The sequence below is a fragment of the Schistocerca piceifrons genome, chromosome 7, assembly GCF_021461385.2.
Source record: "Schistocerca piceifrons isolate TAMUIC-IGC-003096 chromosome 7, iqSchPice1.1, whole genome shotgun sequence".
In the NCBI taxonomy this organism is placed as follows: Eukaryota; Metazoa; Arthropoda; class Insecta; order Orthoptera; family Acrididae; genus Schistocerca; species Schistocerca piceifrons.
Window position 1 is genome coordinate 121,211,789 of NC_060144.1, and position 144,179 is coordinate 121,355,967.

Sequence of the window (144,179 nt, forward strand, 5' to 3'; positions counted from 1 at the left end):
TGTGTCATCTGCAGTCGCACACATGCGGCAAGCCATCGCGGCTGCAGTTATACCAAGAACGGGAGCCGCGACAACAAGAAGAAGAGGAGAGCACCGCCCCACAAGGTCGCAAAAGAAGAGCTTGCGGTGCCCTGCAACACTTAGCGAGAGGTGACAGCAGCAGCCCGGACCCGACCCTTGTTGCCGCTGATCGAAGAGGGGGAGGCGGACGGCGCTGTCACAAAGACGACGACGACGACTTTAGCGTGTGGTTGCGCGGTCGCCGACGACGCAGTTGCTGTTGACAAATCCGCCCTGGGTAGGAAGAGGCACGCCTACGGGTGCAACATTTCAACATATTTGAGTGAAACACTGGACGACCAGCCTCGTCTGACGCAAGAAGACTTCGCGTCTGCCCAAAAAAGGTTGGGGGTGAACGCCAGCACGCAGACGGAGACCTCCATGGACAATGAAGACAAGCAAGAAGCCATGGAGGTGACACCAGAAGACGAAGAAGGGCACGCTCTCGTCGCTCCCCCTCCCCACCCCCGCCTCCCTAACTAGGGTCTGCAGCCATGGAAGAGGCCGCTCCGAATACAGACCGTTACCAGGAGTCAGCAGCAGCAAAGACGGCCCCGTTTTGTCATTCTACCCAAGGAGAGCTTTCCCTTCGCCACAAGCCATACACCTTCACCTTAACGTAGCTACACAAAGCCCTCCTGCTTGAGCTAATCCAGAAGGTCACCTAACAGTCCATTCTTACTCCTAACTAGTGGAAAATCATCGTGGAGACGATCAGCGTGGACAAGGGAAGCCATAACATGCCAGAGACAGTCCGCAAAGAGTCCAAACGGATGGTCACCCCAGAGTAGGTGCCCGGGGAACCATCCAAGAAAATGAAAAAAAGAAGAAGAAACGGAAGATCGGGCTGGGGCGTAAAACCACCCTGCCGAGATCACCAGCACTTTATAATAATCAAATGTGCGTGAAATCTTATAGGGCTTAACTGCTAAGGTCATCAGTCCCTACGCTTACACACTACTTAACCTAAATTATCATAAGGACAAACACACACACCCATGCCCGAGGTAGGACTCGAACTTCCGCCGGGACCAGCCGCACAGTCCGTGACTAAAGCGCCTCAGACCGCACGGCTAATCCCGCGCGGCTTATACTAATCCCCTAGACTACTAGCACCTAAGAGTTTTTGTATTTTTCAAGAAAATGTCAGGACAATTTAACAAGAGAGGCCACCAACCGTCAAACCCAGAGGAACAGGAGAATCGACACGCAAGTGTCTAAACTCCATACCAGCTGGACTAAGGATAGGTCCCCTCGCTCAGTGTCAGTGTTAGCTCCACACTGACGCTGTCTTTAACACAAAACGGATTACATAGTGTTGTCACCTAAATTTTTGGTCACTATTCAGTGATATAAATTGTCTGTCGGACAGCAAAGTTAAATTCGAAACCATACTAAAAAAGTTTTCCGTTGACAATTCCTTTCATTCGGTAGGAAATTTTCTATTTTCGTTTCGTGTAAACGCTAGTGGGAAAGAACTAAAGCATTAAGTCTGTATTAAAAAATTATGCATCTAAAATGAAACATACCACATCATCATGATAAATTATACAAATGATTCACAGGATACGAAACTAACATCATTTTGTTGCGATTTTCCCCCTTAATTTATGGTCTGCAGAGCAATACATAACTTAAGATTTCCGTATATTCACCTATTAAAGAAAGTTTCTTAACGGAGATAGAATTTAGCACAAGTTGACATTGTTTATTTTTGCTATTGTAGTATTATACTTCATTTACTTCATTATTTCATCGACATGCGAAGTAAACTGCTCTTGTGATATGTTATGGCTTACCTTAGACTTGTTTCTATGCGATAGTGTACTTACTCTACATTCCTCAAACGTTGTAGGTAATACATAAGGGTCAGTCAAATGAGAATAAGGCAGACGGAAAAAGTAATTAAACTATTTTTTACTGCAAAAGTAATCACCATAACTGTTAATATACTTGCCATACTGCGATAACAGATGGCGAATGCCTTCATGGAAAAACGATTGTGGTTGCCTCCGGAATCATGATTGTAGTCAGGCATGCACCACTCCATCCGTAGCAAACAGATGGTCACGAATGTCTTTCTTTCAAGGCTCATAAATTTTCGGAAATCACCAGGAAGGGGGGGGGGGGAAGGGAAGAAAAGGCTTCCCAGCGAAACTTTTGCAGTCTGGTCGAAATAACTTTGTTTTCAGTCTTATTAATACTGTCAGGATATTGATATCTGCGGTATTTACAGCCTGAATGTATAATGAAAGTTATTTTTAGGCTATGGGAAGGGGCCTGTGTTAAAATTTTGGTACTTAATAACTGAAGGCTTCAAGCATTAATCTCCTGGGGACAGAGCGACTTTGCGTCAATAAACACGTGCATATCTGGGGTTATGCTTTTACTTGTAGCTTTTTTTGGAGTAGGTGCTGTTTGTTAAGAAGCATTATTATATTGCCCGTATACCAACAAGGATGCCTGTAATCTCAATTAATATGCTGCATAGATGCACTGCCTCACAAAAAAGTGAAGCACGCAGAAGATTTCATCGGATGTCAGTGTAACTTCGTATACACACCCACCGTCGGTTGTTATGTAATGGTTACAGCTGCAATCATCTGCTAAAGGTATAACGCCCACCAGACTGCCTTAATATTATTCGTGTTTACGATTATTACCTAGCCTGGAAGTGCAAGTGAGGGGACTAAACAACTTCGGATGCTGAGTAAAAAAAATGAAGCATACAAAGGTGCTGTGTACTCATATGAGACAGCGTTATTGCTACCGGATAGACTTTGAATGGGACGTTATTGTGGGTCTTCATTTGGCCCGCTGGTGGAATCATACAGCGTCCAGCTATATGGGGCACGGGGATGTGACAGTGGTTTGATGGTGCAATAAACGGTAACGTGAGTGGAGGTGTACTAAAGCGCTGCAGACGCGTGGCCTATCCGCGTGGCCTGCACGCATTGTGATGTGCGAGTGAAAGAGCGGTTACACTTCGCGGGTGTTGGGTCTGCCGATGATGACCTATGCTAATGATGGACGCGCGAGTTCGTGTACACGTGACTGTCACAGCCGCGAGAATACTTGTCAGCAGCCATGCGGATTTCATGCGCCTTCTCTCCCTGACCCATAGGTTGCGAATCTGCAGTGGGCATGTTCGTGACTTGCTTCATTCAGCACCAGACTTGGGCGTAATTTATGACAATGATGAATAACGAATGCAGATATCAATCACGATGCTTCATTCATGATTAACAAATATTATTTCATACATTATTCACTTACAAGAATAAAAACACGTATTCGTCATCTGCGAATAAAAATGGTTAACACTACTGGAGAAATCTGAAGCCCAATTGCATTTATAGCTCCAGTTCCTTGTCATTTATTAGACGAATGTATTTTTCGGTTCTTTTAAATTTGTCTTCTGACAACCACAGTTTTGAAACTTCTCATCAGAAACTTCCATTTGATTTTCGGAGATTTACTGTTGTAACACTAAGAACATACGTTGTACATATGAAATGCACTCCTGAATTCGTCTTTAATCTTGACTTCGATGAATGACTTTCAGCCTATAATCATCTTCCGCAAAAATGAGAAATCATCAATTCTGCTATATTTTTTGGCAAATAATTCGTTAATTCGTTGTGATTCCACTTCACGTCTCAAATCACTTGCCAAATAAAACTTCCTTTTTATTTCATAATTTCATTCGAATCTCGCGACCCGCTATTATACGTCTGAAGTTAGTTGTAATCCTCCCTTGCTCATGGAATACTTGTCTTTCAATTGTTGATAAGACTTTGATGCACAATTCCAGATGGTATAGAAAAGCGAAAAACGTGTTCCAACCGTCTCTTGACACTTTCACAATGAGAATATTTCAAATGTGCTGCGAAATTACGAACTCTTGTATGTACTCAAAGCCGTGTCTCTTCCGAAATATATGAATCTCGATGCTCTACGTAATGGCATCGACAGATATCGGATCGAAGTACCATTCCATATTCTAACGGAAAGCTCACACAAAATTAACCTTAAAATATCCTTTGAATGACTTTGGATGTGCAGCAGCATTCCATAAATGTTTTAGGAGACTTTAGATTAAAAATTCAGTGATGCCAATTGCTAGGAACCACTGAATTCTTGTTTGGTTCACTCATTTTGTAGCATTGCAATCACAAATTGCCTAACTGTATCAAGAGGACGCGCATTTCCAATGGTGCTAGCAATCTAAGAAAGCTGTTGAAGACTGAGAATGTTTGTCGGCCTGTGCTGTGATAGTGCCACGCAAAACAACAAGGGGTGCGAGCCCCCACCATGAAAAACACGACCACACAATAACACCATCGCCTCCGAATTTTACTGTTGGCACTACACACGCTGGCAGATGACATTCACCGTGCATTCGCTATACCCACACCCTGCCATCGGATTGCCACATTGGGCACCGTGATTCGTCACTCCACACAACGTTTTTCCACTGTTCAATCATGCAATGTTTACGCTCCTCACACCAAGTGAGGCGTCGTTTATCATTTACCGGCATAATGTGTAGCTTATGAGCAGCCGCTCGACCATGAAATCCAAGTTTTCTCACCTCCCGCCTCACTGTCATAGTACTTGCAGTGGATCCTAATGCAGATTAAATTCCTGTGTGATGGACTGGACAGATGTCTGCCTATTACACATTACGACCCTCTTCAACTTCGGCGGTCTCTGTCAGTCAACAGACGAGGTCGGCCAGTATGCTTCTGTGCTGTACGTATCCCTTCAAGTTTCCACTTCACTATCACATCGGAAACAGTGGACCTAGTGATATTTAGGAGTGTGGAAATCTCTCGTACATACGTATGACACAAGTGACAGCCAATCACCTGACCACGTTCGAAGTACGTGACTTCCGCGGAGAGCTCCATTCTGCTCTCTCACCAAGTCTAATGACTACTGAGGTCCTTGACATGGAGTACCAGGCAGTAGGGGGCAGCACAATGCACATGTGAAAAACGTATGTTTTTGGGCGTGTCCGGATACTTTTGATCACATAGTGTATGACACTGATTCGTTTATTTACTCAAAACATTGTATTTATACTTACGAAATTAATGAATTTCCTTATTATTATCTAAAATGAGATAACTCAATATTTTCAAATATTTGGTTTTATTATAAAGTTCGTTTCTCGTTTCTATGTGTTTTCTTAGATATTTAATTTCTACATATTCGAATTTCCAAAAGATCATCGATTTCTTACCTATTTATAGTACGTTTTAGAGAGATCAGAAGCACCGTTCGTCTTATTTAGATAATTTATACCGACATCAGTTTCTCTAATCATCATTCTTTCACGATTAATTTAACCTCGTTTTGAATTTAAATGTCCTATGGTGTACTAAATCATCAGTATTTTGCTTAAGAAACGAAATGTTGATACACAACAATTTTATTTACTTTTCGTGTTGAAAACCGTAAATCTACTGGTTTCAGTTTTGTTTTCCTTTCTCTATTAATAAAATATTGCAGCTTCTTGATGACTGTATGTTATAATGCAGTAATTTGGTCAAAACTATCTAACCTCGTTCCTTTGCTAATTCAGTTAAGTAAAAACCTCATTTTGTCGATTTCAGTTCTTGTATTAATTTACACTGGACGAGGCAAAGGTATTTTGCTGGGTTCTTTTACTTCCTTTCTAAAACGGCATTTGAAACCATTTTTATAAAGCAGGTCATCTAAATGGATGTGTTACCTCGAAAGAAAAGATATACCAGGGAAATTTTATAGTAGTCGTTCATTTCCCACTGATAATCACTATTTATAGCGTTATTTAGCATATTACTGACGGTTTTCCGAAGTTTCGGTGTTGTTTCTTTTGCTTGTGTCCTATTAAGACACTTATTTCTTTTACTTTTCTTGTTTATTACTGTTCGAAAAGCATTTTGTATGGTTTGTAACTATAGCACGAAGCGTCTGCCGCCATTTCGCGTGTTCTTATAAATATGAGGTTTTCTTTTTTTTCTTTTCGTGTATGTCTGTGGTGTGTTGCGTGATTTAGGATTTGATTAACGTTTGAGATGTTTGATTATGTGTGTAGCTGTGTGGGTAGACACACAGAGAGAGATAGAAAGATGGAGAGAGAGAGGGATAGAGAGAGAGAGAGAGAGAGAGAGCGAGAGAGGGGGCAGGGTGAGAAGGAGGGAGGGAGGGAGGGAACTGAAAGAGTGGGAGGGAGGGAGAGGGAAAGTGAGTTACGGAGAGGCAGGTAGAGTGAGTTGTGTGGCATATGGGGTAGAAAAAATGATTTGAGAGGGTCTCCCTATCCAGTATTAGAGAAGGTATTATTCTTACAGTTCTTATACTGTAGCGAAGATTTCTTTATTGTACAGTGATGTGTATCCGTTTAGTAACTTCCTTTCTTGCGTTACTGATTTTTGGGCATGATAATTTTCTCTTATTGTTAGTTTATGGTACAAGCTGTTACTAGTTTTGAGATTTTTTAATTTAGTTTCTATGTTCGTCCGGTGGTGATTCTGTGTTATTAGGTAATCTGCAAATGTTGAATGGGATCTACTATTTTTCAGTACCCTGAGTTTTTCTGTGTATCTGGTTCTAAAATTACCACATTGTTCGCTCACGTATACAGAGTAACAGCAACGTATGTTAATTGGTATCTATCAGATTTACTGTCTTTGTTAGTGCTGCTGGTATGTGTCCCAAATCTGTTCCTTATTGTGTTGTTCGTTTGATGTGTCATGTTGATTCGTCATCTTTTTAGTATGCTGTCCACTCAGTGTGTAACTTTATTATTGTGTGCCACTGTGTCCCATTTGTTGCTTGCTGCCTGCTGATTTGTTGTATCTTGTATTGTTTCTGTCTGTGTGCTTGTTTTTTGATTATGAATTGCCTGTTCTGCTCAGATCAACTCTCTAGTGCAATTGCTTTGTTGTGTTTAGTTCTTCTATGCAAGCCAGTTTGTACATGGGTGTTCTCTTCAGTCTCTTTAATATGTTGCTAAAATCGGCCTGTTTATTTCTTATGCAGTTTTTGGATTGGTTGCGATTAATTATAGGTGTCCTATAAATTGTGAACTCATGTTTGTTGTTTCTCTAATGTATAGTGAGATCTATGAAATTGAATCTTAAATCTGTCTGTGTCTCAGTGGTGAAATGTGTTTGTGGATGGATGGTTCCCATGTCATCATGAAGTTCACTTATGTGAAAATTTGGTAACATGACATAAGCAAGTGAAACAACACGAGCAGTGTATTGCAAAGGTAGTGAGAGCAGGCACCTGCAGAATGTCGCTATTGTAATAGTTCACCAGGACCAGTACAGCGTTGCAAGGCAGGTTAGCTTGCTGAAACAGCAGACACAGCGTTACTGCACAGACTGTACTGCAAGGGGCAAGGCGATTTCCATATCGGCAGCGGCAGTTGTATTTTAGGACAAGTGGCTGGGAGCGGTGTATATGCACGAGTGCGCCACTGTAGACTAGGTGTACTGTCATTTTGTGAGGGTCACTCCAAAAGAAATGCACATTATTTTTGTAAGAATACAGTTTTCATTCTGCACGTGTGAAAGTTTTACAGTGTGTAGATACACCCTTCCCGCTTGTTTTCATACTTAGTTCAACCTGTTCCCGTGAGTGACGCCGTCACAGCATGTCTGCTACACTTGACGTCCGTCAAAAGCAACGTGCTGTCACAGAATTCCTGTGCTGTGAAAATGAGACAGTGGGAAACATCCTCAAGAGGTTGAAAAAGGTGTATGGAGATGCTGCTGTCGATCGCAGTACAATTAGTTGGTGGACAAACAGGTTACGTGATGAAAGTGGGCATGGCAATATTGTCCTCGCAGCGACAGGCCTCGTACTGCACACACTCCAGACAATGTGTAGAGAGTTAACGAATTGGTAACTGCTGACAGACGCATCACAGTCAACGAATTGTCACGCTGCGTTGAGATAAGGGAAGGAAGTTTTTGCAGAATACTGAAAGTGTTGGCGTAAAAAAGATTTGTGCCAGGTGGGTTCCCAGGATGTTGACAGTGGATCACAAAGAAACAAGAAAAACGGTATGCAGCGAACTTTTGGAACAGTACGAGAATGGTGGAGATGAATTTCTTGGAAGAATTGTGACAGGTGATGAAACATGGCCCATCATTTTTCACCAGAGACGAAGAGGCAATAAATGGAGTGGAATCATGCAAATTCACCCAAGAAAAAAAAAATTCAAACCAATACCTTCTGCTGGAAAAGTTATGGCTACAGTGATTTTCGATTCCGAAGGACTCTTGCTTGTGGACATCATGGCAAATGGAACCACCATGTGACGACACTGAAGACACTTCAAGCTCGACTGAGTCGTGTTCGACCACATCGGCTACAGCAGGATGTTTTGCTTTTGTACGACAATGCACGGCCACATGACAGTCAAAAAACCATGGAAGCGATCACAAAACTCAGATGGACAACACTGAAGCCTTACAGTCCTGACCTGGCTCCATGTGATTATCTCCTCTTTGGGAAACTGAAAGGCTCTCTTCGTGGAACAAGGTTTGAAGATGATGACTCCCTTGTGCACGCTGCCAGACTGTTGCTACAAGGGGTTGGTCCAGCACTTTACTGTGCGGGTATACAGACGCCGGTTCCAAAATGGTGTAAGGCAGTTGAGAGGGATGGAAATTATTTGGAGAAATGAAAATATTGTTCGTAAAGGATGTATCTACACACTGTAAAACTTTCAAACATGTAGAATAAAAGACGGATTATTAAAAAAATGCGTACATTTGTTTTGGAGTGGTCCTCGTATAACGAAATATTCCCGGTATCGTAGCTCCAGGAAGACGGAGGTATGCTGCTTTTGAGTGCTAGCGTTAGTCACAAATCTGAGTTCCTGGTCAGGCAAAACCTCTGTGCGCTAAACCACTCCTGGAATCAGTGCCATGTGGCAGCAGGCCGTCCAGGTCTACTTCAGCAACACGTCGAACTCATACCTGCCTGAAAGGAGGGGGAGGTGTTATGCCCCAGTTTAGTATCGTCAGTGGACTCTAAAATTTCGTCCAAGTTTTGCCTTGGCAGCTCCTAGAAGCCGAACCGCCTGTGACAATTATTAGTAGACTGTCAGCTAGTAGAGATACTTAGGAAGATGCAGCAAATCCGGAAACTATCGCAGCTTTGGCAACGACCAAGTTCCCAAGCCTGCAGGCTAAGCGTAATGACGTCATGGAAGCCGAGAGAAACCATCATACTAGTGATAAGGCGGTGTCCTAAGGAAGGCTGGGTACAACGCAGCTATAAGTGTTCATGCGCTGCTCCAGAAAGAGTCTGTGAAAGGTGAAGCTGCGGAAGTTTGAAGTCACTAGGATAGCTGGCAGCGAGGGAAAACCAGGACACATGACGTCATAGCCACCCCTACCGCCTCAGAACGCACAGGAAGCGTCAACATAAATATCCTACCCTCCTTAGCAAATATCGGACTGCTGAGTGCTGATAGCCGACCACCCAGTGCGTAGTCTCAGGTCTTGTCAGTTGCATCTAGCCAGGGAGAGGGCAGGCTATGGAAGTCGACCCTTGGTACATCTACTTGTCTCTGATCGTCAGTGGAAACAGAAGTCCAGCTGGAACGACTCTTCCGCTGGCAGCTGCGCTGCCAACTTCCGAGGGAACGCTGATAGAGTGTGGATGCTACCATCGATGGAGGCTTGACCTACGTGACCTGGATGCTATCCATCATTCCATCATTCCATTCCTCATTCCATTCCTGTGGCACACACAGATGCTGCTGACTCCTGTCTCCGAAATGGGGCCTGAGAGTCGACCACTGAAGGCCAGCGAGAACTTCTGGTAGACCTGAGGCGAGACTCCTGAGTGCAAATCTTCGATGTCAACGAGAGCACTTTGCTGATCGATGCATAGAGCTGGAGGCTGCCAGAATCCACATGGTGATGAACACTCCACAACGTAACAGCTGCTAACGGACCCTTCGCTGCCTTAGTGGTACTACCATAGGACGACCGCATGCTGGCCTTCCGCTGTTGATGCTGAGCTGCTCCACCAGCCTGACTGGCGTGGCGCTTTGGAAGACAGTTCTGCATTACAGCCTACAGAATGCTGTTATTGCCAAGGATGTTTCCTTGGCCCTCTCACGCTTAAGTATGTCCTCATCAATGCGTCCTGCCAGGTCTCTCCTGACAATTGTAAGAATCCAGACTCCTATATCTGGCATCAGGAAGTGGTTGCCCCTGGTAGAGACGTCTACGCCTGGAATCACGATCGCATATCTAGAACAGAAGCAGCAAACCACCTACGTACTTCGACGTGAGGTCAGCCGCTATGATTTGAAGTTCGTAACAGTGTCGTGAACCTCTAATATTTGTTTGCTTTCTTTTTATTTATTATCCTGTGGCAATGTTGAGCCATAGGGACCAGCACTACATGTTAAAAGTGTCGTTTGTTAGACGGCAGGAACCTACAGACTTGTCTCATTTCCTTGGGAACACTAGGGAAGTTAATTTGCAGCCATCGAGGTGTCTACACTGTAATTTAGCTGGGTAACGTGCTCAAACTGTGTCAGATATGCGTAGAAGGATTGGTTAAGAAGCACACCAGCGCATAGAATCTCATTGGGCTATGGAACGGCATACAGATTAAGTTTAGTTTCAACCTTATTTTTTATTTTTATTTTTCCTTTTTTTTGCCTATTGGGTTTGCAATTAAATTTTTTCTGGTATAACGGCAGATGGAGTTTACACAAATGCTACACCATCGAGCAGTAACACTGAATCAAACGGTGGAAGCTTTGAAGGGACAGCAGCCGAGTTTTTACAAACTACAGCACAACAAGAATAAGATAATGAAGCACTGCTTAGGAGAGTAGAGCAATTGGAAGCCGCTGAGGGGCAAGAACTCCTTCATTCAGGAGAAAATAAAACCATGGCGAGTATACCTGCCCAGTCCAGCAGCCCTGCAGCAGCTAACCTCATAGCGCCCCCTTTGGGAAAAGCAACTGACGAAATATCTATTTTTATTAGTAATGTAAAGGCTGCCCCCAAGTTGGCAGAATGGTCGGAATAAAGGCTCTTAATATGGTCACATTAAGGTTAGTGGGTGACGCAAAAGTGTACGTTTTATACAACGAGACTCTCAGTAAGGTCCAGCTGTTTGATGAAGTGGATAACGGTCTATTACAGCGCTATCAGAAGCAGAACAGTGCGAGTTTCTTCTTGGAGAAACTCGATGAACTATCGATGAAGCATGGCGAATCAGTGGACTCCTTCTCTGATAGAATTAGGAAACTGAAATCGCAAACGTATGAATTAACGCAGAATGCGGAGGCCGATGGAATGTTTATGCACGAGGCAGAGACTAGGGCTGTGGATTTTTTGCCAAGAGGAATTTCTTTTTTTTTTTTTTTTTTTTTGTTTTGGTTTTAGGGCGCAAAACTGCTATGGTCATTAGCGCCCGGTCCGTGACTTAGGAAACTGTAAAACACCGAAAATGGAAACCAGCAGCAATGGGAACGAAAGTCATAAAATTGGAGAAACTAAAAGCAGAAGGAAGGCGTAAAAATCCACTACAGAAAGGAGTTGGTTGTCCCCAAAAAAAGCTTCAAATGACTGACGTCATGTCACTGGCACTAATAAATTCGAGAACACGATCGGCTGAGCACGTGTCATCTGCTAAAATCGACGATATATCAGGCGATAGCTGTAGACGGGAGCATAACGGGTTAAAATAGGGGCACTCAATTAAAAGGTGTCTTACCGTCAACAGCTGAGAGCAGTGGGGATAGAGTGGGGGAGGATCACCGCTTAAAAGATGTCGATGGCTAAAAAGACAGTGCCCTATCCGGAGTCTAGTTAAAATTACCTCCTCCCGACGACGCGTTCGGGAGGAAGAGGTCCAAGCACAAGGAAGAGCTTTCACGTCCCGCAATTTATTATGGGGAAGTGTCGACCAATGTGCGTGCCATAAATGAACAACACGACGACATAAAACGCTCCGTAGATTGGCGAAGGGAATCGATTGGATAGCTGGCCGAAGAAGAGAGACTGCAGCCTTGGCTGCAATATCGGCTGCCTCATTTCCACAGATACCAACGTGTCCCGGGAGCCAGAGGAACGCCACCGAGACGCCCCCCAGGTGGAGTAAGCGCAGACAGTCCTGAATCCGGTGGACCAGAGGGTGCACAGGGTAAAGAGCTTGGAGACTGAGGAGGGAGCTGAGAGAATCTGAGCAGATAACGTACTGTATCCGCTGATGGCGGCGGATGTAGTGGACAGCCTGGAGAACAGCGTAAAGCTCCGCAGTATAAACCGAACACAGGTCGGGAAGCCGAAAATGATTTGGGGTGTCGCTAACAATATAGGCACTCCCTACACCTAACGATGTTTTCGAGCCGTCGGTGTAAATAAATGTGGCTTCCGTCATTTGTGCACATAGAGCAGCAAATAAACAAGTGAAGGGGTACCATCCTTGGGAAATCGACAAAGGTCGCGGAGCAGGCAGATCCGAGGACGGAGCCAAGGCTGTGCTGTACCCCAAGCTGTCAAGAAGGTTTTAGGAAAGCGGAAGGAAAGAGAATGGAGCAGTTGACGGAAGCGGACTCCCGGTGGTAGTAGGGAGGACGGGCGGCCTGCATACCCTACATCAAAGGAGGCGTCGAAAAAAATGTCATGGGCTGGATTAGCCGGCATGCAAGACAGATGGCTATTTCTGCTGATATGTCAAGAAGGGTCACAATAGAGAACCGAAGCGACTTACCTGTTGCCAATAGGATTTCTCTTCACGAAGAGAGTGATCCCGGTGTTTTTTCTTCTGAAGTGATGTGTTTTAGATGCGCGCATACGGGTTGCGTCAGGAAACATTGTCGTCACCCCTAGTGTTATGTATGAGGGTAGGTGGTCCAGAAAGCGTGTGATGTCTGTCGGATGACAGCACGGCACAAGCAACTTCCTAATAATTGGTCGATAAACGGGAATATAGGCGCCTCATCCGTCGGACGACATTTCCAATAGAACATTAGTCTCCAGAAACGTATGCTATGCAAAGTAAATGGCGCGGAACATAAATTTCTGGTGGACACATGGATTCAGATGTCACTAGTCACTCTGCATCTCTTGCAGAGAAAGAGACTTCGGTCACCACGGTACAGGCTATGCGGAGTAGCTGATACTGAAGTCATTGGGGACAACGCCGTTCAGTTTTACGGTGAGAAATAAGTGTTTTCGAGAGCACGTAGAAGTATTGCAGTGTGTTGTTGAGGGGTATTGAGCGATCATGGGAGTCGACTTTGTTGCTTAACATCATGCAACAACTGACCTTTTGCAGTGTATGACTGAACTTCGTGGGAAATTATTTCCGCTAGGGGCGACAACTACAAGTATTACACTGTTACAAGACCCATCGATCATGAAGGTGGTACCTAATAAACTGCGAACACAGGCTAGGTAAACGCAACAACTACGGTGCGCCAAAATATATTTAATTAGCGTGTTACCGTTTCTCTGTTTGCCGTGCCTTGTTATAGATTACAATTTAGGTTAATTTTTTTGTTCAGAGTATGCTTATGTTGTACCAAATTTTTGAATGCAGTTCATTATCGCAGTGGTATGGCACTGTGCTGCCTCCTTGATTGTTGTGCATTCGTGCTAACGGCATAGGTATCAACCGTGCACAGGTAGGGTGACGACTCCAGCGAGCGACCAAATGGTGTAGATTGCCCTGAAGATGACCCCATCGCGGGATGAAACCGGTTGGCGGCAAAATAAGTTATGCGATTGTGACTGTTGGCCGGCCAAGCGGTTCTAGGCGCTTCAGTCCGGAACCGCGCGGCTGCTACGCTCGCAGGTTCGAATCCTGCCTCGGGCATGGATGTGTGTGATGTCCTTAGGTTAGTTAGGTTTAAGTAGTTCTAAGTTCCAGGGGACTGATGACCTCAGATGTTAAGTCCCATATTGCTCTGAGCTATATTTTTACTGTCATTTTGAATAATTGATTACAAATAAATCAATGGCTGTTATCTCCACACAACTATGCTGTCCAAAAAAAAAAAAAAAAAAAAAATCTGACAGACATGTCCAGAGTGCAATTATCTCAATTATCTGCTAGTATTTACACATTCAACATAATACAATTAAAATTGTTAATAATGATTTTACAGGCACTTAAACCGCATAATGTTATACAAAATGTGGAGGACTGAATGTCTTTTAAACTATTCTTTACGAAGTCAGTATAGGTCATACAAAACAGCTCATCACCTAAATCAAACTGTACAAGAATACTGAAAGATTTTAACACCCATTCAGAGTACGTATTAAGAATCCTTTATTTGCACCATTACACGCTGCACATCAGCCTCCTTCCGCCACCGCAGAACGAGCGCCCAACTGCTGTGAGCTTCCCCGCTATGACACAGCCAAGGCGCCGCCGCGGGCTGCAGCAGGTACTGTATCGTCGACCGTGCACGCCGCTGCAGCGAAGTCTCGTTGCCGGCCTACGTACCGAGGCCGCTGGCAAACGGCAGAGGCGCTGCGGTAGCACAGTGGAGCATGCAAGCAGTCGGCACAGCAGGTCTCAGCGGCCCGCAGGCTACTTATTCTGTGTGCTACGATACACAGTACAGGCGCTTCGATAATCAACGTGTTAACTTTGCAGCCGCCTTCCTGTGTAACCTCCGGGGCTACCCCCTCGCCTCCACCCTCCGCCCGCATCATTCTGCCACAGAGCAGCCCCTCCTAGCCCCTGGGCCGCTGTAGTTTGATGTGAGAATTAGCGTCGTCGTCATCAGTCAGCACAGTGTCTGGACCACAACCTACAGTGTCATCAGGGTGCGGTGGGTGGTGAACCATTTGGTTCCCTCTTGTAGAGTGTAGTAGACATAGAATCATGACGTGGCTATCATCGTAAGTTTAAGGTTACCTTCTTCAGTCCGGATGAGCTGACTGACTTATCCGAGTCAAGACGTGATTGTGAAGGGCAATTTTTGGGGTCTATAATGTGTACACAATGCAAATTTCTTGGGCATAGGGCAACGTGCACTGTGTCAGTGCTTGTAACCTACATACAAATTATTATTATTATGGTCATATTCCAAGGCAGTGTACAGAGTCTAGGTGTGTGTCTATGTGTGTCACGATAAGACGTAAAACCTAGTTTGTGATGATATTTTGGAGTTGTGATCTAGTTTTGTATGCTTTAACGTTCTAAATAATAAGACAATAGAGTACCAACAATCAATGGGCAAATTAGTGTGAGCCTGGGTATTGTACACTATTGGCCATTAAACTTTCTACACCAAGAAGAAATGCAGATGATAAACGGGTATTCATTGGACACATATATTATACTAGAACTGACATGTGATTGCATTTTCACGCAATTTGGGTGCATAGATTCTGAGAAATCAGTACCCAGAACAACCACCTTTACCCGTAATAATGGCCTTGATACGCCTAGGCATTGAGTCAAACAGAGCTTGGATGGCGTGTACAGGTACAGCTGCCCATGCAGCTTCGACACGATACCACAGTTCATCAAGAGTAGTGACTGGCGTATTGTGACTAGCCAGTTGCTCGGCCACCATTGACCAGACGTTTTCAATTGGTGAGAAATCTGGAGAATGTGCTGGCCAGGGCAGCAATCGAACATATTGTGTATCCAGAAAGGCCCGTAAAGGACCTGCAACATGCGGTCGTACATTATTCTGCTGAAATGTAGGGTTTCGCAGGGATCGAATGAAGGGTAGAACCACGGATCGTAACACATCTGAATTGTAACGTCCACTGTTCAAAGTGTCATCAATGCGAACAAGAGGTGACCGAGACGTGTAACCAATGGCACCCCACACCATCACGCCGGGTAATATGCCAGTATGGCGATGACGAATACACGCTTCCAATGTGCATTCACCGCTATGTCGCCAAACACGGATGCGACCAGCATGATGCTGCAAACAGAACCTGAATTCATCTGAAAAAATGACGGTTTGCCATTCGTGCACTCAGGTTCGTCGTTGAGTACACCATCGCAGTCGCTCCTGTCTGCGATGGACAGACATGGTCTCCGAGCTGATAGTCCATGCTGCTGCAAACGTCGTCGAACTGTTCGTGCAGATGGTTGTTGTCTTGCAAACGTCCCCATCTGTTGACTTGGGGATCGAGACGTGGCTGCACGATTCGTTACAGCCATGCGGATAAGATGCCTGTCATCTGGACTGCTAGTGATATGAGGCCGTTGGGATCCAGCACGATTCCATATTCTGCTAAGAGTCATTGGATCTCGACCAACGCGAGCAGCAATGTCGCGATACGATAAAACGCAATCGCGATAGGCTACAATCCGACCTTTATCAAAGTCGGAAACGCGATGGTACGCATTTCTGCTCCTTACACGAGGCATCACAACAACGTTTCACCAGGCAACGCCGGTCAGCTGCTGTTTGTGTATGAGAAATCGGTTGGAAACTTTCCTCATGTCAGCACGTTGTAGATGTCGCCATCGGCGCCAACCTTGGGTGAATGCTCTGAAAAGCTAATCATTTGTGTATCACAGCATCTTCTTCCTGTTGGTTAAATTTCACGCCTGTAGCTCGTCATCTTCGTGGTGTAGCAATTTTAATGGCCAGTAGTGTACTACAGCAGCACTGACAGCAAGCAAGTGTACGATGTTCTCACTGTAATAATTCAACAACACCGGCGCAATTTGGCAAGGCACCTTAGCTTCCTGATACGACAACTCAGGGGTAGTGTACAAACATGTGCGGAAAGGGGACAAGGCGGATTTTCACACTAACTGTGGCAGTGATGTTTGATGATACGGGCCTTGTGTTGTCACCCACTATGCACACGAAGCGCACAGTTGGCGGATATAAGTAATGGACACGCATGCTTACATGACGTGACTGATGGCACACGGCGGTCACTCCGCGTCAGCAACGGGGAGCATGCATGCAACCAGTCCAGCATAACTCAGCGGCCAGACGGCCACAGACACCGCGGATTGTTCGAAAAAGAACGTGTCAACTTAGCAGCTGCCTTCCTCCGGATCCTCCTGGGCTCCTCTGGACTCCCTATATCCTCTCGCACCATCCTGCCTCCTGGTGCCCCTCGCTGCACTGGGCACACTGAACAATATATTGTTACTTTCACCCGGAAATTCACGAAAAATGGAAAATAGAAAGTATTTTGCTCTTTGTGCAAATGACAAACTGTAGAATGTGTACTACAATTAAAGCTATCGTGATACGTAACTAATAGTGTCATGTCAAGTATATACACTGCTGGCCACCGTAAATGCAACACCCTGAAGGAAGCATCCGAATCAAGTGAAATTTACACCATGGGTTTGGAGCGATGAGATATGCAACTGATTAGAATTTCAGCGCAGACGCACATCACGCGCGCCTGTTGCGCCACCTCACAGCGCCATTTAAGGCTTGGCGATTTCGACGAGTGTACGTTCGGCACGTGTGTTTACCTTGTGGTTGTTTCACAAGACGATCAGTTATGCCTCGTAGACAACAGAGAACATCGTTTGATCAAGTATCCGAGTTCGACAGAGGAAGGATAGTGGCTTACCGAGATTGTGGATTATCATACAGAGAAATCGCTAGTCGTGTTGGACGAAACCAAACAACTGTAATGCGGATATGTGACCGTTGGATGCAGGAGGGTACGACGGACCGACGTGGTCGATCGCATTCACCTCGGTGCACCACTGCACGTGCTGATAGGCAAATTGTGCGCATGGCAGTGACGGATCGCTCAGTGACATCCGGAACCATAGTACAGCACATTGCGTCTGTAACGCCTCATCCAGTGTCTGCGCGTACCATTCGACGCCGTTTACAGCAGAGTGGTCTGTCCGCAAGACGTCCATTGCTTCGTCTACCATTGACGCAGAACCACAGACGTCTCCGTCGCCAATGGTGTGATGACAGACGGATGTGGACGACAGAATGGAATGACGTTGTCTTTACTGACGAGGCACGCTTCTGTCTGCAGCATCACGATGGTCGGATTCGAGTGTGGAGACATTGTGGAGAGAGGATGCTGGACAGCTGCATTATGCACCGCCACATTGGTCTTGCACCGGGTATTATGGTATGGGGCGGTATTGGATATTACTCTCGCACGCCTCTAGTACGCATTGCCGGTACTTTAAATAGCCGGCGCTACATATCCGAGGTGCTGGAGCCAGTTGTCCTTCCTTACCTTCAGGGCTCGGCCACAGCCATATTTCAACAGGATAATGGGCGACCACACGTGGCACGCATTGTCCAAGGGTTCTTCGTCAATAACCAGATTGAATTGCTTCCCTGGCCGGCTCGCTCTCCGGATCTTTCGCCGATAGAAAACATGTGGTCTATGGTTGCTCAACGAGTGACACAGATTACATCCCCAGCTGTCACACCAGATGATCTTTGGCAACGTGTGGAAGCTGCTTGGGCTGCTGTACCCCAGGAACACATCCAACGTCTCTTTGACTCAATGCCGAGACGTGTGGCAGCGGTGATCTCCAAGAATGGCGGCTACTCTGGCTACTGATTCTGGGAGGAACCACATGTCACAGACGTCTGTAAACGTAATCATTTGATACTTGGTCAACATGTTATCTACAAAATAAATTTTGTTGTGCTACCTCTTGTCTTTCTTGGTGTTGCATTTACGGTGGCCAGCAGTATATATATATATATATATATATATATATAGGGTGAGTCACCTAACGTTACCGCTGGATATATTTCGTAAACTACATCAAATACAGACGAATCGATTCCACAGACCGAACGTGAGGAGAGGGGCTAGTGTAATTGGTTAATACAAACCATAAAAAAACCCACGGAATATGTTTTTTAACACAAACTTACGTTTTTTTAAATGGAACCCCGTTAGTTTTGTTAGCACATCTGAACATATAAACAAATACGTAATCAGTGCCGTTTGTTGCATTGTAAAATGTTAATTACATCCGGAGATATTGTAACCTAAAGTTGACGCTTGAGTACCACTCCTCCGCTGTTCGATCGTGTGTATCGGAGAGCGCCGAATTGCGTAGGGATCCAAAGGGAACGGTGATGGACCTTAGGTACAGAAGAGACTGGAACAGCACATTACGTCCACATGCTAACACCTTTTTATTGGTCTTTTTCACTGACGCACATGTACATTACCATGAGGGGTGAGGTACACGCACACACGTGGTTTCCGTTTTCAATTACGAAGTGGAATAGAGTGTGTCCCACTGGAAACGCGTCGACGTATATGGTATCAGCATGATGGTGCACCTGCACATTCCGCAATTAACACTAGGCTGACCCTTGACAGGATGTTCGAAGGGCCTTTCATAGGACGTGGAGGACGCATAAATTGGCCAGCCCGTTCTCCTGATCTTACACTTCTGGACTTCTTTCTGTGGGGTACGTTAAAGGAGAATGTGTACCGTGATGTGCCTACAACCCCAGTGCATATGAAACAACGTATTGTGGCAGCCTGCGGCGACATTACACCAGATGTACTGCGGCGTGTACGACATTCAATACGCCAGAGATTGCAGTTGTGTGCAGCAAATGATGGCCACCACATTGAACATCTATTGGCCTGACATGTCGGGACACACTCTATTCCACTCCGTAATTGAAAACGGAAACCACGTGTGTACGCGTACCTCACCCCTCATGGTAATGTACATGTGAGTCAGTGAAAAAGACCAATAAAAAGGTGTTAGCATGTGGACGTAATGTGCTGTTTCAGTCTCTTCTGTACCTAAGGTCCATCACGTTTCCCTTTGGATCGCTACGTAATTCGGTGCTCTCCGATACACACGATCGAACAACGAAAGAGTGGTACTTAAGCGTCAACTTTAGGTTACAGTATCTGCGGATGTAATTAACATTTTACAATGGAACAAACGGCACTGATTACGTATTTGTTTATATGTCCAGATGTGCTAACAAAACTAACGACGTTCCTTTTAAAAAAGACGTAGGTTTGTGTTAAAAAACATACTTCCGTGGGTTTTTTTATGGTTTGTATTAACCAATTACACTAGCCCCTCTCCTCACGTTCGGTCTGTGGAATCGATTCGTCAGTATTTGATGTGGTTTAGGAAATATATCCAGCGGTAACGTTAGGTGACTCACCCTATATATATATATATATATATATATATATATATATATATATATATATATATATATATATATTACTTGCAAATCCTTACATATTACACTGTCCACTCGTATTGCTGTGACCACCTGTCAAAAGCATAAATAACCACATTCAGCAGCATGGACCTCTTCGAGACGTGCTGGAAGAAATTCAGTGAGGTTCTCAAAGGTACCAACAGACACGTGGAGGCACGCCGGCTCAAGTGCTGTGGCCAACTGCGCTGTGTTTCTTGGCTGATGATTCATTGCGCGAACAGACAGACCGAGGTGGTGCCACAAACTTTCGACTGGGTGTAAATCTGAGGAGTTTGGTTCTCGCTAGCAGTCTCTGGTCATCGGGTCTCAGTTCGGAGTCGAACTAATCTCTGAAGACAATTCAAATGAAGGTCGATGCCGTAGACATGTCTGGAGATGCCGCAGACCGCAGTGGGATACCCAACTTACTGTCGCCTGCCATACTGCCCGAAAACCAGGAGTGATGGCCTGGAGTGCCTTTCTTTCCATAGCGGGATCTCTTTGGTGGTCATCAGCGGCATCCTTACAGCACAGCGGTACGTCAACGGTATTCTACGCCTAGTTTGTTGCCCTTCATGCCAAGCCCAACCAGGCTTACATATCAGTAAGATAATGCCCATCACCAAACGCCGGTAGTTTCTACTCCTTCACTTCGTGTTTGTGTATCCCTACCTTGACCAGCAAAGTCGCCGGATCTCTTCCCATGTAAGAATGTTTGGAGAGTTGTGGACGGGGTCTCCAAACATTTCGGAGTTGGACAGAATTTGGCACAGTATCGCTCAGTAGGGAATACAACAACTGTGTCCATCAATGGCAAGCCGAATCGCTGCTTGCATAAGGGCCAGAGGTGAACAAACGCGTTACTTACTTCCTCAATTAGTGAATGTCTTCCTCTTGAATAAATTACCAAATTTTTCTGAAATTGTAATCATGTGATTTTCTGTACTTGTACATAAGAGAGTTGGCCGCATTCTATATTGATTGTGACAAAACAGTAAGCAAGATTTGTTAATGGCAAGTATGTTACAAAATCTGTAGTCTACGGGTTACATAAAGGTAATGTTTCTTAATCTTCTCCGATGTTACATTGGCTGTGGTGATACTTTCTCAGTCTGAGTGAGATGAGAACTGTGGTTATTTTCCAGTTAAGAAAAGAATACAAACAAATTCATAGATGTTCATTTCCTTCGCTCTTTTTGGTATGGATAATTTTCTTAGTGAAGGAAACTTGAAGCATGTGTATTCGCTCCAAAACTTCCAAAATAAAATGATGTAGTTGTGATACCGAAAGAAAATTATACATGACAGTTTCCTTTGATTCAAGTATTAAGTAACATGTGACAAAGTACGCAAAGAAATACAGTTATTCAGAAACAATACACTGGAAAACAAGCAAGGAACTGCTACTGCGGTTCTATCGTTAAAAGTATTGGTATGTTTTCCAATTGGGTGCGCAAAGTCATATCTACCTCCACCAGTTATGTGCAGAACCTTTCAAAGTACCCATTCAAAGACATTGTGAGTGACGCGAAGTGCACGCTGATGGAATAGCATTGAGGAGATCGATAAATACGAAGCAATACACGGATACTGGTAATGTAGATTCAGAAGTTCTTTTACGTGTACAAGAGGAATATGTAATAGCAATAAGGAATGAGAACTACATACAGAAATGTTTGCTTAAAATGCTTGCTGGAGACTCGACTATGTTCTGGTTTTGATATGACCTGATGAATGTTTGACGTTTTGGTTTTAATGTGGCATTTCCTGTCTTATCTTTCTCTCTCTCTCTCTCTCTCTCTCTCTCTCTCCCCGCCGGTCGCTGTGGTCGAGCGGTTCTAGGCACTTCAGTCCGGAACCGCGCTGCTCCTACGGTCGCAGGTTCGAATCCTGCCTCGGGCATGTATGTGTGTGATGTCCTTACGTTAGGTTTAAGTAGTTCTAAGTCTAGTGGACTGATGACGCCAGATGTTAAGTCCCATAGTTCTTAGAGCCATTTGAACGATTATTTGTGTCTCTCCCTCTCTCTCTCTCTCTTTCTACTTGTTTTGTCATTGACGTTTAGCTACCTGAGATAATGTAATTCGTAGACAATTTTTGTCGTCTCTGTCGTTTCGTTAAATGGTACTTAGGTATTTTCTATTAACTTGTAGATGTATTGCTGACATTCCACTGCTAAATTCTAGTTCGTTAAGGAAGGGGATGGGAGCAGTAAAGTAGAGCTCATGATTGTCATATCACACCCCTCTGCAGACAAGCCTGTTGAGTGAGGAATCTGTTTTCTGCCTAGGTTTCAACTACTAGGAGCCTAATAATTCCATGTGTGCCCGTCATATATAGAATTCACTAAGTATCAACAAAGAGTAGAAAATAACAGTGGTCAAGTCTCCTGCTGTAAGACATTATGACAGCAGCTGATTGTGCGATATTTTGCTGAGTACAAGAACTTCTTTACACTTCCTTCGTTATTATTTTCGCTTCTACGCGGGGAAACCAGCGTAATAGTCGGTCCAGAAATTGATTAAAACGTTGTGTAAGTCGTCCTTTTACCCGTCAGCAATACATGCCAGAGAGAAGCACCATAAATGACGTCTGGTTGGCTCTGAGCACTATGGGACTCAACTTCTGAGGTCATTAGTCCCCTAGACCTTGGAACTAGTTAAACGTAACTAACCTAAGGACATCACACACATCCATGCCCGAGACAGGATTCGAACCTGCGACCATAGCGGTCTCGCGGTTCCAGACTGCAGCGCCTAGAACCTCACGGGCACTTCGGCCGGGATAAATGAGGTCTTCCCCGAAATTTCTGACAGGGTTTCTATGGTATTATCCTTCATATAGAGTGCCACCTACGTTCCCTTCCGTGAGATTATGTGGCATCGAACTCTGATACGCCGACGGCGACGTTCTGGGACGGTAGCGACAGCGACGGTGCTGGCTGTGGCGGCAGCCGCAGCAGAGGCGGAGGTAGGCGCGACGCCGCGCTGGAGACCGTGGGGTTGAGGATCACAGGCGGCGGCGTGCTGATGATGACGCTGGAGCTGCGCGACGGAGGCGGCTCCTCAGACAGGCGGCCGCCGTCCACTGCGACGGCGCCCGCGTGGCAGGCGACGTGGGAGCGCAGCTGGTGCCTCTGCGCGAAGCTGCAGCCGCAGTGCGCGCAGACGTACGGCGGCAGGCCCGCAGGCGACCTCTCGTGTACCGGCAAGTGGCTGCGCTCCGGCGAACGCTTGCCGCTCTCCTGAAAAACAAGTCGCGTTAAGGGACAGCCGTGTAGCGCGCGCAGCGTGTCACGTAATGTTTGGTATTGACCAAATGCCGGAGGCAGGATTCGAACCTGCGACCGTAGTGCTCGCGCGGTTCCATACTGTAGCGCCTAGAACCGCTCGGCCACACACCGGCCGGCTGTTTAGAGCATTCATCTCTTGGTCTCCCTCTACGATTTTTACCCTCCACGCTGCCCTCGAATACTAAATTTGTGATCCCTTGATGCCTTAGATTATCAATGCCGGAGGCAGGATTCGAACCTGCGTCCGTAGAGGTCGCGCGGTTCCATACTGTAGCGCCTAGAACCGCTCGGCCACACACCGGCCGGCTGTTTAGAGCATTCATCTCTTGGTCTCCCTCTACGATTTTTATCCTCCACGCTGCCCTCGAATACTAAATTTGTGATCCCTTGATGCCTTAGATTATTCCCTACCAACCGATCCCTTTTTCTAGTCAAGTTGTGCCGCAAATTTCTCTTCTCTCCAATTCTATTCAATACCTCCTCATTAGTTATGTGATCTACCCAACTAATCTTCAGCATTCTTCTGTAGCACCACATTTCGAAAGCTTCTATTCTCTTCTTGTCTAAACTATTTATTATCCACGTTTCGTTTCCGTACATCGCTACACTCCATACAAATACATTCACAAACCACTTCCTGACACTTAAATCTATAGTCGATGTTAACAAATTTCTCTTCTTCAGAAACGCTTTCCTTGCCATTGCCAGTCTACATTTTATATCCTCTCTACTTCGACCATCATCAGTTATTTTGCTCCTCAAATAGCAAAACTCATTTACTACTTTAAGCGTCTCATTTCCTAATCTAGTTCCCGCAGCATCACCCAATTTAATTCGAATACATTCGCTTATCCTCGTTTGGCTTTTGTTGATGTTCATCTTATATCCTCCTTTCAACACACTGTCCATTCCGTTCAGCTGCTCTTCCAGGTCCTTTGCTGTCTCTGATATAATTACAATGTCATCGACGAACCTCAAAGTTTTTATTTCTTCTCCATGGATTTTAATTCCTACTCCGAATTTTTCTTTTGTTTCCTTTACTTCTTGGTCAATATTCAACCCTCTCTCACTCCCTTCCCAACCACTGCTTCCCTTTCATGCCCCTCGACTCTTATAACTGCCGTCTGGTTTCTGTACAAATTGTAAATAGCCTTTCGCTCCCTGTATTTTATCCCTGCCACCTTCAGAATTTGAAGGAGAGTATTCCAGTCAACGTTGTCATAGGCTTTCTCTAAGTGTACAAATGCTAGAAACGTAGGTTTGCCTTTCCTTAATCTATTTCCTAAGATAAGTCATTGGGTCAATATTGCCTGACGTGTTCGAACATTCCTACGGAATCCAAACTGATCTTCCCCGAGGTCGGCGTCTACCAGTTTTTCCATTCGTCTGTAAAGAATTCGTTCTAGTATTATGCAGCCGTGGCTTATTAAACTGATAGTTCGGTGATTTTCACATCTGTCAACACCTGCTTTCTTTGGGATTGGAATTATTATATTCTTCTTGAAGACTGAGGGTATTTCGCCTGTCTCATACATCTTGCTCACTGGATGGTAGAGTTTTGTCAGGCCTGGCTCTCCCAAGGCTGTCAGTAGTTCTAATGTAATTTGTCTACTCCCGGGGCTTTGTTTCGACTTAGGTCATTATTAGCAAACGATTTTCATCTAGAGATCATCATCGGGTGTCACTGATAACCCCTTCGTCACCCATTACAATCGAGTTTCATTTCTGCACGTGGGGCTACTCTACATATTTAGATAGAGCAATATGTATCTAAAGGATGTCTACTGGTAAAGGTGAAACCCGACTGCAATAGCAGACGGGCCGGCCGGAGTGGCCGAGCGGTTCTAGGCGCTACAGTGTGGAACCGTGCGTCCGCTACGGTCGCAGGTTCGAATCCTGCCTCGGGCATGGACGAGTGTGACGTCCTTAGGTTAGTTAGGTTTAAGTAGTTCAAGGTTATAGCGGACTGACGACCTTAGGAGTTAAGTCCCATGGTGCTCAGAGCCATTTGAACCATTTAATAGCAGAGGAAGATTAATTGTGGTGCTTGATCTGAAGATGTTGTAAATAGATAATCATTCATCAGTAACTATTAGTGCTTGAAATTTGTTGTTTGTGATAACCAAAATTCTCTTAGAGAGAAACCGTTGAGGGGGAACTGCCTAAATCCAATATTAGGCCTAAATCTCCTGTACAAACTACCTAATTAAAAGTATCAGGACATTAATATGCCGTGTGTCCACCGTTTGCCTTTACGACCGTTTGCGCTCTACTTAGGACTCTTTCAATGAGGTACCTGAATGTGCCTGATGAAACACCATACGATTCTCTCCCAAGAGCCGCACCCAGGGAAGGCTGGATGTCGTGGAGGGGTGGGGGGGAGTTGGGAGTTGGAGGAAGTCTATGGTGAAGTTGACGTCCTAACCTATCTCAAGACGTATGCCTTTGGGTTCAGATCGGGAAGCTGAACAGGACACTCCATTTCAGAACTGCCCACCTATCATTGTGTGATAGATGCTGCACTGTGCCATGGTGTATTGTCATGGTGATACAATCATCGTCTTCGAATTGTTCCAGTACACAAGGCTGACAGAGCGAGGTCGCTCAGTGGTTCGCACAGTGGACTCACATTCGGGAGGATGACGGTTCAAACCCGTTTCCAGCCATCCTGATTCAGGTTTTCCCTGATTTCCCCAAATCGCTTCAGGCAAATGCCGAGATGGTCCTTTGCAAGGGCATAGCCGATTTCCTTCCCGATCCTTCCATCACCCGATGGGACCGATGACTTCACTGTTTGCTCCTCTCCACCAAATCAACCGGCCCACCAACACAATGCTTTAAAATGTGTTCAGATTCTTCAGAATAAAGCGTTTTCTTAAGCGCAATAGGGGGAGCACACAATAACCACCGATAAGTGTCCATACACTAACTGTGGACACTACATATGATGGGCAGATAACGATCTCCAGGCATTCACCAAATCCAAACCCTCCCATAAAATTACCACAGGATATAGCGTGATCTATCACTTCAAATTGTTCGTTTCTTGTCATCCACCACAAACGTCGCTTAGAAGTGTCTACAGAAACGTATGGATGATAGGAAGCTATTCGACCATCGTACCCATTCTTTTTTACCCTCTACGCTCCGCCACTGTACTAGCCGGACTGATACTATAGCTTTATAACTCACAAATGAATTCCACCGTTGATTTCATGTGATTATTTACAACCACCCTCTGCAGTACTCGACGGTCCCTGTGACCAGTACATGTGGTCTGCCTGGTTTTGCTTTAGCATTCTCTGTTCCTTCACGGTTCAACTTCACAATTACATCGCCGAAAGTCGCTTTCAGTAGACCAGAAAGGTAGAAATGTCCTTGATGGATTTGTTACTTAGGTGACATCGAATGACCAGTCCACGTTCGAAATCATTGAGCTATTCTGATGGACCCATTCTGCTGTTAATACTTATGTGCTGACACCGCAGTACTCTCAGCGTCCTTTTGCAATAGCTAGTGGCCCATTTCGTATTGCATACGGGTGACCGGATACTTTTGATCGGACAGTGTATGCTACCGTACGAAGAAGTAGTCAGGTAGAGCTGTCCTTAAACCGAGCACTGAACACGTTCCTCTTCTTACAGAATCTCTTCTAAGCAACATTTACTGAAAGAAGCTACAGCGGTTTTGGTTAGCTAAATTTATCTCTAACCTATGGCAACGAGGAAGAAATAACTATAACGAGCCGAACTCTCCTTGAGTGATAAGTTTATTATATCGTAACCTGTCTGAGGCCTAAACACAAAGATTGCAGTAAACATATCTTGTTACAACTTGTTTATTTGAAACAGATGCTGCAGACAGGGTCTGATCACAGTATTTGAATAATGATAAGAAAACTAGCGGCTGTATTTCAATCCACAGGGTTTATTCTTTTTAAAACATTTTCGACACCAAATGGTGTCATCTTCAGATCCCAAGCATAACCTCCCATTCACAATAGTTTTCGTGTGCAATAAACAGCATCGTACGCAGGGAGCCAAAATTAATTGAGTTCCGTACCTCCGGTGGCAGTAACAAGCCCAGCATGGTTAGACAACCTGAAGATGATACCATTTGGTGTCGAAACTGGTAGCATGTGTTGACAAGAAGAAGCGATGTGGATTCATATACAGCGGCTGGTTAAAAATACTTCGCGTCCGGCAGCAGTTGCCGGCAGTTGTGGCCGAGCGCTTCTAGACGCTTCAGTCTGGAACCTCTCGACCGCTACGGTAGCAGGTTCGAATCCTGCCTCGGGCAGGTTTGTTAGGTTTAAGCAAGTCTAAGTTCTAGAGGACTGATGACCTCAGATGTTAAGTCCCATAGTGCTCAGAGCCATTTGATTTGAACCACCAGTAGTCTCACTTTCCTCGTTGTAACAAATGAAAAAGCGATAAATGACAGAAAGAAATCCTAAGATGATAGTCTAGGGATGATAAATCTGCCATTCGATGGAAGGGTGGCTGGTCTCAGTGCTATGTCACTGGAGTCGCATCATCAATGAAGTAATTTATCTGTGATAGTTTCATAAATACTTATTCTCGATATTTGTAAAATTTCTACAACAACCCTATGAAGGCGTTTAAACAGCTAACTCTCGGTACCTGTTATCGAAGCTGCACTTTAAGTCAAACTTCTTACACAACAGTGGGATCTGGTGAATTGTGGCACATTATACGGAGGAAATGACAATCACTCCAACTGTAAAGAGATATACATATTTTCTAAAATTTTAATGAGATTTACATTTCTTGTTATGTATACAAACCTCGCACACGGATCACCGAAGTAGTTGACACATTTGTATTAGAGAGGAGGAGTGGGTATAATAGCGCTTTCTCATCAGTCGCTAAACTGTATTTTGCTCTGTTTTGTTATTATTCCTAATACTTTCTTGCGAATTTCGGTCATGTACAGTACGTTTCAATTTTTTAATTTATGACCATCGGTGCTAGGCCTGCTTGCATTATAAAACGAATTTTCAAAATAAAATGGGTGAACTGTAAAAAAAAAAAGGAAACATTATGGTTAATCAAATATTCCTGACTATTATACCGTGGTCGGATGCATTTCACATTAAAACTCAACGTTTCGTCCTCATCTGCGGAGGACATTTTCAAGGCGGATCCTAGCTTCTTTGAGTGTCCACACCATCGATCGATACTGACTGAGGCAAAATTCCGTTGACGCTTGCTCCTGCGCAGTGGCGTGACATCACGTGATTTGAATACCAGCACGCAATCGGTCGTTATCGGCTACTTTCATCAGCTGTTGGAATCACCCCATGGTGTAAGACCTGTACACATCATCTTCAGCACTGGGACACAGATGTCATTCAGTTTCACGACCTCCTCCTTTTCACTGAAGTGCCTGGGGTATCTGACAATCTCTAAGGCCTCTTTGTACAGCCTTACATATCCGCTTGTGTCTGCTAGTACTTGAGTCCTATCAGAATGAATGCGGTGGCTTCCTGGCAGCAGAGCATGTTCGGCAACCGCTTACCTGTCAGTCTCCCAGCTTCTACAATTGCTCTTGCGCTCTTCTAATCATTTTTTGACCGATCTTCTTTGTAGCACCCACGTGCACTTCCAAACAAATACATAAAATCCTGTTAATTTCTGCTTTGTGCAACGGTCTGCGAGCATCCTTGGCCAATTTTTGGTGATCACACAGGAAGTTATCGGATTTCGTATAGTTCTACAAAAAGAACGGTGAAAGGGCGAATAAAAGAGCGCAAGCGCAATTGTAGAAGGGAGGAGAATAACAGATCAGCTGTTGCAGAAAATATCATGCAGTCAAGAGACCATCACATTCATTTTAGTAGGAGTCAAGTACTGGCAGCTACAAGCAGATACCATAAAAGGCTATGCAGAGAGGCCATAGAGATTTTTATACACCACAGAAATATCAAGAGAAATGAGGGGGGCCCGAAACTGAATGACATCTGGATCCCAGTGCTGAAGGAGAAGTGTACTAGTCTTCCACCATATCCGTAACAGCGGATAATGTTAACCGACAACCGCCGATTGCGCTCGGGTATTCAAAGTATATGACGTCATGCTACTGCTCGGCAGAACAAGTTAATGGAATTTCGTTGCGGTCAGTAGCGAGCCACAGTGTGAATTGGACACTCAAAGAAGCTACTATCTTCCATGAGATGCACCCCGCTCATGGGGACACAATGTTGGGCTTTAATGTGAAAGTCTTCCGACCACGTCATAATGACCCGGAATATTGTATTAATTGTAGATAGGATATATTCCTTTAAAAAGATTAGGAGTTAGGAACATTACTAAATAGAAGCATAAATCCACCACCATTGAGTGCTAAGTAAGGAAACCTCAAAAGATACCTTAAACCTCCCATTCCTGTCCTTTTTCTGCTCAATGTGATTAGATCTTATATAATGTTCAATTACGTCATTAACTTTGTTTCTTAAATTGTACAGTCGTTGCCTCACTGAACGTGGTTCCCATGGAATGTTTCGAAGACGCTTCATAAGTTCAGCCTGCATCGAACATCAGATGTATGACCCAAAAGATGCCACTTTGCTGACTGCGATGTTTACTGTGATTCAAAGAGTTTACAGTGCCACTTATTAATTGAGATTAGTGACATTATGAATTCAGCGTCGTTTACTGTCGCCAGATTGTGTAGGATTCAACTTTTACTACTCTTTCTAGTATGTTTATTGTCGTCACCGGATATCCGTATTTGTTGTTCGTAATCTCAATAAATGGAACCATCTTGCATGCAAAATGTTTTTTTGCCACATGTGGATGCGGCCCTTTGTGTTACACACAACACGAATCTTGGTACGATTCTGTGAGTCCTCCTTTTTCACCTGCACCTACTGTTATTTTTTAGTTTCAGAATAATTGTGTTTCTTAACATTCAGATGTGGTCTCTTAAAGTCAATCATTGGTCCATGTGAACTCGTAAGTATCTAGTGATACAATTCCTATTTCTTTTCCTGTTTCCTCGTCGAATTATCGCCCCGTTTCGTTTCAGCTTCATACTCGTACACAACGTTTCCTTAACACCATGGTTCATTGGCTCTGTTGTGCAGTGTCCTGCGCTCTCATTTCTGCTGAGACTATGACCAATAGCTAGTGTTCATGGCTGTGGTATTATAACCTGTGCACTCTCCGCCGTATCTTCTGGAGTGATTGCCTTGATTGATCCAAAAAGATGTATCACGCATAGAAACCAGTTTGTATCCTTGGTGAATTTTCCCAATCAGTTTGTGGGTGTCTGCGCGCATCACATTACATTTGCTATATTTACCACTTTTCTGATTTCTGTTGTTTTCATTGCTAGACTTTGACTTTCTAAATGGTTAAAATGGCTCTGAGCACTATGAGACTTAACTTCTGAGGTCATGAGTCCCCTAGAACTTAGAACTACTTAAACCTAACTAAGTACAGCACACACATCCATGTCCGAGGCAGGATTCGAACCTGCGACCGTAGCGGTCGCGCGGTTCCAGACTGTAGCGCCTAGAACCGCTCGGCCTCCCCGGCCGGCTTGACTTTCTAAACCCAAACTAGCGCGTGTTAGGTCTGTGGAGTTGGCTACGAAGCTGTCGTTGCAAATGAGTCTCCTCTGTTACTAGCAAATAAATTGGTCAGTATGTTTTTGGAGCTGTAGATTCTTACCCAAATGTTTGTAAATATTGTTAAATGCAGTTTCTGGTAATTCATCTGTTATTTTGCAGGAAACAAGCACTTTTCACTCTTATAGTAGTTCACCCAATGCTTGTTTGGGGTATGAGGATTATTTGTGTCACAATATCCAGTAACTTTGGTGAATGAACACCGTCAAAGCAATTACCTATCTTTGTTATTTTTGGTTGGTCAATCAGTGGATTTCATCGCTTAGAAGTTCATTCAATAGAAATGAGCTCCTTCCCCTTCATGTAGTGGCACTGTTGATATGCTTCAACGTCGGCGACGGTTTCCATTTTTTTCCTAACGTCTTTCAATGTTTTGTGCGTTGTTGCAGCGATTGGCTCTGTTTATCTTCTGCAGTAGATAGTCATATTCAATGTTTGCTGTCTCTCACTCACAGAATTGTTTGTACACAATAAATAAGTTTACATTTCCCTAAGTGTACGCAATGGCAACAAAACTCTATTATATATCTATTCCGTCCCTTATCTTTTGATCTCGTTGGTGAAAATTCACACAAATTGCGGTTATTGCGTTTCAGATGAGGTAATGTGTGTGTTTGTATGTCTGTGTGAGAGAAGAATAGACACATACACATACACACACACACACACACACACACACACACACTCACACACACACACAGAGAGAGAGAGAGAGAGAGTCGAAGTATACCTTAAAGCATTAACAGAAGAAAGTGATGTGTGTACCAGACAGGCGGGAGGCTGCTCTTCTGTGTGGTTCTCCATGTGCTGCCTGAGCAGCGCCTTGCGGTAGAAGGTCTTGCCGCAGACGGTGCAGCGGTGCGGCCGCTCTCCGGTGTGTGTTCGCACGTGCGTGTTGTAGGCGACGCGCTGGTTGAACCGCCTCCCGCACTCGGTACAGGCGTACTCTCGCTGGTCGCGGTGGATCTTCATGTGGGAGCTCAGGTAGCCCCGGTCGCTGAACACTTTGGCACACACCGGACACGATGCCTCGAATTCTCTCGAACCGGAGTGTAGCGACAGGTGGTAGCGGTAGTTCCGACGTTGGCTGAACCGCTTCCCGCACTGTGCGCACATGTGTGGCTTTTCTCCTGTGTGCGTACGCGAGTGAAGCTGTTGGCAGGCAGAAGATTCATATTAAACAACGTCAGGTTGAAAGCAGTAAAAACAGGGTTATTAGTTAAAGGTCTTCTCATTTTTGAACCATCGAGAGTTCCAGATGAAATAAAATTCACTACCCTAGTTTCCAGTCTACATTCACGTTCCATCTTCCTATGTGCTGCGCAGTTTGCACAATAAAGGATTATTTCTCAGCAGCTCACGGTGTTTCTTAATTAACCATTTTCAGATAATTACAAACTTTGGGAAACCACGTCCTCAAAATAAATGACATTGATACTTAAAAAGGTAACATGGTTCAAATAGCCTGAATATTTTTATGGTCCATACAGTAAGCTAATTTCAACCATTAGTCATTTTCAAACAGTTCTCAATAGCCTCTAGCTTCACATCACATTTCAAAAAATAGTCACTACATATGTAAAGGCACACGTAGCTCTCAGGTGCATGTGTAGCACAAGTAAAATCCAGTTGCGCACTAGATCACATATTTTCGTAGCGAAACGGCCATGTTTTCTTTCTTAAAACATCAGTCTCCGATTATACTATCGTTTGCATCAAAGCAATTTCGCCAGACAACTGTAGGAAAATAAAGACTAGGCAGTATTTCTGTTAGCTATGTATAATGACGGATCTCCTTGAATGAACCTTTTACTTTGATTAAATTCAACACACATAGCATCGTAAAGTCAAGGATTTGGCTAGTGTCCATTTGCCAAATTATTTGTAAACCTCAGGAATCTGCCACACAATTTAAATATGTATGAATAATACGACGTAGAAATATAATATGGTATGCACTTGTAAAGTCACCAGCGTGGAAGGCGAATGGATGACTAGTTTGATGAGGACATTCTGAGAAAATCTGTTAGATCTGTGAAGTAGAAAGCATACAAGGTACTGTCGTAATTAATCCTGAAATCCTACTCCAAAGATGGCAGAAACCAACATGCAGACGTAAGAGCACATATAAAATGAACTTAGATACGCCCATTCAGGATCGTTAAGGACCGAACATGCCATATGAAAGCACAACAGAGACGTTCATTTAAGTGCTAACCTTTGGAATAAAGTCAACGTCGGTCATATGTAACCTGATTATTAGGTGTAGAGCGCTGGTGCTAAGACTGTGCAATAATTTGGCATCGTATATCACGCATACAGATGAGAAAGAATACGTCACGTAGTGAGGTATATACAGACACTTTCTACTCACTTAATACGAAAGTCAATTGTTGTAAGGAGCTACTAATAATGGTACAAAGAAGTCTCTGTCATATACTCAACAGTGGCTTACAGAGTTTCTATGTAGATACAGCTATCAGGTTGTTCATTATTATGGCATTAATTGCAAGACTATTAGCTTATCATTGTTATTCTGGTTACAACAAACAAACGTTGCACATCTTTCATCCTTATTTTACTCAAATGTATTTATGTGCCAGATTACCAAAATTATTGAATTACATGTGCAAAAATTGTTTCTTGCAAATGACGTCAATTCTCTAAATTGTTGTAACTTAGAAGCAATAGGAAAGGAAATCCCTTTTTCAAACAGACGATTTAATTTCTTTCTTGGTTAATTTCTTTATCAGTTAGTGGGAAACATCCTCATAAATCTCGCTAATGTGGATTTTATTATAATTAATGGCGTAAAATGGAGAGGGTAAAAGTATGCGATAATCGTAACATTAAAAGGGTTGCTAATAATTGTACACAAACGAGCGCATGCGAGATATTTGGAATGTGTGACTACAAGTCGTTAATGACTTCAGCACGGTATATTGTCATAGCTACTCAAAAGTATTTGAAATTCAAAAGTTTAGATTCGATTTCTACTTAATTTGGCTGAAATTCGACGTACTCACATACTGTTCATAACTCATCTCATTAGTAACGCTTCTGAATGAATGTCTGGTTAGGGGTACTTAACTAATTGTCTCATTGAGCCGTACAATATTACAAGAGAGCTGATGGGGTAGGATACGCTACTACGGTATCTTTGTCACTACGGGAACAGCACAGTCAGCACTTTCCAGCATCATAGTATAGAAGACGCAGTTTTTCATGTCATATTCAAAGTCGCTGGTGACACATATTATCGTCGGCTCAGCCAGAGAGCGATGAAGGAGGAATTGAGAGTAGAGTGTAGATCGACCTGCATGCAAAACGAAATGAAGCTTCCCCACACCCTCGTTTTGCTTTCATCCAACAAGGATCATTCAAGGTCAGTGCTCCGTATGGAGGAGACCACAGCCTCCAAAACGCAGGAAACAGGCAAATACTTATAAGAAAAACGACCTATTAATAGATAATTAAGGTGACGATACGTTTGTTTCCACACTGTATAAGTATACACACTTCGCTACCTAACATAGACAGCATATTTGGGTACCCTTCAACATTAGCTGACCATTGACATTCCAAGCTCCAACACGTCAATATGATGTGTAAATGCGACATCTATTAAGGTGAAGTAAAATGAGCAAAAACGTAATGAATAGCGTACGACAATGTGCAAATGTACTGCCTAAAATGAATAATAATGTAATGAATGGAGGGTGACGATGTGTAAATAAGCCACCTAAAACGTGTAAACGTAAAGAATGGCGTGCGTATATACGCCGCCTATTAAGATGAAGTGAAACGCATAACGAATGGTGTGCATTCAAATATCTCTAGAGTTAACATATACAGTGTGTACATTAATAAAATCGACAAACAACAGTGGCGGATTCCTGACAGGAAAAAGAGGAAAGAAGGTTCTATGAACATGTGTCCCGAAATGGACGGTGTGTGTGCAACGTCAACAAATCGTCGAGGAACACAGTACAGAGCTGTATCGCATCCATGTCACAACAAATGTTTAAAGTGGCTTCCATGGATGCAATGCACACGTTTACATGTCGCATCATAAATTGCCGCTCTTTTTGCATGTGGCGGCCTCTCTCCGAATAGCATCATAGGTGTCATGAATACGCTGTTGAAGGGCTTGCACATCAGCATACAAGGTGATTTTGAGACGCCCTCAGAGGTAAAAATTTAGGTGACATAAGTCCGGTGAAACAGCAGGCCATGCTACAGGGCTTCCGAATCCTACCCAGCGACTGGGGATGATGTTGTTTAGGTGTCAGCGAACCGTAATGTAGAAGTTGGATGGTGGTCTGTCATGCAGAATCCATATAACCTGTCGTATTGCGAGAGTCACATTCTGAAACGACCCAGGCAAAGTATTCTCCAGGAAGTTCAGGTATGTTCCTCCATCGAGGCAGTCTGGAATAATAACCGATTCAATTATGCGATTGGCAAGAATCCCTGCTGACACATTAATGCTGAGCTGATGCTTATGAGACACCTCGGTCATTACCCGAGGATTATCTGTAGCCCACAGATGACCATTATGCAGATTGATGATGTCCATTCTGGTAAAAATTGTTTCGTCGGTAAAGAGGACTGATGACAGAAATCCCATCATTACGATACTGTGGCGCAAACACTGTAGACAAAATTCTCCCTGTAGAGGGATATCCGCTACTAATAATCCTTGCACTCGTGGCAAGTGATGAGATAGTAGCGGTTATGGAGGATAAACGTAGTTTGGCTTACATCGTGTTGCCGGGTAACCTGCCTGGAGCTTACAGTAGCGTCCACATCAATATCCTGTACAACCTGGTCCTCCAGGTCCCCCTTGCTGCACGTTCGTCTACCTGAAAGGACCCATGATCACACAAACGCTCAAAAAGGGACTGAAGTGTAATGTGGTTGGTCTCTGTGAGGGTAATTGTTTTGATATTGACATGCTGTCTCACGACCGTTTCCATCGGCTTGGCCGTACACAAATACCATCTTGGCTCATTCCTGACATGAATAATTGACTATTCTGCTGCTTATAGTATTCTGGGTCGATCACACAGTCTGCGACACGCAAGGAACACATGGCACACTGCCAGAAGAACCTTCATTCGTCAGTGCCATCTGCCATGGCACTGATACATTTCCGGACTCATGATCATAGGACCCTGTTTCCTCCATTTCTAGTCAGAAATACGTCCCTGCACTTTCTCGGATTTATTATGTTCACTCTGTATTCCAAAAAGAACATGATCATTATCTGCATATCTGGCTGAAAAGTGTACTGAATAACGTTACACATATAAGACAATGCGGTTTGTTCAAGTAACATGTCGTAGGCATGATGTACTCACTTTGGGCGCCAGCTTTGTGGCATCTATGAAACTCAATGTGCGACTGTCAGCAAGCTATGAATGTGGCGTGAAGCACAGTGCGGAAGATATAAGACTGTCACGTTGCACATCTTCTGGCAGTGGCCTTGGTGGGATACCAAAAACATTTGTTGTAATACTTCTAATAAACAAATGAGTGTGTTAGTAACTTCACAGAGAAAAAGGAGAGAATATTAGTCGACAGTCCTATATTAAAATAAAACGGGTATAGATACCATATTTTTCAGCATAAGTCTTTTCTTTTAAACATTACGTATATTGCTGCCACGTATATATTAACAGCTATCGATAAATCGATTATCCAGTCATATGAGAATTTTCGAAGGTAAATCATGTCGAACTGTAATAGACTGCAGTTGCCACATGTGGAAATTATGCTGTTTAAGCTCAGTTGCAGCTTAAAGAAGAGCGCCCTTAAGCAGGTCATCATGGCAATGGTATCGGGAACGAGTTTTATCCAGTGGTGGTCTCTGAAAACCAATGAGGTAGCGACGTTCAAGTAGTATTATTCCTAGAGAAGTGGAATCGTCTATGTAGTGTCTCACTACATATTTCTACTTTATTTCATAGAAACATTCTCTCCCTGTAAGTTGTTTTCAGTGATCATGCTATCACAGAAGAAAAATTCCCGTCAATAATTAAAATATTTTGTGAGGGAGAGGGCACTGATTTACAGGAAAGCGCGTTTAAAAATTTCATGTATTTCAGTCACGCAACTCAATATGCTCTAGACTACTGACAAAGCTGACAACCATATGACTATCGAATCTACAAGAGAATGTGGAGCAAACCATTGGAGACGGCGTCCAAAACGCCTCACCGATCAGAAGAAGTCTTCAGTCAACTCTACTATTCATGTTGCACATCAGTACACGAAGATTTATGAACTAAATGTAGGCACATAACTACAGTCTTTCGTCACTACCTTCATATAGCCTACTGTATGTAAGGGTCTATAAACAAAGAATTGTAGCTACAAAAGCTCCCTGTATACTAATGTAATTGTATAGTTGTCACCATCAATCAGCGGATGAAGCACCTCCTCACATAAGCCTTGTAGAAAAGACTGGTCCTGACGTGGTACTGTTAACCAGGAGAAGCAGAAAAATAGTTCGCTACTTTGTGATAATATAAGTGCTTTTCTAGCAGGCCTACTGATTGCAGGAAGACTAAAGTTGTTCTGTCACTATTAACATATACTGAGGGGACCAACTTCAAACACACACACTATATATATAATGTTGGTTCCTATGTGAGCTTAGTAAATACGTTTTAAATTCATTCTGTCTCGTCTGAATGTAATCATAGCATCATCAAACATGAAAATACTGCTTGGATTGACTTTCTCAGGTGGTGGAATGTTACTGCTTCACTAAATGTCTGATAGGCTCCTTGTAATATCCGGTAATTGGGCTGAAATATATATATAATATATGTATTCAAAAGCATAGGTTGGGCTGAAATAGTTAGAAGCACTATTTCAGCCCAAATACCAGCTATTACAGGTAACCTATCAGGCATTTACTGAGGCAATAATGTTCACACATGTCATACTCTGTTTCCCAATGTACGAACCGCATTTGTCTATACACTGACAGAAAAATCGAGACCATCAACGCAGAATTAAAGAAAATGGGAAGTCTTATCGAGGCAATAGCTAGAAAATGTGAGATGTTAAATGACAGAGTTCAAGAAGCCAATACAGTACCAATGGATGCGTTTATTTTCTTCAAGGCCATAAATATGATGTATTTTTGCATTATATAATGTTGTGTGTTATGTCGAAAGCAGTTTAGCGGACTGCATCATATCGATGACCATTAATAAATTTTTTGATGTGCAAAATGCTATTTGATCAAATTAACGATTGCTAAAATTACAACAGTTGCAAAGAGAAGAATCTGTCTGAGAAACATTTAAAACCACAAGTGAAAGTCTGGAATGGCATAAGAAATTCTGGAATTGTATAAGAGTAGACGAAGAAGAAAAAGAAGAAGGAAACACAACTATGAGTTACTTTGACGAACGCAGTGATAGAAAGGTAGATAACACATACGAGGTCAGCAAAGATGGGCCATATAGCGATAATGTTGAACAGCAGTGTCGATTGTCAAAAACTTAATTTTTACAGGAGAGTGAAAGAATACTATCGTTAACTCGATATGAAACAAATATGAAGTTATTACCATTATAATACATTTCATTAGTAAAATATTAGGTGAAGAAAGATTGGAAAATTAATTTCAGGCCACATCTTAAATATAAATTGAGCTAAGATGTTGCTGCGTGAATAAACTGACGTATGAGATTGGAATTCAACACCATTAGAGTATTAGGTAGCCACAATACAGGGTGTCATTAATTAAAGTTCCAGTTCCAAAAGACTGTAAAAAGAGAACCACAGCTAAGAATGATATCAAATTTGCACAGCATATTACTGATGCAGTGAGAAACGCCAAGGAACAAAAAAAAAAAACTGTCGAAAATTTGACCAGCAGATCGTGATGTAAGCATCAGTCTGTGCACACCAACTAAAGTGCGTCATATGGCTGTTTTTTAATTTGTTTCCGAGACATCCAACATGACTTACTCCAAGAAGGTTCATTACTGCCTTTTACAACAATGGTGACTGCGTCCTTAACGCTCAAAGGCATGAAAAATAGGCAGTGGTCATATTTCTGCTAAGCATATGGAGAAAAATTAGAAAATTCGTAAAGACAAATTATTTTGAAGTGCAGTGTGACAGAGGGAGGAGAGCAGCTGATCCTACATCTGTTTAAGATGTGGGCAAAATAAAGCAGGAAACGGTGGTGTGCAAACATGCAATACATGGAGAATCGCCTGAACTTTGTAGATGTCTGTGACGATGGTGCATAAAATCATACGAAACATCCTGCTTGCTAGCCGTGGCATATCACCCAGCTTCAGGAGCTGCTTCCTGCTGACCTGTCGGCAAAAGGTTTTGACTCTGAAATTCCTTGCTTGCATAGATGTGGACAGTGAAAGGCCATGGATTATTCTGTGTACAGACAAAACCCATTTCCGTCATTGCGGAATGCGGACAATGGAAAATCTGCATGAACATCAACAAGTCCCCTTCCTTTCTCCACAGATTACTGTGTGGTGTGGGCTGATGGCATTATTTTTTCGAGGAGATGAGTTCTCCGGGTCCTGTTACCTGTACCGTCACTGGTAAACGCTAGTAGATTCTTTTGTGCACCAACGTCATTACAAACCTTCAACAGCAGCAGTTTTTTTTTGCAAGATGGTGCTCCTTCACACACTGCACAGCCAGTGAAGCAGCTGCTGCAGGAGCATTTCAGAAATGCTAGGATTATAAGCCGTCCTTTCCCTACAGCCTGGCCCTCCAGATCACTTGATCTTAACCCGTGTAACTTCTGACTGTTGGTTGCCTGAAAGATGTGCTCACCACTCCAATTACGAATGTAACTGAATTGAATGCATACTCTGTGCAACGTATCGCGAGCATGACCCGTGAAAAACTTCGATTTGTTGTGAAATGTGACGTTTCTTGATTTCAACTTGTGGCAGAAAACGGTGGACTGAAAACTGAACATGTCTTGCACCAGTCTCACGACAGTTAGGTAGCGAGGTGATTTTGCGTTGTATGCGGTTTTTTGTTTCAGGACAAATAAAAGACATTGTGATTTTGCTTTTTATGCTGATTTTGACCTAGGGAGAATTAAAAACTGATTTTTCCCATCTCATGTATTCTGATCTTGCCATGGTGCATGGGCTTATCTAACTAACAATACCGTAAATGTTGACTGTCGAACTGAAGCACATAAGCAGTCACACACATTGAACAGTATGGAAGGTGTAATGAGCTACTCAAACCACAGTCATTGTTTTGCTATTCATGTGTCGTTTGTAGGTGAACCCATTTATGTTACTATGCTTACAGCGCCATCAGTTAGGAAAATTTTGGTTAAGTTTTTTTCTATGACGGTTACTCTAATGTCAATAATATGCTGTTCAAATTTGACGTCGTTCTAAGGTGTTGTTCTCTTTCTACAGTGTTTTGAACCTGCAACTTCATTTATGGACATTCTGTACATTTAACCAAGAATGCAGCACCGCTTTGGACCAAAAAATGTAAGAGAACACCAACTTTGTTAGAGCTAGTATTCATCAAAGCTTCATCTCATTAAAAGTATTTACCGAAAGTGAACAAAGCATAGTTGAAATGTTATGTATGACAAGTACAAATACAAAATTTAGCGATACAAAAGGACGAAAAAAGGCTATAAATGTAAGAAATACATAAATATTATAAAACTCTTTTAAAAGACACATACAGAGTAGATAAACGCAATGATACTCACCATAGAAGATTGAACACGCTATCTCTGCAGTGTATATATTAAAATGACCCAAACGAAATTATATCATGACTACAACTACTCACATCATTGGCTACTGCATGCAATACATCACACAACGATGAAATAATATCAATAATTTCAGAGATCTGTGAAAGACTGATCATCAGGAAACTATGGAGACAGTCCTTCACGAGCTTTACAAGCCTGAGTGTGAAACGTTTCCTCATATAAATGTTATAATAAGAGGTTTAGACAATTTATGTAAGATCGGTCTCGTAAATATGAACCAATAATCATCATTAAATAATGGTTTCAAATATATTTTAATGGTCCTAAATACATATTCTAAATTCGTCTTTGCCCTCCCTGTGAAGGCGAAGTTGGTGAAGGAATTTGCAGAGGTGCTTCAACAATTGCTCTTGATGGGGACAAGTTGATGTCCTGTCAACCGTCAAAGGAGGTCAAGTTATAACAGACATTTCAAGCTGGTAATGGAACGCTATGGAATAAACTACCAGTCAGCACTCTCCCAAATGAAAGCACTAATCGTCAAACGTTTTATAGGACAATAAAAATCCACATGTATATGAAATCTAACATTCAGCTGTCATACAGGTGGTTAGGAAATCTTCCACAAGTAAGTGAGGAGAATAGTTGAATAAGGCATTGCCGATTAAAATGACACATTTTTGGACATGAAAATTGACTTCTTTTGCAGCATATTATTGTATTAAGCTGACGGATGCATGCAAGCAGACTTTGATGTAGGTGATTTGCTGTATATTTTGAAATACAGAACAGAGCTTTAGATGTCTTAGCTATGGAATTAATCAAATAAGATATTCGCAACGCACAAACCAAAGCACTTAAATCTTAAGGGGCAACTAAGGTGAAGAAAATTGCCTGAAGCATTTGCACAGAGAAATTACAGAAGAGCACTGAACTACAGATTGCTCGCTGAGCATGTTACTAAGATGTTTAGGGAGTAAAGATTTCGTGAAGCAGCTCAGTTTTCCATCGAAATTCAACAGCTGAGTGAACGTTCACGATCTGGAATGCAAACAAAACGCATAAACCTCATACCATGACACGAATGCTAGGAAGCACATGTGAAACGTTGGTGGTATTCTCAATATGCTACCACTGGCATTGTATACCCATGGGTACAACTGTTGTAGACCAGGAAAGTGTCTGCACTATGGCAATAAGGAACATTATACATTAGACATCGCCTGTGACGAGCACAATATTCCTTACATGACAAAATGTAGAGAGGTATGTTGCAGACGAAATATTATATGATGAAACTAGGCTAATACATGGAAGAGAAGACAAAGGCATAGGACAAGGTATTGTGTCATTTTTGGATGATAAAGCAATGCCTGCCAAACTTAAAATCGTTGTTCGAACAAATTTCAAGCAACGAAGCTCATTGTACACTAGAGGAGAAACCTGCAGGGTAGTTAAAAATCAATTGCATGCAATCTGCAGTGTCTATCGCTAAAAGTGCGTCGAAACGGAAAGAAGAAGAAAGTTTTGCCAATACCTAATTTGCATCGCCAGTGTGTCACAGAGCTATCTGCAGTCTGTTCTTTGACTGGAGTAGCTGCTGTGGTAGTTCGAACATTGAAAAATGCTTCAAATGCAGGGGAGTAACTACAGGAAGCTAAAATAAATAGAAGAGTAATTGTCGCATAGCTATCAGTAAAAGTCTGTGTTTAAACGTGCACAAGAAAGGGCTTATGCTGTTCATAAAAGAAGCTCATAGCTGTACTATCAAACAAACTGCTTACAGATACATATCTACTTACTTCCTCCAAGGCCACTGTGAATAAGAATTCCTCTCTTTTCCTTTTGATAGCCTCAAAATGTATAATCTTATGCTTTGAGAATTTGGACCTAGTCTTCTAGTGTGTATATATGTTGGACCATTTTCCTACAATTACTCCTAATTCAAAATCAATCGGGAGAAACAATGATCAGACACCAGGACCTTATGATTTATTACGTTTGCTGGAAAATCTGGGTCATGTACTAATGTGAGTAGAACTTTCATATTTTCTTCGCTATTTCTATCAGAATATAAAATTAATGTTTGTTGTTAGAGGCATTATCTGACAAAACTGGCAATATCTTGAAACTTCCTATAATTACTTTACCCATCCCAACCAAGCATAAATACTTCATCAGTATTAAAGCAATGGACTCCCAAACTGAGCATATACATGTTTCTTTTGTAGTAAGCAGTTGAGATTGTAAGCTTCAGAAAAGGTAAGGTCTTTTTGAGAGCAATATTTGACGTTTTTTCTTTGTCTCTATGGAGTGCTGTTCTGGGCTGCTCAGCACTCTGAATGTTAAGTTCCCTCTCTGCAAAGAACACCATTTCTTCAGTCCTATTTGCTGCAAATATTTTGATTTCTAAAACAGTACGGAATCAACAAGAATCTTCATTAGGACACTTAGAGCGCAAATTAAATTTGTTACTAAAATTGTAGTAATACATTTTTCGGTTTACTGGTTCTATTCCCACTCATTGACAGTTTTTCATATAAAGGAGATAAATTTTGCGAAGTGACAGTTCAGGATGAAAACGCTTTCTGTCTGTATTATCTGTTCTGGAATAGTAATGCTGTACACCGGAAAGATTTTGTGTTTGCAGCTGCACTTCTATGATCTGTCTTACTCCCTGGGTTATGTTTCCCATCGTTACCTGTGAATGAAAAACAATCCTCTTTCCACAGCGAATGTTAAACAATACGTCACCTCCCTTGTATAGATCAAGAAAATACTTCTGCAAGCAATAACATTTTCCTCATTTATCTGAAGATTGTAGTGGTAGACGTAACATTTTGATGTTCCAAACCATGAATACGGTGGGATCTAATATGGCTGTTTCTTTCACTAAGCCCCAAAGATATGTGCTCTGTTTTGAATAATCCCCTAGTTTACAAAATGAATAGAATGCTATTTTACTTTCTTCGTTGGCAAATTTATCGGGATAGCATCTGGGGCAACGACAGATAAAATTCGTATGAAGCGTCTTAGCACTACCATCCGTTCTATGACTGATCCTAGTGGCCACTATTTCGCAAGTCATTCCTAGTAATCTTCTTCAGATTTTGCTTGTGTCGTTTCCACTTTCTTCCACTTTTAACATTTTCAGTTAGACCAGACTGATAATTTATATTGATATATTCTTCAAATGGGAGAAATGCTCCTCCAGACATTGAAACAAACAATAGCAAACTAAGTATCGTGTAGAAATTAATACCTAACAGTAACGACATTTATATAGCAGTAAAAGGCAATTCTTCATTTATGACAAAGCGGTAGAAGCAGATTAGTGTAATCGTCCACTTACCAAGAGTAGAATCACAAGCGAAATCTCTACTTCTGACGCAGTGAACTTTACTTTTGCTGCTACCAAGTTCAGAAACAGAATCTGAGAAAAATATAAATGGTGGAAAATTATAACCAAGTCTTAGTTGTGTGATCACTTTTGAAACACTGACTAGACCTTAGCTAAAACAAAATTAATGACAATATACATTTGCAATCACTCTGTTGGTATATGAAAAACACCCTATAAATGAGAAAAGCTGTATTTTCATTCCACTAAATATTAAAACTGCTTGCTAATTCTGGTTCCCATAAGAAGGTCTCAATCTGATGATGTGTCAGATAATGAATTAGATATACAGGGTGTTACAAAAAGGTACGGCCAAACTTTCAGGAAAAATTTCTCACACACAAAGAAAGAAAATATTTTATGTGGACATGTGTCCGGAAACGCTTACTTTCCATGTTAGAGCTCATTCTATTACTTCTGTTCAAATCACATTAATCATGGAATGAAAACACCCAGCAACAGAACGTACCAGCGTGACTTCAAACACTTCGTTACAGTAAATGTTCAAAATGTCCTCCGTTAGCGAGGATACATGCATCCATCCTCCGTGGAATGGAATCCCCGATGCGCTGATGCAGCCCTGGAGAATGGCGTATTGCATCACAGTCGTCCACAATAGGAGCAAGAAGAGTCTCTACATTTGGTACCGGGGTTGCGTAGACAAGAGCTTTCAAATGCCCCCATAAATGAAAGTCAAGAGGGTTGAGGTCAGGAGAGCGTGGAGGCCATGGAATTGGCCCGCCTCTACCAATCCATCGATCGCCGAATCTGTTGTTGAGAAGCGTACGAACACTTCGACTGAAATGTGCAGGAGCTCCATCGTGCATGAACCACATATTGTGTCGTACTTGTAAAGGCACATGTTCTAGCAGCACAGGTAGAGTATCCCATATGAAATCATGGGGGTGAATCGAGAAAGTACAGTACATACTGACGAAACTAAAATGAGCTCTAACATGGAAATTAAGCGTTTCCGGCCACATGTCCAAATAACATCTTTTCTTTATTTGTGTGTGAGGAATGTTTCCTGAGAAGTTTGGCCGTACCTTTTTGTAACACCCTGTATAATCTTCATCACCATAATAACATGCTTTGGGAGGCATGCTGTTTAACACGAAACACATGCACAAAGTGAACTATGTTCACTATGGCGATGAAAATCGCTTAATAACATTCAAATTATACAGAGCGTGCGGCATGCTGTGAAAAAGATAATGAGTTACTGACTTAGTGCTTAGTAAATCAGTCTTTCTAGTATCAGACAGCATTTATTGCCAAACTTGCCACAAGGGTCTTGGTCCTCTATGGCTATGAACGATTCAGTTGAACTTCGCAAAACAAAAGGTGAATGTAGTGGATTTTTGCTGTGAGGAAATTACGATATGCCTTTATCTGAAGCAGCACCATGGGCATAATATATGAATATAATGTATTTAGTGATCAGAAAACTTCTCTACAGTAGAAAAAGAATGCAGTAAACCATGAGAATTTAGGTTTTAGATCGATAGGACTGAAACCTCACAATGACGTCACTCACTATAAAAGCTCCAGTTCAATATGATGACCAGATCATTATTCAGGAATATTTCTCTCACAAACCTTTTGCTTCGATGAGTTTTAATATTAAGCATGATATAAGAATTTTTACTCATCATCAAGAATAATTAACAGTTGCCTGTACATGGAAGAGAGATCTGTGACATCAAAGTAACATGGTGGCACCCCAAGAACAGCGGCAGCATCGCTTAGAAACAATGCGTTTGCCTTTCTGTGTCAAGAAATAAGATACAAACTTAACGGTCGCAAGCTAGACAACACATGTAATGTTGGAATCACATCGATCCTCTAAACATAAGTATCTGTGACAACTTCAGTCCTGAATGCATTAGAAAATGTCGGGTGGTTCGTAGGTGGATTGACAGACAGACACTCTCAAAATGTTTACTGGTTTCTTTGAGGGTCATAAGTGGATTGTTATGAACGTCATACAGGAACTGACTGCAGTTCAATGAGCCAGAGATAAGCATTGTTATCTTCAACAAATACCAGAAGAGTAGTAAAAAATTGTACTGGATAAATTGGTGTGGAGAGTAGCGCATGTATCAGTATCAGTCGATGAGTCTCTGACACTTTTATATCTGTTGAATGATGATGCTTAACTGCCATGGACATTCCTTCATGAGAACTTCCCGTGACACCACATAAACATGGACGATTAAGACGGCTGTTCAACTAGGAACACTTAGATATATTATTCTAGTGCCGCAAACAGATATGAAGGGAATCCATAAATTGGTTAAACTGTATTTCTCTACAGTAAACAAACCAATGTCAGAGTGTAGTTAAATTCTGAATGTATTCCAAGTGATAACTTACAACTTGACTGCGTTGATAACACTATCACTCTACTGCTTGATACACACTAAAGGATTCGCTCCTCTTATAATAAGGGCAAGGAATTTGGTTGTATGATCAGTCATTAAAAATTTATATAATTAGTACCCGTAGCAGTAATCTACTGCTCAAAGCAGAATAAGTTAGTGAAACCTGGCATTGAAGATGTACATAATGAATTTGAATCATCACAAAACTTCCCGACTGGCATTGCAGCATATTACTTACTACTACAAGATCGCCTCATAGACTACTCACTTTTCACAGGAACCGTGCAACGTGTACTATAAATGCAGAGGTGTTGCACCATATGCAGCACATTTCATGATAACACGTCGGAGAGTGAACATGGTTGTCGATATACAAGAGTTTACTATGGGCTTGGACGATTTGTGTTTATAGTTGTTGCATCTACTACATTCACGAAAGCTGGACTGGTTGTAACGAGTGTTCTACAATCCTTGCTTCACCCAACCGTTTAGTACAATACACTGTGCTAAGACTCTTTAAAGAATTGTATGGGTGATGTGCTATCACATACATCAGGGAGTGTGCTATCAAAATGTGGTGACATTGCTCCAAACCTATGACCACAGAGACATCATCATTTATGTCAAAGGACGTGAAAAAGATTTATGGCTGCATGAGGTCTTCAAGAAAGAATTAATAAGGAATCTTACAGATTACAATGGCCCTTTGGTTCAGAGACTCAAGCAAATGTATGGTGACAACATCAGCAGTTATACATATGCTTCGAGAAAATGTACCAACACTTTTATGCTCTATTATCAATTAATGGTATTGTCGTTTAAAACTGTGTATTTTATTTATTCACACCTCTTTCCATCATTACCCCACTGTCTATGCAGTACATAAAACAGGAGATGTAATTTCAGACATCTTATCTATATGATGTTGGAAGAGGCTGCAGTCGATGGCTACTTGCAGACAATCGTCTCTTTATGCTGAAAAACATAAAACGTGAATTAATGTACACTCCTGATTCAGAACACAAACCTTCTTCTTCTTCTTCTTATCTTCCATGTCCAACCATTCTCGATTGTCAATAAATGCCATGGTCTTTCAAAAAGGTGTGTATTTATTCGCTGAGTGGTTACAAGATAAGTATTCAGACCACACATTGTGGGAGGCATCCAAGCACTCCGTCTGTCAGATAACGTCTCATGAGGCCCGTAGCTCACTTATGCCAGTGGCACAAGTTTCATGTTCAAAGGGCCCATGTGCAACAACGCCTACGAAATACGGTCACACAGATGCACCAAGGCCAGTGTGGTGTCTGGCCCAGCTCATGGTCCTGAGGTATCCGCAGAAGAAAAAAAATATGACGTGATCACACGCACAGCAGATGAAACACATGATGTCAGGATATACATGCTGATGTCTTATATAAATAAAGCAAGTTGATCAGTTCTGTGGGGCTGCAGTCGAAGCATTGACTGCTGTATAAGTATGAAATGTCAGTTCAGCTTTGGTAGTGGTGATAGTACCTGTAAGCACACTCATGTTGACGACTTTGTTCCAAGCGTACCATCACCACTGTTCCATGATGAGACCATGGCATCGCTTATAGACGATATATGGGAGACATAGAGACATAGCCCCAGATGTAAATACCGAATTGGGTTATACAATATTGGAGTATAAATGAAGTTAATAAGTGGCTAGCAGCATTTGTGGGCTTTGGTGTAGCACAATGTAAGCATCTGATTCATATTGTTAATATAATTTGTGATGAGAGAGGTATATGAATATTGCATGAATGTATGTGTGCAATACTTCCCAATATCGCTTCTTATTTCTTCTTTGTAGGAGGATTGGCACCTTGTGGAGGCGACTTGCAGCACTGTGGCCAATCCAAAGTATGAAGTGCTCATCAATATCATCGTCATTATCATCGTCGTCGTCGTCAGAATCAACGTCATCATCCTCATCATCATCATTACCACCACCATAATCATAATTATCATCATCACCACCACATCTGAGACCACCACACTGACGCCCGCAAGCACTACATGTTACCCCACATGCTCTACCGAGACCATTATCATCTGCAAACATTGAGTGTGACCCCGTCACTGCAATCACTGCAGCCTTGAATGTATCTTTGCAACGTCATCACAGTTGGATCCTTGATCTAGCAGCATGATGCATCCTACAGCCTGCCATATTAATGAACACCAGGTAAATCATGCAGTCACAATGAACCACTCCCTAGCTGTTGATGCTTTCAGGGACAGGATTTTGCAATACCACATCGATAACACTAATTCAGGATACTGTGATCCTGCTACTGACCTTCATACTTGCAAAGCAGCGTTTGAAAGGGTACTGCCTAAAATCGTCGACGAACTTGGTATCCCGCCATTAGATACTGCATTAGTTCAGCACACTGAGCTTACACTCACTCCCCTCCCATCAAATAAGGCAGTAATGTCGTGGAGGAAAGCGTTGTTAAAATGTTCTGGAAAGATAGCGTGATATCACGAAGTGAGCCAATTACAGAGTGATACTGATGCTGGGAGCGACATACTGAACCATGTTTCCCATATTCAGGATAGAGAATTTGGTAAAGCACTCAGTCATGTGCTTCACCTTGATGTGTATTTGCACGCCTTCAATTCACTTAATGGGGGTGTCAAATTTCATCCCTCGTTCAGAGGATATAGTCATGTTGTTGTTGTGGTCTTCAGTCCCGAGATTGGTTTGATGCAGCTCTCCATGCTACTCTATCCTGCGCAAGCTTCTTCATTTTCCAGTACCTACTGCAACCTACATCCTTCTGAATCTGCTTGGTGTATTCATCTCTTGGTCTCCCTCTACGATTTTTACCCTCCACGGTGCCCTCTATTACTAAACTGGTGATCCCTTGATGCCTCAGAACATGTCCTACCAACCGATCCCTTCTTCTAGTCAAGTTGTGCCACAAACTTCTCTTCTCCCCAATCCTATTCAACACTTCCTCATTAGTTAAGTGATCTACCCATCTAATCTTCAGCATTCTTCTGTAGAACCACATTTCGAAAGCTTCTATTCTCTTCTTGTCTAAACTATTTATCGTCCATGTTTCACTTCCATACATGGCTACACTCCATGCAAATACTTTCAGAAACGAGTTCCTGGCACTGAAATCTATACTCAATGTTAACAAATTTCTCTTCTTCAGAAACGCTTTCCTTGCCATTGCCAGTCTACATTTCATATCCTCTCTACTTCGACCATCATCAGTTATTTTGCTGCCCAAATAGCAAAACTCCTTTACTCATTTCCTAATCTAATACCCTCAACATCACCCAACTTAATACGACTACATTCCATTATCCTCGTTTTCCTTTTGTTGATGTTCATCTTATATCCTCCCTTCAAGACACTATCCATTCCGTTCAACTGCTCTTCCAAGTCCTTTCCTGTCTCTGACAGAATTACAATGTCATCGGCGAACCTCAAAGTTTTAATTTCTTCTCCATGGATTTTAATACCTACTCAGAATTTTTCGTTTGTTTCCTTCACTGCTTGCACGATATACAGATTGAATAACATTGGGGAGAGGCTACAACCCTGTCTCACTCCCTTCCGAACAACTGCTTCCCTTTCATGCCCCTCAACTCTTATAACTGCCATTTGGTTTCTATACAAATTGTAAATAGCTTTTCGCTCCCTATATTTTACCCCTGTCGCCTTCATAATTTGAAAGAGGGTATTCCAGTCAACATCGTCGAAAGCTTTCTCTAAGTCACAAATTCTAGAAATGTAGGTTTGCCTTTCCTTAATCTAGCTTCTAAGATAAGCTGTAGTTATAATTAATGTCAACAGCTTAAGCCTATGGGTATTATATCCTTCAAGACTACTCACTCCCCATTAAAATAAAGAACGTACCAAAATTTGAGACGCAAAACCACAATTATTCAGTTCATATTTATTATATGGGGGAAGATAAAAACAAAGCCATGAGATGACGATGAGCACTCTTTCAAACAATGCTCGGCAAATATGAAGGATGGTGTCAGCACCTCAGTATCCTGATTTAGCGTTAGCAATGTCGGAGTGAAAAATCCTGTCTCTGAAATTGTCAGCAACTATGGAGTAGTTCATTGAACTGTGTGATGTACCTGGTGTTCAGTAGCAAGGCAGGCGTAGGACGCATGAAGCTGCTAACCAAGGATGTTGGTGTGATAACCAATTGCAAAGTGACACTCCAGGCTGGGATGATTGCAATGTATCAAATGATATGCTTACATGCTTCCAATCTCCAGTCACATGTTAGGGATAATCCTGTGAGTCTGTAAAACTTGCAATGAGTTTTGATCAGATTTATCTAAAGAACACCGCTGTTATCAGACTGCAGAATAATGGTCCCTTATGCAAATAGGCAGCTGACTGTCGTGCTTGTCGGCTACCAATGAAGAGACATGCACGAATTCGGTGTAGAGACCACCGTCATCTAATGGGGAAGTTGGCAGTGCAAATAAAAAATGCATGCTACTTGAAATTCAAATTGCCATGATACACACTTTCTTCTTCCACAATTTGAGTGGGTATGATTCTCACTTTCTTGATGAGCACTTGAGTGATTTTGGGTTGAAGAATGAAAAGGTAGTGCCATACCTGACAATGTAGGAAACTACATTCCATTCCCTGAATGAATCACGTCAAGAATAATGCTGCACTTCTGGATTTATAACGATTCATATATAAATCTCTTCATAAACTAGCTGAGACATGGCGTCAGGACAATGTGCATATCACATCCTGATGATGCAGTGTTGCAGACTGTGGAAAGAAGGGGGTCTCTTCTTGTAAATACCTGGATATAATGGAGGAATCGATGAAACCATGTTGACCAACAGAACTGCATTCACCAGGAAATTCACAGGCGCTGCCATAATGGATGTATAGACAAGGATTTCAGGTTCATAGTTTGGAGGGATAAGCTGAATTGTACATGGAGACAGATGTGCATCTGCTCACAGACAGTTTTGAGAAATTCTGGAGTGTACGCCTGGAGATATACACTGTGGATCCTGCCTTCTACTACACAATGTTAAAAGTTGAAAAAGGCAAATATCAACATTGAACTGTTGACTGGTCCTGAAAAGTTGTTGTATTTGTTGTTTCTTTGGAAAGCAGGTTTTGTTGGGTCTTTGTCAAATTTCTCACAGATGAGAGTGGAGGAATGCAGATCATCTGAAAATTTGATTTTCGGCTTTATTTGTATATAAACAATCTCTACTGGTAGGCCACGGAACAATCTCTGTCATTTGGAGCATTCTCATGGTTGTCTGAAGAGCAAACCATCACATTGGCAAAAGAATTTCAAACGATGGCTGCAGATGCTGTTGTGGGATATGACCTGGTGGCAGACTTGGAATATACCACCAACTTGCTTAGCTTACATGGATGACAACTCTGGGGGATAACCAGAAATAAATTCTACATTTCAGAGACCTCCAGCAATGTCTAAGGTTGGACGGGAGGGAGGGAGGGGGGGGGGGTTAGGTGAGACTTAGTCATCTGTTGCATCTCCTTCAAGCAGTGTCCCTTCGACACTGCCTGAAATAGTATGATGATGTCAATACCAAGAAGAGAGCTCTCCGGATGTGTGAGTTAGAAAAATACCTTTATAAATTAATGAATAACTTTGTATTGAAAAAAAAACTATGGAAAATGTTAGTAATCTTCACGAAATTCATTTAGCTTACTTTAGGAAAGGCTTTATAGCATTAGAGGTTACATGCCCAGGGCACATTTCAAGTGAGCCACAACCTTCCATGAAGGACTTGTCGCTGTGAAGATGACTAAGACATCAGTGGAGCTCAGGAAACCCGTCTATATCTTTATGGTCATTCTGAATCTACCGAAACAGTATGTGTACCGATTCCACTATTAGTTTGCAGAACCATACTTCCCTGATTCCAAGTTATTTTGTATGGACATACACACTTTCATCTACTGGATAAAAGGCTGAAATCCATGTGAAAAAGTAAGGTCTGAGGAAATCGTCATGTCTCGGTATGTGGCTCATAATTCTTATGGAATAACACCTCAGAGAATGAGAAGGTTATTGGCCTAATGAAAGACAAGGCGAATGGCTCATAGACTTGTGTTTGTGAGGCTCGGATCCTTAACGTATCTATATTGTACAGGTGCAAGTGCTATCCAAAGGCAGGTATGGGTGTGTATCATGGTGATTCATATGCTATCACAACTGACAACTACAACAAGTACCTTCTTGGGGGTGCTGATCATTCATCACATATAGTGTGCCATATAATCTTTCTGTTGCAGGCTCAGGAGACACATATTGCACTTTGCATTGCGCTGGAAAGTTGGGCTGTTGCGTCATGACGACAAAAAAAAAAGGTTCAAATGGCACTGAGCACTATGGGACTTAACATCTGAGGTCATCAGTCCCCGAAGAACTACTTAAACCTAACTAACCATGCCATCCATGCCCGAGGCAGGATTCGAACCTGCGACCGTAGCGGTCGCGCGGTTCCAAACTGAAGCGCCTAGAACCGCTCGGCCACTCCGTCCGGCCATGACGACAAACAATTAATCTCTCCAGATGGGGTCAGGAGCCTCCCATTCTAACATTATTCATTTCTGCATGATGGATGATGGAGATGTGTATTTTGTTTGTTTGTGTGTGTGTGTGTGTGTTTGTGTGTGTGCGCGTGCTTTTGTGTCGTTTGTCTCTGCTGGCTATGTGCTATGAGTCCCCTATACCATATATATATATATATATATATATATATATATATATATATATATATATAAAGTATATTTGGATTTGTATATACAGAGAATAGTAGTAGTAGTAGTATTTTAGATTCTATTAGTACTTATGTGAACAAAAAAATGTATCTCAGCTACCAATATTTGAGAACTAGACGACATTTATTAGTTTTATTAATTTCAAAAATAGTGCATATGGACCTCTGTTTTTAAAAAGCTGTTTTCACAGCTGTATATAGGTAATATTTTTATTAATTTCATAAAAGAATGTATATTTTTATGCATCTCCAAGGTGCACACAAGTGCTAAATAATTACTTTTAGTAAAACAATTAGTTACTTTTTGTTATATTATTGTACCTAGTCTCTACAAGTGAGGAGTTAATTAAAAAAAAGATCTATGAGATATAGCTCACTATTTTAAATAGTGACAATGTGCAGTTACATTTGCAGTGGACATAACTTTTATACAAGAATAGATGCATTTACATTTCAGCATGAAGTGTTGAATGTTAAACTGCACTGTAATATAAGGAATCTGTTGGGCATGTTGTTTCAGGTGGCTGGCCGTGCGTGGTGCTGGCAGTGACTAACTTTATTCTGGTGGGGAGAGTCAGGGTGAGTTGATGTGGTGGTGGCCATTGTTGTGTAGCGGCATCGCTTTTGCAGGCCTTAATCAGCAGACAGGCTGGTAGCTAAGCCCAACTCTGTGGTCCTTACTTAACTATCCGACTGGTTGGAGTGGTGCTTCCCTCACGCCCCACATGTGGGACTTAACAAGCGCGCCTTGCAGGTGCCAACATCAGTGCCGTGTAGTGTACAGTTACATGTACTACTCAGTTGACACTCAGCGCAGCTCACTGATGGGTCAGGTGCGCGAGCAGTGACTGTCATGGAACGTAGCGATTGCTTCAATACATTTCAGTAATAGGATGGGCATGGTATGTTTCATAGTATTATTTCCTTATTCGGAAACACAGACACACACACACACACACACACACACACACACACACACACACACTAACACTAACACACACCATCACAAAATAGTTCAGTTTCCTTCTTGCAATAACATACATAGGCATTCCTTCAGTAAATTCAGTTTTGACCGTTTCCTTAACACATAAATTTTTTGAACTGATTCAATTCAAGTAGTAATACATAGTTTCCCCTAATGCTATCTGCACACAAATGCTCATCAAAGTCACAGTATGCAACTCTAATATATGGATGCCAGCAGCTCAGTTCGGCTTCTGCAATCACTAATGCGCGTTCTAGACCATACAAACCCACGACAGGCAAATGTTTTATGTGCGTGTCCTCTGAAATTAATTCAGGCACAGCTTCACTGTAGATATCTATGGTGGAAACCTTCCTCCCAAACTTTCAGGTGACTGTTGCTGTATGAGACGGATTGTAATCCATCATCATTTTAGTCTGTAAGTACTCCCTCATGCTGCACAGTCAGTCCTACTCACACCACGACTACAACACTTTAGTACCAATACATTCAACGTTTTCTGCTTCTGTAGCTACTCCAAAGTCACTGTCAGTTGCTAAGCATATAGGGCTGGATCCACTAGTAATGAAACTGGATGTACTGTCGAATAACTGTGTTCTGCTGGCACTTAGCTGAGAGGGATTCCGGCTGCTGCTGCGACTGTGCTACAGCGTACTCCAACAGCAACAGGTCACATAGGTCAGCAAGACATCCTGAGGACAGTGGATCTGTTGTGGCGGTTCAGGACCACTTGCATCACCACATTCAGAACCAGATTACGGTCTGTAACAATAATGACAAAACCCTAAATACAACGAAACACACAAAATAAAAAAAAACTGTAATTATTAGAGATGATGGACGAAATAATTACTGAAAAAGTCTTCTTTTGTATTTTGCCAGATCTCTGCTGCTGGGACTTCATTACGATTCTTTCACATAAACTTCAAATGATCCCTACTGGACGGGAGCAAGCTGTTCGAGTTGAGGGGATGAGATGGGGGAGAAGAAAGGCTTCTGTCGCCACTGACCTTTAATACGACAATCACAATTGCGTCGCCTGTTATATGACAATAGAAAGTGCTGACTTTGCTGCTCCTGTACTGGCATAGCTATACTGCTTACAGTCGGTTAACTAGGAGGGATCTTCCAGTATACATTGAGATTGTTCTCCTTGCTCTGTGTTCAATGATGTGATAGACATGGTAGAGTTGAGGCACATTTTCCAACTGATGCTAGATGACTTACTACGCGCCTATACTGTCCGATAGGTAATAAGTCAAGAGTGATCTGTACCTTGGCCTCCACAATCACCTAAACTCAATTCTCCGGGTTTTTGGGTAAGGTCGTCGCAAAAGTGAAGTGTACACCACTCCCGTCGATACGGTAGCAGAACTGGTTCTGTGAACCGTACAATTTTGTCAATCTTTTCTAAATAATCTTTTTGTGGTTGAAGGAATTCGTAACTAACTGCAGACATCAGACACAAATGCAGTCAAATGCGAAGACGGCATGTGGAATAACTCTTTTAACACGTAGGAGTGTTGAAATTTTAATTTTTTTACGTACTATAAGAACCAACCTGTGTGAGAAAATTGACATAAATTACAAATATTAATGTTTATCTTAGAAATCAAAGTAAATAGCTCTCGGTCTTTTGGGCTTTCGCAGAATCGCTACTCCGTGCTGTTTATGAAAAACGAATGGGTAAATACATTTTTCTTGAAACGTATCTGTACCTTTTTCTTGCATGAGTTCGGAAAGACGGGAAATAAGTGCAATGTGATTCCTGTTTGCTGGCAATAACTGACCTATTTATTGTGCTCATTTGTCAGTAATTATTTAAAAATCATTAGCCTTTCTCAGTTCTTTCATAAAGAACATAGTTTTCCTTGTATTTTTGTGATTCATAGCAGCAGACAACGTGAAGTTGGAGCAAGTGATTCGATGAGGAAACGACAGAATACTATTCGTGTTCTATAGTTCTCTTTTTTTTAATCGTAGGCAGAACTCGTCTGCGATTAATTTTACTTTCGTTTTTTGTCTTACGTAATTTTCTGTGTAAGACCCATTGTCGGACCACTACTGACACGACGCGCTACTACATCTTTTTTGCTGACGGCAGTACATTTGAATGATAAATAGCCTCATTTCTCGGAATTACCATTTAATTTGCGTTTCATTGTGCTTCCAGGAAAATGAGAATTTCCCATCGTCATTGCAATATACCTTGTTTTCACGATAGTTGACTTATATATCGACTTATATCTCTCTCGAATAGCTTGTATTGTTGTTCATTTGAGAGGTTTTTCATTGTAATATCTCAGTATTCAAGAAAGGAACGTTTCAGCTGGTGCCCAAGCCCAAGGTGGGAGACAGAGTGAATGAAACTTTTCTTTTTCGTTTGTAATTGCAAGCCGTATTGTTCCTCTTTTGCATGTTGTTCGTTGACCAACACTGGAGGGAAATTCTAAATCAATGACTGGTTGATACAAAACAGACATAACAGTAGAAGAAAATTTTACGTCGAAGCTGATATAATGATTTTTGGTACTGAAAGCGGCAGAGGTACATCACTGTTAAAGGTAAGGACATTATAATTCTATCGCTTGTACTTCCAAGTCACGATTTCCAAAACATTGCATTGAGTGGTTCAAAAGAACTTCAAATGTGTGTGAATTTCTAAGGGACCGAACTGCTGAGGTCATCGGTCCCTAGACTTACACACTACTTAAAGTAACTTATGCTATGAAGAACAAACACACCCATGCCAGAGGGAGGATCGGACCTTCGACGGGAGTTGACGCATTGAGTAGGTCGTGACTCGTATTCGGTAGTTAAATTTTTTATCTGCAGAAGTTTTTAATTAGTGGATATCATTGTCGTGATAAATTGAGTGCAAAGCAGGCGATTGTTCGGCGTAAGAACAAGATGGATTGAAGATGCTCTTCTGTTGTTTTATATGTTAATATCCGTTTTTTAATTTGCATGTTACATTAATTTTGCAGCGTGTGATTTAGTTGAATTGTTTAAGTGTTGCAAAATATGTAATTTTAATAACATTACCTGTCATGTCATATGGCTAAGTTGGAAACATTGGTAAAGGTGGATGCGATGAATGATATAGATCACGAATATAATGCCGATGGCATCAGTGTTGCCGATGCAACTATGAGGAAAGTGAATCCCGCCACTTCTGAACATGAATCAGATCTGCAGTCGTTAACTGTTGAGGAAGTTCTAGTAATTAATTATTTATCCGTTTACTGAATTATTTAATAAATGAACGTCTTTGATAAACGCAAATTTTGGGACTATTAGCGTAGGAACAGGCTTTGCAAATAAATACTGCTCGTGACAGAGGTACAATGGAACAGTTGAAAGTAAATTTTGAAAGAATTGCCAAAGTGTAAGCTAAACGTGCCGATATCACACTTGATTGTGTTGTAGAGGAACAAGCGGCACAGATCAGTGATAGCTTCGAAAGCATTATGAGAGATATGTGATTTAAGCAAATCTATAAAGAAATACCGGAAGCGGTTTAAAAGTTAATATCCAAAGTCAATGTATTAAAAACGGATCACATCACGTTGGAGAATAATGTCAAACAGTCTAGAGAAATTTAATGATTTGACATTAAATAGATATCCAAAATCAACGACGGTCTTGATGCACAAGGAATAAAATTTTAGGAAGTATTTAATGGTGGATAAACGAAGAAGATTCTCTGACTACCGAAAAGATTGAGCTTTAGCTATGTGCAGTTGTGCAGTCTCCTAGTGCAGAAGTCTCATTAGAACCGCGTATTTTAGGTGAGACTATCCGAGATGAATTAGGGCATATAAAGCATGTGGTTATAGAAGACCTACCCGAGTGGTGCAACAGCGTGACTACTCGAGTCACTGACCGGCGTCGTGAGGTTGCAGTACTGGCAACGAAAGGCACAATGCGTGTTAAGTCACCCTCACCTGCTAACATTAGTGGAATGTATGTGACATGAACTTCTTATAAGAAAGTCTTTCACGACGAAATAGGGCGAGTCAGCCTGTATACCTAATATTCAAATGAACTGGTAGAGGCAGCACCTGCGTTAAGAGCTATACTTTCAGAAGAAAGTCTTCTAAAGCATCACCAATGTCAAAAATTCTTCCAAGAGAAAAAATCCCCAATCCTGTTGTTCTTAGAAGAGCTTTAGCGGTGTACTACCCAAGATCGGGAAGGAGAAACGAAACATTCAGTTCACCACTGCTTACATCCAGGGCGATGGAGACCTCGAGGAAACTGAATCTGCAGAAAATGGCACTACCCATGATCATTTTGATAGAGTGTTCCTGGCTAAATATTAGTATGTGTACAAGAACGACTCCGAATAGTATTCTTCAATCCTGAAGTGCATGATGTCAAGCAAGGTAGCCTCAGCGAGAACTTCGAGCGCTATATCAGCAAAACTCTCTATTACGACGAGCCCATAGCACATAAAGACATACTGTGAATACTGAGGGCAAAAATACTTCTGTATTCGTGAGAAACTGATCAGCTACCAAACAGTGATCTGGAATATTTGTCGTCAGTTCTCGATTCTATAGATGTCATAAAAGAAGATTCGGAATAATAGTGGCAACGGTGGCGCCTCTTCAGTGCATTACAGAGTGTCTACCAACAATCACAGCCAGAGCAGTGAATATCATGGCGGAGATGCAGCACCATACACAGGTCCTGAGAACCGAACCAGATATGTAAACATACAAAATTTGTCACATTTTATAGACTACGAGCAGTAAGAACAATAGGTACAATTTGGGGTAGAATATCGGCGACAGCCTCATCATGGGAATCAATGGCAACTGAATTCACGGCACCCGTCGCCACACCAAAACAACAACCCAAACGGAAGTAAGCCAACACAAATGTAGAAGGCAGAGAAACGGAACTCCATCGCATTCCTTGATGACGGTCACGGAATGAGTGGAGCAGCGTTATAATGAAGAACTTCAGATGCTACGCTTTAATGACGGAATTGACATCCGACATGAACTCTGTGATGACTATGAGTCATGTGGATAATCCACACAAGAGCTAGTGCTGGTAGTAGTTAATCTTGTTGTGGGAGGAATCCCCATAACAGTGACACCTGACAGAGGCACGAGTATCAACGTGATGGTGACCAACTTTTCTCGAAAAGCGGACACGACAAAGACATCGACTCACCTGGTTCAAAATTGTGCAGCGTGAGGTTCTATAGACGCCACAGGTCAGAATGTGAAAACGCAGATACAGATGGAAGAAGAATTCGAAGGTGGAGCCATAAGATGCAAGTTTCTCATGGGCACGCTGTGAACTGTTTGACGGGAATAGATTTTCTAGGAAGAGGGAAAGCTAGAACTGACCTCACAAGCGGCAGACGCACTTGGATAAAAATTAAATTTATCTTTCTAACCAAAACACAATATGGCAGATTATGCCAAGGAATAAATACCAAGATGAAAAAAGCTAAGGTGGTTTGTACTCACACTCACCAATCCTGCTTCTGTTATGCACCAGCATAACAGAACTGTGACTAAGTACACTGTCCACGTGAAAACTGTGGAATCAACGTGTTTACGTCCTCAACAAAAAGCTGAAGTAGCTAATTTAGTATTGCTATATGCGGAAGACTTTCCCGGTAAAGCTGGAATAGTACAAGGATATGGAGAATTTTAAGGATGTTGTCTTAGACACAGCATCTTTGAAACTTAATTATTTCTTTCGATATGAAGACGATATTTTCGTCGTCTGACCGCACGGAAGCTGGAAACTTGAGTTCTTGGAACACTTCAACGGCATGAACAGTAATAGTCAGTTCAGCATAGAGGTAGGGAAAGATGTCCTAGTCCTCCGGAACGAAATGTATGCATTAGCTACAGCATCTGTGGAACTAAAGGGAGGAGGTGAACAGCCACTATCGGTTGCGGAATTCAGCTTATGATAAAAAGTTTGTCCTTACTTATAGCTTTCAAGCAGGTAAGAAAATACTACCGAGGATGCATCCTAAACCCTTTTGTTTGCAAAGGAAAAATAAAGAAGTGGAAGTTATTATATACTGGCCCATTCAGAATAGTAAGAATCCCACACAATGGATGCTACCTTGTAGCATATCTCGATACCAACGAAACTCAAGGCTTGTATCATCAAAAGGACCTGAAAGAACATGTACATTGAAACTTTTGTATTTGTCCTAATTTCGTCATCTCCCGTTAAATTTAGTTTATTCAATTATTTATGTGTATATGTGTATAATAATGTTTTTTCTTTTAAATCACATTGCGAAGATATTACTTGTAAATGAAGTGCCTGCCTACTCAAAGATCGAATCCAAGCACAACATATACATTTCTATATACTGTATATACATCTATGAAGTAGCTTACGAAGTTAAGATTACGTAGTGTGTGAGTGAAATATTCAAGTAATTATCAACTTCACTTTTTGTACATACATTGAGTCCAAAAAGTATTTGTCTAGTTGTAATTTTTGAAAGAATTAAGTATATTTCACGTGAAAGGAAGGGAACATAAAATGTGAACATCCAGCCGTATGCATCGAACCTTGGTAAGTCATTTTTATTGCTGGACAAGAAAACAAATACATCCATAGCGATAACAAATTTGACGAAATGGAGAATTTATTCAAGGGAAACTTCAAAAAGAATTCGTCCACTCATATTCTTTTTAAATTTACAATCTGAAAATACGATTTCAGTTACAAAAATAAATATTTAGTGGGATTTCCCTTTGCAGCTATTACTGCTTGTAGTCGTCTGGGCTTCGACTTGACCTAGTTTTCCGTCAGAGTGGCTGGAATTTTGTCCCATTCTTCATGAAGTGCTTCTCTTAGGTCTCTCTTGTTAGGTCTCCTGATACTATCGTCTAGTACATTCCAAAGGTGTTCAATAGGATTAATGTCTGGGCTCTGTGGAGGGGTGTTAAGTTGTTTTGGGGTATTGTATAGGAGCCATAACCTTGTATTTAGAGCCGTATGTTTTGGGTCGTTATCTTGTTGAAAAACATAATTTTCTTGCAGACCTAATTTTTCGGCCCTAGGATTCAGATTGTTCTTTAAATGTTGATATACATATGGTGATCCATTGTACCGTCTATGACGTAATTTTCCAACACCTTCAGCCCCCTCACCCACTGTGTTTAACCGTTGGCACAAGATTGAGTGGCAACATCTCAGCATGCTTCTTACGCCACACCATTCCCCTACCATCCGACCAGAATAAGCTATATCTACTCTCATCATAAAATATTACTCTATTACAGATGTCTTCCATTTTGAATCTATGTTCCATCGCAAAATGAAGACGTTTCTTTCGATTCTACTCACTGACCCAAAATTTCTTGCGAGCTACCGGGCCGTGATACCCATACGTTTTAAGGAATTTCTGATGGTGCTGGAACATACCTTCTTTCCCCTACTCTGTAACTCCCCTGTCAACTTAGGAGCGCTGAATTTAGGATTCTTCTTCATTTCCCTCATGATAAATCTCACGTCTGTATCAGTCCAAGTGTGAGGGCGTCCGGTACGTGGTTGTTTTCTTAATGATTTTGTTGAGTAAAATCGATCTCGATCTAGGTCTACTGACTACTTTAGCAATCTTATAAGAAGATTTGCACTCATTATGTAAGCGCAGAATAAGTTTCCTTTCGATCAGCGTCGTCTCACAACACTTGCGACCCATGACGCTAATTGCAATGTATCGGCACCGTTCAGAATCACCACAGGCCATAGTGGGGCCGCATACAGTTGAGTGTAGTGTGTGCCGTGGGTCAGCGTTATAGTTTAATCACTGCGCGCAGAATTTCGGCATGTTCAGATGGTGGACGAATACTTCATAAACTAGCTCTTGTATTACATTTTCTATTTTGCTAACCTTGCTGCCGATTTGGATGTATTTCTTTCCTTGCTTTTCAACAAAAATGACTTACCCAGGTACTTCTTACATGATTGGCTATTGTACACAATTTTTTTCATGTTATGCAGACTTTGTTTTCTAAAAGATATGCAGCTAGACGAATACACTGTATGTGGACAATCTTTGTATATTTGTATGAAACACTGTCACAAAGGAAAGAACAACAGTTTACATTGTCTACAAACTTCTTGTACTTACTGATACAGATATTAAGTGAAAACAGACAGTACCTCTTTTTTTCTCTTTAGCCTTCATAGAATACTTTCGCCATCTGGAGGGTTCAAGGAAAGAGGAAGGTATCGAGTTTGTGCATTATTAACGTGTGTTTACCTTTTTTTCCTTGATTCATCAGTCTCCTGGTTGGTTAGACGCAGTCAACCAAGAATTCCTCTCATGTGCCAGCCTTTTGATCTCAGAGTAGTAATTGCGTTCTACGTCGTCAACTATTTGCTCGATGTATCCCAATGTCTATCTTCCTCCTCCTTTTTATCCTCTACAGTTCCTTCTACTACCATGGACATTATTTCCCTAATTATTATGGATGTCCTATCGTTCTGTTCATATTTTTGTCAGTATCTTCCGTATGTTCCTTTTCACATCTATTCTCCGGAGGCCCTCTTCATTCCTTACCATCAGTGCGCCTAATTTTCATCATCTGTAGCACCACATTTCAAATATTTGTTCTCTTCTGTTCCGGTTTTCCCACAGTCCATGCCTCACTGCTATACAGTACTGTAATCAAAATCTACCCTTCTTGAGACCTATATTTGATATAACAGACCTCTTGGCAAGGAATGCACTCTTCATCTGTGCTAGTCTGCTTTTTATGTCCTCTGTGCTCCGTCTGTCATGGGTGATTTTGCTGCCTAGGTGCCGGCCGGTGTGGCCGTGCGGTCTAGGCGCTTCAGTCTGGAACCGCGTGACCGCTCCGGCCGCAGGTTCGAATCCTGCCTCGGGCATGGATGTGTGTGATGTCCTTAGGTTAGTTAGGTTTAAGTAGTTCTAAGTTCTAGGGGACTGATGAGCACAGATCTTAAGTCCCATAGTGCTCAGAACCATTTGAAGATTTTTTTTTTTTTTTTTTTTTTTTTTTTTTTTTTTTTTTTTTTTTTGCTGCCTAGGTAATAAAATTTCTTAATTTCGTCTACTTCGTGATAACCAATTCTGATTTAAGTTTCTTGCTTTTCTCATGTCCGTTACTTGTCATTACTTTCGTCTTTTTCGATTTACCCTTGCATACCTGGTGAATGTGAACCCAATTCTGATTTAAGTTTCTTGCTTTTCTCATCTCCGTTACTTGTCATTACTTTCGTCTTTTTCGATTTACTCTTGCATACCTGGTGAATGTGAACCCATGAGTGATGGACACTTCGAGTGCAGTATGGCATTTCTGAGGCATGACACTCGTTTTTGTATTGTGCCAGAATATTCTTCATTCAAATAATGATTACGTACAAAAATGAAAGGCAAATCACCTTTGTTTTAAGACATACTAAAGTCAGAACAAAATTTTTAACATGTAATGAGCGATGGAGTGTTTTTTATATTTTGAGCTAGATTGAGATGAATAATTAATTTTTGTTTGAAGTAACTAAGTTATCCTTCATTACCTTTACATCTAAATAACTTAATTTTACGGTACTAGTTGGAAGGTGGGCTATGAATTATTAACTGCATGTTGGTTTGTAGTTAAGATCAGGCATTTAATGATGTACACGTCGATGCATATTCTCATTCAAGTGTGCAGTGGATTTTGTTTTATCCACTTTTCCTTCGATTAGCTCTGATGCTAGTTAGAATTCGTCATGTGTGGGTGAAGAACAGTGGTATCATGACCGTTGAAGTACTTCATTTGATTGTTTAAGGGGGAAATTTTGTTCATAAGTCTGAGGCGATAGAGGTTAATACACAGTAACGCTGTCACATATTTCAGAAAATGAAGGCTTTGCAATCTAAGCTTTCTAGCTACTGTAAATTTAATTTGCCCATTTGTACCCCAAGAAGTTCTTGATCTGAGGGACTAAAAAGGAGAACTACATACATTCTGACATAAAAGTAAATCAGAATGTGCATATGTGGTGAACCGTGAATTTACTTTCAAATTTTTTTTTTAAGAATTTACTTTATTTACTGGTGATTCATCAAGAACATTGACACATTTAATCACAGTAGGTGAGCGTGGAAGTAGTTGCCAGGAAGTAACTGATGGAAAATTACTTTTAACAAATGTGAATTTATTCCTAAAAGCTTTTTCAAACAGATTTAAAATTATAAGCAGAAAAGCACCCTCGAAATATCAAGTTATAGTTTTATTTAGAGGCAAGGAACAATATTAGTAGTAGGAGCCTTCGGGCTGAGAAGCTTGTCTGCTTCCTTTCAACACGGCCGTAGTCATGACCGCTCATAACAACCTCTGAAAGAGTACACTGGTGCAAATCTGCAACACACCAGATTACTTAAACAAAAAAATTTTAGCAACTCACACAAACATGTAAACTATGCACCCCGTAAGAGGAGTGGAAATGGTACAACCCTCAAATTATTTGCCACCGAAATGGCAATTTTTTTTTTGTTTTTTTTTTTTTTTTATGGGACTCTTACGGTGGTAGGGTGACAAGCTTATAACCTAAAATAACTACTTAAATAAAACCCATAAAATGCAGACTTACATAAAATGTACAACATGCTCTACATTACACATATACCACCCCGCAAGATGATAAGCAAGATAGAAACATATTTCAACAATTCGGCCTTTAAGCAATAACATCGTCAACACGGAATCCGACAACCACGACAGAGGCAGGTATTAACGTATGGCAGATTGACAGGGGGGGGTTACTAAACAACCCGAACCGCAGATAACTTTAAACCTCCCTAACTCCACAAGGGAAAAACGGACCACCCAATTCCAGATAACCACATTCCCACGTGTGGGCAAATGGAGAAGAATGGTGGGACGACCCCAAAACAAAGCGGCTGGTGACCTCACCAAGAAAACAAGTAGAATTTAACAAGTAAATGAAACAACATATCTCCAATCACTTAACTTCTGATAAACTACGATTTCTGGCGAAGACCTGGCGCAGCACCCCCAACGCTCTCCCGAACCGTCCGCTGCCAGCCGCTTCAACGGACGCAGGAAGGCGCGCCGATCTCCCGTCGCACGGCTTCGCAGCTCGCCCCGGCCAGCCCTATGTCGTGGTTTCACTCCTGTTGCTGTCTTGTGACCCGCAAAGCCACTACCCCTTTCTATACGGCGCTGCCCACTGGACTCACGTGGGGACATGCGCCGACGCTCAAGGCGGACAAGTCATCTCGTGTCGCAGTGCGCGACGAACCAACCGACCAATCCAACCGCCAATGAGCGTTGCCCGAGCAACTCGAGCAGACTGGTGGCCTAACGCGCAGACTCAGATGCAGGAACTCAGCCCCGACCGGGCGACCACTAGCTGAGTTCTGGTACTGGCGGAGTGGCAAGACTCTCATCTTTTGGCTTAAAATTTGATCCAAACGACAAACTCGTACTCCAACGACAGACAGACACTAACTGCCGCACAAATGCAAACGAGAGACAGACCAGCAACTGGTGACGCGAGACTGACACAGCCTCACTCCGACTGACCCCCAGACGAGCTGATAGCGCCCCTTAAATGCACGTGGACAGGCAACCTTTCCGCTTTCCCACCAGAGGGAGGCACCAAAGCTGCGATTACCACAGCGGCGCCACCGCCAGAAACGGAGGGCAACTGCTTCACACAACGCGCTCTTCAAAACAGCATATTTTTTTTTACTACGGCTCATGTGGGAATTAATGTTTGTGAATAGAGCTTGGGTTTACTAAAGTGGAGAATAAAGTATACCCACTCAAGCAGCACTATGAGTGGATGCAGATGGACAAATATTTGAAAATGCGAAGTAAATGTGTGCTCACTCGCCCAAGAGGAAGTGCATTCTAATCATGTGGGCAATCCACGGATCCCTACTTTCATGTGCAAAGACCGAAGGTCATATTAATTACGAACACTTCTGAGCACACATGATTACTGTACAGTTGCAGTAACGAACTGAACGCTGTCATGCTGGTTGCCAGCCATAAAGATTGTTTCAGGCATACTTCTTTTCGTGTGTCAATTTACATTCATAATGTGTAAACATTCCAGTGTGAGAAAGGCATGCATATTTGCAGTGTGTGGTGGACACCCATGTAAATAAAGAATGTTAGCAAGCTGTAAACCATCTACAATGAAGAAGAGACTGTTTGGTTTAATAGAATGCACTAGGTTGGACTAACAAACGATGAAAAATATCAACTCTTGACAACTGTGGAATCTACTAATGTGTGCATAAACACATAAAATTTTGTCATACAATGACTGTATTAACCAGACTTTACTCCATGGCAGCATATCATTCTCCAAATTTTTATGTAACGTTCATGCTGCCCTATCGACTGTTTGATGCTTCCTGTGACGAGTTATTGAAGATGTAGAGAGACGAGCTGCCAGCCCAACTAGGAATACGACCATCGGCTGTTTCCTGCGGCTTCAAAACTTTGTTCAGGCCGATCTATCAAAGGGCATCTAGTAGTCAACGACCTAACACCTTGTGTCAACGCCGGATGTCCTCCTCGCCTCCTTGACATCATGTCACACATCTGAAGGACAGATTGTGGTGTGCACTGGCGGCTAACTGATGGCCAGTGGGAAAAGATTCCCATGCCAAGCAAAGCTGACCTAAGGAAATGCTCATAGGCCTGTTCCCAAGTTAGGTGTGGCATGACTGCTTGCAAATGGTGCCAGTAGTGAGCAAGACTGCCAGATAACTTGCTGTTGATGCGAGCCCATAGTGTGGGATTTTACCAATGTGAGTGGCATTGTGTGGCACCAAGGCACCCTTACCAACACAGAACAGCGAGCAGCGGTGTCAGCCTCAATCTGCTGCCTGCCAGGACTGTAGTGACCCTGTTGGTGGCTAAGCAGTGGAGAGCTACAAAGTCCTAGAAGGACGCCTTGGTGCTAGAAGACAGTGTGATAGTGAGAGCTCAATTCGTGGCGTCTGTTTGCTGTCCTATGTTACTCCAGCACTTGGAGTAGACCTCTCATCGAGATGGGCGCTGCTGGACTGTTCATACCTCTTCCAAAGTTGTTTGTCATTTATACTGGCAATTGCTTACCCATTGTGTCAACACATGGCTTCCATCCACATTCTGAACAGCCTGACCACGCAGGAAGAGCTTCGCTAAACCTGCAAGATCCCCATGTTAACCATGCTTCCTCTAGTTTGCCTCCTAATGCATAAACAGTACTCTTGCACCAACTGGCATGCAACACCAGAGCGTCCACTGGCTGTCTATGGCTGCTTTTAAACTTCTGGGACGGAGGTGCTAGTTTCTGCAGTACTGCCCCAAACACAGTGGTGTTGCAACGAGACCTCCCTCCCTTGGGTGACCTGAACCCCAAGTCTCTACTTTGGCCTGGTCTGCAACACAAACTGAACATAAATGGACAACAATATATAATATCTACATTTTTTCTTAAATACTATGTTGATTGAATGGCAAGGTTCAGAAGATGTGAATATACACTACACATTTTGACTTCTGGTTGCAAATTCGTATATGTTCCACTGTTCTCCCAAGATTTCCCTTAAAACTAATAGGTTACATCTTCCACTCTTGGTTTTAACAGACAAACAGTCCTCATGAAATCCTACACCCCAATTTACAGCTGCTATCATCACAATCAGCTTGGAATGTCACCATCCAGTTTTTTCGTGTATTGCTTATCATTATCCACGAATGCATGCATGCTCAGTAGTGGTTTACAACGTTTTAAATACTGGGAAACGTATTTCTTAACACCACTACCGCCGTAATGATCATGCCCACTGTATTATCTTTGACTCTCATGAAAAAGACACTTAAAGATAGTGACTTTGCCAAAACATCTCACTTATTTACACATTTACACAGTGAGCCACATTTCTTGCCCACTACCACTGCCTGTTTCAAATGACGCTAACTAATAGACTCTTCCTGCAATTCTCAGAATCAGGCATCGTGAAAACTCCATTCACTGAATAAAATAAAACCGCAAAACTAAATAAAATTGCGACAAAGGAAACTAACCATAAAACTACTATCGTACTTTTTACCTTAAATTAATTATTCTGAATCGCTACTCGTAATAATTAATTTATTATCTGACAAACAATGAATATTCATTGACAGCACTCGGATTCATCTCCATAATCGCTACAAATGGTTAACATCTTGTATGCCCCCCGACAATGCGTCACACGCCTTGCTCTTGATAACACATATTGCAAAACTAAAATTCTCATTTCCAAACCTGCAGAACAGTGTCTGCGACTACATGCCACTTTCCTAACAAGAGATACAATTATACATTTCGCAGAAGACCCATTGACTCTCCATGATACTTGCTGTAATCTCAAACAAGCAACTTCAGTACTCAAATATTGTATTAAAACTCATCTGACTACATCCACACTGTTCTATCTGCAGTCCTACACCCCTTCTTAGCACACGGTGAGAATTACCCTTGGTGTGCAGTGGTGGCTGTCTTTCGGCCTGTTGGTCATGACATCTGTACCCAGTATTGCTGACACGTGGAGGTTGCTCAATTGCGAACGCCACTGAGTTTGGCATGCCAGTGGCGTGGAAGACTGGTGGATGCCAGTCCGTAGTGTTGAATGTCACCTCTGCGAGTGGTGAAGAATTGCCCCTAGGCGCCTGTACTTGTGCAGGAGGGTGAGCAGTTGAACAGCCCTGCACTGGCTCAGCTACCCTCCAGAGCAGGAATCTGACTATTGGTGGAAGCAGACTGGAGGTGGAGCAGATCTGAAGAGGCACTAAGTCTTGGTAAGAGGACTTGGCACAACAAGATGATCTTGGCTGCTTCCCAGCTCCCTATCCTATACTTCTCTGGTGCCTGGTATGGGACTATCACCATAGTAGGGATTGCTGACTGCTGACACCTCTGCAAAAATAGATGCTTATTTGTATGTTGTGCTGATCCACAGCTTCCAGACATATATGGAACAACAAATTGGAGCTTTCCTTAACTTGCAACAATATTGTCTTCAATCTGCATTTTTAGGAATGCAGTTCATGGCTTAGTCTGGCTCACATTGCATAAACAGCTCTGTTGCTGCAGTTGGCATGCTGACAATTTAGCACATGCTGGCTCGCTCTGCCTTCTTGAAGTGCAGCAGCTAAACAGATATTTTCCGCAGTAACGCCCAAAACATAGAGGCAACATCACAATTTGAATTAAATCTGTGCTAGAACAATATTTCATACTAAAGTGAGTGGCAATTCTTAACATCACAATCACAATTACTTCGCCATAAACTTTTTTGTGTACCCTTGTGCATGCCACAAGTGGTTGACCTAATTATACCCCACACCTCAGCCCAACAAAAGAATGTCTCACACCTACTCTTCGCCCCAACCCCAAATTTGATGTGATGGAGACATCCCACTTGTGAGAAGGACTATGTGAATGACCAGGAAGATTGTGAGATTGAGTCACGTCAATTTTTTAAAAAATTGAAGTGTTTCAACATACTTCAATTATCAATAGCCCATTACCACATACAAACACGCCCAAAATCCTTGATACTGCCACCACCTCCCCTGCCACGGTTGCTGGCAGGTGCTACAGAGTCATAGCGCAATTGAGCAATAGCAGGGCCCACTCTGACAAGTGCCACCTGGAAAGGGGCTGTAATTGTGTGTATAACACTCGTCAGTTAGCAAGTATAAGCAATTACTTTCAGACTGCTGTTTGTTGTTACATGTCAATTGACATCTTGAGGGTTGAAGTGTATTTTTTTATTTTATTTACACGTCAAGTTCCATAGAACCAAATTGAGGAGCAAATCTCCAAGGTCGTGGAGCGTGTCTGTACATGATATTACAACATAAAATTAATTACAGATCAAAAAAGGTCATGAATCCGAAAAAAGTCAGCCGATAAGTTTAAGTAAAAGCAATCAACAATGTAATAAGAATCATCTTAATTTTTCAAGGAACTCCTCGACAGAATAGAAAGAGTGACCCATGAGGAAACTCTTCAGATCTGATTTGAAAGCGCGTCGATTACTGCTAAGATTTTTGAATTAGAGAGGTAGCTTCTTGAAAATGGATGTAGCAGTATACTGCACACCATTTTGCACAAGAGTTAGGGAAGTCCGATCCAAATTCAGGTTTGATTTCTGCCGAGTATTAACGAGAGAAAGTTGCTTATTCTTGGGAATAAGCTAATATTGTTAACAAGATATGACAGTAAGGAATATATATATTGAGAGGGCAAAGTCAAAATACCCTGACTCGTGAACAGGAGTCGACAAGAGGATCGTGAACTTACACCAATTATTCCCCGAATCACCCTTTTCTGAGCCTACAATATCCTGTTAGAAGGACTGCCACCAACATATTGGAAGCGTGCCAGCAGATGGTGGCCCACATAAACAGAACTGCGCCGGGAAGCATCACCGTGGAAACAACCACCGTCCCAGACTGCAACCCATTTCCACGACCCAAGCGACTGGCGACTCTCTGGATCGTCGCCATGACGGCACACGCCATCGTAGTGAGTTATCCCAAAATATAATACCATACGACATAAGCGAATGAAAATAAGCAAAGTAGACTAATTTTCGTGTCGAACGATCCCTTATTTCTGATACTGTTCGAATAGTAAAAATGGTAGCATTAAGTCTTTGAACAAGATTCAGAACGTGGGCTTTCCATGACAACTTACTGTCTATCTGAACACCTAGAAATTTGAACTGTTCAGATTCACTAATCATATGCCCGTTCTGTGAAGTTAAAACATCAGGTTTTGTTGAACTGTGTGTCAGAAACTGTAAAATGTGCGTTTTACTGTGATTTAGCGTTAGTTTATTTTCTACAAGCCGTGAACTTAGTTCATGTACTGCACTATTTGAAACCGAGCCAATGTTGCACATGGTATCTTTTACTACCAAGCTAATGTCATCAGCAAACAGAAATATTTTAGAGTTACCCATAATACTAGAGGACATATCATTTACATAAATAAGGGACAAGAGTGGCCCCAACACTGATTCCCCCCCCCCCCCCCCCCCCACTTGACAGTACCCCACTCAGACCCCACATCACAGCCGTTATCAACTTTGTGAATAATGACCCTTTGCTGCCCATTGCTAAGGTAATAGGCGAACCAATTGAGAGCTACTCCCCGTATTCCGTAATGGTCCATTCCCGTATTCCGTAAATGCCTTAGTTAAATCAAAAAATATGCCAAGCGTTCGAAACCTATTGTTTAGCCTATCCAGTACCTCACAGAGAAAAGAAAATATAGCATTTTTAGTTACTGTACGACTTCTAAAGCCGAACTGTAAGTTTGATAGCAAATCGAGTGATATAAAATGATCAATTATCCTCATATTCACAGCCTTTTCAATAACTTTTGCGAACACTGATGGCATACAAATAAGTCTAAAATTATCTACATTATCCCTTTGCCCCTTTTTATAAAGCGGCTTCATTACTGAGTCCTTTAATCGCTCAGGAAAGCGACCATTGCCGAGCGGTTCTAGGCGCTACAGTCTGGAACCACGCGGCCGCTGCGGTCGCAGGTTCGAATCCTGCCTCGGGCATGGATGTGTGTGATGTCCTTAGGTTTAAGTAGTTCTAAGTTCTAGGGGACTGATGACCTTAGAAGTTTAGTGCTCAGAGCCATTTTGAGCCAAAGTGACCATTCCTAAAGGAAAAATTACACATATGGCTAAATACAGCTCTAACATGTACAGCATAATACTTTAATATTCTGCTAGACACTGCATTATAACTGTGAGGGTCCTTAGTCTTCAGTGATTTAATTACTGACTCAATCTCTCTCTTGTCTGTATCACAGAGGTGTTTTTCAGACAACAATCTTGGAAAGGCATTTGCCAAGGATGCTATATGATTTCCTGTGGAAACTAAATTTTTATTTAATTCGCCAGCAATGCTCAGAAAATGGTTGTTAAATACTGTACATATATCTGATTTATCAGTAACAGAAATATTTTTACTGTGAACTGACTTTATATTGTCAACTTTGTGCTCCTGACCAGACACTTCATTCACAACTGACCATATGGGTTTCTTTTTCCTGTGAATTAGCTGTTCTATTTGCCTACCACATAATCTTCGCCTTCCTAATAACATTTTTAAGCACCTTAAAATACTTTTTAATGGGCTACTGTAGCTTGATTGTGACTACTTCCAACATTCTGAAATAATTCCCGCTTTGTTCTACAAGATATCCTTATCCCACTAGTCAGCCACCCGGGCTGCCTGTTACTGCTAGTACCCCATTTAGAACGTTCTAATGGAAATAAACTCTCAAAGAGCATGAGAAATATGTTAAGGAAAACACTGTATTTATCACCTGCGTTATCAGCACTATATACATCCTGCCATACTTGTTCCTCCGCAAGGTTTAAAAAACTCTCTATTGCTGCTGGATTAACTTTCCTACACAGTATGTAATTAAATATGACATTGGTCTGAGTACAAAAGCCTTTTAGTGTTCAAATTTGTGCATCATGGCCTAAAAGGCCATTCACGCTTTTACTAACAGAATGCCACTCTAGTAATGAAGAATGAATAAAAATATTATCTATGGCTGTGCTACTGTTCCCCAGCACCCAACATGGAAAAATCGCAGTATGCATCAGATCATATGAATTTAGGAGCTCTACCAACATCCTTTTTCTTGCACCATCATATACAAAATTAATGTCTTAACAGCTAAGTCTTAGGTGACCGCATGTAAAGACATTTTTGAAAATGCAGAATAATAATAAAGAATCAGTAGATAGGTTATTATATGCTGATGGTATTAGTTCCACAGACTTGAACTGTTAAGCTACTATAGCCCTGGACATGTGGGAAGCTGGGTCTACTACACATCAATATTCCTTTCCATTTTTCATTGCTTGTATCCCACGTCTTCACAGAATCGACATGTTAGCCTGGATTTGGCAATGTTAGCGTAGAGCCTGGCCAACTACTCTTTGTATCGCCATCTCCCCCCTCCGTCCTTAGCCCAGGACAGGCTACCTGCAGTTAGTGATATCTCACGCGAATGTATGGGACTGTCTTCAACCAAATGTTTGTGAGTCATGTAACTGAGGCAGGACGTGGCCACAAGGCGAGTATTCATCTTGTCAGACGAGGGAAAATGTGAAAGAACTACATCAAGATCCTTATTTTCAAACTTCCATATGGAGTCTACCCAGGCCTTGTGTGTCTCCCTAAATTCTGAAAGATGCAGAATAATGTGTGAGAGTGTTAAACCGTGTCACTGCACATAAAAAAATTCTTTATGCCATATTGCAAGAAGCTGAGTGAGGTAGCTGTAGAAAGAAATAACACACACGGAATGTTTAACAGTATCTTATGTTCAGTTCAAAGACCACAGAAAGCAAATACATCTTAAACTCAAAAATACTTCTAATAATTTCAAAATTTATGTGCTAATGAAATGATGTTTATAAGTTGCTTTACGTTTTATATTAAACAGTTAGGGTTTGTACAGTTTAGTGTAAAATTAGATTCTTTTGTTGTTATGTCTGAGAGACTTTGCAGTTTATACACTTCCCTTGAAAACAGAGACGATGGATGCTTATAAGACATAACCATCCCCACGTTTCAATTTTGATATGAATCCAGTTGTTGCTATATTGCAAAGACTCAGCAGTTAATACATGCACATGACAAATGATTTCCTTGAGAACATAGATGATAAGTGATTATGAAACTTAGCAGTTCACACAGTTCAGTATTGATAAGTGTACCATTAATGCAGTGTCAGAGAGATTCAGCAGTTAATTTATTTCTCTTGACAACAGCAATATCATCATCAGTACAAGCTTTTGTGCTCACTGTTGATTGTTCTGACTTCATGAATCAAGTGTCTTCTTTGCTATGTGGTTACCAGCTTCTATTGAAGATGTAAACATGAGAACTTTTTATCTCTTTTATTTGAACAATCTATCTGCTCTCTGCACTCCCCTTTGGTCTAATGCCCTCGAGCTGCTCTTTCAGAATTATTTTTTCTAGATTAACTCTAACTCTTCTCATAATATGGACAATGAAGTGGACAATACTTTGGTTGATACGAGAATAAAGGAGCCTTCAAATACTGAGTAACTCAATGATGAAGACAACAGAGCCATTTTAGGCCCAGAATCAATATTCTGCTAATCCCTGGCCTTAAGGGTCCTTGTTTAATAACCATTAAAAAAGAACGGAAACACCAGTGTTCCAACAAACCAGACCCTTGTGGTGTTCGTTACTACCCTATTCTACCAGTTTTTGGTGTATATCTTCATCGCCAGGCAGCATAGGGAGCCTGGAGTAGGGATCTAGGACCAATTTCCATGTGGCAGGCTATAATCGTAAATGTGAACGTAAAACAAAAAGAACTAGAAATTTCCTGGAGGCGCATTCTTCAGATTCAAAGTATCGGTTTTCTATCCCAGTTTTAATTGATTTTTCATAATAATCAAAAAGCCTGACATCACCCGAGTTTGCCCCCACCTATGTCTGGAGGCTGAAGCATGTTTCATGACAGAAATCTCACAGTATAAGGTAGTGTACCGTTTTATTATGAGATAATATAGATCATTAAGGATAATAGCAATACCCTGTTCTTAATCATGGTGACACACATTCAGGCACAGGAATGCACCTCATGGTCTTAACCAAACTTTCGTTTCTGACATGCAATGTCTTATTTCTATGAGCACCCTGAAACACTATAAACAATAACTTTGTGGCTTGAGATACCTGGTATTCACTTGGTTCCCAAAATAGTCTATGCCAGCTCGTGATTGGGTATGTGTGTCAAGTCCAGAACACATAAAGTGAGATGGACATGAGTTTTGGAGCCCATGGTATGAGTTCACTGACCACATTTCTGAGAAAAATATGAACATTTATCTATTGTGTAAGTGTAAGGCTTTTTTCACGTGGTGAGAGATGAGTATGAATTGCTACTTATGGCGTACTTGGCTATGCTCATTACCATACATGTCTGAATCGAGATGATGGTGGGCCACATAATTGTTGATTCATCATCAAGTTCCTCTAGAAAAGATAAAAGGAACCACCAAATAACCACTGTGTAAATGTAACTTTTCTTTCTAGGAACAATGTGTATAGGATCATATTTGCGCATGAACTCAACTTAGGTTATGATGGTGGCTGACTAAAGTGCATCCTTTCCACTGCTCATATGGGATCACTTACAAATATTAGCGCTGTCATAGCATACAATTCGAGATAAATACAAACGTAATAGTAGTTACTCACTAGTCAATACTTACTAAAATATCGTGTATACAATCAGTCATCAGCTGTTGTAATAAGTCTGTAGATGCTTGATGAGCTGGTTCCTCATGCATTCAAATGCGTCTTCTCCTCAGTCATGTATAGAAAAGAAAAGAATTATCATATTATCATAGTGTAAAATATTGAAACATATATGAACTGTTACTTACAGACACCTTCATCTACAGCAAACTACATACAGTTGAGGAGTGCTGATGGGCTGGCCATATGTACTATCCCATTTGTAATATAGGAACAGAATTCATAGATCAAGAGCACACATGCACTGAGACAAAGACACCCACCCATACACCCACCCACCCAAACACACACACACATACACACACATACAAACATGCACACACATGCACACAAATATAAAAAATATTTCAATAGCTATGCTCAGACACTACCTGCTAATGTTGGTGTTGTTGACACATGGATGCATATATCCAGTCATCATCTGTAACAATATACATCACTTACATAAAATGTATTACATCTTGAAATCTTTAGTATGTATGCCAATATTAACACAGATTGTAAGATTTTCAGTACTTACGCTGTATCTGGTGACTGCTGCAGCAGCTAGCTGTGGTGGTCCTGCTATTCTTCCATTTCGCTATGATAATGATAAATTAACTACGAAACCAACCCCTTTACATACTATAGACTGTACGAGCCTGTAATGTGAATGAAGACCAGCGTTTGCTATGGAGTTATTTGAAATCTGTATCAGGGCACAGGGCTCTGGCTCATGAGTGCTGACTAGCTCTTCCAGGATGTGGAGATACAACTTAGGGTGAAATGTAATATACACACTATTATTCTTTTTAAAAAATCGTTTATTGTTTCACAGTAATTTTTCAAATCAGACATGGAGTTGTTTATTTTCTTCTAAAGGAAGAATGGTGCACATCTATATGACTCCCCTAGATTCCATATTGAGGCGTTTTCATATACAGTATGCATGTATAAAACAATCAACTGTCGATTAAACAAGTATATCGTAGTCAGACGTCCTGATCGTTGGTAGCATGTATGTGTAAATTATTCATGGATAATTTCAGTTTTTTTTAAATTATATGTTAACCATACTTGAATTTTTCATGTCTGGATACATTGCACAGCTTTGATTGCCTTTTGTGATGTAAAATTTGTACTGATGGTGGTAATAACAAATCACACAGACTTCCATAAACAAGCGCTACATTATTTATAAAGAATTTATCACATTTTTCATACAGTCCATGGGTGTTGGCAATGGCTTTTACACTTTGAAATGCTATTGTGAAGTACTTTCAATATGTAGCTACATCTGTGCATTTGTGCTGGTCTTTCTACTACTCATTTGAGTGGTGATTAATTCACAATGCAGTAATGTAATATTAATGTATATGCTGCATTGTTGTGGAGGAAATTTTCTAACCCTTCAAATTATAAATGAGCATCAATAGTATGTGATTTTACAGATCCATTCTATTGAGTCTTTTGCCACAATGGGTGCCATAGACTGAAAGCTTCCTTCAAAAAGATTGTCATGTTATCAAGTATGAAACCTTGTATACAAATCGAACAGCAATTTGTACACATAATAACTCCAGTCTTGTAGTACATTATCATATGGAAAGAGCACTGAACTGTAGTAAATTATGGTGTTAGTTAATTTATTATAGTCAAATTCACTAGTATCATCTTTCAAGATCCCTTCCTCTCAGTCTGCAATGACAGTGAGATGTATCAAGGTACTCTAGTTAAGCTTTGATAGTCCAAGTGTATCACGCAGTGTTCAGTAATACAGGATATTCAGACAGTTTTCATAAAAAGAAGCTAGAGGAAATTGTAAACAGGCCTCCAATATCTGGATACGAACAATATGCACAAGACATTTTTATTGCCCCATATAAGTAAAACCTCCTGAGTGATGATTATTCTGGGGATAAAGAAGCAGAATTCCTGGAAAACTTAGCTGAATACAATATCTTGCTGATGCTGAAGTTAGAACATCACATGGGAAGGGGATATTATCTCAGTCACAGGATGCACAAACAGGAAACTTCCAAACTGATGTGAGCCTATTTGATACACCAGTGAAAATATCTGTCCCAGTACACTATAGGTGCCGTAATATCTTAGAACACTTCAAGACAAGTGACCACTGGTATCGAAGTGTTAAGTGTTCCAAAATTTAGGTTTGCGTATGATTTTTGTAGGGTGTAAATGGAGTAGCTGCCACTTTCAACAGGAACTGCCATAAGTTTAATAACATAGACACTCATAAATTTTTCCTAGAGCAGCATATGGAAGCAAGTACAGCAGAAGCAGAATTTCATAATAAAATATTCATAATAGTAAGTGACTACTGAGTACCAGCAGATAATTTTAATCAGTTCAGAAACTACTTTGTGGCTCTATGGATCAATTTAACAAAAAAAGTGAGAATTACTGGTTGCTGGTGACTTTAATGTAGATGTTTCCAGAACCCTTCCAATCAGTAGCATTGTAATTCAGCTTAATTTATATTGTTAATTTTCCTACTAGAGAAGCCAAGGGCTCAAAGTCATTGATAATATCTGTATAGAAATGTATAATAAACAAAATTACACTATAAAACCAATTATAAGTAACCTCCTAGACAACGACATGTAGTTCCTTTTGCTAAACCTTATTACTGATCAGGGTATAAAATCTACTAAATATTAGTTCAAGAGTGTAGTCAGTAAGCCGAAGTGGAATGTTTTAAGAAAATCCTTAAACATGTGAACTGGAGTGATGTGTACAATGTTCATAGCATGAATGAGAATTACAGCAATTTTATTAATAATATCCTTAACTACTTTTCCCCCAGAACTAAACCAGATAAGACCAAAGTCTACAAAGAGCCATGGATTACTTAAGGAGTGATGGTACCCTGTAAAACAATAAGGGAATATAGGTATCAGTCATAAACAACTGTGATGTAAATCTGTAGACTATTACAAAACATACTGCACAATACTGAAGATAGTAATAAGGAAATCAAATATAATGTATTATCAGAAAAATATAGTTATATCAGATAAGAAAATGAAGACAATATATGATATAGTGAAGAAAGAGACTGGTAGAACCAGAGGTGAAGAGGACATAGCATGATACCCAGATAAAAGATGTTTGCAGTGTTGCTGAGCTTTTACATAAGCAATTCATAATTGTTACAGAAAAGATGGGATTATCTGGTTCAGTAAATGTTTGTATGGAATATCTCAAACCAGTCACTACAAATATGTTAAGTAATATGAATATGACCCTGACAGTACCTGGAGAAGCACTATCCACCATAAAATCCTTAAAATAAAGAAATGTCTAGTGGCAATGACAATATATCAACAAATTTGCTGAAACTCTGTACCTTTTAGTTTACTGACATTTTAAGCTACTTCTGTAATCAATCTTTAGTCAGTGGAACATTTCCTGTATGGGTGAAATATGTCAAAGTTAAGCCTTTGTGTAGAAAAAGAGATAAATAAATACCTTTGAACCTACATCAGTTTCACTTTTTCCTGTGTTGTCAAACAATTTCGGAAACACAAATAAAATATTATCGGACAAAATTGTGATTTCTGAAGTGTTCAAATATCGAGTAGGCTATCTACACATACAGTGAAAATGTGCTTAATGCATTAGACAATAAATTATAGGATACTGACATATTTTTAGAAACATTTGACTATGTAGATCACACTATCATTTTATGTAAATTAGAATACCACAGTGTAACAGGAAATGCTGCAAGATGGTTCAAATCCTACATATCTGACAGAAGCCAAAAGGTGTCAATAAGAAAGACATGTGTATTAAGCCATCAGGCATCATCCACCTGGGAGCCAAAAATGTGTGGTGACCTTCAAGAACCATCTGAAGGCCCTTACTTTTTATTTCGTATATCAGTGACATTTCATCAGTAACATTACCAGATGCTAAGTTTGTTTTGTCTGCATATGATACCAACAATCCAAGAAATAATAAATCAAGTACAGCCCTGTAAGAGTCAGCTAATAAGATTTTCATGGCCATTAATAAATGGTTCCTAGGTATTTCTCTGTCACTAAACCTTGAAGAAATATGCTATATACAGTTCAGAACTTGTAAAAGATTCCTGTCAATATGTACCTAAAATATAATGACCAGCAGACAGAAGAAGTTGATAATTTTAAATCCTTGGGATTACAGATCAGTAATAAATGTTTCTGGGAGGAGAATACCACAGAACTGCTGAACTATCGAAACAAATATCTATTTGCTATGCATCTTTTGTCAGATGTAGGTGACATAAAACTAAATAGGATACTGTACTATGCTTAGTTCCATTCCATAATGTCATATGGGATTACTTTTTGGGGTAAATCACTAAGCCAATTTGAAGTTTCCTGAGCCCAAAAACGTGAAGTACTACTTATTTGTGGTGTGATCTCAAGAACATCCTGCAAAAGGCTGTTTAAGGAATTGGGGAAGTTGACTGCTGGTTCCCAATATATTTATTGGTTAGTGAAATTTGTCATTAAAGACATATATTTTTTCAAAGTAACAGAACAGTGCATGGAATAAATACTGGATATGAGAATAACTTCCACAAGGATTTAAAGTCACTTCCTTTGGCTCAGAAAGATGTCCATTATTCAGCAAGACACATTTTAAATAAGATGCCAGCAGCCAAAAAAGTTTAATTATTAATGAAGATCAGTTTGAAAAGAGTGTAATGATGGATTGGTGACCATCTCCTACAACTCCACTGATGAATTTCTTAGCAGAATGAAATTAAAATGATGCATGTATGTTATTAAAAATGTCACATAATGTGAATATTACATACAATCTGACTTCTGAACGAATTTTGTGCAGTAAAATGATCATTGTAAATAAGTACTCCAAAATATTTATTCTTTTATTTTTTTTTTTTTGATGATGTGTGGCATCAAGATCCTAAGAATTATGGTATGCACCTAAGTCTATTAAAAATTTAATACTGTGTGACAAGTTTTATATCCTTATAGATATAATTATGCTTAAGATTTTATTTTTTGCTGATTCAACATCCACAAGGGTAATTTCATTTGTTATTTGTGGAAGGTGCATTAGCACATATGTTCTCATTTTGTAAATATTTATTGTGTAGTCCATATCCCAGAAGATCTCCTCACTGCGTACCAGTTGGTGAGGAAAGCATATCTAATCGAATCTAATCCATATGCATTGTGATAACATGGCCGCCTGGACTGATGGAGATCTTGAAATGAACTCCAGACAATTTGACACGTCTCTTGTCCAAAGACAAGGTATCAATATCTCTGTTGAGTCGTTTGAGATATTCTTTGATGATGAAGTTATTGATATCATAACCACAAAAACGAACAGGCATGCCTCATCTAAGGACTATTATGCTCCTACTATTACCTGTGAGGAAGTGAAGTGTTTGTTAGACGTTGTAGTTCTTAGTAGGTATAGGCAGAGACAAGTTTCCAAATATTTTGGCCTGAAAGAATTTGTCCAGTGGTGAAATAGTAGTGAGGTATTTTGGAAGGCGTAACATTCATAAATATATTTGCGGTAAACCAGTTAGCTCTATATACCAAGTCTGGTCACTGATTACATCTTATGGTTATCAAAAGGACTTCAGTGTGTATCACAACTGATCAACTGTTCAGGATCCCGAAACAGAGCAATATTTTGGCAAAGCATCTGTGTCTCTCATAAAAATGATTGAAAATCCTTTTTCAGAAATAAGTCGCTTCCATTTCATTTCTGTTTTGACAACTTAAAAATAACTTTTAGTTTGTAATTTTTCTTAGTTAAGAAGGTTTTGGGGGCACTGGGAGTGTGAGAGAAAATTGTATCTTTCTAAACCACTCCCTTGAATTGTGCCGGATGAAAGAGGTACCATTCATCTTGCAATACGAAAGGAAACTGGTATGTTTCGGTATAAATATCATTGTTAACCTATTATTTTCGCAGCATCAAATAATGCCAGGATGAACAAAGTCGACTAATGTTAAAAGTTATTCTTAGTGGCCAAGGAAATGCACTGAAATTCCTTGATACTCTGCCATGACCAAGTTCAACAACCAAATGGGCGGAACTGATACAACGGCTCTAAAGGTGAATCCATACGCAATTGATATCCATAACAGTAAATGTCGCAGGACTCTTTTCGATCACTTATAGGGTATCACTGCACACAGAACGTGGATGCTCTGGCAAGACAATGGAAATAGAGTCTCTTATGTAATTTTTTACTGATGGTGTGCTTGACATAGAATGTGATACCACTGACAGGACCTGTTCAAACCACGATTTGCAGCACTGTAACAGATAAACTCAGTTTTGATTGAATAAACCACCTGATTGTGAACACACAGGATATCAAAGGAAGATAATGTGTTTGGATGTACTTTTGGAACTAGATACATTCATTTCAAGATATGAAATGTCAGACTATGTATTTAATATCTTTGTAGTGAACATAGTGAATAACATGTTGCTTTTATTTCTGATTTGTAATTTGTACTGTTGTTAGTTTTTTTCTGTACAAAAGTGTGGAAACTTCTTATATAAACATACGATTTGCTCTCAGTAATGGTTAGCATGACATACGTTGTACAGCTTATAAAATAAAAAATAGTAAGCACAAGGTCGTTTTAAAAATTTCACGCAACTGTGTCCCATATTGTGGAGAGAAATATGTATAAACAGACGGAGGACTCACAAAAAAGTCACCTCGAACACTAAATCCCTCCATTTTCCCAACTTACAAAAATGTCACCTCGAACACTAAATCCCTCCATTTTCCCATTTTAAGAAATAAGATAATTATGAACAGAATAATCTTCAGACTGATGATACGAGAAATGTAGGCATAGTACATATCCTTAAAACACATGTTTCCATATCAGAAACAGGTATGAATAGCTTGGAAAAGCAGGATGAATCACCAACAAATGAATAAATAGACCATTAATTGAATGTAGCAGTTTAGTATCCATTTAGCTCAAAATGGCTCTTAGCAATATGGGACTTAACATTGAGGTCATCAGTCCCGTAGAACTACTTAAACCTAACTAACCTAAGGACCTGATACACATCGATGCCCGAGGCAGGATTCGACCGTAGCGGTCGCGTGGTTCCAGACTGAAGCGCCTAGAACCGCACGGCCACGCCGTATGGCGTACGGGCACCGTGCTGTAAGTGTTAATGATCTACCAGTTCTATCCTTGAACCCATTGTACTAAAGAAAGATACATTTGTGCCCTTTATTGCACAGTACGAAACAACTGACACATGCTCTTGGAATCAAAACATTAATGAATATTTGATTCCATCTGTAACATTTCATATCCCATTAGCAGCTGGAATGTTAAGTGGATGCCGGCCACTAATGTGTTAGATTGCAAAGAACAGAAAAATGATAGGAATATGTTTCTTGCATCATTTAAAAGGAAAAGTAAGAGCTTTACATGAATGTAAGTTTATTTTACAATACAAAATACATTTTCGTTTGCTGGCCGGTGTGGCCCTGACGTTGGCGACGGCACCCTTATACCGTACGGGCGAGCCTTTTATTCGGCTCCGTGAGCGAGTTTAGCGCGTCTCCGAAGCAGTTTCGTCAACTGATGTGGAGGTATTTCATTCTTCTTCCGCAAGAGGCAAGCACTTATCGGCCATCTCATCCTGGGAGCGGTTGAAAGCACTGCAAAGACGAAGTTACCTGCGGTTCATTCACAGGTGTTTACGATCGTGAAAATATCGCGGAGCGAGTTGACAGAGGCAGAGATCTTACACATTCTTTATGGAGATGCAGGATGTGAAATTGACGATACTGAAAAAGAGGATTCGTGCTCTCCAGACGAAAGTACAAGTGATGATTCAGGTATATGTATGTCTCAATTGTTTATAAAGTGAAGAGTTCATTGCCATATTTTGTATTGTGAGTAGTGTTCATTACTTCACTTAGTACCTCTTAGTACCAATCTTAGCATTATTTTTTTTTCTATGCAGACAGTGGTACAGACTATCAGCCACCGTCTGTGGTACCTGGTCGTGTGTGGCTCACTGAGCACAAAGAGCAAGACTGGTCGGAACTAGACGATCAGCCAGCACTGCCGGATTTCCGGGAAGTAGTCGTCGTAGCATCACATTTTTCAGATGCCACTGAGGAGATTCAATATTTTAGTTATTTCTTTGATGACGACCTTATTTGGCTTATCAAAAGTGAAACGAATCGGTACGCTGGTAACGTTATTACGGCAATGAAACGCAAAGGTAGCCTGAAAATAAACTCTGTTTGGCATAAGTGATCTGCAGTAAAATTGCAAGAGATTTACTGGTCTCTCAGTATTATTTTCCATATGTGCTTCGTCAAATTCCCGAAAATCAGTGATTATTGGTCAGCAGACCCGTTTTCGCAGACAGAATTTGCGAATAAATTGTTGAGTCGCGACCGATTTTACACTACATTGTCGATGTTACACTTGAATGACAATGCTACGTTCATTAGCAGAGACGACGAAAAGCACGACCCACTTCACAAAGTGAGGCCTTTGTTTGACTTCTTTGTGAATAAAAGCAAAATTACCTTTCGTCCAGGCATGAATCTGACAATAGATGAGGCAATGTGTCCCTTTCGTGGTAGAACAAGCTTAAGAGTATACATGAAAAACAAACCCAATAAATATGGAATAAAGTTGTATCCTCTCTGCGATTCATCAACAGGTTATATGCTAAACTGTGATGTATATACAGGTTCTGCAGGCAGTGCTGACAATAGTATCCAGGGCCTTGTAAAAAGGTTGTGTTCACAGTACTTTGGCAAAGGACATTGCAGTTATATGGATAGTCCATCTCTTTTGGACATGTCGTGGGAAAATAAAGCTCTTGGAGCGGGAAATGTAATGAAAAACAGGAAAGGTTTGCCACGAATATTCAAAACACTAAAACTAAGAAAAAGGATAGCTTTTCAAAGGAAACACCATCTCTTGGCTGTGAAGTGGAAGTCAAAACGAGATATTCTTTGTCTTTCCACAAAACATAAGCCTACCAGCACTAGTATTCAAGTGAGGGTCAAGGGTGGAATAGCAGAAATTGTAAAGCCAGACGTCATTATTGATTACAATAAGAGTCAGTTTTCCAGCTATTATCCGTTTGCCTGAAAAACTTTGAAGTGGTGGAAAAAGATGTTTTTCCACTTGTTTATCGCGTCAACTGTCAACAGCTTTATTTTATATAAAGAGAAGACTAGGAAGAATGTATCCCTAGTAGACTTAATTCACAAAGTGGGGAAGAAATTGGCTGAGAAGGGCGGAAATATTTTTCAGCAACAAGCCGCTTCATCCTCAAAAATTGAGAGGACATTTGCAAGGCAGTTTCCAGAGAAGGTCCCACCCACTACAGACAAGGTGAATACTACTAGGTATTGCGAAGTATGTTCAGCCAGGGGGAAGAAAGAGACGGGTAAGCGCATGAGGAAGGAAAGTAGATGGTGGTGCAAGGACTGTGGCGTTGGCCTTTGCGTCCCACAGTGTTTCCAGAATTTTCACACAAAGGCTAACTACATCTGAACTATTAAAATACTCTAGTTTGCAGGTACCTGCAGTTAAACAGTCCAGTGGTAATTTTTTTAAAAATTAGATACAGTAATAATGGCATTACTCAAGAGAGACATCATTTAAAACTTTTTTATCCACGACATTTTCGTGTTTCCTGTTTTTTAATTATAATACCCATTTGTATTTTAAATTGTAAAGTAAACTTACATTCATGTAAAGCTCTTACTTTTCCTTTTAAATGATGCAAGAAACATATTCCTATCATTTTTCTGTTCTTTGCAATCTAACTTCAAACATCCATTAAATGTACCAGTTCGCAGGCAAGTGCCGGGTGTAAAGACGGCAGTGTTGAAAGTGTTAAGAATTCAAGCCACCAATGTTTCTGGAGTATAATGAAACAAAAACCAGGCATAGACACAACAAGCTGGTTAGAATGTACACTACAAAGTGTATGAACAGAAAGTGGCCTATGATGCCGTTTTCGAACATGACTGATATTAGTACACTGAATATATTTAGAATATGACAATATATTACACTGGTCTGGGCAGAAAGGACTAGCTGAAAGTGATGGGCATTCATGATAGAACTAGGAGGGCTACTTATTGTTAGAAAACGAAACGACACAAGTTCCCAGAACTGTTATCAGTACCACAAATTATTAAAAAATTGATGGTGTTCTTTCTGTGAGAGATCTGTCCACAGAAAACACACTGATAAGGGTAAAAAATGTAGATATTCTGTATGTAAAAGGTGCTCAGCAATTTCTTGCCTCACATGAAATGCGCCATCATTGCCACTTTGGAAGCTGATCAAAAATGTTTGCAGTTTAATCAGAATGTTTTGTACCTTTGACTGAAATGAATGATTAAAAATAAACCTGAATTCTCATTTACGTTGATGCCACCACCATCGTTCTCAAAAGAGAATGCCCAAATGACGACAGTCAAAAGTTAGTGGAAATTGTGGCGCCAGTAAAAGGATCTATGAGCAAAGCATAAGACTACTAGCGTCATACCTTAGCAAAAGGTCTTGCCGGAAACACGAGAAAATTTTGATCCTACGCAAAATGCATAAGCATTTCTAAGGCTTGTATCCATTCACTCGTCGAACAAACTGGTGTGGCAGTGGAAGATAGTAACTGAGGACATAGATCCGATGGAATCACAGTTCGGTTTTACAAAGACTACTCCACACCATTAGTCTTATACGTGGGTTTTGTTTGCCGTGAATCTCTCGCCGAGCGACCAGTAAAAAGGCTCATGCATGTAGCAAGGTTGAAAGAACGGACACGCAGAAACACAGATCAATATCGTTAACATCGGCAGCTGCAGAATTCTTGAACATATTCACAGTTCGAATACAACAAATGTCCTTGAAAGAGAGAAGCCTCTGCCCACGAATCAGCACAGTTTTAGAAAGCACCGCTCATGCGAAACTCGGTTTGCCCTTTTCTCTCATGATGCTTTGCGAACTATGGATGAAGGCCATCAGGGAGGTTCTATACAAAATATTTCTAGGTTTTCGAAAAACATGTGGCAGCTTATCCCTCTCTAAACTGTTAACGAAAGTACAAGTATACAGAATAGGTTCCCAGATACATGAGTGGCTCGAAGAGTTCATAAGTAATACGAGGTGGGAGAAATAAAAGTGGCCCAGAGAACAGAGTTCCAGGATAGAAAGAAATATACCAAAGGAAATGAACTACAGTACTAATTTGACTATATCAGATGTTGTAAGTGACCACCATTCATCTCTTGGGACTTTTGGGCTTTGGTCAACAAATTGCTGAGGGTAGATCGAACCTGGACTGCTGGAATTGCTGCAGTCTCATCCCAAATGTTCTACTTCACTTCCTGAAGACTATGAGGATTGTTGCGATACATGTTAGACTTGTGGGCTCTCCACTCCAAGAAATCGCACACTGGCAGATCAGGTGACCTGGGTGGTCAGCTAAGCCGTGACAAGACTGACCTTTGCTAATAACTCTGTCAGACGTGAAGATCTGTAAATGTGCTCCAAGGTTCGGTTGACTGAATGGTCAATTGCTCCATACTGTTGGAAGTAATTGTAAGTCTTTTCCGCCATCGCTAATGCTGCCGCATTTGGTCTTTTAAACGTATTAACTCGTCTGAGTCACTTTTAATTGTCCCCCACTATAGAACGCAGTACGTGGCACAAGGCGGCCTATGTTCATCAGAGAAAAGGGTAGCGTTGGGAATGCCGACGGAGGTGTGCCAGGACCACTGTTATTCTCTCTCTCTCTCTCTCTCTCTCCACAATCTGCGGTTGTTTGCTGAAGATGCTGTGGTGTACAGAAAGATGTCATCATTGAGTGCATTCGGAAGGATGAAATATAATTTCTAGTTGGTGTGGTGAGTGGCAGATCGATCTAAATGTAAAATAACGTAAGTTTATGCGTATGAGCAGGAAAAGGTAACGCGTAATGGTTCAATTCAACATTTGTTTGAATTCAACATTAGTACTGTGCTGCTTGACACAGTCTCTTCGCTTAAATATCTTGGCGTAATGTTGCAAAACGATGTCAAATGGGACAGACATGTAAGGATTGTGGTACGGGAGGCGAATGTTCCACTATGGTCTATTTGAAGAATTTTAGGAAATTGTGGTTCGACTGTAAAGGAGGCCGCATATTGGATACTGGGGTGACCCATTCGTGAAAACTGCTCAGTGTCTGATATTCTCCGCTGGTCAAACTGAAGAAAGACATCGAAGCAAATGAAAGACTGGTTGCTATCTGATGTGTTACTTGTAGTTTCGAACAACACGCAAATATTATGAGACACTTCAGGAACTCAAATGGGAATCCATAGAGGGAAGGCGATATTCTCTTATACGGACACTAATGAGGAAATTTTGACACCGCGTTTTGAGGATTGTTGAATAACGATTCTACTGCTGCCTACATAAGTTAAACGTAAGGACAATAAAGATGTGATAAGATGACTTAAGGGTCGTTTGGAGACACAAACACAGTCGTTTCTTCTTCCATTTCTGAGCGGAAAAGGAAATGACTACTAGTAAAGCAGGGTACACTTCACCATGCACTGTACAGCGGCTTGCCGAGCGTGTATATAGATGCTGATATACACTCCTGGAAATTGAAATAAGAACACCGTGAATTCATTGTCCCAGGAAGGGGAAACTTTATTGACACATTCCTGGGGTCAGATACATCACATGATCACACTGACAGAACCACAGGCACATAGACACAGGCAACAGAGCATGCACAATGTCGGCACTAGTACAGTGTATATCCACCTTTCGCAGCAATGCAGGCTGCTATTCTCCCATGGAGACGATCGTAGAGATGCTGGATGTAGTCCTGTGGAACGGCTTGCCATGCCATTTCCACCTGGCGCCTCAGTTGGACCAGCGTTCGTGCTGGACGTGCAGACCGCGTGAGACGACGCTTCATCCAGTCCCAAACATGCTCAATGGGGGACAGATCCGGAGATCTTGCTGGCCAGGGTAGTTGACTTACACCTTCTAGAGCACGTTGGGTGGCACGGGATACATGCGGACGTGCATTGTCCTGTTGGAACAGCAAGTTCCCTTGCCGGTCTAGGAATGGTAGAACGATGGGTTCGATGACGGTTTGGATGTACCGTGCACTATTCAGTGTCCCCTCGACGATCACCAGTGGTGTACGGCCAGTGTAGGAGATCGCTCCCCACACCATGATGCCGGGTGTTGGCCCTGTGTGCCTCGGTCGTATGCAGTCTTGATTGTGGCGCTCACCTGCACGGCGCCAAACACGCATACGACCATCATTGGCACCAAGGCAGAAGCGACTCTCATCGCTGAAGACGACACGTCTCCATTCGTCCCTCCATTCACGCCTGTCGCGACACCACTGGTGGCGGGCTGCACGATGTTGGGGCGTGAGCGGAAGACGGCCTAACGGTGTGCGGGACCGTAGCCCAGCTTCATGGAGACGGTTGCGAATGGTCCTCGCCGATACCCCAGGAGCAACAGTGTCCCTAATTTGCTGGGAAGTGGCGGTGCGGTCCCCTACGGCACTGCGTAGGATCCTACGGTCTTGGCGTGCATCCGTGCGTCGCTGCGGTCCGGTCCCAGGTCGACGGGCACGTGCACCTTCCGCCGACCACTGGCGACAACATCGATGTACTGTGGAGACCTCACGCCCCACGTGATGAGCAAGTCGGCGGTACGTCCACTCGGCCTCCCGCATGCCCACTATACGCCCTCGCTCAAAGTCCGTCAACTGCACATGCGGTTCACGTCCACGCTGTCGCGGCATGCTACCAGTGTTAAAGAATGCGATGGAGCTCCGTATGCCACGGCAAACTGGCTGACACTGACGGCGGCGGTGCACAAATGCTGCGCAGCTAGCGCCATTCGACGGCCAACACCGCGGTTCCTGGTGTGTCCGCTGTGCCGTGCGTGTGATCATTGCTTGTACAGCCCTCTCGCAGTGTCCGGAGCAAGTATGGTGGGTCTGACACACCGGTGTCAATGTGTTCTTTTTTCCATTTCCAGGAGTGTAGATGTAGATACTCAAATGGTTGTAGGCAGCAGTAGTTATTTGGAGATGAAGAGCCTTACAAGAGATAGCCTATCGTGGACAACAGCATAAAATCAGATTAAAAGTATGCGCCGGACCGAGACTCGAACTCGAGACCTATGCCTGTCGCGGGCAAGTGCTCTGCCAACTGAGCTATCCAAGCACGACTCACGACCCGTCCTCACATCTTTAATTCCGCCAGTACACTCGTCTGCCAGGACGTTTCATAACAGCGCACACTCCGCTGCGGAGAGAAAATCTTGTTCTTGAAACATCCCCCAGACTGTGGCTAAGCCATGTCTCCGCAATATGCTTTCTTCCGGGAGTGCTAGTTCTGAAAGGTATGCAGGAAGGCTTCTGTGACGTTAGGAAAGTAGGAGACGAGGGACTGGCGGAAATATAGCTGTGAGGACGGGTTGTGAGTCGTGCTAGGATAGCTCAGTTGGTAGAGCACTTGCCCTCGAAAGGCAAAGGTCCCGAGTTCGAGCTCGGTCCGGCACACAGTTTTAATCTGCCAGGAAGTTTCATATCAGCGCACACTCCACTGCAGAGTGAAAATCTCATTCCAGCATAAAACCAAGTCTTCGGACTGAAAACCACAACACCAACTTACCTTAAGAGAATATCGTGTGGCGAACTTCTTGGAGCATGTTTTGCAAATATGTTCTTTGCCGTGGCTTAGAGCGTTTTCCTTGAGGAGTAGTCGCTGCTGATCATTGGGCAGTACCGCCCGCTGTAAGTGCAGCGGTGGTTCGTAGCTCCTTGTATAGGTGGAGTTCACGTTGTGTTCATTCTTTAGTTCCGCGCACCGGCTATCCTGCTGTCCGTCTACTCTGAAAGACATGGCGAACGACACGTTGATTGTAGGCTGGGGACTGGTCTTTGAAGGTAGCAGCTCGGTGAGGACGCGCGGCGGGCTGCTGGCCTGGACGGGTGGCCGCTCCATCTGCCAGACGTCCTCCAACTGCCGGCCCTGCGGCACCGTCTCAGGGCTCCAGGGCGGTGGTTGGACTCTACCGGCCTCGGGCGGCGCCTGCCCCTCGTGTCTGGGGCGGCTCGCGGGCGGGCTGAGGTAGGTGCGCTGCTGCTGCTCGCCCTCGTTGTCGCCTGCTTCTGCCGGTGGTAGCTCGGTCAGCCCTTTACGGGTGGGCACCTTCAGTGGGTGACCACCTTCTCCCAGATTAACCTGCACAACAATATGGCGACATCACATTTCTATCCAGGGAAACCATTTTGTACCGATACAACAGTTTTTCCTCCAATTCCAAGATTTAGCAATCATTCTATTCAGTCTGCATAAAAAGTGACTCCTTTTGGCTCTTGTAATATATGGGAGTGGAATGATTGAAGCGGTATGAAGTGGAATGGTAACATAGCCTCAGTCCTGGGAAAAGGAGACTGTTACTGTTCTCGCTTATTTCCAAGTCCGTATCGATCCCAGTGCTGAGTTTTCACTCACATGGCGGTCTGGCGTTAGGCGGTGGTTTCCGTGTGTGATCGCTGGCCGGGGCTTAGCTGGAGGCGTGTGAGTGAGGAAGAGGTGGCTGCCTTGGCGTGAAGACAGTTCGGCTCGGCTGGGGTTGTTTGCGTCTGGACGCCGACTGGGGCCCGATGGGAAGACCGGACCGTGATTTTACGATTAATAGTGTGGACAGCGGCGTGGTGTGCCGTTGAACTTGAATCGCGAGGGGAGCAAAATCTCGCCTGTTGTAGTTTGTCGAGCTTGAGTTTGAAATACCTTGTATGTGCGGCGGGATGTCATTTCGTCCTCCTGTCTCTTCGTCGCTGGGATTGCAATCTAGCCTGTTGTAGTTTGTCGAGCCTGAGTTTGAAATACCTTGTATGTGCGGCGGGATGTCATTTCGTTCTCCTGTCTCTCCGTCGCTGGGATTGCTATCCTCATTTCCCGTTCCATGGCTGTATATCGATGGGATTCGCTGCTCTCCGTACTCTACTAGACGCTGGTGATGGAAGTGCGTCGTTCAGCGGCACGTTAGTCTGGGTGCTTTATGTTTGATCTTCAAGTGCATAGTCTTCGAGTGTCACTCCTTAGAGTTTGCCTTACGCGGTTGGATTGAAGTTTGTCTTGTGGTGCTTCCGCTTTCCGTCAACGAAGGTTAAGCTTGATTCGGCACTCCGTACGACGCTTGGCACCTTAGCAGGCGGGACGGAGTCACCTTCGCGACTAAACGGAAGCCTTTGGACTGAGAGGTGTTTTGCATAGTGTTCATAAATTGTTGTTTTGGTATTAAGTTGGCTGAGGTTTCTTATGAATTTCCCGGGATTTGGTCCGTTGTCCGGCTCGGACTAGGTCTCGTTCTTTTAAAGGTCGGTCCTTGTTTTGGCTTAGTACGATTTTGGTTTACTGCCTGGTGGTTCTGGTCGATGTGGTTGTGTTGCATTTTGTGTGGGGCTGTGTGTTCGGAGCCGTGGAGTACCATTTGTGTGAACTGCTTCACTAGGGAGTACCGATCGGGCCATTCTCGGTCCTCTGGTGTATATTATTTTTAAGTAACATTACCACTTAAATGATTTAATTCTTGATGCGTTAATTGCAGCTTTGTTAATTTGCTCATCACTGGTGTACCGTTCCAAGCATTAAAATGTTCCAGGTAGCTGTTACTTGGGTGGACCGCGCGGAACCGCAACGGAGAGAGTAGTTGCGTGCCTTACGTGTCCCTTGTTGGCGCGGCCTGGTGTCCGTTGTTTGTTTTGGTGCCTCCTACCTTGCGGATCCGTCGTGTTCTTCTCATAAACATTTCCTTCAAGGCATTTTAGTTAATTTTATGCTAGTATTTTTTTTTATTTCTTACATTGGTAAAATCGTTCGGCCTTCATTATGCACACTGTTTGTCATAGCGGAGTTGAGACGCCATTGTAATTTATTAAATTCCGTTGTGTGTGCCCTTTGTGATACATATTGATTATTGATTGAATATGGCAATTATAATGTCTCATATATCATGATGTGCATGTGTAATGGTGCAGTAAATGGATGATTGTTATTTCTGTTTTGGCGCCCTTCATGCCTCCTTTCTTGCCCCTATTGGTACGCTATTCTTGTACTTGTGTTGGTAGACCACATCAGAGACAGCTGATTTCTTTTAATTGTCCAACTTTCGTTGCCTGTGCGGCACCTGTGGCGACGAGAGCAATCTTACAGTGAGTAAAAGCTGAACGCTTGACGTGTTCTCGGAGTGTGGATATTTTCTCTATTGTCAGGAGGCTCCATTCTCGGATGGATTGAAGTGCCTGTCGTCTTTTAATTTTAATGCTCTGCCATGAAGAACGTTCTTAGTCACACGGTGGACGAGTTTCAACATTTCAATATAACGATATTTGCACTTTCTAAATCTGTTTCTCCTTCAACTTTCACTAGCTGTCCTCCAAATGTTTCGGTTGTAGTACTGTTTCAGACTGAATATTTGCGTTGTACCTAATGATGGATTTATGTGCTGTAGTAGCCGCCAGTGTTAAAGGAATTTAGGAATGCAGCTGTTTTGGAGGGGTTGGTTGAGCCGCGATGGAAGTCGCCCTCAGCCAGATGTGACGAGAATGTGTAAATCATGAGGGGCTGTTGGTCAGTACTTATGTATTAGCTCATCTTAATTTTGATACTAAGATACAGCATTATCTAGTCATCATTTAGCCGTATGTAATTGTACGCCCTAAGCTCATTTACAGGTTTCTTCATTGGTATTTAATGAAGTTTAAATACGATTATTGAAACATGTTATTGGTAATTTGATGCCATGGTCTACAGAGCACTTTACCTGTAATGAGTCAGCAGTATGTACGTGATAAATTACGCCAGAAATAAGCTGATTTCGTACTTAATGTAAACTCATTTAAGCAAATATGCTTTTCAAAAATTATTATTGTTGTCATTCTAGCGCTGTGTCTCCCTTTCGTTATTTAACGCTCATTACTCATTATAAGTCACTGTTGATGTCGTCGAAGTACTGTTTAACCTGCCTCAAGGAAAATTATCCTTTTGACGCTGCGTTGTATTCCACAGTTTAACTTAACATTAAATACTCATTAGTATTTAAGCCGATATGTCGCTCCTGAGTTTCCTGAAGCACATTCTAACCTGCCTTGGAAAATTTTATTAAAAGTAATTTTTTTCATTTTGGTGATATATTGTATCCCACAGCTAAGTTTTATCGGTGACTGCTCATTAGTATTTAAGTGTCAATGTCACAGCTGAGGTTGCTGAAGTATTATTTAAATTGCACTTAAAGAAATTTTGATGAAAATTGTTACTATCATTTGGAGCTTTGCTACACTCTACAAAGTGTAGTCATTCATTATTGCTGTTCTTTCGGATTTTATTAAGGTCTCCAGGCTAAGGACGTAACATGTGAGTCGAAGGCAAATATCAATAAAGCCTGATATTCCTGTTAAATAAAAGATTATACTTGGCACCAGCCTCTTCCCAGACAAATCCTCTCCCGCCCCACACATCAGAAGGAATTGATATCTTTTCCACTGCAAAATTGTTCACAGTCAGAAATTATTAATGGATTATTCCAACAGGGAATTTAGCAATGGAATAATTTAAATTGCGATCTATGTGTGAAGTAAACATAACCACATAGGCTTTTACTTACAAACAATTTTTGTATAGGCATTTCATAGTCGTGTGCTATAACTATTCTTTTCCTGCCTTCTTATTTTGAACACGTGGCACTTTACTCGTTCAGTTAACTTAACAAACGGTTTAAAAACTTTACAGGTAGTATATATCTCAACAAAGTGGATCACTTTGACCTTCAACCATTTTCTAAAGGTTATAAAACATATACATTGAGCCACCGTTTGCCCCCTTCAGACGCTGCGCTGAAATTATATCTATCACGTGAGAAACCACAAGTTCCTTACAAGTGACGTCACCATCATAACGTGGCAAGGCACGCCCCAGCCCTTTTCAAGCCCTCTTCACCCTCCTCTTATGTCCTCACCCTCCCTTATCCCAAGTCCATATCCAGCCAACATCAGCACAGAATTGAAACGAAAAGCCCTATAGTAGCATATTATTGCAGTCCACATTCAAATGAGATAACAATGTAGTCTGCAGCAGGCATGTTGGCTGTGACCAAAACCTTTTGAATGACGTATATTTTCTCTGCACCATTTTCAAAAGAATTTGTACTAAAAATTACGCGAAGGGTCTTGCAGTATTTCCAGATCTATAATACTTCATTAGAGCAAGACACACACACACACACACACACACACACACACACACACACACACACACACACACACAGACACAGGCGCGCGCGCCCGTAAGCGATGTGTATCCCAAGAATTTACAACTTAAGCAGCGGTAGTGAAAATGTAAGGCCTGGAGGATGATTGTGAATTCTCAGATTAAGTGCCTCAATTCTATTTTGCTGCCTAAATACATGTGGCTAAAAATACACACGCTAAAGAAGCAGCTAAATTACAGATCCAAGTTTAAGTTAGACGATGAAGTAAAACTACGTAGACGAAGCTTACAGCTGGAGAATACACGTGTTGCTTTAACACTATGGTAAGCCGAGAAGTAAGCAAATGAACTGTCTTTTTGAATTATTACCAGCTATTATAACAATGTAATGAATTCCATCATTTATTCCTACAGTCTGTGTAAGACACAGTGAACCCTCAAATTAAATGTTTCCTTATCTGTGTGGTTCTACGACACTTCATCAAAGTACTACTATGCTATCTCCATGCTTAAAATATGTGAAGAGTGTTGTGATGTTGAACTGTAGATGTGTTGTTGGTGGTTCTTAGAACGAACTGTTATCTGCAAGCGTTTTTACAAAAATCCTCGTCATTCTATAAGGGATGAAGATAATGCGTCTTGTTCTACACGTGGAAACATAATCGATGTTATTAACAGCCTAATATTGCTTTTTTATTTTCATATGAATTAAATCTACTGGAAGTTAGATACAGAATAAACTATCGAAGAAAGCTGCAATGCATATTGACTGCAACTATGGAGCGAAGGCTTTCTAAAATATTTAGAGAGTTCACTTCCTATACAGAACCGTCTCCAGGGGTTTTGCTGTATCGTGAGAAAATTTTAAGCGCCGTTTCTCTCCACCTCAAAGAATCCTCTTCATGCATTTTCTTACGTAGTCACTGTGTCACAACGTCACTCATCCATGGCGTATTATTTTCCCATATCACACTTACTCATACGTCTTTCTGACGTTAATACATTCGTAAGACCAGAGCCAGGTGTCGAGTGCAAGTCAGTGAATCAGAAATGTAACGTTATAGCATAATATATCTCGGGTTCTAGCTCGAAAATTAGTTGTGTCAACCAGAATAAAGTTATTTACTTGTGGAGCGTATAACTGTAAAATAGCTCCCTTTTTCTCGATCCCTGAGCAGAGCGGAACATGCGATGTGGAGGAGTAACATCAAAGCCGCAGCTGGGAGAGCAACAAGCTGAAGTTGGGTTGGGCTGTTTGGGGGAGGAGACCAGACAGCGAGGTCATCGGTCTCATCGGATTAGGGAAGGACGGGGAAGGAAGGCGGCCGTGCCTTTCAAACGAACCATCCTGGCATTTTCCTGGAACGATTAAGGTTCAAATAGTTCAAATGGCTCTGAGCACTATGGGACTTAACATCTATGGTCATCAGTCCCCTAGAACTTAGAACTACTTAAACCTAACTAACCTAAGGACATCACACAACACCCAGTCATCACGCGGCAGAGAAAATCCCTGACCCCGGGAACGATTAAGGGAAATCACGGAAAACCTAAATCAGTATGGCCGGGCGCGGGATTGAACCGTCGTTCTTCCGAATGCGAGTCCAGTGTGCTAGACACTGCGCCACCTCACTCGGTACAAGCGGAAGTAATTCTCGCAAGTACTTTCAACATTCAGGGTCTGTGCTTCAGACATTGCTTGCTGTGGTGTAAACAAAGCCCAGGAGACACCGGTTTCGTGATACCGCGAATTTACATACTTGTTTATATGCAGATGTGGTACATATTTGTAGCACACCACAAAGACAAGGAAACACACACCTTCCACAGAGCACTGATCTGCTGTTCACTGCAGCCCTGAATAGGGGTCGAAAACTTTGGTAGAAGTTGCAAAAGGCACGAAACGTCCCAAATTATGTCAACGAGTTCCGAGCAGAAATGTGTCTCAGCGAACAAGGAAAGGTAAACAGAACGTGGAATATCATCTCCCATAATGTGGTCGGACAGGCGGGTGAAAGATGGCTGTGGTATCACCGCCAGACACCACACTTGCTGGGTGGTAGCCTTTAAATCGGCCGCGGTCCGCTAGTATACGTCGGACCCGCGTGTCGCCACTATCAGTGATTGCAGACCGAGCGCCACCACACGGCAGGTATAGAGAGACTTCCTAGCACTCGCCCCAGTTGTACAGCCGACTTTGCTAGCGATGGTTCACTGACAAATTACGCTCTCATTTGCCGAGACGATAGTTAGCATAGCCTTCAGCTACGTCATTTGCTACGACCTAGCAAGGCGCCATTATCAACTGCTATTTATCTTGTGATGCATGTACCGTCAGACCGATGTTCACCAATTATGGATTAAAGTTAAGTATTCCTCTATTGTGGGTTGGCACTCTGGCCAATCCACAACAATGGCAAACCTATCTCGCATTTACATTGAAACTTAAGTAGGGCTACCCCATAATAAATCTTTATTAAGTAAATGAATGAAAATGTACGACATACATAAATAAACCAAAACTAAAATTAACAATAAACGTGTTTTTTAGACGATTACCATATATTAAAGTATTTTTCATGCCTTGGTATTATCAAACTTCTGTATTATTTCGTTGAAATCCAATCATCCAGCAAGCTTGTGTTCAGTCGCCACCTTGGTAGCCCACACAGTACTGCCTATCTTACTGTTGATCACTGGTACCTTTTAATCACATTAAGTTTAGGAAAACTTTTTCCACCACTTTCCACTGTCACCAGTTGTGTTCTCAAAACTCATTAAGGCTACTCCTTACGCTGCGCTTAAATCCAACTCTCTGTATGAGTTTCAGAGTTTCACTTGGTGCGCTACTGCGATTTAGCAGCGTTGAGATCAGCTTTAGTTCACCTTTAAAAGTGACAAAACTGATGTTGTTAGCCTGTCGGTGTCTAAAACTGTCACACAATTGCGAACACATCTCACTTAGAACGTCAGGTGACAAGTGATGGCACACTGCACATTTCACTTATTTTTTATTTATTTATTACAAAGTGTTTTTCTCGGTGATGCTGCTATAGGTGTTTGAGGTTGGTGTATATTAACTGTTAGTTCATCATATGTACATTTATTTTTATTTATGTATTACAAAATTTTTCACTTCTTTTGGAGCTTTCAGGTTTACAGCCGTGTAGCCGTATGATTGGTAATGAGGTGTCATTACGGCAATCACATACTTTACTATGTCGAAATATGCAGCAAAGATGAGACAGTCTATTCCTTACATTGTTGTCTGCTCCAAAGTATCGTGGATAGTTTCCAGTAAATAATATATTTTATGAACGATGTGCATTTCAGACTTATTCTGACATGCCTTCAGTTATGCTAAACCTTCATTGTCTCCTTAAGTTCATCTTCTTGGAATTAAACTGAATTATAAAATTTGTCGGCCCCAAAAACCTATATCCCTGAGCGGTGATGCAGTTCACCCCACCCCATCCTAGAGTCGGCCCTGTTCCTGTAAGCAGTTATTAAATATCGCTAACTCGAATCAGAATAGACGATGGAAAAACACACATACACACACACACACACACACACACACACACATACACACACACATGCGCGCGCTTGTGAGCACGCGTAACGGAACGTAAGTACAAACGAAATGCCCAAAATACCATTTAGGGAATGAAGGAAGTAAATCTTTTGATATGATTATTATTGTGATGTACCACTTAAACTGCATATTTTCTTAATATACAAAGATAACTACTGCAAAGTTTACGTTCATCACAACATGGGCAAAGCTGATGGTGGAATACGACACAAATGAAACATGGATACTAACTCACTCAGCAGAACAAAACACTTGTCAGGGGAAGGTAAATGACACTTCGATAGAGTAGTATACTGCACGTAGTAATACAAATAGATATAGGTAAGAAACAAGTGTTGTTTTCGTTTCAAAGTCATCTAAACCCTATGGCGACACCATGCAAAGGTATTAATTTTAGCTTGCAGAACAAAACGTTCGTCATATTCTGTTAGTAATGCTAACATGTGCGGTCACGTAGTGGTGAGTACATAACACTTGGAAGACATAGCACACTGAACAGCAGTGATACACATTAATATGGATAATAAACAAAGCTTCCTGCGGTTTCAAAGTGACCTAGGCTTTATAACAACTCCATACTAGATTACTAATTTTACCTTGCAGTACGAAACGTTTGTCACCTTATGTTGATAATGCTAAGAACGCAATGCAGTCATATATGACACAGACAAATAGGCATTCTAAACTCAAATAGTATTCTACAGAGTGACTATCACCACCCTGGCTAAGTATACAATTATGTCTTACCACAGATTCCATTACGTCACCAAGCAAGTACCGAAATTTCCGAATATACCCAAGTTGTTTTGACTGCTTCTAACTAGTTCCAAGAAGCCAAATCTCCATGTTAAAGCAAAACTGTGGCTAATTGCCGTTACTCTTGGATACTATTTGGTGGGGCAATGAAGGTCTGTTAAAAAGTTGATGGCCACTGCCTCCAGGTACCATGAGGACGCCCAAACATGGTCAGTAGACAAGGCGAAAGTCATTACCCCACAAGTGCGTTTGTCTCGACTTGCTAAAATACGAGATGCTTGGAGATTATATCAGAGTAGATTCACAGATGTTACCAAGTCTAATAATGACGTTAGTTAAGCAAACTGATACTTTTTCTGGCAATCTGAGACTTTTTCCAACTAGCAAAATTGACTCATCAGCAAGCTGAGACTTATGAAAACAAGCCTTTTCCCAAAAAAAAAAAAAAAAAAAACAGTAGTGTCAGCTACTGGATATAAAATGGTATTCTGTAGGTGCAGTGAGTATCAGCTACTTGAGGAGGTATGAGCTACTTGCAGTGTCAGCTAGTCGGTGGTGTCTCAGCTATGGTGAGGGGCGTTAGCTACTAGGGGTATTAGAAGGTGTGGAAGTTGTCAGTTACTGGGGGTGTCAGATACTGAGCAAAACAAATTCCTTTCATTCCTTCCCAAAATATTGTGCTGTTGTTGCATCATGAAAGTAAGCACTACACGCAGAGAGAGATAGAGAGACAGAGAGAGGGAGATAGAGAGACAGAGTGAGAGATAGGAAAATTACTGAGATACGTAATTCAGAGAGATGATGATGATGAGGCAGATGTGGACATGCTGTACGTAACTTTTTGAAATGTGTACACACATAAACTACACCAATGTGTCCCAAAATTATATCAGCTCTCCCAAAATTGTTATCAGTTTGCTGTGAAACTGTATCAGCTTGCATCAAGGCTGCATCATCTCACCCCCTGAATCTGTATCAAACTCCTTCGAAACTATGTAACAACATTCCCCTAAAACTGTGACAACTGTTCTCACAACTGTAGCAGCTTACCCTGACTCTGGAACCACTTAACCTCTGAAACTGTATTAGCTTGCCTCACTATTGTAACAATGTGCCCCACAACTGTAACGCCTTGTCCCTGAAACTGCCCCTTGAAGCTGTAAGAACTTGCCTTGCCACTGTAACAATTTGCTCCTCCACACCCTTACCAATTTGCCCACAACTGTAACAACTGGCAATGAGACTTAACAAATTATCCTAGAACTGTAACAACTTGCTTTCCAAATGCTACAATTTGTCCCTCAACTGCAACAACATTCCTCAAAACTAGGCAACTTAGCCCCACACCTCTAATAAGCTGCTTCACAACTGTAACAACTCGCCAAGAAGAGGTAAGAAGTTTCCCCCTAACTGTCAAAGTTTGGCTCACATCAGCGACGACTTGCTCCATAGCTGTATTAGTTTGTGTCAAAAGTGTAACAACTTGCCTGGCAACTGTAACAATGTGTACAGCAACTGTAATAACATCTCCTGTAACAGTAAAACTTGCCTCCAGCAACTGTAACAACTTCCCCAACATCTGACACGCAATGCCTTGAAACAGTAACAAGCTACCTTGAAACAGACCTCATAATATTGTGTGGCACAATGATGATCAGTTTTCTACAGTTTGAGGACAGGTTGTAACTGTTGTGGGGTAAAGTGCTACCAATGTTGGGGCAGGTTGTAATAGTTGTGATGCAAATTCTTACTGTCGCAGTGCAAGCTGTTACAGTTCAATGGTAACTTATTACATTTCCTGGTGTTAAGACGTTACACCTTTGGAGAAGAAGCTGATATAGTTGTGAGGAAAAAATTGATATAGTTTTGACAGGTAAGTTAATAGAGTTTCTTGAGGCAACTTGATACAGTTTTAGGGCAAGTCGGTACAGTTTCACAGCAACTTCTTACAGTTTTGAGGGACAAGTTGATAGAGATTTGGGGCAAGCCGTTACAGTTTAGGGGCCAAGCTGTTATATCTCTGAGAGAAGGTTCATACAGATTCAGAGCAAATAAGTACTGTTTAGATGTAACATGATAAAGTTGCAGGACAATTTGATAAAGTTTCAGGTGTAAGTTGATAAAGGTATTGGATAAAATGCCATCCCCAGTTAAACTCCACATTTTATTTTGAAAACCACGATTGTTTTAGAATTCCAAAAGCTATTGTCCAGTGGTATATGTCACGTGTCATGACATAACAACAAATCATTCTTTGTTCTCTCAAGTTTGTGTGGGCCATGTAGCCCGTATGCCAGATGGAAGACAGGCGAAGGTGGCACTAGCAGGGAAACCAAACACCAAACGCCCCATTGGACGACCAAGGCAATGCTGGATGGACGATCTGGTGAAGGACGTAGCAGCCCTGGGGATTGATGACACCTGGAGGAACCGGGCACAAAACAGGAAGGAATGGAGGCAATTTGTGGAAGCAACGCGTGGTCTTCCGGGCCTGTTATCGCTGGATATCTACATATCTATTGTGTTCTCTCAAGTCCAAAATCAATGGTGGTGTTCAAAATCAAAGGCAAAGTATACAGCGGCTGGCAATTTACTAAAAATAAAAACTATAGTTGCTGAGCTTGCGCCAAGGTGCTTGAAATGCAGGAAAACAAGTTAACTAGTTAAAGTTTTGGAACAGGATGATATAGTTTAGGTACATATGAAGTGTAAAAAATTATTGATAATATTTTCACATATCCCTCATCATAATCATCTCTCTGATTTACACACCTCGGCAAATTTCTTCTTTCTCTCTGTCTGCCAGTCTCTCTCTCTGTCTGCCTATTTCTATATCTTCATGTAATTATTACTTTAATCAGGCAACAGCATTACAATGTGCTGCAGAAGTAATAAAAAGACTGTTGTCTCTAGAGTAGCTGTCACCCCTAGCACCTGACGTCTGCCCAGCAGCTGACAACTCCACAAGAATCTGACGTCTCCTTAGTAGGTGATACCCCAAGTAGCTCACTCTTCCCTAAGTAGCTGACACCCACTGCGCTATCAAAACGCTATTTAAAATCATCTAGATGACTTTCAGTGTACTGTGAGAAAAGTCTTGACTTGATCAGTTTAAACTTACAAACTATTCACTTTTGCTTTATAGAACAGGTCTCAACATGCTTAGTTAACATCATGTCTGTCTTATTGATGTCTGTCCATGCACATTGCTTCAATCTCGAAATTCGTCACATTTTAATTAGACGAGATAAATGTATGTGAGGGATAATTATACTCACCTTGTCAACATATCACTGACCCTTGTAACTGTATCTGTGGATAAAGGCCATCACATTGTAAACTGACATGCAGTATCCAACCCTAAAGTATCCAGGGGTAATATCAGTGACCCATAGGTTTGCTGTAACATGAAAATGTGGTCTTTGGGTTCGTCGGAAATACTTGTTTTTTTTTGGAAGTATTCGTGTTTTGCTGGGTGGTGTAATGGAGGCTGTGCTAAGGCGTGTACGCATCTTACGTCAGTGATTGTAGTCACTCAGCGGAATATCATTTCAGTTCAGAACGCTTATTTGTTTCTGTATCAGCTATCCCTGCCTTGGCTGCATAGCATTATCAGCATAATAAGACAAAAGTTATGTGCTGTAAGATGAATTTGATACCCTAGCATGGAGTCACCATAATGTTTGGATGCTCTGAAACCACAGTAACTTTCTTCTTTATCTATATAAATTGTGGTGTCACCGCCAGACACCACACTTGCTAGGTGGTAGCCTTTAAATCGGCCGCGGTCCGGTAGTATACGTCGGACCCGCGTGTCGCCACTATCAGTGATTGCAGACCTAGCACCACCCCACGGCAGGTCTAAAGAGACGTCCTAGCACTCGCCCCAGTTGTACAGCCGACCTTGCTAGCGATGGTTCACTGACAAATTACGCTCTCATTTGCCGAGACGATAGTTAGCCTAGCCTTCGGCTATGTCATTTGCTACTACCTAGCAAGGCGCCATTATCATTTGCTATTTATCTTGTGATGCATGTACCGTCAGACCGATCTTCACCAATTATGGATTAAAGTTAAGTATTCCAGCAGCTACGTACTATTTTTGCTACTATAAAGACCTTGTCCTGTTCCAGACCTCACGCCATCCTGCGTGAGCTTAAACGAGTGCCTTTTGGCTTCCCGTCATTGTGGATTGGCTGTCTTGCCAGTCCACAACAGTTGGCGACGAGAATTTTGCGTTCGTATTGATATTGCCCTGATTTGCTTGTGTCATGGCTTCGCCACAATCTCCAGATGTACTGTCCGAATTTTATCGCTTACAGAATCAGCAGACGCAGGCCTTATTGGATGCCCTTGGACAGCTCATCCAGGGTCAACGTGCAATGCAAAACGATGCGGCAGCCGCCGCTCCACCGCTCACGCAGCGACAACACGCAGTTGCACTACCTTTTCGTCCTTTTTATGCGGCACTGGAAAGCTGGACGGAGTGGTCACACCAATTTGGATTCCGTCACGCCACCTACAGAATTCAAGGTAATGATCGGCAGCCTTTTCTCCTTTCCGCCGTAGGCGTCCAAACGTACCGTGTGATAGTGAAATTATTTCCCCGACGCGACGTAGCAACTCTGTCCTACGACGAAATTTTGTCTGCATTAGATGCATATTTCAAAGAATCAGTCAATGTAGTTGCAAAACGGTATACCTTCTTTTGTACAAAACGTACGGCAGGTCAAACTAATAGGGAGTGGGTCGCAACCTTGCGAGGCCTTACTAGGGATTGTGCTTTTGAGTGGCAATGTGGACTCCCTTATTCAGATACTATGGTACGTGATGCAATTGCACAGAACGTTTCTGATGTTCGTTTAAGGGAACAGATTTTGAAACTAGTCAATCCCTCCATTCAACAAGTGATGGACATATTGGATCGACAGGACACACTTGACTTTGCTCAGGAATCATTTGAAACTTCACCGGCCATGTGTCACGTTAACCGGCCCGCTGGGCGCGCTGCACGGAACAGTAAACCGCCCTTGCGCCCGTCTGCGCAGCTGCCGCCAAGCTCTCCACCACGTGTGCCGCGCAAGCCAGCAAATGCAGTACTAAAATCATGCCCGCGGTGTGCTACTAGACATTCGCGTGAGAATTGCCCGTCATGCCAGGCTATTTGCTTTTTCTGTGATAAAAAAGGACATGTTCAGAGTGTTTGCCAGAAAAAGCTAAGATCGGACACTCACAACCATTCCAGGCCCTTTGCTTCACGCCAGAATCGGAATTGAACCAAGGATACTCAGACTCATGAACCTTCGCCCATGGAAATTCATGCAGTTCATTCCACTCCGCCCAGTGCCACTCTCTCTAACGGTGACTGTGTTCGTCCCACAAATAGTGTGCGTCGACATCGCCGGAAATCCCGTCAAGTCACAAGTGATTCTGTACCAGTGTCGGTTCACGTTGCACGAGATAGTAGCTCTTATCGCCAGCAGGACAATAAACTTTTTGTAGATTGGGACATTAACGGCAAAGTAATACCATTCCAGCTTGATACCGGAGCTGCAGTGTCACTGATCAATCAAGATACGTACAAACAGCTGGGCACCCCTCCGTTGCGTGTCGCAAAAGTTAAGTAGTTATTCAGGACAAGCAATCACTTTGTTAGGACAGTGCAGCCTGTCGTTTTAGATCACATAAGAAGACCGTTAGATCAGAGAGAGATAATCTGAGTTAAGAAACCCCACAATAATAATAAAATGGCCATTATTAAATAGATGTCCCTCTGAATTTCGTTGAAGAACAAAGACAACGAAACATTTCTTCGGAATTAAAGGGCTTGTTTTAAAGAATTTTAATATCGCTAAATTTAAAATTATATATGCCCCAATTTCTATTCACGCTTGTGCATCATACTTCGTCAGATAAATTATGCAGGTATCGTGTGACAAATATAGCTGATTATTATCTCAGTGAGATGAGAACAGTGACGGGTGAACAGGTCACGGCCAAGCCTGCCAATCTCATTGCAAAAACTCACCGTTTCTTCCTTAATATGAGCTGGTAAAATGCGATACGGTGATTAAAAGGAATGAGACCAGAATACAATGGATTCTATTCTGTTCCCAAGGCACTGTTGAAGAAAAGCTTGACTTACATGCACCATATATTTACGAAGCCGAGGGCATATAGGAAGAGTGAAAAATGCAAGGCAAAGGATATTGACAGTGAAACTATTTTATTTATGTTAGCAAAAGGTTAAAAAGGTTAAAAAAATGATCAATGTAATTGAACATTCATGTCAAAAAACTATACGAGTTTCTTTGTCGTCTGAAATGTATTGTTTTCTGTTCCATGAAAAGTCACTGTCCATTCACATAAATTGCATAGGCTGAGATAAAAGTCATCGTGCCACTACACTGGCCCCTTGACTGAGACACGGGAATGGTGATGTTTCAGTGCTTAAATCAACTAAATGTCACTTGTCATTAAATTGCAAGTTTCGCACTTCACGAGCATTTAGTGGGATAGGTATATTATAAATTTTCGTTTTAGGATAGCAGATTCTCCCACATAAATGTCTTGAATTATGTAATTCACACAGGGGCTTAATCGCTTTTTGTTCACTCATTAGGATGAAGTGATAAGGAAAATCCCAAGAACAGAAATTTAACGCAGGACCTTCAACCTTTATCCTTACTTACAAATTCTTGTTTTTATTAGGAGAATGTTAGTCATATGACGATCATAAGTAGTAATTTCGTTAAGTCTCCTGTTCGTTAAGTCTCCTGTTCACTCAGTACCTCAACACAATCACCCAAGTACCTCATTGTTTATGACCATCTTTTTAAAAGAGATTTAAATTAAAAAAAACATTCTTTAATTTTAACTGGGATGGATTCACGAAGCTCGCATTGTAGCAGACAGATAGAAAGCGAAGGACTGAGTCTGCAGACTCAGCTAGATGACGACATGGGATCAATCATCGGAACATAGGACCATCGAGGAAAGGGGTTCAGAATCAGCGGACAGGATACCTCGAGAACTCTCAGGACAGGATACCAGGTCATGCAGATGTCCATGTTTGGTATAATACGCGAAACATTAATATACGTATTCAAGAATCCGAACAGCTGCACATCCGAATTACAAGCGTGTGCAAAAACAAAAGTTTATTTTAGCATTGATTTAATTTTTTCTGATTCACAAAATTAATATTATTTTACATTAAAATTAATTTAGAATTCTCGTGAGTTTGACGTGATGCCGTTCATTTCGCACCTATGACAACTTTAGCCTTAACACATATTATCTATACGAAAATAGATGGCTTTTATATTGTCTTTATTCGTTTAGGATCAATCTGAAAGCAGTTAATCACAGGCACAGCATCTTGTGTCTCTGCGTACCATTTTGCCAAGTACCCTACACCATTTATAAGTTCGTTAAAGCTTAAGAATCCAGGCGTTAGTATCATGAGGTGGATAACAACAGAACGTATACCTCACTCCTCTGTGATTGCACGTATCTGTTGCATCACGTCTTCACGTCAGTCGTTCAATGTTGCCACTTTAGTTGTTTTCCAAATACATCAAATTTTTTTGAAAGGCCATCTAGTTGCAAATTTAAGATCTGGTTGCTAATGGAAAATTTAACCCTTTTACAGAGCTGTCTGGTGGACTTTTAGTCCTTTTAACAACACATTCTTCGAAAGATTTGTTTTGATCCTTCCTAAAGCTTTTTCTTGTATTTCATCCCCATCGACACGCACTCACCGACGTGGCATCAAATCGAAAGACTTGCAGCCAGCGAACGGGTCTACACGAGTGGAGGCCCTAGTCACACGACATTTCCATACCTTCAACTTCCTCTGGACATGTTACAGAAAAAATTAGTTTCCTGCAAGTGGTTGTACTACAAAATCTGTTAAGAAACATAAGATCAATTGCTACTGGTACTCAACAGTGTAAATAACGAGAGTAAGAAGTACATAAGTACGGAACTATTAGACTTTATTTTGTATTATTTAAAGGTATAAGTGAAATATTCAGATTTCTGGAAAAATGCTAATTGAAAGTTTGAAACAATTATTTAACAAACTTCAGTAATGAGTGATATAATATTTCTGTTATAATCATTGTATTTCCATGCTCGGGGACCGAGTAGTTGAACCAGACACAAATTCGAGAATGCTGCTTTATATTATTCAGTTATTGTAATTTTGCTTCTCGTCATAGTGATTGATTTTGATTACAATTCGGCTGAAATGGGTGAAGATGAACCCAATAAACCCAAATGTTTAGGGAAGAGTGATTGAAAAATCCGAAATTTGTTCCGTGGTTACCACAAGATGTTGGAGATGGCGCAAAAGTATACTGTATAGTGTGTCACTGTACTGTAAGAACTCGATTGGAGCATGTAGAAAATCACGCAGAAGCAAAGAAACATAAATCTTCAGTTTCTTACATATCCACCCAAAGACAGGATGCCGAAGGACGTGACGAAGCTGAATGGTGACATGCCCATTTCTGTCCGCGCAGTCTGCTGTAATGTTTTGTGATCACTTAGGAGAAATGTGTAAAAACAGGTTCATATATAGTGTTACCGTAAGCCAGATCAAGTTACATCGTACAAAGTACAATGTTATTATCAAGAATGTCCTTAAGACCTATTTTGGGAATGGTCTGAGAACTGATGATGATGCTACGTACACTATTTTAACTAACGAATCGACTGATATTAGCGTCACACTTCTAGCAATACCTATAACTTATCACAGTAAAACATCTCGCAAATGTGTGTTGACATTTCTTACGCTTGGAAAATTCAGTACTGATTCTATTGTATCACTCACTAATAAATGGGCGTTGAAAGAAGTTTACTTAGATTTGAAGAAATTGCGGAAAATAGGGTCAGAAAACGCTGGTTTGATAGCCTTAAAAACGGTGTGTTGAAATACTTAGAAGGGGGTCCACACTTGATTATTGTGCGTTGTATCTGTCATTCCACTCAGTTGGCAATCTCTGCAGCAACAGGAAAATCTCTTCCAAGAAATGTCGACGTTTTGATTAGGGGAAGTTACAACTGGCTTTCTCGATATTCATCACACAGCTCTTTTACCGCCAGATTTTCTCAGTCCTAAATGATGGAGAGGAACCATTGAAAATTCCCTAAGCTTGTGACACTAGATATTTATCTATAGAACCTGCGGTGCGTAGAATAATACACAACTGAAATGCTCTATTCGAAGTTCTTCATTTAGTATATTTGCTATTTTTGAAACCTATCGTATCATACCTTCAGAAATCAATAAGGAATTCGAGTCGAATGGTATAGATCCATTAAAGTTGTTAGATGAACCGATAGTTCTTATTCAATCTCTTCTTAACCAAGTTATCATTACCACCTTTCCAGTTAAGAGAAAACATCTTGACCATGATTTCGAAAACCACCTAAATACAAAGCTATTTTGGATACTCGTCTGAAGAATGAATTTCATAAATTAGGAACAAAATAACCGAAGAACAAGAAAAAAATATTAGACAAGGATATGATAAACTTGTGTGCTCACTTTTCAAACAATTACAGCAAAGATTGCTTGATAACATTGAAGCATTATTGTCTCTTTGCAATTTCAAATGCTCATCTAGTGATAAAAGAATCCTTAACTGCCCTACTAGAAAGCTCTCAATTGTTTGAATTATATAGTGACACATTTGCAAGAATTGTATTACAGAGGCAAAAACTGATCATCGTCCAATGACATAACGTTAACAATACTGTCGATATATGTTGTGAGGTTTCCAGTTACCATGACGCCAGCGGTGAAAATCCTCTCGAAGAGCTTTGTAGAATTTGCATTATCTATGCTCATACTTCCTTGGTTCAATGGCGAGAAAGAAAAATATTTAGCCAGTTGAATCTCGTGAAAACGAAGGGAAGGAGTCGAATGTGTACGGAATTGGTAAACGCCATATTCGGTATTCGTATAAGTCTTCGCAGAAAGAATCGGTGCGTTAGTTCTGAAAACAACTGGGATAATTGAAGCACTTAAGTTGAGCCCATTAAATTCTACCTTATCTTCTCTTTCCCATGTGGAGGATGAAGGTAACGATGAAGACGACTATCCAGCTTTAGCTAAGTCCTGCAAATCAACGGCGTTGCGTTGTCATTTCTACGTTGCTGAATAAAAATTAAAAATCTACCTCTTTTAAGGCGTTTTTAGTCTTTTTTATTCTCAAAGTGGTTGGAAAAATTTGTATACTGCTGCCAACACTGCGGCTATTACGTAAATAGTCATCGTTGATCTTCGTAATATTCCGGGCCTGTGTGTTGCTCATCAGCAGTTCCACAACCTTTAGTGCACTGGACTAAAGGAAGCAAAGATATTTTGTGAATCCAGTGCCCATCTTCGCAATATTTTCAGTGCTGGTGAGTGGAACATTTTCACTGTCAGTTAGCTCCTGTTTCTAATAGGCGGCACGGTTTTCTCGTATTACTACCAACTACTGCCTCAGACCGTATTCAGTAACAGAAAAAGTTTGTCATGTGCACAGTGCAGTTAGGTACTCACACTGCAATAAATAAGATTAGGCCAACCCTTGTCTTCTTCATAAAGTACTTTGTACCGAATCGAGCACCAATCACAAGAGTTTTAATTACTAGTTCATCAGAGATTGGCACAGTATTTTCACATCAGATTATAGCTAGTTAAATTTTCTTTTTTCTCGTGCATCAGAATAAAATATTAATCGGAAAGTAATATTTAGTGCTCAAGTATATCAAAATGGGAACAGTTTTCTATAAATTTGGTTTCTTATTATACGTATATATCAGGACAATGCCAAGCATTCATTTATTGATAAATAACTCAATTCCTATATACGAAACAGCGTAATCGAAAGACCAACATGTGCAGATACAAATTTATATCATAAAAATACTGTGGAAAACCTATTTTAGATACGTGCTAGTAATTCCTCAGTAACTTTCGTTTGTCTGTTTATCCTTGCAACATTAATAAAAGTACTAGTTAATATTTTAACAGGCATTAACTAGCAGGTGTTTTAAATCCACATGGTTTCATCTATTACAATTACAAATGATAAAACTAAACCATTACTAATTAGTAACAGCTGGTTGCTTAGGAGTTAGAGGTGGACTAACTCGTTACAAAGTTGTTCGACAAGTAAAGCTCTTTCTCTTAAATAAATTACGCAATATTTCTGAAATTTTGATCATTTCATTGTCAATATATGTACCTCATTTCTATCGATATTCGTCCTGTTCGGGTAATTCTTTCCTGGTGCGTCTTTTTTTTTGTCTTAGCGTGTATTACTTGCTACAAGGCATGACTGAGAGCTGGATATAGAGCAAGGTAAGCGGACGCCTTTAGCTAAAACAAATTTTGTGTACGAGTTCAAACATTCACTGGTAGCAGAACAGAGCTCCATTCGAATCAGTTACTGCTGTTATTACCTAAATGTTCAACATTACATATTTATGGATCACTAATTGCTTCTGATGTCTCCTGAACTCACTGGCTGCGTCATCAATTACTGACTGTACACGTTCGTCGAGTTTAGGGGTCACGTTCTTTCGTTTCATTAGGAGATGGTAACGTCATTTCAATGTAAGATACGGGAAAATATTTCGTTGAAAAATGTCGTGCTGAAGGAAAACTTTGTCTATGGCCATAAACTTACCTGCTGCAAAACATCACTGCTCAATTCAAGATGTCAGACCACATTGTCTGAAAGATTTAGAGATTTACTGCGCTATAGTGTTACAAACATTCGAAGTAAAAAGATATGCATGACACCACCACACACGCTACGATTTAAGAAAAAACTGAAATCGTCTTCAATCTTATTTGCTGTGATGATAGCCTGCTATTTACAGAGAGTGCCTTTTCCCTGCCATATCATGTTCCCGCAGAGGGGAAAGAGACTTTTCGTAAATTTAGTTCAGAGAAACTAAGGGATTAGACATTTGTTATCCGTTTCTAGTTAGTTTAACATTGTTTTCCGTTGTCTACATTATTTAATTGTTCTTCCCGTGTGCCTTAGGTACCAAATGTGAACAGGTTGTTTTCTTGACCTATGGACGTTTACTTACTTAACGCCTTTATGTTCTACCTTTCCTTCAGAGCATATTTCTGTGTATCTTCTCCTGTCCTATACCAAACGGTCTTTAAAATCTGTGCTGTACATTCAAGTATTTTTGATAATTTGCATGGATTAAGGTTTACTGTTCCTTCTATTGCTAAATTAGCTATCCCGAACGTAGTAATTTATGTACTTCGAAAGTCTCTCTTTTCTGTTAGGGGTTTACAGAAGTAACTTTTCCCACACCTTTATTTGGTAACATATTACGACAATATGTTCTAGATTTTATTCTGTGTGGTTTTGTGAACCAATTTACAGTTCAGGCGGCAATGTAAGTAAAATGTTTCTTTGAAAATGAAACCCTTGTGTCATAAACTTACGACACTTCGTGTGTACCCTATGTCAATAGTCAACTCACAGAATTCACCTACCTTTGAATGAAATTACGGTTACTTGAAAGTGAACTACCATAAAATTATACGTACGTTGAGGAAAGTTTTTCTCTGTTTAGTCTCTAATGCAGTCAATAAATTTAATTGCAAACACGAAACTGCTGCATCTATTCGTAAACCCTTCTACGTGTCATGTAGAATGTAAGAGATAAGCTTCTTTTTCTAAAAATTTCAGAATGTAAATTATTTCAGGTAGTCTAATCGATGTGAGTTACAAATGGTCACGGGAGAGAAGTACCGTAGATCAACCCTTTCTGACCCTCTGTTTTCAACTGTGAAATTAAATTCTACTGTGTCTTAGCTGCACAGTTGTATTTTTTCCCAGAGGAAACCTGAGGTACACATTAGTTGCTGTTCAACCGTTTTATCACGCACAAATGTCGCCAACTGTTGGGCATCAATATTAAAATATCATCAATCAGTGTACCAGTGCGCAGCAGCTCCTGACCACCAGATACACAGATCTGATTGGTTCGCTGTATTCTACAGTATAACTGAACATCTTTATTGCTATTTTTCATGGTAATTATTTAATTATTGAATGATCATTTTCCTATTTGCTACAAAAGAGAATGTTCCTTAATTAGTTATTTTAGTCTAAACAAAGTGTACAAAGTAAGTTTCGAAAATAAAATCTCCTAAGAGTAGTACCACATAATGTAAAATGTTCTGTTCTCCAGAAAAAATTTGGGTCTGAAATGGCTAAAAGTGTGAAGAAGAGCAGAAAGAGAAGAGCAGTAAGATAACATGACGAAACGAAACATCTGTTATTGAGTTACGAATTATTTCCTGTTAACTGTAGTTGATTGCGGTGAAGGGTACAGGTCGTTAAAGTGGACAATGAGTAAGTGATGTAGGTGATTGTCACTAACCTGTTGTTGAAAGGGGAAGAAATACGACTGCGTTTCCCACGCAACCCTTGACTGCGGTGGATGGTGGATGGGGTCACCCTGGTCATCTGGCTTCACAAACAATCCATGAAACTTCTCAGCTTGAGGGATGGTTGGTTTGGTGATGCAGATATTGCCTGTGTCATGGAGCTCGATGACTGACACTGCATGACGCTGAAAGCTGTCGACTGGCGAGACAGCCATTAGGCCTGGTGCATTTGGTATGTGGGCGCCAACTGGTGTCGAGTAAATCGAGGCGCAAGCTGCGTTCGGGTCCCCTTGTCCCTGCGACGCTGAGCCTGGCTCTTCAGGGCGCTCCTGTTGCTGCTTTTGTAGTTGAGGCAACTGCTCACATGGGGGATGCTTCTCCAGAGAAATGTGGGACCAGTCCATGGTGTATGGCTGCTTTTGAGCGACTGCTGCGAATACTGTAGGCGACAGCCGTGGGCCTTCAGCAGCTGGTGGTAGTGGGGATGCAGGCAGAGACAGTGGTGGCGGCGGTGGTGGTGGTGGTAGTGGTGCGGAAGCAGGCCGTATTTGTGTCGCTGGAGACAGCATGGCGTTGCGGCTCTGGTGGGGAGAATGCGTCTGTGGAGAAACATGGGACTGGTCTATAGTGCAGGATTGCTGTGGAGGGGCTGTTGTGAATAACGGGGGCGACAGTCGTGGGTTGTCAATAGCTGGTGGTAGTGAAGTTGCAGGTAGAGGTGGTGGTGGGGGCGGTGGTGGTGGTGACAGTTGGAGTGGCGGTGACACTGGAGGCAGAATGGCGCTGGATCCCTGACAATCACTTGCTTTGTCTTCAGCCTGGTGAACACCGCTGCACGATTCATGTGACTGGCTGGTGGATGAGGCACTTGTGCACGGTGGTATGCTACCCGTCGTCAAAAGCTCAGCAGTCCCAACGTCTTTCTCTGAGGGATTCCTCGTCTCCTGCATTGATATAAAAAGGCTCAGTTCAATGACACCAGCAAGTCTACTTTAGCAAGAGTCACAATAAGCAACTTAAACGGTTATTACACGCTCTTTGATTTAAATTACTCTTTATATGTATACTCTATACCATTGTATACTATATATCACAGTTTGTATACTATATATCACTGTTCACATTACCCATTGAATTAAAATGAGACTCAAAGTCGTAAAACACTTGAATTGGTATGGTACAGGATGTCCATACAGATTTCAGGAGGTGTTGCATAATGAGGTTGGAGGAAAAGGTATCGAACAAATGAGGAAAGAGTATGGAACGAGAAGAAATACAGATTACACCATAGTGATTAGAACCAGCAAACATGGGGTTCCATTGAGAAAATCATCGAAGTGAAAGACTGGAACAAGAACACACTACTGTCCATTAAAATTGCTACACCAAGAAGAAATGCAGATGATAAACGGGTATTCATTGGGCAGATAAATTATGCTAGAACTGACAAGTGATTACATTTTCACACAATTTGTGTGCATAGATCCTGAGAAATCAGTACCCAGAACAACCACCTCCGGCCGTAATAACGGCCTTGATACGCCTGGGAATTGAGTCAAACAGAGCTGGGATGACGTGTACAGGTATAGCTGCCCATGCAGCTTCAACACGATACCACAATTCATCAAGAGTAGTGACTAGCGTATTGTGACGAGCCAGTTGCTCGGCCACCATTGACCAGACGTTTTCAATTGGTGAGAGATCTGGAGAATGTGCTGGCCAGAGCAGCAGTCGAACATTTTCTGTATCCAGAAAGGCCCGTACAGGACCTGCAACATGCGGTCGTACATGTACCCACCGATTCCATATTCTGCTAACAGTCATTGGATCTCGACCAACCACGCTAGCAGCAATGTCGCGATACGATAAACCGCAATCGCGATAGGCTACAATCCGACCTTTATCAAAGTCGGAAACGTGATGGTACGCATTTCTCCTCCTCACACGAGGCATCAAAATAACATTTCACGAGGCAACGCCGGTCAACTGCTGTTTGTGTATGAGAAATCGGTTGGAAACTTTCCTCATGTCAGCACGTTGTAGGTGTCGCCCGGAGCCAACCTTGTGTGAATGCTCTGAAAAGCTAATCATTTGCATCTCACTGCATCTTCTTCCTGTCGGTTAAATTTCGCGTCTGTAGCATGTCATCTTCGTGGTGTAGCAATTTTAATGGCCAGTAGTGTAAGTGTAAAAGTGTTTTTGAAAACGCGAATGTTCTATTAACGGCGAAAAATGTTCCTGTAGAATGAGGAGAACGATTCTCCAATTGTTTTTTTTTTGGGTCAAATGATTTAAGGGAATAAAGAATGAAGAGGACCGGAAATAAAGGTACTGTAGGGGGATTGCTAGGAATGAGGAAAACGTTTTGGCTGGGACCATTTCTCAGAATAAATTGCTCACAGCAAAGAGGTATTGAAGGAAAGATTGCATGGATTAGAGAAAGAAAATTGTGAATAAGAAATGGAGTGTTGGCTGATATGCAATTCATGAAGTTTACAGCAGACTGAGCCAGAAGTACAGGACAGAGTAAAGTGGAGAACGTTCGCCTGACACGAGTAACAAAACAGCCGTACTGAAATGACTTGCTGCGGCGAATATGGCGTACCGTGCTCTGGTTGTCGCACTGAAGTACAGACTGCCTAGCTTGGCCTTCAGGAAGCGTCGCCTCGTTCACAGTGCTGACGTCGGCTGCCCATGGGTCGGAGCCAGCGGCGCAGACGCGCAGCTTGTTGGACTGTAGCAGGCGCACGCCCAGCGCCGCCGCCGTCTCCAGCAGGCGCGGCAGCTCCGATGCCGAGACTTGCGTCCGGCCGCGGTACATGAGCTCCAGCAGCCGGTACATGTCCTCCGGCTCGATGCCGTGCAGCATTACCGACACCGGCTCCCCGCCACAGCTGTGGTGCTCCAGCAGCACGCGCTGTAACACACGGCCGAGCTTCACAATCTGGCAACAGCGCGCCATGCCGAGGTGCCACGTGTCTTCCGCCTCCAAACACGGGTCAGCGAAAGCCCGCAATAGCCAACGTCTCACAGGGTGTGAACCGTTACAAAATTTGGCTGGATCGCTAGGTTTCTCCTTTCCTACACAACTGCTTATGTGTATTTTACAGTCGACCATGGGGAGAGAAACTACATTCGAGCACCATTTGCGGTCCGCGTAGTGGGTCAAGTCTTGGCCTGTCTTGGTTTTGCTCGGTACTTCTCCGAATTATTCGGTACAGCGCGACATTTGAAAAGGTTCAAATGGATCTGAGCACTATGGGACTTAACATCTGAGGTCATCAGTACCCTAGAACTTAGAACTACTCAAACATAACTAACCTAAGGACATCACACACATCCATGCCCGAGGCAGTATTCGAACCTGCGACCGTAGCGGTCGCGCGGTTCCAGACTGAATCACAACATTTGATTTAGCTTTGCTGTGAGACAATTTTCGTTCGCAACAACTTCCTTCTGCACGGCATAATCGTCATGTCAGCTCTGTTTACTATTGCATATTTATTTGCGACACGAAAAATGGCTGTGAAATGCTTTTTTATTCCAGTCTCTGATCACAATATGAATTCTTTACACGATGACCGGTTTCAGTCCGTAATGACCATCCTCAGATTTTTTTTACACCATCTCCTAAAGTGATACGGCCATAATGCCATCGTCAAAACATAAATATAATCAGCACAGCATCGTCATATAGATCTAAAATAAGAATAGGCCACATCGTCCACATAGTGATTGTTGCAATAATCACTATGTGGACGATGTGGCTTATTCTACACCTTATTTTAGAGCTATGTGACGATGCTTTGCTGATTATATTTATATGTTTTGACGATGCCATTATGGGCGTATCATTTTAGGACATGGTGTAAAAAAGATCTGAGGATGGTCATTACGGACTGAAACCGGTCATCGTCTAAAGAATTGGTGCTGTCATCAGAGACTAGAATAAAAATTCATATGACACTATTAGATCACTGTTTGAATTACACGATTATGTGGCAGTTGGTGAAAAATGACTGTTTCCATAAAAAGAAGCAGTCTAGCAGTCTAGCCTTTAAAAAGGAATGGGAAAGACAGAAGCCAGGGACAACACTTCTAAATTTTTACTATGCGATATCCTGCCGGATAATCGACGGATAGCGCAAATTTTCACCGAGTGGAGTAGCTCAATGTTTAGCATACTGGATTCATATTCGGGAGCATGTCGCCGGCCAGTGTGATCGAGCGGTTCTAAGCTCTTCAGTCTGGAACCGTGCGACCGCTACGGTCGCAGGCTCGAAACCTGCCTCGGGCATGGATGTGTGTGATATCCTTAGGTTTAAGTAGTTTTAGAGGGACCGATGACCTCAGATGTTAAGTCCCATAGTGCTCAGAGCCATTTGAACCAGTTTTCGGGAGCATCTCCAAACCTGTGACCGCCCATCGTGATTTAAGTGTTCTGTGATGTTTCTAAATCGCTTAAGACAAATGCGAGAATGATTCTTCCGAAACGGCACGACCGCTTACCTTCATCGTCCTTCTCTTATCCGAACATGTGATCCGTCTCTAATGACATCGTTGTCGAAGGAACGATGATCCCCACCTCATCCTCCTCCGCGAATTTTACACTGAGTGGAAATGAAGTCCCATGCTTCTTTACAGAGCGTAGGGGAACGATGCGGGAAACCCGCACCGCCTTACTAGGCAAGGTCCTAATGGAGGTGGTTTGCCGTTGCCTTCCTCTGACCGTAATGGGGATGAATGATGATGATGAAGACGACACAACAACACCCAGTCATCTCGAGGCAGGAAAAATCCATGACCCCGCCGGGAATCGAACCCGGGACCCCGTGCTCGGGAAGCGAGAACGCTACTGGCCATTAAAATTGCTACACCACGAAGATGACGTGCTATAGAGGCGAAATTTAACCGGCAGGAAGAAGATGCTATGATATGCAAATGATTAGTTTCTTTGAGCATTCACACAAGGTTGGCGCCGGTGGCGACACCTACAACGTGCTGACATGAGGAAAGTTTCCAACCGATTTCCCATACACAAACAGCAGTTGACCGGCGTTGCCTGGTGAAACGTTGTTGTGATGCCTCGTGTAAGGAGGAGAAATGCGTACCATCACATTTCGACTTTGATACAGGTCGGACTGCAGCCTATCGCGATTGCGGTTTACCATATCGGGACACTGCTGCTCGCGTTGGTCGAGATCAAATGACTGTTAGCAGAAATCGGAACCGGTGGGTTCAGGAGGGTAATACGGAACGCCGTGCTGGATCCCAACGGCCTCGTATCACTAGCAGTCGAGATGACAGGCATCTTATCCGCAGGGCTGCAACGGATCGTGCAGCCACGTCTCGATCCTTGAGTCAACAGACGGGGACGTTTGCAAGACAACAACCATCTGCACGAACAGTTCGACGACGTTTGCAGCAGCATGGACAATCAGCTCGGAGGCCATGGCTGCGGTTACTCTTGGCGCTGCATCACAGACAGGAGCGCCTGCGATGGGATACTCAACGATACTCTGGGTGAACGAATGGCAAAATGTCATTTTTTCGGATGAATTCAGGTTCTGTTTACAGCATAATGACGGTCACATCTGTGTTTGGCGACATCGCGGTGAACGCATATTGGAAGCGTGTATTCGTGATCGCCATACTGGCGTATCACCCGGCGTGATGGTATGGGATGCTATTGGTTACAATTCTCGGTCACCTCTTGTTCGCATTGACGGCACTTTGAACAGTGGACGTTATGTTTCAGATGTGTTACGACTCGTGGTTCTGCTCTTCATTCGATCCATGCGAAACTCTACATTTCATCAGGATAATGATACAGAAAATGGTCGACTGCTTCCCTGGACAGCACATTCTCCAGATCTTTCACCAATTGAAAACGTCTGGTCAATGGTGGCTGAGCAACTGGCTCGTCACAATACGCCAGTCACTACTCTTGATGAACTGTGGTATCGTGTTGAAGCTGCATTGGCAGCTGTACCTGTACACGCCATCCAAGCTCTGTTTGACTCAATACCCAGGCGTATCAAGGCCGTTATTACGGCCAGAGGTGGTTGTTCTGGGTACTGATTTCTTAGGACCTATGGATCCGAATTGCGTGAAAATGTAATCACATGTCAGTTCTAGTATGATATATTTGTTCCATGAATACCCGTTTGTCATCTTCATTTTTTCTTGGTGTAGCAATTTTAAGGGGCAGTAGTGGATTTGGAACTAAATCGCAATCGAATGCACAAATAATTTAAAGCCTTAATCAATGAAGAGAGACCAAAAGATTACAACGATCTGCAGAAGGGGTTCGTTGTTCTGCACAAAATTAGCACTGAGTGCTACGCTGAGGTGATAGACAAGGGGCACCCATTAATATCGTGTCGGTCCTCCTTTTGCCCGGCGTAATGCAGCAGCTCGACTTGCAATGGTGTCAACAAATCCTTGGAAGTCTGGAAGCCCCTTCAGAAATATTGAGCCATGCTGCCTCTATTGCCCTCCATAATCGCGAAAGCGAGTCCGGTGCAGGAATTTGTGCATGAACTGACCTCTCGATTTTGTCCCATAAATGTTCGTTGGGATTCATGTTGGTTGATCTGAGGGACCAGTTCATCCATTCCAACTATCCAAAATGTTTTTCAAACCAAATCGCCAACAATTGTAGCCTGGTGTCACGGACCATTGTCATCCATACAAATTGCATCGTTGTTAGCGAACGTGAAGTCCATGAACGGCTGCAAATAACAATTTCCAGTTAAAGATAGGCTCATTTGGACTACAGGACCCGGTCCATTCTTGTAAACACAGTCTATACCATTATGGAACCATCCCAGTTTGCTCTTTGCCTTGTTGACAATTTGGTTTAAATGGCTCTGAGCACTATGGGACTTAACTTCTGAGGTCATCAGTCCCCTATAACTTAGAACTACTTAAACCCAACTAACCTAAGGACATCACACACATCCATGCCCAAGGCAGGATTTGGACCTGCGACCGTAGCGGTCGCGCGGTTCCCGACTGAAGAGCCTAGAATCGCTCCGCCACTCCGGCCGGCTATGTTTGCAACTTCGTTCCGTGACTTCTTAGGGTGTGCACCAAAATGGAACACTACCATGAGCTCTTGCCAACTGACATCTGAACTCATTTGACCAGGACACGAGTTTCCAGTCGTCTAAGATCCAAACGATGTGGTAACGAGTTCAGGAGTGGCGCTGCAGGCGAGGTCGTGCTGTTAGCTAGAGCACTTGCTTCGGTCATATACTGTCATAGCCGACTAACGCCAAATTTCGTAGCACTGTTCTAATGGATACGTTTGTCGTACGTCGCACATTGATTTTTGAATTGATCCAAGCAGTGGTGCTTGTCTGTTAGCACTGAGAAATCTACGCAATCGTCAGTGCTCTTCGTCTTTAAGCAAAGGCCATCGGCCACTGCATTGTCTGTGGTGAAAGGTACTGCGTAAAATATATAATATTCTAGGCACACTCTTGACACTCTGAATTAGCGATTATAGCATTCGCTATCGATTTCGGAAATGGAATGTCCCCTGCGTCTAGCTCCAACAACCATTCCGGGTTCAAAATCTGTTGGTTCCCGTCGTTCAGTAATATTCACGTCGGAAAACTTTTCTAATGAATAACTGAGTTAAAATGACATCTTGCCACTGCAGTGCCCTTTTATACCTTGTGTACGTGATACTATCGTCAACTGTATATGCCTATATCGCTATCCCATTACTTCAGAATTCCTGCAAGAAAGGATACTGCGCAGTCATGGCCTAGCTACAGACTGGGGGATGTTTCCAGAGTAGAATATCTACTCTGTAGAGTAAAAGGCTTGGGTAGCTTAATCGTTAGAGCACTTGCCTACCAGAAGCAGAGGTCCCAATTTTGAATCTAGATCGGGCACGCAGTTTTAGTTTGCTAGAAAGTTTCATATCAGAGCACACTCCGCTGCAGACTGAAAATTTCATTCCGAGTACATGCGTAGTTTTCTTAACGTTTTGATGACTGCCAACTTTAGATCTGTTTTGGAGAGAGCCACTGACTACGTGCAAATGGAACTGATTTATCAATAAAGTAATTCCTTTATATGTAAATTGAAGGTGGAGGTGGCGGTGAGATAGCAATGACACGCGAGCTAGAGCGCTGCCTGAGTTCCGAAGTCTTTGCCGTCCCTGGTCTGTAAGATCTTGAACCAGAACTCAGCACAGTAGTCTCAAATGATGTTCTGTTTTTGTGAACTAACATGGAGGCCGTCGAACTCGTGTCAGAGATATTTTCACAGCTTTGAGACGTGAAATTTACTTGTCAACGCGGTAGAAACCCAAGACAGAATAGTTGAAGCCGCTGGTCACGTAAATGGGGACGCACCGTGCCAACTGTCCCCTGCCGCGTAAGCAGTTACATAAGACCACACACCCGAAATACATTACAGAAGCAAAGAAACTGGTACACCTCCCTAATATCATGTAGGCGGCTAATGTCTGAAGTAGTGCTAGAGGGAACCGACACCATGAATCCTGCAGGGCTATCCTCAAATTCCTAAGACTACGAGGGGATGGAGATCTCTGCTGAACAGCACGTGGCAAGGCATCCCAGATATGCTCAATAATGTTCATCTCATGGGAGTTTGGAGGTCAGCGGAAGTGTTTAAACTCAGAAGAGTGTTACTGGAGCCACTCTGTATGAATTCTAGACATGTGATGTTGCCACACTGTCCTACTGGAATTGCCCAAGACCGTCGGAATGCACAATGGATATGAATGGTTGCAGGTGATCAGACAGCATGCTTCCTTACGTGTCACCTGTTAGTCATATCTAGACGTATCAGAGGTCCCATATCATTCTAACTGCACACGACCTACAACATTACAGAGCCTCCACCAGCTTGATCAACTGCTAACATGCTGGGTCCATGGATTCATTAGGTTGTCTCTATACCCATACTCGTCCATCCACTCGATACAGTTTGAAACACGAGAAACGAAATTTATCCGACCAGGCAACCTATTTCCAGTCATCAACAGTCCAAACTTTTTTTTCTGCCTTCTATAGTCTGAGCTAGCTAGCACTAGGGGCGACCCAGCGACCCAGTACAACCAACGGCTGTCAGCTGTAGACGTTGCGGTTCATCAACGCCTTCCTCATATGTTGAAACTCCAGCTCCACAGGTGCGCCACTTGCCATCCCCGTTCTTCGTACACTGGAGATCCAATTAACTGTGAGAACGTACTTATCTGTCATCCACAGATATGGTAATTTTAGTGCAGTTCACTCAATACAATTTATTTCGAAAGCAATACAATTGAAAGGTAGTGTCCAGAGCCTGAAATCTGCCCATAAAGAAAAGTTTGCATGTGCAGAAATGTTTACACGTTTGCCTTTTCTTTTCTGCATACCATAAGACAGAAAGAAAATCAAAGACATTTCTCATTATGGAAAAAAAAATCTTAATGCCTGTTGACCAGACCCATGGGGCACATACGGCCCGACAGTGCAGCCTGCCCCTTACTGTTCATTCTTGCTATTTTATTGTATCATGGCACTGTTCTTTTGAACTTGTGGCCCTTACATAGTCACATTAAAGGGTTTACAGCCTGCGGTATGTTATCATTGGCATTCCTTGGGTGATCTCTTGTCATTATGGAAGCAACCAATCGATCACCTCAAGTATGCTTCTGTCCTTGGAGAACAAATCCACGCCGCGCGGAATTAGCCGAGTGGTCTAGGGCGCTGCAGTCATGGGCTGTGCGGCTGGTCCCGGCGGAGGTTCGAGTCCTTCCTCGGGCATGGGTATGTGTGTTTGTCCTTAGGATAATTTAGGTTAATTAGTGTGTAAGCTTAGAGACTGATGACCTTAGCAGTTAAGACCCATAAGATTTCACACACATTTGAATTTGAACAAATCCGCCCCTGTATACAATTCCATCTTCCGGCAGGACAATGCAACATGACACACAGCTCGCAATATATTTGCATGATATGAAAAGCAACAGGAAGAGTTTATATTATTTCCCTGGCCTCCAAACTGCTCGGATTTAAACCCAATCAAGAATATGTGGGATCAAATCCACCGAGAGCAGCTGCCCATGGCACTGCAGATGGTATGACTCCATATCCCGGTCGGTACCTTTAAGAACCTCTTTCACAATCTGCATGTGTTGCACCCAAATGGTGCTTCAAGAGGATGGGCCACTATTCTCCATATTCAAGGGTACAATTTAGTGTTGATTTTTTATACAAGATATCGTGTTTGAGATACCCATAGGAAGAAAGTATTAGCATGAGCAGGCATTGATGGAAGTGTGTACATTATTGATGCATGTGGGGTCTTTATGGTGGCTGTTCCTTGAATACTATTTTTCTGGACCTGAGAACAAGCAGGGCATTTGGTCATCTCAAAGCAAATCTTGCAGTCGATGTTGGGAGTTATAAGGGAAAGGCACACCTCATTACACTTACTGGGGACAGATTTCTGGAATGAAGAAATCTTCCCGCAGTGTGCAGACAATGCATTTGGTCGATGACACGAAAAATGACCTACCTTGCCCTAACTGTGACGCACCTCTTGCTACAGAAGAGGCCAGGGGCGTGGCAGATATCTACGTCATCCATAAAATGCAATAAGACAGCTTCATAAATACCCTTTGTGAAGAGGGATGGGGGGGCCATTAAATCTGTGAGTTTCCATGTTCACTGTGTGCAGGATGCTACAAATGGAGCCGTCAGATGGTGTGATCCCTTGGCCTGCAAAGTTTTTCGAGAAGCCTCACACCTTTAAAACAATTTTAGAGGGAACGCGACATTTATGGTGGCTGTGAAATTACTATGATGGAACACAAAAGCACTTCTCTTGGTTCAGCTAGCATCCCTGGTCGGACATGTGATAACATTCCGGCTGTCCAGACAATGATCTCCATTATATATGTGTTGTTCACTTTAGAGCAATACAGAAATTCCTGAAGTGGTCTTGAGAAGAAAAAACGAGTGAGGAGCACAATGTCTCCCCATCTCTGCATGGGAATTTGCAAGTCAGGGATTGGCTACTTCTCCTGAAAAGAGAAGCATATTGTTAACTTTGATTGGGATTGGCCAATGTGTGGAACAGATGAGTTAGAGGGGAGACATGGGGGCTTGTGTAGTCTTGTGATTGGCACAAAACCTATGTGGGGGTAGTTGTGGGAGTGCTTTTGCGGAGTTACCAGGTTTGATGGAAAGTGAGGAGAGAATGTACTTTTCCTTCTGATTCAGACCCCTGTCTGGAGTGGGGCTACGATTCAGACTGACTGGATTGGGTCTCCCAAATCAGACTCCAGTCTGGAGTTGGTCTTCTGATTCAGACTCTGGCCTGAACACTGGTCTTGACTTTTCTTATGAGCGGGGTGGACTTGGGACATTTCTCCTGAGTTTGAGTCAGCTGTAGCACTGTCCTTGACTGGGGAGCCTGTGGTGAGGGCTTAGCTGTACTGACAGTTTGGACAACTCGCTGTGTCGCGGTCTGCCGCTCTGACGTTGGATATCCTTGTGTGGACTGCTGTAAAGTGAGTCAAATTGGTCCACGGTATGACCAGTGATTGGAAGTGTCACATGTTGGAATCTGCCGAGGTTTTAGGGCTCCGTTAGAGAATAATGGCGATCTGTCTAACAGATCAGTAACCGCTATCTCGCACATTTCACGCCCGCAATAGGGATTAAAGTCGCCGCTCATCGCTGATCTGAAGACGCTTGAATCATGAAAGTCATCTGAAACAGTGTCGACATCAAGAAAAGGGGTACTGTATTGCTGCTCCGGCTTGTTAGGGCAAACAAGACCACCATTTCGCCACTTGTTCTCAGATACACCAACGTAGTATAACTTCTACGTAGAGTAAATCCATCAAGGTTTATTCAGTGTTAGATAATGTGAGACTGCGTCATCCATATATAAAGTCAGAGCAAATAGTTCAAGAAGACCAGCCTTAGTCTTTGCCAACCAGCCGCAACACAGGGTTATCATTTGTTTGTTGCATATTTCTGCTACCATCAGTTCATGTTTGTTTTTGTCATCACGCTTACCATTTATTTTTATCCAATTTCAATCAATAAACTTGTGCCATGACTTTTGTGAAAGATAGGGCCACCACTTCATTATACCTATTTCAGCACTCAGGTTCATTTAGATTTTGATAAGCGTGATAACCTCTACTGCAGGGTACCAACAACGAACACGATTAAAGGGCAAAATCAATTTAGGAGACGTAAGTTATAGCTAATCATTGGGAATGTATACTGGTTAAGGCGATAACTGTCAGGACGGTAATACAGATACGCCTGTCGCCTTCCAAAACATACCGCAAGTCCAGTGTGATTTTGCAAAGCTTATCTAGACTTTTGACCGTTGATCACAATAATATGACTGGACAGCGTATTTGGAAGATAGAGACTGCTGGCTGCACCCTTGTGTTGCCATATGTGCCGTGTTGGAAATGAAGTTAAGCAGCCGTTCGCTAGAAAATTATAGTAGATCTCTGTACATTAAAATGACGTTATTCCTTTATTAGTTCACATTCGCAGACATTGTTTGGGCAGTTGAAGACGCACGAATAAAACAATGCTCTCAGCTCTGTCTGTCACTAGACAAATCTGAAGCGCTTACAACAAATATTATGTAGCAAAAATGTCGGCACTGAATGAGAAAAACTGGGCCGTAATGAGGACATAGCCGAAAAAAATCATTTGAGAAAACCATACATGGCCAAAAACTGGTAAATATTTAATTCGTTGCTGAAACAAAATACAAGCAGACAATGATTTATGTTTTCAAAATGCAGTCCATAAAAAATTTTCATTGAAACAGCCAGTTTTCGTGATGATCATGATACTCCTGAAAGAATTACTTAAGATGGAGATGTGTTTCTATCAATCTACCAGCGACTAGATCACAAATTTTCCAGTACATGTAAGCATTTCATCACATTTTGCTCGCTGAAAATAGTGGTTTAATAGGATCCCAGACTTATCAGAGAAACACACAAGCACTGCCAAGTTCCTGTAAAATGACACATTTCACTAAATAAAACGTGTTGTCAATGCCAGCTACTACATAACAGAGAATATCGTATTAATTACTTTTTATGACGACCAATCATGTTCTCAGGAAGCAGTTGTGAGTCGACACATGTACACTACTGGCCATTAAAACTGCTACACCAAGAAGAAACGCAGATGATAAACTGGTATTCATTGGACAAGAATATTATACTAGAACTAACAGGTGATTACATTTTCACGCAATTTGGGTGTATAGAACCTGAGAAATCAGCACTCAGAACAACCACCTCTGGCCGTAATAATGGCCTTGATACGCCTGGGCATTGAGTCAAACAGAGCTTGGATGGCGTGTACAGGTACAGCTGCCCATGCAGCTTCAACACGATACCACAGTTCATTTAGAGTAGTGACTGGCGTATTGTGATAAGCCAGTTGCTCGGCCACCATTGACCAGACGTTTTCAGTTGGTGAGAGATCTGGGGAATGTGCTGGCCAGGGAAGCAGTCGAACATTTTCAGTATCCAGAAAGGCCCGCGCATCATCTGCAATCTGCGGTCGTGCATTATCCTGCAGAAATGTAGGGTTTCGCAGGGATCGAATGAAGGGTAGAGAGCCGGCCAGAGTGGCCGAGCGGTTCTAGGCGCTACAGTCTGGAACCGCGTGACCGCTACGGTCGCAGGTTCGAATCCTGCCTAGGGCATGGGTGTGTGTGGTGTCCTTAGGTTAGTTAAGTTTAAGTAGTTCTAAGTTCTAGGGGACTGATGACCTCAGAAGTTAAGTCCCATAGTGCTCAGAGCCATTTGAAGGGTAGAGCCACGGGTCGTAACACATCTGAAATGTAACGTCCACTGTTCAAAGTGCCGTCAATGCGAACAAGAGATGCCCGAGACGTATAACCAATGGCACCCCATACCATCACACCGGATGATACGTCAGTATGGCTTTGACGAATACACCCTTCCAATGTGCGTTCACCGCGATGTCACCAAACACGGGTGCGACCGTCATAATGCTGTAAACAGGACCTGGATTCATCCGAAAACATTACGTTTCACCATTCGTGCAGCCAGGTTCGTCGTTGAGTACACCATCGCAGGTGCTCCTGTCTGTGATGCAGCGTCAAGGGTAACCACAGCCATGGTCTCCGAGCTGATAGTCCATGCTGCTGCAAACGTCGTCGAACTGTTCATGCAGATGGTTGTTGTCTTGCAAACGTCCCCACCTGTTGACTCAGGGATCGAGACGTGGCTGCACGATCCGTTGCAGCCCTGCGGATAAGATGCCTGTCCTCTCGACTGCTAGTGATATGAGGCCGTTGGGATCCAGCACGGCGTTCCGTATTACCCTCCTGAACCCACCGATTCCATATTCTGCTAAGAGCCATTGGATGTCGACCAATGCGAGCAGCAATGTCGCGATACGGTAAACCGCAATCGCGATAGTCTAGAATCCGACCTTTATCAAAGTCGGAAACGTGATGGTACGCATTTCTCCTCCTCACAGGAGGCATCACAACAACATTTCACGAGGCAACGCCGGTCAACTGCTCTTTGTGTATGAGAGATCGGCTAGAAACTTTCCTCATGTCAGCACGTTGTAGGTGTCGCCACCGGCACCAGCCTTGTGTGGATGCTCTGAAAATCTAATCATTTGCATATCACAGCATCTTCTTCCTGTCGATTAAATTCCGCGTCTCTAGCACGTCATCTTCCTAGTGTAGCAATTTTAATGGCCAGTAGTGTAAATGTGAAACGACGCTTTCACAGCCTATTGGTGGGGCCATAGTTCAAGACAGGCACGACTGGACAGAGGCTGTGGCAGTACACGTGCCCAGGGTGTCGAAGTGTTCCTCAGAGATACGATTGTACGACGGCTCACCTCTAAGTAGGCACTGCAAGCGGACAACATGACGCGATGCGCCTTGAAACGGCGGCCAGAACACCACAACGTCACGTCGACAAAAGCTTCTCCAGACAAGTAGCGGAACAGGTGGGACAGCAGCGCTGTCTCGTGTTTGTCCCACTGTACGGACATCATATTGCCAGAGGACACCTGGAACAAGTACAGTCGGTGACAGAATTTGCAAGACCACTCCCCTTTACCTTACGCTTAACTGTATAGCTTTATTGTCTGTTACACAATATCACAGGCATGCATACTAGCTCACTACATAACAAAAGGATTGAGTTTGTTCTAATATAAAACGTGGAAGCAAAATAGTCATTTAAAATCATCACAGCCAATGAGAAGAGCGTTATTCGTGATGAGTGCTGTTTGTATGACTTGATGAACAACTCGTAAACGGATTCAGTAGCTGATATGCATTTCACATTTCCCACAGAATTTCAAGCTTTTCTACATAATTGTCAACGTATATCAGTGAATAGAGAAAACAATAGGACTTCGCAAATGTTAGAACTCGATGAGCCACTGAAATGAATCGGTGCTTAGCTTATCTGAATCTCTGTGAATTACATCTTGGACATCAAATAATTGACATAAACCATTACTTGAAGTCTCAATCACCTTGATGATTCCATATCACTGAGACAGGCGTCTACAGGTCGTGATGCTACTGACAATGATAACTTGAACGAAGTATGAGACGAAGCCTTTGGGCATATATCTTTATCGGTATTAATAGGTAGTCCTCTTAGGTGTAGTAGTGTTCCAATCAACGAATGATAATCACAGGACAAATTCGTGTATTCGCAAATTTTTGTACAGTTGTAGCGGTGAGGGGTAACGAATAATATACTAAAGACCTGTGGTGGTCGGCTGCCGTTGGCCGTTTGAAGGAAAACTTTTTAAGCTCTTCTTGACTGTTTCGAAAAGTTATAGCGAAAATTTTTCCCAGTACAAAATGAAATTAAATTTTACACAAAAATGTGTTATTAAATTTTTCTCTGGGACGACGCAGAGGTTGGAAAAATTGCAGATTATTAAAAATGGTGTTTCAATCGTATAAAATTAATGTATGTTGTTAAATGACGTGGGTTAAGAACAAATATTGTATGTTTGTACCACGCGTGAGTGCGGCAGAAACATAATAAAAAATACACTGTGCTCTGAGGGTCTTACAGGTTGGCAAAACGGCGGGAGCATGAGGAGGGGGGGGGGGGGGGGGTTGAGATTAGAAGCGTCAGGAAAGATAGATCCCAAGATTGTGGTCATGCACTTCACTTCTTATAGGTCTGCAAAATGAAAAGCTAGCAACAAATTCTCCAGTCTTCTAACGCATAACTTTAACAAAAAGCCACTAAAGGTGTAAGTAGCCTGTTTCGGTTTTTATATTGGTAACGCCACGTAGCAATCTGTATGAAAATCACTGGCTGTGGTGTGTGTAGTCTGTGGCTGGTTTGAATTGTTGGAATTTGCTATTGTAGTGTTGGGCAGTTGGCTGCTAACAGCGCGTAGCGTTGCGTACTTCGAGGTGAGTCGCCAGCATTGGTGGATGTGGGGAGAGAGATGGCGGAGTTTTGAGAGCGGATCATCTGGACGTGTGTCCATCAGAGAGAGTAAATTTGTAAGACTGAATGTCATGAACTGACATATATATATATATATATATATATATATATATATATATATATATATATATATATATAATGACTTTTACACACTATTAAGGTAAATACATTGTTTGTTCTCTATCAATATCTTTCATTTGCTAACTAAGCCTATCAGTAGTTAGTGGCTTCAGTAGTTAGAATCTTTTATTTAGGTGGCAGTATTGGCGCTCGCTGTATTGCAGCAGTTCGAGTAACGAAGACTTTTGTGAGGTAAGTGATTCATGAAAGGTATAGGTTATTGTTAGTCACGGCCACTCTTTTGTAGGGATTTTTGAAAGTCAGATTGCGTTGCACTAAAAATATTGTGTGTCAGTTTAGTGATGATCAGAATAGGTAAAGAGCGAAATGCCTGAGTACGTTCAGTTCTGCTCAGCTATTTGAAAATCAAATAACGTAAGAGGTTTATCAGTGCAGTCATTCATAAATTTTTCTAAGGGGACGTTTCATATGTCGGCCCTTAGCCGAGGATACCTCACTGGAATCTTCTGATTTTTGTTTTTTTTTTTTGTAGTTCACGTAATTATCGTAGCTATTGTTTATTGCTAGAGAGTAATTGTAGAGAGAATTTCTTTTGCAATCTTGCGTCAGTTCTCAGCGGGACTCATCAGCAGAAGCAGCATTTCCTGAAGATGGCGAACAGTTGGATCGCCGAAATATCGAGTCAAGTTGATTTTAGGATCCGGCAGCAAACCCGAAAAGACATTCAAGACTTATTACGCCGGGAAAGCCTACGTAGTTACTTCAGTGCTATGTTAATGAGTTTTTTAATTTTGCTCTTCAAATTGTGCTTTTCTTGTTATCGCGTGAAATATGTGATAATTATGGCGTGTGAAAAACGTAACACTAGGCTCCAAAGTAAATTGAGAAATGATAGCGACGACGAGCGTAGTTTATCAGCACCACCGTGTAATGAATTAACAGACATTCAAAGTAGTAATTTGGTAATTCTGCATAGGGAAATGGAGCGGGCGGCAAATAATGGTGTAGACAGTGAAACAATTAGTGAACAGGGAAGCATTATCGATCGATCTGTCGGCAACAGCTCGCCTCAGGAAACCGAAATGACAGGACACAATCTTGCAAATGCCATAGATTCAGGTTTTGCGTCCTCACCATTTTCTCAAATAAGTCAAGACATATTTTCTCCTTTTCAAAATGCAAATATTGCCGGTTAAAATGCACTGTCGAATAGCACTGAGGAACATGTTTCAGACACCAGTGCATTGTTATTACGATTAATGCAACAAATGGGACAAAAGCTTCAAAAGGTAGACACAATGGAACAAAATCAGAGACAAACAGCAAAAGTTAGACACAATGGAACAAAATCTTCAAAAGTTAGACAGGATGGAACAAACACTTAAACAAACACGTGAAGATTTAACTGCTGAGTTACTTAAAATCGAATCGAAATGTCAAAAAGCCTGTAATGACGTAAAAATACAAAGTTGGGAGCATTTGCAACCTATTTTTTCACGTCATGAAAATGCATTACAGAATCACGAAGCAACCATAAAAGAACTGCAAACTACTGTTCATGAAAATCACAAGACCTTGCAGGCTAAAATTGACTCAGTTGCATCAACCGATTCGGTTACGCAACTTGCACAAAATCAGGAAAACTTAAAGCACACAGTAGATACGATTTCAACACGAGTGGACACTCTGAAACTTGGTTCATAAAAACACACTGCGGAAATCAGTTCACTATCGGAGAAAGTAGCCGAACTTTCGGATCAGTTCACTAACTTATCTACAAAGGTAGATGATGATCTGAATAACACAAGACCCGTAGCCTTCACTGACACCGAAGAGTATCAACAAATTAGAAAATTCGAACAAAGACAGAATCAAATCAATGCACAGCACAAAAGAAAAATCCGAGAAGTACAAGATCAGTTGACACAGGTAATACAACAATTACATATTTCAGAGGACACTTGCGCTCCAATAAGGGAAGAGGACCGTAGAAATACGGAACAGCCACAAAATAATAACACAGGGCACTTCGGAAATTATGAAAGAAATTGGCAAGGTACACCGAATTTGGAGATGGAACCACCGAAACGAAATAGCAATGACCGATATGCGACTCGCCGACATGATGATTTTGACTATAAGCTGTTCATTACTACACGTATATTCAAAACATTTAAGAATTCTGGGAATGACATTCACCCACAAGCATGGCTTCATCAATTCTCTCATTGTTTTCCACCCAACTGGTCACTGGAGATCAGGTTAGAAGTTATGTGTGGCTACTTAGTGAATGAACCAGCTGTAAGAATGCGATCGGTCATTCACAATTGTCACAGTGAAGGAGAATTTACTCATGCCTTCCTCTCAGCATATTGGTCTCAAGCTACACAAGACCGAGTAAAACTTGGTATCATAATGATGAAACATTTCGAACAATCTGAATTTTCCAGTCTTGTGAAATATTTTGAAGACATGTTGCACAAGAATCAGTACCTGTCAAACCCATACAGCCCCTCAGAACTCATCCGCATTTGCTTAATCAAATTGCCTGAACATTTACGACATATTATTTTAGCAGGACGTTGCAAAGACGACATTGAAGCTTTTCAGATACTGTTACAAGAATTGGAAATTGACACTGACAATCGCGGAACGCGAAAACAGGAGCACAACAATTACAGGTCACATTCGTCACAATTCTGCGATGACAGAAATAATAACTGGACACGACAAGGCTATTCTTACAACGTAAATCGTGACCAAAACAGACACCACCCGTATGACAACAGTTGGCAGAGTAGTAATAATTACAAGGAAAGATCACCTAATGACTATCACAGAGACAATAAGAGAAACAGACAATATGGGAACCAAAATAATTATTATCAAGGGAGACAGAATAACTTCAGATGCAACGGTCCACCGCACAGTTACGATTCCGGGAGAAATTCTCCACCACATGCCCGACAACAAAGAAACTATGCAAACTACCGATAAAACGACAGACCTGAGTTTCATCAGAACTGGCGGGATTCAAACAGGGCAGGGACCTCTCGGAAAGGTGAATTTGCAGAAGCTAGAGACAATAGGCAATGACTCACACCGCTGGCGGCCACAAAACGTACTTATGAAGCTGACGACGTAGCTGCCGTGGCTATTAATTACGTAAAAATGGAAGACATTAGGGACATCTTACTCCAGGAACACGACATAAAACATAACAACATTGCATATCCTGTAATTCACTTACAGCAAATGACATAAAATTTATGGCAGTACTTGACTCTGGCAGTCCCATTTCAGTAATTAGTGAAATAGCCTTTAGCAAATGCAACAAATCGAACGATTTCCCCACACTTCCGTTACGTAAGATTAAATTACAAGGTGCAGTCGCTGGAAAAAGTGTAGATGTACGCCAACAAACAAACTTAGAATTTTTTTGTCAAAGCCACAGCTTCTCTATGAACTTTCTTATTGTTCCATATTGTCGACGGAAATTATATTGGGAGTAGACTTTTTGAATGAATACAAAGCAATCTTAAACTTTCACAATGCTGAAATAAGTTTAGAGAAAGAACGTAAGTCAATAGCTTTGAAATTTGAAGACTGGCTCTCAAACCATGACGAGGAAATTAATTGGCTTTATCTCCTGTTAGACAACAGTTCGGAATTTTCGATGGAACTTGACACTAACAATCACTCTGCAAGTACTGACAGGGATGATATCGGCGGCGTATTTGATACAAATGAGTTAATTCAGAATAAAATTCAAACAATTGAGAATTGTAATGACACTGTCAGGCTGTACGTTTTTGAGATTTTACAAGCACATTACACAGTTTTTACTCACAAAACAGGAACAATCAAGGGATTTCAATACCAATTTCGTGTTCGTGAGCACACTGAATTTTATATCAGACCATACGTAATTCCAGCACATTATAGGGACCGTGTTCGAACAGAAATACAATCTATGCTTGACGAGGGCATTATTGAGCCTACAGTAAGCTCATACAACAATCCGTTATATGTTGTTGTTGAGAAGAAAAATGAATCGATCAGGCTTGTCTTAGATTCGAGACAAATCAAAACTATCATCATTCCTGAAACAGACAGGCCGCAAACGATGGAAGAACTTCTACAAAATTTTAATGGTGTAAAAGTGTTGTCTTCTATTGATCTCAGATCCAGCTTTTATCAGATCGAACTTCATCCAGAATGTAGAAAATACACAGATTTTCTTTGTTTCGGCGTTTGTTATCAATTTCAGAAACTTCCTTTTGGTTTGAACAATTCTTCGGTAGCATTTACTCGCAGGCTAAATTCCATATTAACTGAGTTCTTAAAACGTCACATCACCTTATATGTGGACGATATTCTAATAGCAGAAGCTTCATGGGAACAACATAATCGCATCCTCAACAGTTTGTTACGTATTTTTGCAGAATCTGGAATTACAGTTAACTTGGAAAAGTCGGAATTCGGTAGGACAAAGGTGAAGTTTTTGGGACATATTATTTCTTCTGAAGGTATTCAGCTGGACCCCGAAAAGTTAGAAGCAATCAGAGCCGTTCCAGTTCCATCCACACAAAAAAAAACAAGTCTGCAGGTTTCCATGTCTCGTAAATTTTTACCGTCGTTTTCTGAATATGCAAATTCTAGTTACACCAAACCTTTGTTCTCTCACTGGAAAAAATACTATTTGGAACTGGGACGAACAGGTACAGCTGGAACTCAGTTCTTTGATAGAAGCGCTACTTAACGCGCCAATAATAGCTCATCCAGATCTGTCACAAGAATTCTGCCTTAGCACGGATTCTTCTAAAGTTGGTCTTAGTACCCATTTATTTCAAGAAGCCATAGAAAATGACACTACTGTTCAGAAAACCATTGCTTTTGCTAGCCGAGTGCTAACAAAAACTGAAAAAAATTACTCCGTTAGTGAATTAGAAGCTTTTGCTATCGTTTGGGCATTTAACAAATTCCGTTTCTTTCTTTCTGGTAAACACGTAAAAGTATACAGTGATCATCGTGCATTACAATGTCTTCAAAATTAAATCATCACGAGTTAAAACGTTGGGCATTGTTTCTGCAAGAATTCCACTTCACAATAGTCTACATTTCCGGCAATGAGAACATTGTTGCGGACGCACTGTCACGCGCACCGGCTGGGCTTGAGAAAAGTAACACAGAAGGCAACCTCGAGAAAAATTTCAATATTCTTTACATTCAGAAAGTCGTCTTTGAAAACTTCATCACGTCTTTAAAGGACATTGTTCATGAACAAGATAAAGATCCGATTTGGAAAGACATCAAAAGTAAATGGCATGAAAAGACACACACACACACACACACACACACACACACACACACACACAGATTCGGCATTATTATCTGGTTAGAAACAACACACTCTTCAAACTTTGCACAGTTGATGACAATCTATGGTTACTTTGCATTCCTGACGATTTTGTTAATAAGCTCACTTGGTACATTCATTTCAGCTACGCACATTTTGGTCCACGAAAATGTTATCATATTCTTCGGAAGGCTTGTTATTTTAACAATATGGAAAAGAGAATTTGAAGAGTCTTGTCTATTTGTAAACTTTGTCAAAAGTCTAAACCATCTACTATCTCACATCATGCTCCGTTGTTTCCTATCATTATTTCTAAATTAAAAGAATTTGTTGCTGTTGATCTCTTGGGACCCCTTGTCAGAACATCGAATGGATTTTCGTACGTTGTAGTCGCTGTTGAACTTACTTCAAAATTAGTTTCTTTCACACCGTTACATAAAGCCACCGGACGGTCTGTATCCAACGCCTTTGTTAAAAATTTCTTACGTGAAGTTGGCCACGTTGCTAAAGTCATTTCAGATAACGGACCGCAATTCAGGTCTGCTGTTTGGTCACGCATGCTTCGGAAACATGAAATCAAACCAGCTTTTATTACATTGTACTCACCACATTGTAACCCGTCTGAACGGATTATGAAAGAAATCAATAAGCTTTGCAGACTTTACTGTCACAGAAAGCATCAGCATTGGGACAGATATTTACACTTATTTCAAAACGTGCTGAATGAAATGCTTCATGACTCCACTGCTTTACCACCTATTCTTGTACTGAAGAATGAAGAACCACCGAACAGAATCAGAGAGATTCTGGTTCGCAGGAGAGCTTCTGTAAAGTTTGGAAGATAGGAGACGAGGTACTGACAGAAGTAAAGCTGTGTGTACCGATCGTGAGTCGTGCTTCGGTAGCTCAGTTGGTAGAGCACTTACCCGCGAAAGGCAAAGTTCCCGAGTTCGAGTCTCGGTCGGGTACACAGTTTTAATCTGCCAGGAAGATTCATATCAGCGCACAATCTGCTGCAGAGTGAAAATCTCAAATTATATATTCGTCAGAAAGTTATCATTAAAGCTCATTCATTGTCACATAAGAAGAAACACTTGAGTCACAAATTCTTTCTGATTTATACCTTACAGAATCCGACGTATACCACATGATAATTGCATTGAAGTTGAAAGTCTGCGTTCTAGGAATGGTAAAGGATTGCACCACATTTCACACGTAAAACAGTTTATTGAAAGATTGTCTGCATTTTAACTTAGTCTTTGCCATAAAATTTTTCACTTCATGCTACTAGTAAGCTTTGTCACACTTAGGAACTGTTAACATGCAACTTTGTTTTAAAGTTAACTATCCAGTGAAGAACGTAGGGAACTTATTTAGACCAGTAATTACAAATGCATTGTTATAGTGAACAGAGGACACAGTGTTATTGTGTGTGTACATTCTTGCTTCTTAGTTGCACTATTACGTAACGACTATAAGGCTTATATACTTAGAACATATACTGCTAATGAGATTTTAATGCAAAATTTTGGTTTACTTGAAAAGACATTCTTTATTTGAAGTACATTCTGTGACATTAAAGGTGACTTAGTATTTGGTTTCTTTGACAGCTACACTATTATATCACTACGCTACTAATGTATGACACAATTTATATTATTGCTTTTGTGCTGTATCTGTTTTATATCTGCACAGTTTTTCTGAATTCTTATGGAAAGTAAAACATGTTTTAGTAGTAACTTTTGTGGTATAGCTACAATGACACAGCCTTTTTCGTAACACAACAATACGTTACAGTATAGTACTTTCTTGATCACGGTGATGTACGTAATAACTACGACATCTATACGCATAGCATTTCACTTTGTTTATTACGAGGTAAGTACATTGATTTTTACAGAACTTCGCATACGGACGACAATAATTATGACACTTAGCACATTTTTTAGCTTTATTAATGACAGAGATTATCTTACAACAAGACGCACAGTTTAGCGCTACAGTACATGTATTGGAGTGATTAATTTTGTAGTTAAAACATTTATTTTTAAAGATTTTTGAAATACAAAGATACAAAGGTCTTCCATGATACTCTTCATTCCATTGCTGTAATCGGTAACACCTGAGGGTATAATTACATTAATCCTCAGGGTGTACACGCCTACTTTGTGTGCTAAGCGTGTAGCGAGCGCTAGGAGCCCTAGCTAATATGGCATTTGCTTATACAACTTTACACATCGGTACCATATTTCTCCAACACAGAATTACACAGCTATCTGATTATGTAACAGAGACACAAACATATTTTTTTTACTACGTCAGTGACAGATGTTTGCGTAATCACACAGTTGGATAACTTCACACTTATGAAATAGTATTTTGTCTGTACTTTGCGAACTGTTCATATCTTTTCTGCACCATTATGATACTATGAGGGCTTTGAATGATGTATTTGGTATGGGATCATGATTTTAAAGTACGTTTGAGGTAGATGACACTATTGAAATGAGCAGAGAATTGTTTTTAGGTTTTGAAATTAATGCAGAAAGCTACGACGTTTTTGAGATTTGGCTGAGTTTTTATGATATTATTACGACGACGATGAGTATTATGCTGTTGAGGTATGTTTATGATCAATAAGCTGATGCTATATGAGGAATTTGATTATGCTACGTATTTATTATGACGAAATATTGAAGAAGTGTCGACGAATATGTATATGTGTAATAAGGTAAGAAATTGATTTGTGGAAATGGATGTTGCAAACAAAAATTCGTACTTTAAGAGTTATGAAATGTGTGTACATGCGTGAATGTTTCACAATGCTGGCAAAGATTTTTTGGACAATTATATTTATAGGATTTTGTTTCTACACATTTGTAACACAAATTCTCGACCTGTGAAATTTTTTTTATGTGAGACTGTCACTGTAGCACAAACTGCTGTCGTAAATATTTCGGTAAGAAAGCTAAGTGACCTTGACGTAATGCATTGTGGGCGCCCACCTGCCTGGAGAAAAAGCCATGTGGACAAAAAAGAGGTCATTAACCTCACTATTGACGTTCCTTTGTAGAGAGCATCGCAAATATGACACGCTATTACTTGGAAATATATGGTTATACTGTGGAGCTCATACTTTCTGATATTTACTGAAATCCCTAATGAAACGCTGAGAAATATTTTATGTCTATACACCTGATTATGTCTACTGTCTTTCTAGTTGAGAGATTTTTTACTTCCTTACGAAATGCCATATGGCTAGTGAATGATGTTTCATGCCTTGCTTTATGTATATATTTGCCTATTTTGTTTAATATCTAGTTTCTAGCTGCACTGCAGCACTGCTTAAAATAAAATTTAATATATGTACTAATTTACATATTTTATGTCTACAGATCCATTAAACAATAATTTTATGATCTACTTTCTTAAAAAAAGGGAACACAAATAGACATTTCCCTTCACAGAAATTTCATAAATAATTTTTTAACGATTTGGTAACTTGTCTGCTAGAGTAAGTTATCATGATGCATCACTCTAGTGTTAAGATGTAACATAGGTATTAGACATGGCCATCTTTACTGTAATATTTTTTCTCCTTGACCTTTGTCATGTTTAGATGTAAGTTATAACATTTGCTGCTGCTGTTTGCCAGGCATAGTGCTACTGAATTTCATTTTGTATTACTCTTTTAAGGCAGTTTTACTACAGATTAATTTTTCTTGTTGCTGCACATTGGCTCATATTAGTTGTAATGTTGCATTTGCTTTGCTAATTTAGATACACTGCTGCTTGCTTTGCCAATTTCCATTTTTTTGTCAATGCTGTTTGTGTTAATTTGTTATGTGCTGCTGCATTGCCTATCCCTTGTATATATATCTGAGCTCAGTAGATTTAAGTTAGCTTAAGAGGGGGTAGACTATATAAGAAAGGAACAGGGAAAGAATGCATTGGGAAGTTATATGAAAAAGATTTGGGCAAAAGTGAGTATTGTACAATGAGAAAATTTTTTTTTGCAAGAGGATATGAATAAAACAGTAGGGTTTAGGGACAGCAGGGATAAGAGGATTTTTTTTTTTTTTTTTTTTGCGTCAAAGATCTATGGAATGAAGTTTTGGGTTGGACTGCAGTACCAAATGTTACACTGAAAACGAACCCTGTTCTTTCCTTTTGTGTAATTCCGCTATGTTTTTGTGTACCCTTGTGTATTTGTGTTTTTCCTGTCTTGACGTGTTTACCTAATAAGATTTATGTTGTAGAATTTTTTAATACTATGTTTTTTTTTTGTAAAGATGTTTAGACATTATTTATTCTGTTCTGTTTTAATGCTTATGTGTGAAATCAATGTTTCGAAAACTATTCTCATTATTTTATATATTACTTGTGTCATGATTCCTGTAACACTGATGTATATGTCTATTTCTATTCTTTTGTAAAGCCTGTATTACTCCAAATGTTATCTGTATTATTATGTTTTTAATGGTGTTTTCTGTACCTTTGTAATTGTATTCTCATTTTATAAAATTGTAATTGACACTTAGGTTAGGTTAGGTTAGGTTAGGTTAGGTTAGGTTAGGTTAGGTTAGGTTACACAGTTCCGTAGATTATAGTATACGCGCAATATGTGAGAAGTTGGGACTGTTAGTGTTTGCACGTGTGTTAATAATTCAGCAAGGAACTGGTTAACAGCATTGCTGGTTCTAAGGACAATTCCAGAAATTTTGTGAGTGCACAAATGGTGGTTTATGCACTTGCTACATTCTCTGCAAGACTCTTCGATGGTGATTGTGCACCTGCACAGTCGCCACAGATGGCTGCTGGCCGTCTCTACAAGGACTACAGTGGGTCTGCATCTTTGATGGCCCACAAACACCATTATTTCTACAAGGACTGCAGTGGGTCTGCACCTCTGGTGGCACACCAATACCATAATCTCTACCAGGACTACTGTGGGTCTGCTCTGTTATGACCTACCTACCAATATTCTTCAAAACTTCCACTGACTCTGTTGTGGGTTTGCTCTGTTGTGCCCATTATCTGTCTGCATGTCAAGAGTCAGCACAGTCTTTCCGTTGGAAGGACAACACTACTTCCTCCAGACTGCATGGAAATCCACTACTTCCGTGAGAATTTTCTTTTACTAATGAGACTTTGTGAAAAAAACTGTAATTACTATTGTAATAATTGATCAGGACTGCCTTCATAAGAACAGTTTTTGCTTTTGACCAACAGTGTATCAATAAGTGTGTGCATTTGATATGTTTGTTATTGTAATTATGAAAAATTTTTTCAAATCTGTATTTGCCACTGCGAAAAAAATTTGAAAAATTTTTTGTGAGGAGCATGGGGGCTATGAAAGTAGGCTGTTTATGTTTTTACATTGGTAACACCACGTAGCGCTCTGTATGAAAATCACTGGCTGTGGTGTGTGCAGTCTGTGGCTGGTTTGTATTGTTGGAATTTGCTATTGTAGTGTTGGGCAGTTGGCTGGTAACAGCGCGTAGCGTTGTGCAGTTGGAGGTGAGCCGCCAGCAGTGGTGGATGTGGGGAGAGAGATGGCGGAGTTTTGAGAGCGGATGATCTGGACGTGTGTCCATCAGAGAGAGTAAATTTGTAAGACTGGATGTCCTCAACTGATATATATATTATGACTTTTGAACACTATTAAGGTAAATGCATTGTTTGTTCTCTATCAAAATATTTCATTTGCTAACTATTTCATTTGCTATGTCTATCAGTAGTTAGTGGCTTCAGTAGTTAGAATATTTTATTTAGGTGGCAGTAGTGGCGCTCGCTGTATTGCAGTAGTTCGAGTAACGAAGATTTTTGTGAGGTAAGTGATTCATGAAAGGTATAGGTTATTGTTAGTCATGGCCATTCTTTTGTAGGGATTTTTGAAAGTCAGACTGCGTTGCACTAAAAATATTGTGTGTCAGTTTACTGTTGATCAGAATAGGTAAAGAGCGAAATGCCTGAGTACGTTCAGTTGTGCTCAGCTGTTTGAAAATCAAATAACGTAAGAGGTTTATCAGCACAGTCATTCATAAATTTTTCTAAGGGGACGTTTCAAAGGTTGTTTCACGAAGTTATACAGATTCTTTTGCAGCTTGGATTATGAAACACTTGCGGTGCAGATTCCAGACATCCCTCTGGCTGTTTATTTTCTACAAAGTACGTTGACACTACCTGGAATACGGACATGACTTACTAGTAATACTAAAGCAAGAAATGGTTGGGAAAAGTAATTCCTTCTTCCCACTGCCCTCCTCCCTCCCCAGGAATGCCACTCATTGTCAGTTTAAGAGTCCTGCCCAGTTCTCTCATGCGAGTAGGAAAAATAACAATACTGATCTCATGTTTATATAACGTAGATATTTTCAGCTTATTGAGCATTTATTTGCAGTTATTAAAAGAGCTATTATTAAAAACGCTCAACTACTGGAGCTGTTAACTGTCTACCACACTGAAGAGCCTGCCAGTGTGCAACATGCTGTCAGTATGTCTTCGACAATGTCGGTATCGTCGAATCTACTATCAACGGCTGCAACGCCTTTGGCAACTCGAGGATATCAAAAGCATCACAACAGGCTAAGATCTCCTAATATCTAAAGAGGCTAAAGTCTTAAACTGGCTCTTTCTGTAACAGCAGTTGGTAACGCAGGTGTTATAGATCTTCAGGTATTTCAGCACAAGTCAGGCATAGCGTTCTAACAAAGTAATGTTCTATACTTAAACATGATCAGTCCTATCGCCTCATACGTATTGACACCCACCTTGCAAGGTATACTCATAATGTTTTCTCCGTAAACTGCACAGATCTCACCATGAATATCGATCGCTTTTAGGCCTTTAGCACTAAGAAATCTTGTAACAGTCCGTACTTCACAGTCGGCGGGACTCACGATTATCGGAGGCTTCTTAAACACCCAGTACAGCCGGCCGGAGTGGCCGAGCGGTTCTAGGCGCTACGGTCTGGTGCCGCGCGACCGCAACGGTCGCAGGTTCGAATCCTGCCTCGGGCCTTGATGTGTGTGATGTCCTTAGGTTAGTTAGGTTTAAGTAGTTCTAAGTTCTAGGGGACTGATGACCTCAGAAGTTAGGTCCCATAGTGCTCAGAGCCATTTGAACCATTTGAACCACTCAGTACACAACGTAAACAAGGAAGAATCAGACTGTTATGGCGTCATTGTGTAGGTTAAGGTACAGGTTTCATGTAAAAATAAAATTATTGAGATATCTTAGCACGTCTTTTTTAATTTCAAAACGGTACTTAGTTAAAAAACATGACTCTTAAGAAAACTGGACAGGAATTGCTGGGGAGGTACAGCGCCAGTGTGAACTGGAAAGCGAGCAGAGCTCACGGCAGAAAAAATTATCTTTCCGTGAAGTACACTACCGTACACAATGACTAAGAATCAGTTTCTCCTGCATCAGTGTAGAATGTTAGGAAGGGAAGATTAAGTGCAGGGAGCAGTGAACGCTTCAGTAGGAGGTGTACCACCCACTATAGTTACTGACAAGAGAGCGAAATTAAATGTTAGTGCTTTGTATTTTTTCAATGAGAAGTGTGAAGTAAACAAACGTGCCGATTTTTCCAGCGCAATGGAGCCTCAGGACACGTTGGTGCGTGAACACAAGGTGCTGAAAAGCTGGCACAGATTGACGTGCTGCTTGAAAGCGGAGCAATAGAAATCACGTTTTTCAATTTTAAGGCTGTGTGTGTGTCCTGTATAGCCGGTACGCAATTTTTACCAAGCGCGAATGCTAAGGTGGATCTTCGGAATGGAATATTTAATTTAAATGTTGGAGGTAGAGAAATTATTTTGAATTTGGTGCGCATTAAGGTAAAGTCCCCAGAACATGAAATTAAAGATACTAGCAACCTAAGTGCAGTGAGTAAATTGTGATCTTTTTGAGTAAAGTAATGACGAACTTGTCTCAACTGATGTAAACTCAAATTTACCTGACACAAGTGAAATTTTCGCTAAGGCACAAGAATCACAATACCTTAGCGGAAAGTGTAAATCTGAGCTGTCTGAATTGTTATTGTCATTTATAAATGTTTTTTCCCCGTAGTCCATGAGTCATCAAAGGATATGTTTACAAGATGAATGTCGTTCTCCATGAGGCTTTTACGCGACAAATTTGTTTCATTCCGTGGGTGGAGAAAGAGGCAGTTAAACAGGAAATACGCGTAAATGCTAGCTTGGAAAATAATAGAAACTTCATTGTCACCGTACTACAGTACATTGTTAGCAGTCAGTAAGGCATGAGAAGGTCTGCGATTGGTTCTGGACGCACACAACACAAGTAAGTTTGCTACCTGTTATTACTGGACCAGAAGTGCTCGAAGGACAAGTTCAGTGATCCCATCACATAAAGTACTTGCCCATGGACGATCTGTGGTCTTCATTTTAGCAGGATGCGTTATCGTAAGACTCCCAAATGTATAAGGCATTCATTTTCTCCGTACGTTCGTACCAGATTAAAGTATTATCTTTTGGATTAAATGTTAGTTCTGTTGTATTTATTGCAGTTATTGACACTGATATGTCAGACGAAGCCACAGTATATGTTGAAGATCTATTGATTGCAACGCCTACATGGTAAGAACATATTTTATTGTTGAAAAGATTACTTATGAAATTTTCAGAATCAAGGGTTACCGCTAAGCTTGACAGATCAAAATTTGCCAAGGCAGATATAAAATTATTGAATTATTTCATATCCTCTTCCGATATTGTACTTGCTCCATAGAAAACTTGTGCGATAAAAAAGATTCGTCCTTCTACGCAAAAAAAGTGAAAGGGATTTTACGGTCTCGCATCATTTATCAAAAATTCTGTTCTGCTGAATATTCAGGAACTACTACGTTTGTTGAAGGTCGAGGCTCTCTGAGTGCGGTCGCAAAAACGTCAGGAAGGTTTTGATGACATAAAGAAAGCATTAGAATCTTCTGATATACTTCGTCATCAAAACACGAGTAAAGATTTTTGTATTCCAGCTCAGGACTCGGCTCATGTCTGTTTCAAATAATAAAGGATGAAAGGAAGACTAAAATACATTTCACTAGCTTTACGAGCAGAGTTGGCTGAGTGTGAAAGAGCTTACTCGACAACAGATTAAGAGGCACTTGCTGTCGTGTGGTCATTTTGTAAATTCAATTACTATATCTAAGGCCATCACATACAAGTTCTCTGTGACCACAAGGGTTGAGTTTTTTGCTGTTCTGTAATTTGGTTAATCAGAGATTAACCATATGGTGACTTTCCTTG

The 144,179-nt window shown here is 41.6% G+C and overlaps 1 protein-coding gene across 1 annotated transcript; it reads right to left on the reverse strand.

Annotated features, from left to right (window-relative positions):
- Window positions 1-23,108: 23,108 nt before the first annotated feature.
- Window positions 23,109-115,925, reverse strand: LOC124805494 (zinc finger protein 2-like). Its single transcript, XM_047266057.1, has 4 exons — window positions 115,569-115,925; window positions 90,585-91,157; window positions 31,948-32,334; window positions 23,109-23,480 (listed from the first exon to the last, which is right to left on the reverse strand). The coding sequence occupies exons 1-4, from the start codon at window positions 115,923-115,925 to the stop codon at window positions 23,109-23,111; spliced, it is 1,689 nt and encodes a 562-aa protein (XP_047122013.1).
- Window positions 115,926-144,179: the final 28,254 nt, after the last annotated feature.

Bases quoted from the DNA above. Each gene is read 5' to 3' on its own strand.
- LOC124805494 (XM_047266057.1), bottom strand. From the start codon at position 115,925: ATGGCGCGCTGTTGCCAGATTGTGAAGCTCGGCCGTGTGTTACAGCGC. The intron at 91,158-115,568 runs GTACGCCATATT...ATTGTTGTGCAG, and splicing joins AGTGCGACAACCAGAGCACG to GTTAATCTGGGAGAAGGTGG. The intron at 32,335-90,584 runs GTAAGTTGGTGT...GCCTGCCAACAG, and splicing joins CCACACGATATTCTCTTAAG to CTTCACTCGCGTACGCACAC.